A 144,179-nucleotide genomic window follows, 5' to 3' on the forward strand; every position below is an offset into this window, starting at 1 on the left:
TTGCACATGCATTACCCCCTCCCATTAGCCCTATGGATTCTCACATTGAACCAGGCTACCGAGGTTGCCGGCATATACAGCCACTTTGAGTGCGACTCAGTTTGAGCCCTGGGGGTATGCGCACCACAAGTTGCGTACAACACTGATGCAGGGTGAGTACTATGCTAGTTGGGTTACAGTATTTTGTGTGAATTTGTGCTGAGCAAGCTAATTCGCTGACCCACACGCATATAGCACATATTAATCCTTATTACCGGAGTGGCAGGACGGCGGTGGAAGGGGCTGTTCTCATGAGTACAGTGAGGTTCACACAAATGAGAACACATGCAAACTAGGGAAACAACACATGCACGCTGGATAAAGCTGTATTATTTATTGGGTGCAAATACAGATGATAATGTAGATGGCTGCCTGCAATAGCGAGTTTGTGATTGGCTGTTAGAAAATGCTCTACTGACAGTGATTGGTGATTATGTTTTTTTTTCAGCAATTTTTTTATAGCAATAAGCGATGTAGGAAACCGTTTCTGCTGTACTACAGAGGTTTTTGTAGGTTCATTTATTTATTAACAGTTTCTTATATAGCGCAGCATATTCCGTTGCCCTTTAGATTCACTGATGCATAATAGCGAATGTGTTGTTTTCAATATGGTTAACAATATGTGCACAAATGGGACTGACAGTAAGGGGTATATTTACTAAAGTGGAGATGTTGCCCATAGCAACCAATCAGAATCTAGCTATTTTCTTGTAGAAGGTTCTAGCTAAATGTTAAATAGAATCTGATAATCTGATTGGTTATTATGGGCATCATCTCCACTTCTAAAAACTCTCACTTTAGTGTCTGGGATCTGTGCCTGCCACAATCCAGAGGCATACGCTACTGTTGCCGTAAGGAACGCATCTTGCACTATGCATATGGCTACTTTTGCATGTGCATTTTAAAGCGTCATTTACATACATACGACTCTGAATCACCCCCTATGTGAGCATTAGACAGCTCCTACACTCGTCCTACAGTGGGTGCTGTGTGGTTAGAGGCTACAATAAAACAATTTACAGTGCCTGGGTGATAGTATTAGTATAAGCCAGCTCTAGGGGTCTAGATGTTGTTCAAACTACAAACACACTGACGTGCAGGTGGGGTTTCAAAATTAAAATGATATCAGGTATGCTAGTGTCAGAGTTGGGGAGCTGCATATAAGCAGCAACACATTATTCCCTATCCAATATTTACATTGTGTAAGTGTATCTATAGGATTTATGCAGGTTGTCCATGGCTGCCATCTCCACCAGTCTCCCAGTGCACCAGATAAATCACCAGTGAAAGATCTATAAGTGGTTTCGCAGTACAAGTATATTCTGTCTGACAATTGGGACTCTTCTGGTTTCTTTATGGTGTGACTGTGGTCTTTGTCATCTGGCCATCAGCACAGAGTGTTCTGCTCTCCTGCGGAATGAATGGCACAACCCTTAGCTAATTAAAGCACTGAGGGGATTGATGACCCATAGTTACAATCTGTATGAATTTTTATGGCATATTTACTGTATCTGTAAATCAGAAAAGAGCTCAATGTTTTCAACCAAAGCAATTAATCACGACTTACACTGCATAAATTAACTGGCAAGTTCTCCTTTTGTTTTCAGCGGCTGCTGTTTATACATATGCAATCTCATGCCCTGGCTATAAAGAAAATGAGGGAAGTGTATGAACACTGGAAGATAGGGATATGCTGGAAAAGTCTTGTAATAATTAGATTTTAACTGATCTTTTCTAGTACATCTTGGTAAATAAAAACAAATGCTCACAATTGCATGCTATGAAAAATACAGTATGTAGCAGTCACCAACACCTACTTTACTTCTATACTGCCAGCCCCTATAAGAGCTATAATTTAAGCATACTTGCCCGTTGTAAGGAGATTTCCAGCAGTCCAGGTGAATCTCCCTGGTCCAGGGAGAGTGGGAAACCTTCCTGCAACCTGCGACTTCTCAGGTGAAATTAGGGATGGCCATCGACCGTTTACAAATATCGATGGCTTACTGCCGATGGTTTTGCCATCGATGGCAGAGAGCCAATGGTTTTCTGGCATCTATGGAAAAGTTTAGCCCGATGGTATTTGTTTTCTGCTCCCAACGGAGCTTAGCTCCTCCTCCTGGCGGTCCGCTAAGCACCCCCCCTATTTTTTTTTTTAATTGGCCCACGATTTGCCAGGCACCGGCTGCAGTGGCCATCGAGTGGTGCAAACCATCAATGGTTCACCCTAGATGATTATTGTACCACCTAGGTGAAATGGTTGAGAGGGCGTGATGACGCCTTTCACTATAAACCACATGTTCATGGCCCAGCCACCAGTGATGCAATGCTGGGAATTCCAAAAGCCCGTTTCAGAGGGCAGTGTTGCGACGATGCGATTTGCTAAGCCATGCCTTTACCCCAACTTCTTGGATCTACCCCTACCCTGATTTCCCATCCAAAGTCGGTAAGTATGCTTCGCCCATTACTTCAATGTGGCTTTCACCCATCACTGCTCCTCTATTGTCAGGTGTTGCTGTTCATCTTTAAAATGAAAGTATACACCCATTCTAAAAGTTTATTTTCATTGTATACTTCTATAAATGTGCAGTAAAACATGTGGGCATGTCATTTTTACACTGAGAACCTTATTTCTCAGAATATGTGTTATATTTATTATCAGGAGAGAAAGCTTTACTGGAGGGCAATGAAATATTAGGCAATAGACTGCAATGAAACAGAGCTGCCAGAAGCCAGACTCACTAGGAATACAGCAGACTTGCTCCCCTTTAACAAGCAATAACCTGTCCACATACAGGCAAGCCGTTGTGAAGGAACAGGCATGGTTTATGTCATTTTTAATATGATGTCCCTTTGAAATTAGGAAATTAAAAGTAAACCTTAATACGGAAATAGATACATTAAAGTTAACTGAAAATCTTTGTTTCTCCAATCATAAATATTCTCTCATCATCTAAAAATAAATCTACACTCACACATTAACTATCCAATGATAACAATAATCAGCCTGCCTGTACATAAATACTGCCTCTAGTGACATGCCGGCAGCCATTTTTGTTTGCCAACCAAAGGGATTATAAAAAGGAAATAGTCATTTTCTTAGCTGCTTGTCTATAAAGCACTATTCATTTTATACCTAAAAAGTGCTGTTCAAAGAAAAGAAATATCTTCTATGCGGGATTGCTGTTTTCAGGGGTGGGAAAAGATTCTGGAAGCGGCCTCATATGGGCGGGACCAAATCAACAATAGATAGGGCCAACACAAAAGTAGCCATGATTAGTACATCATAATCCATAGAGACATCTGTGGTCGGCAAAGCAACGTGCAATGTGAGGTGGAATTACAGCAACACAAACTGAAGCATGTCACAGTAACACACAAAAGAAGACTACAACATATTGTGCAGTAGCACACTTCTCTAATGGACAATGGCCCTCATTCAGAGCCGCTCGTTAGCGGCAGTACGCTCGTTCCGAGCGATGTTTGCACATCTGCGCATGCGTACGCTTTTTAGTACGCATGCGCGAACCAGTCAGTGCGGCCGAAAATCCTTTGTACGCTATATAGCGAGTGCCTGCTATTTTGAGTGACAGAATGAGGCGTATGTGGGTGGTAACAGGGGAAGGTGCTTGAAAATGGGGAGTGGAGATCCGAACGCAGGCGTGCTTAAAGGTCAAAGCGGGCGTTTTATGGGTGTGTATATTTAAAACAGCAGCGTCATTGACCACGTCACTGGGTTATTTTATAGCCAGAACTGCACGCAAATTTGTGGTAGCAAACACCAACCACAAGAATAGCGAGCAGTTCATACGCTGGTCGATGTACTCGATTAATCTAATAAATAGCGGACATGACGTAGGATGCGTGCGGCCAGGGGGCGTTTTTAACAAATAAACGAGCGTATGTTTTGCTCGTTCGTTCAGACTTAGAGGTGTGAACAGACTGCAATGTGCGTACGAATCATTTGAATAGCCACCCCTTGTTTTTAAACGAACGACCGCAAATAGCGTCCGGCTCTGAATGAGGGCCAATGTTTGGTGATTGGTGACAATGGAGTTTATATAACAAATGTTGGGGCGGTATTGCTGGTAGGTAGACCCTGAGAGGACAAGTCACTGACCTAATATACTGCAGAGTAAGAACACAAGAAATAAATGGAATCCACTTTACTTCTTATTAAATGAATGTTGTTGTAAAACCAGTTAGAATGTTGGGAAACATAAACAACCACCTTTAAAAAAGACTGAGCACCTATGTGTCTAAGCTGCAGCTAATAGAGAGCAGAGGAGAGGAAACAGCTAATGAAATGTAGATATATCATGGAAGGATTTACACAAAGATCACTCTGAAAATAACAGTGACTGAGAGAAAATAATAAGATGTTCTATGTAAATCAAATCTAATCCTCCCATGGTACAGGTAACACAATTTCATACCGGTGGGAGGAAGTTTGTGCCAGCTGTCTTCCTGTAGTTGAATGACATCACAAGACATGTGGTTTGCTCAGAGAGCCGGGGATAGAGCTGCCAGTGTGCACAGGATCTGAGGGCATGACAACCTGACCAATGTCCAGCTGATGCCCCAGAGGTCTGTCAGCACCCTTTATACAAGGGCCAGTCCTCATTAAGTCTGTACAGCCCCAGACTCACCCCCACTCCCGCCTCCTCTCCTCAACGCCAGTTAGGAAAAAAAAATAAAAGATTGGTCGCACCATCGAAATTAGTACCAGCCACATGCTAGGTGCAGATTCTCTATCAGAATAGACAGTTGTGCGTCTGAATTCGCAATCACTACAGCGACACCCCCATATCACACCCATAAGATGAACCATCTCCGTGAGTCCCTAAGCCACCTCTCTGTCACTGCGCAGGAACGCCCAATACATTCTCCTGACCTTTCTGAGACTGTATCTTCATCGCAACTGCGGCTCTGTGCGCACAGACTGTGGACACATGCGCAGAAGATTGGATAGGCGGGAAGGGGCGGTCTGATGTAGGGCAAACGCAGTAGCTTGTGGCTCATGGAGACCGTACAAATACATGCTGATGATAGCCACTTGGCATGACCCAGGCGCATATGCTGCCCATACAGAGGAAAACACATCTCATCATTTGTACGGCTCTGCTTATGGGGGACATGTGCTATATATTTCTCTAGCTTATACTTTAGTGAAAGGGTGATAAAATGACATCATTAAACTATAATTATATAATAACGCCTGGCCCTCTTTTGCAATTAAACATTCCCACCTCTCCCAACTTAACAGATCTAAAGAAAAAAAAAGAAAAATTAATAAAAATGTTTCCGTTGTTGAGATTAGTCCTATCCCGATGGTTTGCGTACAACTTAGTTGGCGGGGGGACTGCACTTGCGCATGACCCATTCTTCTTCGTCACACACAGTGCCCCCTTAAGCCACAGCCTGACTGGTGGGGGTGTTCCTGAAAATGGGTTGTGCGTCGCTTCCCCCCCGTTTCTGGGAGTGCAGAGGCCAGTGTCTGTGTCTTCCAATGCAGATTTCCTGGCCTCAGCTACAGATGGTAGACAGCCATTCTGAGTATCCTGAGGGTTAGTGTTCTCATAAGTGATCTGATGCTATGTCCTCGGATGCAGTGGCAGATCGCAGAAGCATGCAGGAGGCGTCTTTTAAGGGATGCGTTCAATATCCCGGCTCAGGGAATTCCGGCACTCAGAATGTCGGCGCCTGAATCCCAGTACTTGTCAGAATCCCAGCGCCACCATCCTGACCGCCGGAATCCCGAAGGTAAGCAGCAGGGTTAGACACTAAGGGGAGGGTTAGGGTTAGGCACTAAGGGGGGGGGGTAGGTTTAGGGTGCGGGGAGGGGGAGGTTAGGTTTAGGCAATGTGGGGGGGTTAGGATACCGACTGACAAGTGTCGGTATCCTAACCCTGTCGGGATGCCAGTGTCTGGATTTTGACCGTCAGGATCCCAAGCGCCGGCATCCCGTACCCATCCTTCCTTTAACACAAGACACCTCCTGAAGCATTAGTATATTTGCACACAGCAGCTGAGAACAATTCTGAATCACCCCCAATGTCAGTGACCTAAGCCAGCACATGTGCAGTACAGCATATCCACCACTAGACATTGCTGTGGAGACGGCCGGGCTGACAGTGAATGGCGCATGTTGTTACATGAATATTCTTTCCCTGTCCAATGCTGTCGTCATCAACAAGGTGCTGAACATGGAAATGTTCCCAATAAAACAAGGGTAAACAAATAAAATGTTGTAGAAATGTTTACAACTCTAATAAATGTCATTCAGCAAGTCTGACCATATTACATAGAGGCTGCCAGTTTCAGTTTTTTTGTGTTCAGATGTATAATATTATTGCTAAAAGAGACAATTATCTTTGCCTACTTATGATAGTTTAGTGCTTTGCTTTAGGCACTAAACCTGTAGCCAACAATGTCTCCACGCACATTTAATATCAGTTTATAATTCAGAGGTTACCCAACATTAGCTCTAATAATACACTGGCAAGTGAATATTCCATATTATTGCAATAAGAAAACATTAACCAGGAATATGAAAGAACAATCTGCACACAAAATGGCTCTTAGAAGGTAGAAGAAATAGCGCTTAGGTCCACTCAAAGGCTGATAAAAAACAAACCGCTGTTATCTTACTCAGAGTCCAGTAATTGCATAATGGTGGGGTCCAGGCATGGTGCGACACTGGATTTCCACTAAAATGGGAAATATATCGCAAGAGCTTCAGAAGAAATGTAGAGTTCTGCTTCTTCCAGCGTCCCTCTCGTTACACAGGGCATTACTGCCGCACAGTCCTGTCAGACTGAATCAATTTGGAGAGAGAAAAGTAGGTTACCACTGCAAGAAAATAGGAAAGAAAATGGAGACGTTTAGTTATTAGAAGAACAGAGCAGCCAAGTAATAGTAAGATATTCTATGGCACAGGTTTTCAAAATCTGTCCTCAGGACCCCAAACAGTGCATGTTTTCCAGGTCACCTCACAGAATCACAAGTGAAATAATTGACTCTACCTGTGGATCTTTTAAAATGTGTCAGTGAGTAATGAGTACATCTGTGCACCTGCTGGGTGACCTGGAAAACGTGACCTGTTTGGGGTCCTGAGGACAGAGCTTGAAAACCACTGTTCTATAGTGTTTGTTTACCCCCCCCCCCCCGTCACTTGCCACCCCAGGTGTGATTTGCCCATCTATTACGAGCACCAGGTCCAAATCTTCATATGTATTTAATAAACAGACTTCTTTTCCACGAGCAGCATGACGCAGCTTTACAATGTTTTCCACAAGAGATTGTTCAACTCTATTAGTGATTGCCACATGAACCAGGATCTGAGAATCACCAGAAACATTAATATTTTTACTTTCTCTCCCAAAAGGACCACTAATCCTAAAATATACTGATGACCTGGGCAAGGAGATCCTGTTCCAATGTCTTTTGAAGGACATCATTTCTCAATAGAAAATGTTTGATAAGAGAGAGCAATAGCTACAGACATACAGCATTAAGCTACACACCATACATATATACGTGGTCAGACACCTCAAGATATGAACACAGAGTAATTACTGGAGTTGCAGCTGCTACAAGACAAAGCAGCTGAAGGTTCCTACTAAGGTCCCTCAGCTGCTGGGATCCAAAATGATACTCTACTGAGAGGGGCTGGGTTGTTCCCTTTCTCTCTGAGCAGTAAATACTCTGCCATTACAGTCCAGGTTTTAAGGATATTCATGTTTGAGACCAGATGGTTAAATCAAATTGACTGAAGTACTAATTAAGTCACCTGGGCTCAAGCATGGATAACCTTAACACCTGGACTGTAATGGTGGAGTCCTGAGTTGTGTGTTTAGCAGAAACATACACCGATCAGTGTGATCGGTGTATGTTTCTGCATGTAAATTGTAAATATCTGGTTGAGATGTCAGTCAAACCCACGCAGCTCACAACCAATCAGCGGCTGTTAACTCTAGAGCGGCCTCTGATTGGCTGGCGGCCCAGCAAGTGACAGAACCCACAAGGTTTCCGTCATTTGCCGGGGACGAGATGTATGTGGAAACAAGTACCAAAGGGCAGGCACGCTGGCACCGGTAGTCCCACTATAAAAAACAATAGTATACATCTATTATTATCACTATTACACCTGCACCCACTGGCCAAGGGGGCAGGGAAAAGCCCTGGGCTTCATCCTAGGCCTGGGATGCTCAGGAGAGGGGAGACCCCTTTATTGGGGGGCGGTGCCACAACCTCCCCTGGGATCCCTGGCCTGGGCTGACTAGTTTGGGGTGTTAATACTTTGGCCAGGGGACTGGGTGAAAGGGTCCCTTGGCTGTGGCATTAAACTATGGCTAGTTTGAGCCCAGTGCTGGTTTTAAAAATACGGGGAACCTTACAGAATTTTTCCCTTTATTTTTAAAACTAGGACCAGTTCATAGAGCCCAGTGCTGGTTCATAAAATACGGGGGATTCCTACACAATTTGTCCTCCGTATCTTTAATACCAGGACTGGCTCCCAGAGCCCGGGGCTGGTTATGCTTTTGGGGGGGAACCCCATGATGTTTTCTTTTCTATTTTAATTTTTTTTTTAACAGAATACACACATGCAGCCTGCATGTATCTCACTGATATGTACAGGCTGTATGTTCGGGTGTGTTTGGCTGCGGTGAGACACAGGGAGCTCGGGGAGAAACATGATCACATACACCAGTGTTGGCTAACCTTGACACTCCAGCTTTTGTGGAACTATATATCCCAGCATGCCCTGCCACAGTTTTAGCATGCCCAAATAGTAAAACTGTAGCAGTGCATGCTGGGTTATGTAGTTCCATAACAGCTGGAGTGTCAAGGTTAGCGAACACTGACATACACCATAAAAAAAAACATTCAGCAAAACACGATTTTTGATAAATTTGAATGTTCAGCTGTCAAAAGTCTCTCGTGTCCCTGTGACGTCCATGTTTGATCTAAAAAAAACACAGGACAAACACGAATCTTAGTAAACTTACCCCTTACATGAGATTTGTGTTTTGGAATGCTGCCAATATAGAATATTTATCTGGTCTATCTAATGGATGACCCAATACACAGCATGCAAGTACAGTATGTATATAAGGGCCTATTTATCAACGAGTTTTATTATAAGCAACGAGTGCTAAAACTCGTTGTGTATGATAATGGTGCTCCAGCCAATCAGTTCCCAACTGTCATCTGTTTCAAAGATTTTTGTTTGAATTTTCTTATTATTTGAGTTTTATTACGGTTTGAGTTTTATTATTTGTTGCGTATGATAAAGCTTGTTGATAAATAGGCCCCATAGTATGATATAGGAAAACAATATTATACTGGAGAATAACAGTTCTGCCAGAAAACGTACAAGGTATTACCAAATGATACAAAAAAACAATTCCTGTTTCTACAGTAAATCACTTTGGTGCACTCTGTCTGTTTGTTACTGAGACATAGTTCAAACATTAAAGAACTAAGCAAAAAGAAGCCCCTGTGGTTAAAAAAAATTCTCCATCTGGTAGGAAGAAACGCACCAGAGTGCCCTATTTGTGAATTTGTACAATGCCGGTTATAAGTGGTGTATTTATAATGGGTGCAGGGTGTGTGGTGCACATGGGCACCCTCCTCTCTTGAAACGCCCCTGATGCCATTATACAGCACCTGAGTCTGAGCTTGGCATAACCATGTTGCACTGCATGTGGGGCAGATATAAAGTGTGAAGAGAATTTTAAATTTGAGAAACCGAAAGATTGCATAAGAAAAGAGGTGTTTTAAACCTCTAGGATGGGGGCAGGCATGTATGCAAATTACTTGTTGGAGTTAGCCTATGGCAAGCAGGGGCGGGTTTGTAACAGGAACATTATATAAAGGGCTAGAAGTGTGGGCCAAAGCCTCTTTGTTCCAGATACCCCACCCTCCCTCCCCTATAAATTTTGGTATGTTGTGGGTTTGGTTTTGGGTGGCGGGAAAGAATGGCAGGTCACCAGTCCGGGTGCAATTATGATTTAAGGGCGCTCCCTTCGTTGACTGGTAGTTGGCTCTACCAACCTAACGGGGGGCAGTATCACCACCTAAACGGGTGGGAAGTCAAGATGGGGGTGAGCGTTACCTTTTGTTGATTGCATAATTTACATGGCTCCATTTTTAGGTAGGAGGGCCCTGATTCAGAGCGAGCGCTCTGGTCAGAGCGTCCGGCTCTGAATCAGGCCCTGTGTCACTTAGCCTCATCCTGTCAACATCTCTCAGCCTCATTCCCAATTTCTCAGCCTCATCCACTCCGTGTCTCTCAGCCTCATCCACCTCGTGTCTCTCAGCCTCATCCACACCCTGTCTCTCAGCCTCATCCACTCCGTGTCTGTCAGCCTCATCCACCCCGTGTTTCTCAGCCTCATCCACTCCATATCTCTCCAGCACATTCCGCTCTGTCTCTCCAGCCCTGTGTCTTCAGCACTATCCATTCCCGTGTCTCTGCATCTCCAGCCCTCCTTCCCGTGACTCTCCAGCCCACACTTATCTTCTGCTGCCTGTTTTTATTTGCAGTTCCTCTGCTACCCAGTCGCACAACGTCAAGACCTCACGTGCACTAGGAAAATAAAAAACTTAACTGTACCGGTTGTGAGGCTGCCAGCAATCAGGGGGCAGATGGACTGGACTCCTAAGATTTCTGAGAGGCCTTGACACTTTGGAATCTCTAAGTCCATATCAGGTGTCCCCCTTGTACCCTTCTGGGTATGCAGCTCAGTCACACTTATCTACACCCCTGGAATGTCTGGGTGCTCTGCCAGGCTCCCGAGAGATATGACCAGTCTTCTAATCTTTTCACTTGCTCAGTGAAGTTGGTGGTTGGAGGGAAATTGTTTCATCACTGCTCTGGTACTTGCTATGGTAAATTAAGCAGCAGGTGGGGGGCAGAGCCATGAAGAGGCAGTTCACTGTACCAAGTCCCCTGCACCTGAGGACATTTTTATGATGTCAACTATAAACTCAGGGTCTGATTCAGCCAGCTGCTGTTTGCAATCTGCGCATGCGTACACATCGCAGTGCGCATGCGTGAACTAGTCCATGCGATAGGGAAGCGTTCGCTCGCTGCGCATAGACAGCTAGCTAGAATAAGTGACAGGACATGCCATTTGTGGGTGGTGACGGGTTGGTCGATGGAAACCGGGGAGTGGTGGTGCGAACGCAGGCGTGCCTGAGTGTCTTAATGCCGTTTAAGAGGCGTGCATAATTAAGACACAGTGTCATAATACACGTCACCTGGTTGTTTTACACAGTGAAGCACTCGCAATGCTTGTGGTAGGGTACGGTCAGCCACAAGTGCTGCAATCGCTTCCAATGGTACTTGATGTTACCGATGGTTACATACACATCCTGGAGATGACGTGCATAAGTGGGCGTCTTAAGACAGGCTGGTGGGCGTCTGCATACACACCGCGATCGCACACCAAGACATAGTGTCCGTGCTAATGCCTTGCCGTGCGATCGAGGATTTGCATACTTTTGCTGCGTGCAAACGCATCTAACGAGCGGGTCTGAATCGAGTCCTCAGTACAATCAGCAATCAGCCACCGTTGGCTAAAAAAGGCAGACAGCAGTGCCCTCCATTGGATTCATTCACAGGAAGTCTGTTGAGCGTGAAAATATACTTCCACCTCGTGATCAGAGCTTCGATCACTCTCTACACACACACACACACATATATATATATATTAGGGGTGAGCGGGTTCGGATTTCTGAAATCCGAACCCCCCCGATCCGAGGCAGATCCGTGTCAGGTTCGACTTTTCCCGCCTGACTCGGATCTGAAATCGAGGCAAAATGTCATCATCCCGCCTTCCGAGTGTCGCGGGTTTTGGAACCTATATAAGGTACCCGCGTCGGCGCCATTTTCTCACTCGGCTGTGGACAGTGAAGAGGGAGGGTGGGAGTTAGGGCTGGCTGGGCTGTGTAGTGTAGTGTAGTGCAGAGTAGTGTTGTGCTGTGCTGCGCTGTGCTGCTGTTGTCCACTACTTCAAAGTCCATAGGGGCTGGCTGTGTTGTGCTGCTGTTGTTAATAGGGGCTGTGTCCACTACTTCAAAGTCCATAGGGGCTGGCTGGACTGTGTTGTGCAGTCAGTTCTCCATAGGGGCTGTGTCCACTCCAAAGTCCTGTGCAGTGTCCCAGTCCTAAAGGGGTGCTGTAGCTGTAGTGTTGTCCAGGGGATGCTTTGTCCATCAGGGGTGCTCCCCCCAAGTGCTAAAAAAATAATATTTTTTGTGTGTTTGTGAATTGTGTGCACAGTAGCCGCACGTGCATCAACAAAGTAGTGCCAAGCGTGCGCCTGTGTCATAAGTAAAGGGCCGGCTGGCTTGACCGTTAAAGGGTGCTGTAACCCCCAAAGTACACTCCAGTCCAAACCAAAAAAAAATTTTTTTTCTGTGTTTGAATTGTGTGCGCAGTAGCCGCACGTGCATCAACAAAGTAGTGCCAAGCGTGCGCCTGTGTCATAAGTAAAGGGCCGGCTGGCTTGACCGTTAAAGGGTGCTGTAACCCCCAAAGTACACTCCAGTCCAAACCAAAAAAATATATATTTTCTGTGTTTGTGAATTGTGTGCGCAGTAGCCGCACGTGCATCAACAAAGTAGTGCCAAGCGTGCGTCTGTGTCATAAGTAAAGGGCCGGCTGGCTTGACCGTTAAAGGGTGCTGTAACCCCCAAAGTACACTCCAGTCCAAATCAAAAAAATATATATTTTCTGTGTTTGTGAATTGTGTGCACTGTGGCTGCACGTGCATCAACAAAGGAGCAGCGCCAGGCATGCGCCTGTGTCCCATAAGTAAAGGGCCGGCTGGCTTGTCCATTAAAGGGTGCTGTAACCCCCAAATTGCACTCCAAAAAAATATATATATTTTTGTGTTTGTGAATTGTGTGCGCAGTAGCCGCACGTGCATCAACAAAGTAGCACCAAGCGTGCGCCTGTGTCATAAGTAAAGGGCCGGCGGGCTTGACCGTTAAAGGGTGCTGTAACCCCCAAAGTGCACTCCAAACCAAATAAAAAAATATTTTCTGTGTTTGTGAATTGTGTGCACTGTGCTGCTGTTGTTAATAGGGGCTGTGTCCACTACTTCAAAGTCCATAGGGGCTGGCTGGACTGTGTTGTGCAGTCAGTTCTCCATAGGGGCTGTGTCCACTCCAAAGTCCTGTGCAGTGTCCCAGTCCTAAAGGGGTGCTGTAGTGTTGTCCAGGGGATGCTCTGTCCATCAGGGGTGCTCCCCCCAAGTGCTAAAAAAATAATATTTTTTGTGTGTTTGTGAATTGTGTGCGCAGTAGCCGCACGTGCATCAACAAAGTAGTGCCAAGCGTGCGCCTGTGTCATAAGTAAAGGGCCGGCTGGCTTGACCGTTAAAGGGTGCTGTAACCCCCAAAGTACACTCCAGTCCAAACCAAAAAAAAAATTATTTTCTGTGTTTGTGAATTGTGTGCGCAGTAGCCGCACGTGCATCAACAAAGTAGTGCCAAGCGTGCGCCTGTGTCATAAGTAAAGGGCCGGCTGGCTTGACCGTTAAAGGGTGCTGTAACCCCCAAAGTACACTCCAGTCCAAACAAAAAAAATAATTATTTTCTGTGTTTGTGAATTGTGTGCGCAGTAGCCGCACGTGCATCAACAAAGTAGTGCCAAGCGTGCGCCTGTGTCATAAGTAAAGGGCCGGCTGGCTTGACCGTTAAAGGGTGCTGTAACCCCCAAAGTACACTCCAGTCCAAATAAAAAAAAAATATATTTTCTGTGTTTGTGAATTGTGTGCGCAGTAGCCGCACGTGCATCAACAAAGTAGTGCCAAGCGTGCGCCTGTGTCATAAGTAAAGGGCCGGCTGGCTTGACCGTTAAAGGGTGCTGTAACCCCCAAAGTGCACTCCAAACCAAATAAAAAAATATTTTCTGTGTTTGTGAATTGTGTGCACTGTGCTGCTGTTGTTAATAGGGGCTGTGTCCACTACTTCAAAGTCCATAGGGGCTGGTTGGACTGTGTTGTGCAGTCAGTTCTCCATAGGGGCTGTGTCCACTCCAAAGTCCTGTGCAGTGTCCCAGTCCTAAAGGGGTGCTGTAGTGTTGTCCAGGGGATGCTCTGTCCATCAGGGATGCTCCCCCCAAGTGCTAAAAAAATAATATTTTTTGTGTGTTTGTGAATTGTGTGCGCAGTAGCCGCACGTGCATCAACAAAGTAGTGCCAAGCGTGCGCCTGTGTCATAAGTAAAGGGCCGGCTGGCTTGACCGTTAAAGGGTGCTGTAACCCCCAAAGTACACTCCAGTCCAAACCAAAAAAATATATATTTTCTGTGTTTGTGAATTGTGTGCGCAGTAGCCGCACGTGCATCAACAAAGTAGTGCCAAGCGTGCGCCTGTGTTATAAGTAAAGGGCCGGCTGGCTTGACCGTTAAAGGGTGCTGTAACCCCCAAAGTACACTCCAGTCCAAACAAAAAAAATAATTATTTTCTGTGTTTGTGAATTGTGTGCGCAGTAGCCGCACGTGCATCAACAAAGTAGTGCCAAGCGTGCGCCTGTGTCATAAGTAAAGGGCCGGCTGGCTTGACCGTTAAAGGGTGCTGTAACCCCCAAAGTACACTCCAGTCCAAACCAAAAAAAAAATGATTTTCTATGTTTGTGAATTGTGTGCGCAGTAGCCGCACGTGCATCAACAAAGTAGTGCCAAGCGTGCGCCTGTGTTATAAGTAAAGGGCCGGCTGGCTTGACCGTTAAAGGGTGCTGTAACCCCCAAAGTACACTCCAGTCCAAACAAAAAAAATAATTATTTTCTGTGTTTGTGAATTGTGTGCGCAGTAGCCGCACGTGCATCAACAAAGTAGTGCCAAGCGTGCGCCTGTGTCATAAGTAAAGGGCCGGCTGGCTTGACCGTTAAAGGGTGCTGTAACCCCCAAAGTACACTCCAGTCCAAACCAAAAAAAAAATTATTTTCTGTGTTTGTGAATTGTGTGCGCAGTAGCCGCACGTGCATCAACAAAGTAGTGCCAAGCGTGCGCCTGTGTCATAAGTAAAGGGCCGGCTGGCTTGACCGTTAAAGGGTGCTGTAACCCCCAAAGTACACTCCAGTCCAAATAAAAAAAAAATATATTTTCTGTGTTTGTGAATTGTGTGCGCAGTAGCCGCACGTGCATCAACAAAGTAGTGCCAAGCGTGCGCCTGTGTCATAAGTAAAGGGCCGGCTGGCTTGACCGTTAAAGGGTGCTGTAACCCCCAAAGTACACTCCAGTCCAAATCAAAAAAATATATATTTTCTGTGTTTGTGAATTGTGTGCGCAGTAGCCGCACGTGCATCAACAAAGTAGTGCCAAGCGTGCGCCTGTGTCATAAGTAAAGGGCCGGCTGGCTTGACCATTAAAGGGTGCTGTAACCCCCAAAGTACACTCCAAACCAAAAAAAATAATATTTTCTGTGTTTGTGACTTGTGTGCACTGTGGCTGCACGTGCATCAACAAAGGAGCAGCGCCAAGCATGCGCCTGTGTCCCATAAGTAAAGAGCCGGCTGGCTAATTTCTTAAAGGGTGGTGTAACCCACAAAGTGCACTACTCTCCAGCAAAAATAAAAAAATATTTTCTGTGTTTGTGTGCGCTTTAGCCGCACGTATATATCAATATAACATAAATGGAGGACCAAACTTTCTCCGATAAAAATAAAATAGGAAAGATCAAGAACCACTTCCTCCTAGTGCTATTGCTGCTGCTGGGAGTTGTTCATCATCCCAGAGAGGAAGTAGGAACATCACTACTTTTAGTAAACAATTGACCCTCCAACAGTCCCTAGCGATGAGGATGAAGTACGACAGCAGTCATCCTGAAGCAAAAAGGCCTTGACTGCTATGTTGGTGTTAGACGTGCGTCCGGTATCCGCCATTAGTGCAGTGGGATTTAGACAATTGATGGAGGTAGTGTGTCCCCGGTTCCAAATCCCGTCTAGATTCCACCTGCATCCTCAAAGCAGCAGCGACAAGCGTGCGTCTGTCTGTTAAAGGGTGGTGACACCCTCAAAGTGTGCTACACAAACAATAAAAATATTGTTCTTTTTTTTTCGGTCTTTGTGAAATGTGTGGGCTGTAGCCGCACCTGCATCCTCAAAGCAGCAGCGACAAGCGTGCGTCTGTCTGTTAAAGGGTGGTGACACCCTCAAAGTGTGCTACACAAACAATAAAAATATTGTTCTTTTTTTTTCTGTCTTTGTGAATTGTGTGGGCTGTAGCCGCACTTGCATCCTCAAAGCAGCAGCGACAAGCGTGCGTCTGTCTGTTAAAGGGTGGTGTAACCCTCAAAGTGCTCCAAAAAATAAAAAACTATTTTTTTAATGTGTTTGTGACTTGTGTGCGATGTAGCCGCACGTGCATCAACATAGTAGCAGCGCCAAGCGTGCGCCTTTGTCATAAGTAAAGGGCTGGTTTGGACATCTGGTCCGGACTGAAGGACGTGCCAACAATTTCTGACAAGTCTACTGTTACTGCATATGATACTGTCCTCAAAGCAGCAGCGACAAGCGTGCGTCTGTCTGTTAAAGGGTGGTGTTACCCCCAAAGTGCGCTCCAACAAAATAAAATAATCTTCTTTTTTTCTGTGTTTGTGTGTGAAATGTATATGCAGTAGCCGCACCTGCATCCTCAAAGCAGCAGCGACAAGTGTGCATCTGTCTGTTAAAGGGTGGTGTAACCCTCAAAGTGCGCTCCACAAACAATAAAAAAATTCTTCCTTTTTTTCTGTCTTTGTGAATTGTGTGGGCTGTAGCCGCACCAGCATCCTCAAAGCAGCAGCGACAAGCATGCGTCTGTCTGTTAAAGGGTGGTGTTACCCCCAAAGTGCGCTCCAACAAAATAAAATAATCTTCTTTTTTTCAGTGTTTGTGTGTGAAATGTATGCGCAGTAGCCGCACCTGTATCCTCAAAGCAGCAGCGACAAGCGTGCGTCTGTCTGTTAAAGGGTGGTGTAACCCTCAAAGTGCGCTCCACAAACAATAAAAAAATTCTTCTTTTTTTTCTGTCTTTGTGAATTGTGTGGGCTGTAGCTGCACCTGCATCCTCAAAGCAGCAGCAACAAGCATGCGTCTGTCTGTTAAAGGATTACATCGGTGACAGCATCCAAGTAGGCATGTCAGACAGTCCGTACCTGTACTGGCAGGAAAAAGAGGCAATTTGGAGGTCCCTGTACAAACTGGCTCTATTTTACCTGATTTGCCCCCCCTCCAGTGTGTACTCCGAAAGAGTGTTTAGTGCAGCCGGGAACCTTGTCAGCGAAAGGCGTAGGAGGTTGCTTCCACAAAATGTGGAGAAGATGATGTTCATAAAATGAATTATCAACTCTTCCAGGGAGACCAGCCTCCAGAACGTACAGAGGGACCTGTGGTTGTGGATTCCAGCGGGGAAGAATTAATACTCTGTGAGGATGAGGATGTACACAACACTGAAGAGGGTGAGGAATCGGTGGATGAGGAGGATGAGGACGACATCTTGCCTCCGTAGAGCCAGTTTGTGCAGGGACAGATTAATTGCCAGCTTGTTTTGTGGGGGCCCAAACGAACCAATCATTTCAGCCACAGTCGTGTGGCAGACCCTGGTGCTGAAATGTTTGGTTTGTTAAAGTGTGCATGTCCTGTTTATACAACATAAGGGTGGGTAGGAGGGCCCAAGGACAATTCCATCTTGCACCTCTTTTTTTTTTTTGAATTATGTACTGTTTGGGGCCTAGTTTTTCAAACTGCCATTCTGTCTGCCACTGCAGTGTCACTCCTAGATGGACCACGTGTTTGTGCCGCCCACTCGTATCTCTTAGCATAGTCATCCAGCTACCTCGGTGCAACCTTTTGGACATAAAAACACTATTGTGAGGTGTGAGGTGTTCAGAATAGACTGGAAATGAGTGGAAATTAAGGTTATTGAGGTTAATAATAGCATAGGAGCAGAAAAACACACAAATTATGTGATTTTAGCTGTTTTTATGCTTTTTTTAAAAAAAAAATACAGATCCAAAACCCAGAACCCAAAACACGGAAGGGTGGTTTTGGCAAAACCAATCCAGATCCAAAACACGAAGAAAGATCCAGATCCAAAACCAAAACACGAAAAGTGGCCGGTGCACACCCCTAATATATATATATATATATATACATACATACACACACATACAGTATATATTATATATTTACACACATTTATTTCTAAAATATAATAATTTCATACATAAATAAGTTTGTAATGTAGGTTTAGTGAATATTTAGTGAACACACGACTTGTCGTTATATGAAAGTCCATGACGAGTACACTTACAGTATACAGCTTGTGTGCTGGCGTTACTACTACAGTACTTTTCTTCTTTCATGTGTTTTTCCTTCCCTCACTCATACCACCACATTGCCAACAGTGGCACCAACCTTTGGGTTCAGCTGCAGCTGCTTTTGTAGGTATATGGACACATATGCAGTAATGGCTATATAGCTTGTATCCAATGTTACACAATGTTTTGCATTGTAAATCTTTTGCACTTTTTTCTTATTTTGTTTGCACTGTTTATTTTTATGTATTATTTAAGGTGCAGTCCCCATGTGATGTCCTATAAATGAAGGATAATAATAATAAAACACCGTCATGATCGATTTGGTGCTTTGCCTTTGTTACATTCTTGTAAAACCATTGTGGTCAGGGTAAAGATATCAGAGAATTGTGATTGATCATTAAAAGACTGTAAGGTCATATTATTGAAATGAAGACAGACAAGCATGGCCAGTTCTATGATCACTGTAGGAGGTAGGCTATAGCAGGCTGAGGGGTCTATTTACTAAGCAGTGTTAGGAGACAGAGTGATAAGTGATAATGTGCCAGCCAATCAGCTCCCAACTGTCATTTTTCAAACACAGCCTGTGAGATGGCAGTTAGGAGCTGATTGGCTGGCACCTTATCACTTTAGACTTTGTCTCCTAACACTGCTTAGTAAATAGACCCCTAAGTGCTGAACTGGTTTCATGTTCCTCATCTTTGGCATCCTATATTATAGACTGTAACTTTCTATTTCGCCTTTGCTACACATCTGCATTTTAGTCATGGTGACTTCTCTCATTCTCTTCTCACCTGCTCCTTTCCTGTCTCTCCCTCTCTCAACACTTCAAAATACTTCCATTTTGATTTTGCCCATTACACTTGCAAATTGTGCAGCCGCCTCCTCCCTCCCTGGTCCCCCATTCTCTTCCTCTCTCAGTCTCTCTCCCTATGTCTGACTGCAGGAGAAAAGAATCTAATGATGCTGAAAATTGATTCTGAAGCGTCCTGACAATGCTGTACATCTTTCCCCCTCCTCGCCTGCCATCTTTATTGCCTCTGGCTGTAAAAGTCCCTTTTACTCCCACTGGAGGGAGGCGGATTTATATCACTGTGCTGGCTGCAACCCTACTCTGCCGTGCGCTATTCCACACCGAGGGGGGAAACGTCTTCCAAAACATCACCTGTACCCGGCCTTGGGAAGTTCTGAGGGGCGTGGATGCTGTAATCCTGTTCTCATGTCTCTGACAAAAGACAATAATCACAGAATACAATCTACAGTAAACTAGGCTCTGTGTGACAAGCAATCTTTCTCATTTGCACTCAGTTTAATTCCTGATATTAATAATACTTATTCTCTTGCTTCGTGCAGTCACTTCTTCTTCTAAGGTAAATACTGACTGATAACAGTATCAGCCTCTGTAGACCCTGATGTTAACAATCTGAATCTAGTAAGCTACTGTAGGTGAATGGTTGTGAAAATAAAACTCATTGTACAAATAAAGGGCCTGATTCAGAGAATTTAATGTAATGCTGATCTTTACGCAGTGGAACGATTATCGGTAATCAGCGCATGCGGCAAGTTTAATTTTCTTTGTCGCTCGCAGAGAGGATATATTCGCAAAGTGACTGAAAGGCAGGGATCGTTTGTGGGCGGCAATGGGGAGGTGGTGACTCAATCGCAGGCGTGTCACAACCGTTTCCAGGGCGTCTCAGCCTGCGACTGCGATCTCATACGCAATAAAAATGGCTTTGGTGTCTCACTTCCTGTAGCCATTCTGCGCGGCCACAGGGTTACTGAAAGCTTTGTTATTTAACTGATCTGCGACCGAGCTGTGTCTTTGTATGCAGACGCTTGGATTAGCAAAGCCGCCTCAATACAAATCCCAGCGGCTGCGACACTTGCATATTTTCGCACAGCCGCTGCGTACAGATTTGCCGCTGCTGTGGCATTAGTGTACGATCCTGATTCGGGCCCTAAGTTGCCCTAACTTGCATTATAGTGTGTTGCTTTCAATGTTACATTTCCGTTTACTGTAGATTATTTTTATTATTACCAGTTATTTATATAGCGCACACATATTCCGCAGCGCTTTACAGAGAGAATAGTTGGCCATTCACATCAGTCCCTGCCCCAGTGGAGCATACAATCTATGGGGGTCATTCAGACCCACTCGCGAGCGGCAGTACGCTCGCAAGTGGGTCGATGTTCCCCACTGCGCATGCACACGACGGAGGGAGCTCCGTCGTGCGCATGCGCGAGACCTGGCGAGCGACGGGCTTTCCATCGCTCGGGGTCTCGCACCAAAGGGGGAGTGCTGTCGATGTTGCTTGACAGCACGCCCCCTTTGGTGGGCGTGCCGGGGGCATGCCTGCCAGACGGAGGCGTTCCCATGGGAACGCCTACCGTCTGAAGCCGGCCCCACTCTGATAGAGCCAAAATCACTCCTGGGCTTGCGGCTGGGAAACCCGACGCACGGTTTCCCTCGCAATTCCGATGGTCGCGATGGTCAAGACCATCGCGACCATCTTTTTGCACATTCGTATATGCTGTGGGTGGTGACCCACAGCTATACGAGCGTCCAGGAGGACGCTCCATTTTAATGGAGGAGGGCCCTGATTCAGAGCGAGCGGCTCTGAATCAGGGCCTATGTTCCCTATCACATGCGCAAACAGATACACACTAGGGTTAAGTTTTTGTTGGGAGCCAATTAACCTACCAGTATATTCTTTGGAGTGTGGGAGGAAACCGGAGCACCCGAAGGAAACCCACGCAAGCACAGGGAGAATATACAAACTCCACACAGATAGGGCCATGGTGGGAATCGAACCCATGACCTCAGTGCTGTGAGGCAGTAATGCTAACCATTACACCGTCTGTAGATGAGAAATGATATATTTATCTCAATGGGAGTGGACTGAGGGTCTCATTCAGACCCGCTCGCGAGCGCAGGACGCTCGCAAGAGGGTCGATGGTACCCAAATGCGCATGCGCACAACGGAGGCTGCTCCGGGGAAGTCGTCGCTCGGGGTCTCGCACCAAAGGGGCGTGCTGTAGATTGTGAGTGACAGCACGCCCCCTTTGGTGGGCGTGCCGGGGCGTGGCTGCCCAGATGGAGGCGTTCCCATGGAGGCATTCTGATAGAGCCAAAATCACTCCAGGGCTTGCGGCAGCGAGACCCTACCGCAGGGTCTCGTCGCAAGCCCGATGGTCGCGATGGTCTTGACCATCGCGACCATCATCATGGACGCTTGCATAAGCTGTGGGTGGTAGCCCACAGCTATGCAAGCGTCCAGGAGGATGCACCAAAAAAAACAAAAACGCCCTGATTCAGAGCTGGCGCTCGTTCAGAGCATCCGGCTCTGAATCAGTCCCTGAAAGAACAATGAGATGGAATGTAGAAGCATTTATAAATATATATATATGTGTTCAGAGTTTAAGTGAACCAAATCCATTCTTTGCCCATTTTGTACTTACATATGTAACTAAGTAAGCCTAACCGCCCTTCCGCAGCCTAACCCTAAACTCCCTTCTGCAGCCTAACCCTAACCTCCCTTCTGCAGCCTAACCCTAACCTCCCTTCTGCAGCCTAACCCTAAACTCCCTTCTGCAGCCTAATCCTAAACTCCCTTCTGCAGCCTAACCCTAAACTCCCTTCTGCAGCCTAACCCTTACCCCCCTCCCGCAGCCTAACCCTAACCCCCCCCCCCGCAGCCTAACCCTAACCCCCCTCCCGCAGCCTAACCCTAACCTCCATTCCGCAGCCTAACCCTAAACCCCCTCCAGCAGCCTAACCCTTACCCCGCTTCTACAGCCTAACCCTAACCTCCCTTCTGCAGCTTCACCCTAACCTACCTCATGCAGCCTAACCCTAACCTCCCTTCTGCAGCCTCACCCTAACCTCCCTTCTGCAGCTTAACACTAACCTCTCTTCTGCAGCTTAACCCTAACCTCCCTTCTGCAGCCTCACCCTAACTTCCCTCATTCAGCCTAACCCTAACCTCCCTTGTGCAGCCTAACCCTAACCTCCCTTCTGCAGCCTAACCCTAACCACCCCCCCAGCACAACCCTAACCTCCCTCATGCAGCCTAACCCTAACCTCCCTTCTGCAGCCTCACCCTAACCTCCCTCATGCAGCCTAACCTTAACCTCCCTTCTGCAGCCTAACCCTAACCTCCCTTCTGCAGCCTAACCCTAACCACTCCCACAGCACAACCCTAACCTCCCTCGCGCATTGTGAACATGTCAAAATGGTGCCTGTCGACAGTTTGAACCATGTCAGCATTCTATGTCAACATTGTGGTGTTGACAATATGAATGTGGACATGGTTACTGTTGATCTTCTGACCGGATACCTTCATAGAGCATTTAAAACATTGGGGGCTTGTGGAGTGACTGGTCAGGTTGGGTAGGGAGCTCCATAAGTAGGAAGAGCACTTTGAGAAGTCTTAGAGGCAGGAATGAGAGGTGTTTATCAGATAGCAGGCGAGGTGCAGATTAGAGGCAGATGGAAGATGGCGAGTGAATCCTTACCGGATCAGAGATGTATGAGAGGCAAGAATGAGACACGGGAGGTGAGTAATTTTAACTGGACTGTGGATGTACTTTGAGATCACTGTAGGAATAGCAGTGTATAGCAGCGGATGTGGTGAGAGCATTAGATCAGTCTTGTTGAAGCATTTTAAATTAATTAAGGTAGAGAAAACATGGGTGAGGGGAAAGACAGATTACAGGAGGGTTTTGGTAACATCCAAAGTGAAAACGGTCCTATTCTGGCAAACGTTCTGAAGGAGAAGGCAACATGACAGCACATGGAGGATGCGTGCAGCAAAGCTGAGGGCTGAGTCAAGAATTAAACCAAGGCATCGGGCATGGGGGACAAAGAAGAGTGTGACGTTGTCACCTGTGACATAGTATCGAGTGGGGACAGGTTAGTAACATTGAGAAGGCATAGTGGGAGGAGAGGTATATTTCAGATGTGTCTGTATAGAGGTGGTAGTGAAGGCTGAAGAAGTTAAATAGTATAGACTAGAGAGAGGTGGAATAAGGACAGAGACACAGAGGTATGAGAATAGAGCTATGAGGAACCACAAGCGATAAAGGGAAGGGGGAATGTGCCATAAGTAGAGAAACTGAAGCAGTGTTTACAAAGGTAGGGCTGATCCAGGAAAGTGTCCATGAATACCAAAGGACTAAAGCATGCCCAGGAGGAGAAACTTTGAATGATTGAAACCAGAGAGGTCAAGGAGGAAAAGTAGAGTGGAGTAACCCTTCCACTTAGCATAAGTAGCTTATTGGTCATTGGCTACATCTCGTCCAATCTGTACGCCTGCATGAGGGGCTGTATTGGGCATTAACCCTGGTGCGCAGGCCAAGGAGGAACATAGTTAATGAAGAAACCTCATTCAGTGATGAACCAATTATGCTGGAAATATGAAGTTATTGAGCTGTAGTAAAAAACATAATAAGCATTTTTCACCTTTGCTGAAATGTATGAGGAATTTCTCAGGGGATAAAATAAATTCCTGCAAAAGAATTGTCAACCAAATGCCAACCGTAAGGGGCCGTAAACTCTAATGCCCAGGTTTATAGACTTGCAGGGTTATTTACTAACAGTTATTGTGCCAAAACCCATAATAACCAGACCTGCTTTCATTGTCTAAAATTCACTAGCTCTATTAAACTTAACTGCCAATTTGTTACTATGGATAACATAGGTTTGTAACTCTCTAATGTGGCAATATAATGCGTAAAACTCCTGCATGATTATTACCAATCCATGAAATCATTTTGTTCAATATCCTGATTGAAAGTGCAGAACATACCACATGTCCAAACGGCTCAAAGCGTTCTCACTTCTGGCAAGACCATACCCCATTTCGGGCAAGCCACACCATTTCTCCCCACTCAAACTGGGACTTTAGGAAGGTACGTGATATATGCTTATTAATATAGGAATAATCCTCTAAGGTTTGGTACATGCTCCAATTACATTGGGAGTTTGTTGTATTCAGTGCATGCTTAATGTGGCCAGTATAAAACATTTCAGGCAAAGGTATGACATTACAATAAAGACTGATGTATCTTGTTCTTTAAGTATTCCATTAAATAGATGTAGCACTTTAACTGTTAAAGACACCAGCCACTACTTACTGGGTCCTGGCTGTAACAAGTAGATAGAAAATGATCTAGTACTTTAAAAAACTTTATCAATTAAAGGGTTTTATACAGAAGGCAAGTGATCTGTGGCTTAAATGGCTACTAGAATACACAAGTGATAAGTGTAGCAAAGTTTGTTCCCTCAGCTCTGGAAATGATCCCTACAATCAATAACTCTAATCAAACAAGAAAGCAGTTTAAACAGATCAGTTTATCTATGAATAAGAGCAGCTGCTACAGACACCTCTGTTACTCAAACAGTGAAGTGTTTTTAAAGCATGCAATCAGAACTGTGTAGCATGTGATCATACAGTATACTGCTATTACCTGCTTAATGGACCTGCAAACTAACTAGGCATGGTGGTACATTTCCTGTGACCCTTGACGGCTGGTACTTCCAGCTCGCACCCCACACTGCAGATTTATAGGCTCTCTGCTCGTCCATATTGTGTGCATGGAAGCAGACCAAGTATTGGGAGAAACGAGGGAGCTGGATACCTGCAGTATAGGATGCGTCATTACATACTACAATGCCAGAACGTTTTTTTCAGGTACAAAGTCCAGCACTAGAAATCTATAAACAGCAAAGGACGGAGATATTACCGTAGTACAGTGTCTCATAAAAATCATGTGTGTAAACTATACAGCAGATGGGTGATAGAAAACATGAGAGAAGCCAGTATGGGCAGATCAATGATTCCGGCTCCAGCTGGAGACGGCCAACAGCACATTGTTCATACCAAAGGCTCCAGAGTGCTTAACTCTTTTTTTTCCTGGTACAAGGAAAGCAAGACGTACGATACAGCGGGTGTCTGGTGCATAGCGTTAAACATGTAAAGATGCTGTTTAAGGTGCTGTAGTTCACTTTCAGAACATCTTATTAGGAAGCCTCAGACAACCTGCTGAACATTAAGGGCTAAACTGTGCTGGACATATCCACAGATCTGTGCAATATAATTCACACACTATGTTCTGAACTTTGTGTGGTCGTTAATGGCTGAAGAACCCTAATTTGACGCACAGGGAGTAGCTGACCGCTGGCTCTTTTCTGTCCTCTCTCCAATCTCCATCTGTTAGTTTTATGTATCTGAAGCTGTGTGTGTATATTGCCTTTGTGATAACTGTACAGTGGAGAAAGTGTATGTGTTGGGGGGCTTAGACAGAGACAAGTTTCTGGTGGTAAAACTGACAAAGTGCATTGGAGAGCTGTCAGCACTAACCAGGAATACGCTTCCCTGGAGGATCTACGGATAAGGCAAAAGGGTACAAAACAAGCAGCTTACAATGACTTACAGTATAGAGATTAAAAAGATCTGCTAATAATGCTGGATGTATTTGGCAAAACTGTGCAATTAGAGCATATATTTAGTTGTGGCAATGCAAAGTAATGACAAGTAAGATACGGACTCCAGGGGCATTGCTGGCCTTAGAACCAGCCCGAATCATGGTTCCCTGGCTCATTTTGAAAATAATTTTTTTTGCCATTTTATTTTCTATTGATTTACAAAATCCTATTTGAGATACTTAAACTATTGGATGACATCAACACCATTAATCACAATTGTTCTCTTATATTATTGTTCCTTGTAACTTGAACCTCTTGCTGCAGGAGAGATTAAATGTACGACCGGCTTCCCTAAGCTTTACAGCATTGGGGAGCAGAAATACAGATGTGTCCACATACATCCATCCTCTGTGCGCAACAAGTCGCTTTACACATAACGCGTGAGCACCCTGTGACTCGGTAGCACCAATGTATCAGCGATGCGAAATGCTACGTTACAGTTCTGCAGCTGTGATACTGTAACATAGCATTTCGCATGCAGATACATCCACAGTCACACACAGAATATAGGCATGCTGTGAATATCATTTTAATCAGCAGAAGCTGCTTGTGTATCCTATTCGCATCGCTGTGTGAATAAGGCGCATTTGGAGGGAAAAAGTTGCATGAAAAGACGCTCAGCAGTAACTAGTTACGCCACGGCATGGCTCGACTAGAAGGGATGTTAACGTGCAAGGAGGTTAGATGTATGAGGACACATCTGTACTGTCACAGAGCCGCTACAATCGCTCCTGCACAATCTAGGGCCTACTTCAGTGATGTACAGATCTAAAAACATCAGGTTTACTTACATGTGCAGAAGCCTCACTGCACGTGTCCTCTCAGTACCCCAAACGCCAGCAGCATGATTGACATGCTGCTGGCGTTTGGGGGCGGTGACAGAAAACGGCGGCGTGTCGAAGGAGACTCTTTTGTGCCTAGTATAGAACAGGTGCAAGGCTGCATGGATGATGGTGACTAGCAGTAGACTAGGCGTGTATATTCAGTCACTCCCTGAGATACATGCTACTATGCATATGGCTAGTACTGTATATAAGTATTTTTTCGTGTGCGCTTCTTTTGTGCAGTCGATGCCTAGTTTACTTCCAACTCTGCATCAACCCCAAAAGGTCACCTAGCTGCTTTAGCCTGTGTATGTCATCCATATACAATGCAATTACATAGTAATTGTACAGACTATTGTTGTGACTCGTGAATGAGTTATATGGCTATAAGGTGAATATCATCCAGAGATATAACTAGGAGCTGCCACCATGTGAGGCTGGGGATGAGTGCCATTCTATTACCTTGAGCAGCAGTGGCTTAGCTGGATGAGTGGTCCAGCAGCCAGCATTCACACAGTTAAATGTTAAGTGCTGCAAATGCTCTGGCAGCAAAGCAGTAATATAGTAAACTAGCTTGCCAGCCTGGCTTTGTGGCTTGGCAGAGATCTGGGCAGCGTGTGGACAGGCTGTTCATGAGTCCAGCGCTGAGAACATAGTAAAGGTCATTTACTAAACACAATAACTGGAGACACAGCCCAATTTAATATCAGTTTGAGGACTGGTATAATATGTGAATACGTCTCAGGGTTGGCGATATTCTGGCTGTCCCTTCCGGGAGGGAGCAGCCAGATCGGCATTGCAGGGGGGCGTGACCGGACAGGTTTGCGGGCGGAGCCAGTGCGTGACCACACAATGGCACCCTTTTTGGTCCCGCTCCGCTACACAATGCCGAGAATACCGGCATTGTAAAACAAGGGGTGGGACAAAATGACGCGATTCAGCACCATCGGGAGGGTAGGCAAGTATGATCTTCTGCACGTTTAACTGCAATATCTCACATTAGTAATGCCTGAATAATGCAAGAGATACCCCATTGAATATGTATAAAGACTCTTATGGTTGGTGTATCAAACAGTGAAAAGAGTGAAGTGGACCAGCGGAGAGGTTGCCCAAAACAACCAAACACTTAGAGGTTGTAGTTATCAAGTACTTTCTATAAAATTATAGGTAGAAGCTGATTGGTTGCTATGGGCCACTCCACTGCTTGATACATAAACCCTTTAATCTCCAGGACACATAGAATATCCAGCCTTTTGCAAGGGGAAATACCCTCTTTGGCCATTCGCCCCTGTGGAACGTCCACATAAATGCTTTCTTTGAACCATTTGAATTTAATTGAAATATCTCCTTCCACTAGCAGCGAATATAGGGCCTGACTCAGAGATGTACGCTAACCCGATGGTCAACGCACATCTCTGATGTTTTAGGGTGCAGAACGGGTCCTGCAATCTCGCTCGCAGACCCCCCCCCAAGCTGCAGCATGTTCTACATGCTGTGGCATTTGGGGGGTGCAGCGGCGGGCTTGGTTGGCCACTGTTCCCATAAAAGGAGGCGTGCCGCCCTCATTTTCCGGGAGGGACAAGGCCAGGGTCTGCGTCGATGGACGCAGATTTCCTGGCCTCGCAAGTGACCAGGACCCGGTCAGGCTGTGGTAAGTTTCAGCTTGCGCAGCCTTGCCAAAGGAGCAAACATTGTAACTGATGGTTGTGATGGTGATCCCCGGTACAGATACAGAGCTGGAATCGCAGATGCAGTAAGGATGTGTTTGTTTTCTACAGACACCTCCTGCTGCATTAGCATTTTAGGTGATCGGAATTGCAGTCACTTGTGTACGGCTCTGCAATTCCGTCCATCTCTGATCAGAAACTTATGGCTGCTTGTCCCCATACTGTGCTATGCTACAGTATGTGTGGGTGTGACGCTGGTACATTGAAACACTAGATGACATCATATAACTCATTCAGTATTTAAGCACCTCCAAACCATTTGTCTCCTAGGCAAACCGCCTGTGTTTATCTTATCTGTTTATCTTATCGCGGCACAACCCTGCCTCTAATCTTATCTTATCCTAGACAAACCGCCTCTGTTTATCTTATCATAGCACAACCCTACCTCTAATCTAATTTTTGCATTTCTCAGCAATATAAAGAGCACTCAGAATGGTACTCCCCAATCTGCTAAACTCATCAATCAGACTATAGAAACATAGAATTTGAGGGCAGATAAGAACCACTTGGCCCATCTAGTCTGCCCTTTTTTACCTTTTGGTAACCTCAACCCTATGTGATCCTCAGTTCTTTGTAAGGATATTCTTATGCCTATCCCAAGCATGTTTAAATTGTTCTACTGTCTTAGCCTCTACCACCTCTGATGGGAGGCTATTTCACTTATCTACTACCCTTTCTGTGAAGTCATTTTTCCTTAAAATTTCCTTTGAATCTACCTCCCTTCTGTCTCAGTGCATGTCCTCGTGTTTTAGTTTCTCTTCTTTTGAAGAGTCTCCCTCCTGCACCTTGTTAAAACCCATGATATATTTGAAAGTTTCTCTCATGTCCCCCCTTTCCCTTCTCTGTTCCAGACTATACATATTGAGATCTCTTAGTCTTTTCCTGATAAGTTTTGTGATGTAGGCCATACACCATTTTAGTTGCCCTTCTTTGTACAGTTTCTAATATATTTATATCTTTCTGGAGATGTGGCCTCCAAAACTAAACACAGTATTCTGCTACTGATTCCTCTCCCTATGCAACCAAGCACCTGACTTGCCTTTCTCATTGCTTTGTTACAATGCTTTCCTGCCTTTAAATCACCTGAAATAGTGACTCCTAGATCCCTTTCCTCCTCTGTAGTTTCCATTAGAGCACCCTCAATACTATATTTAGCTTTTGGGTTCTAGAGACTCAAGTGCATAATTTTGCATTTTTTAGCATTAAACTGTAGTTGCCATGTTCTTGACCATTCCTCTAGTCTAGCTAGATCCTCCGTCATTTGTCTAACCCCTCCAGGTGTGTCTACCCTGTTGCATATTTTTGAGTCATCTGCAAAAAGTCATACTTTCCCTTTAATACCATTTGCAATGTCACCAACATATATATTAAAAAGCACTGGTCCAAGTACAGAACCTTGGGGTACACCACAATTCCGTCCTGAGACTGCACTCCATTTACTACAACTCTCTGCAACTAAGTTTTTATCCATTTAACCATCTTAGAATCCAGTCCCAAGTTTTCAAGTTTATTTATCAGCCTGCGATGTGGGACCGTGTCAAAAGCCTTACTAAAGTCTAGATAAGCTACATCTACGGCTCCCCCTTGATCTATTACTTTAGTTACCCAGCCAAAAAAATCAATAATATTTGTTTGGCATGATCTCCCCCTAGTAAACCCATGCTGTTTTGGGATCCTGTAAATTGTTGGATTTGAAATGTTCCACAAGTCTTTCTTTTAATAGTGATTCCATTACTTTCCCTACTACTGATGTAAGGCTCACTGGTCGGTAGTTACTTCCTTTTCCTTGTTTCCACTTTTGTGCAGTGGAATTACATTTGCTCTTGTCCTGTCCTCTGGAATTACTCCTGTAGCTAGAGACTGGTTTATTTAATTAATGGTGTTACCAGCACCACTTTAAGCTATTTTAGTATCCTTGGATATATCCCATCTGGCCCCATTGATTTGTCCACTTTCAGTTTTGTCAGTTCTGTCAGGACCTGTTCCTCTGTAAGTATACTTGTATCTACCTCATGTATATTCTTGCAACTTAACTGTGGCCCCTTTCCCTTTCCTTCTGTAGTTAATACAGAGCAGAAATAACCATTTAGATGATCTGCTATGGCCTTGTCTCCCTCCACAAGACGCTCACTGTCTGTCTTCAATCTTATTATTCCACCATTTCATTTTCTTCTTTCATTTATATACTTAAAAAAGGTTTTGGCCCCTTTACTTACTGACTGGGCCATTTTCTCTTCAGCTTGTGCCTTGTCACATCTGATCACCTTCTTGGTCTCCTTCCTACTGACAAGATACGGTATACAATCGGGAAGCCGGCTGCCTTAATACCGGCAGCCGGCTTTCCGACTGTCATATCCCGCGAGGGTGAAATGCCCGGCATCCCGATCGAAGGGATGCCGGCCGCCGCAAGCGGACAGCCGCGGGGGGGGGAGGGTTAGGTTTAGGGCACCCGGGGGGGAACTTAGGGTTAGGCACCCCCCCGGGAGGGTAAGGGTTAGGCTAGGGGGAGGGAGGGTTAGGCACCCCCGGGGGGGACTTAGGGTTAGGCACCCCCCCGGGGGACTTAGGTTTAGGCAGCGGGGAAGGGGGGGGTTAGGGTTAGGCATTTAGAGGGGGGATTAGGGTTAGGCACTTGGGGGGGAGGTTAGGCACCCCTAAGGAGGGTTAGGGTGTTAGGTTAGGTTAGTCAATACTTACCTATCGACGATTGGGATTTCCAGCGCTGTCGGGCTTCCGCTGCTGGGAACTCTGCTGTGGTCGGCCAGGCGCTGCCGGGAATCGAACAGCCGGCCATGTGGCCAGCGGTATTTCATACCGATTCCACAAGATACAACTCTTTGTCTTCATTATTCTGAGTCTGCTTATATTTCCTAAATGCCCTCCTTTTTTGCTTTCACACTAGCTAATACTTCTTTTGTAAACCATACTGGCTTCCTTTTCCATGTGCCTTTCCTAACCCTTTTGATACAAAGATCTGTTGCTTTCTGTACTGCACTTTTTAATTCTTCCCACTTCTAGTGCACTCCTTCCAAGTTCCTCCAATCTGCCAATGAATTGCTTACACATCTCCCCATCTCTGCAAATTCAGCCTGACCATTGTTTTTGTGTGGCATGAGTCGAATCCGGTCTTTATACTAAACCATACTGCTTGATTGTCACTGGATCCTAGGTTCTCTCCAACACTTACATCTGATATCCTATTGCCATTTGGGAGTATGATGTCTAGTATAGCATCTTTGCGAGTGGGCACCCTCACCAATTGCTTGAGGGATGCTCCCTGCAAGTCATTTAGAAAGTCCCCACTTCTAGTGGAACTTGCAAAAGAGCCTTCCCAATTTACATCACACTTGCCTACTTTTGAAAAAGCATTTCAGGGAGATTGTGAAAGAAGCACCTATGAGTGTGGCGGTAAAGTGGGCGTGTACTGCTACATCTGAGGGGTGTGTCATAAAATTGATTTACATACACATGTAAATGAGCCCCAAAGCAGTTAGTAAGATCTACTTGTTGATGAAAACACACTGATACTTCTCAGAAAAAACATGTAACCATTGGGATCGTTGTGCCTTATAACCAATGCAGGGATATTATACTAATGATCCCATTTGAATGTATATATCTCTTTTTTTTCTTTTATATAACAGTGTCATAATGGGGGAAAGGTGAAATGAGGGAGATTGGTAGACTCTTCAGGGAGACAGGGAGATTGCTGCTATTTCAGGGAGTCTCCCTGACAATGAGGGAGAGTTGGCAAGTATGATTTACATCTGGTAAATTAATGTCCCCCTTGATTATTACCTCTCCTTTTAAAGTAATATTAGTGATGTCTTGCAAAAGGTTCCTGTCCAGTTCCTCCCCCTGGCCTGGTGGTCTGTAAATCACCCCAGTGCGAATAAGGTCTTTCTCCCATGTTTCTATGGCCACCCAAAGGGCCTCAGTTTTTTCTGCAATATGTTGTATTGAAGTAGTTTTTATGTTGTTTTTCACATACATTGCTACCCCTCCTCCAATCTTTCCCAATCTGTCTTTTCTAAATTAAGTATATCCCAGGATAGCTATATCCCAGTTATGTTTTTCAGTGCACCATGACTCTGTAATAGCTACAATATCCAGATTATCCCTAGTCACTATTGCTATTAGCTCTGAGATTTTATCTCCTAAGCTCCTAGCATTTGCACACATAGGCCCTCATTCAGAGCCGCTCGCTATTTGCGGTTGTTCGTTCTAAAACAAGGGGTGGCTATTCAAATGAACCGTTCGCTAATTGCGGTCTGTTCACGCCTCTAAGTCTGAACGAGCGTGCAAAACTTACGGTTGTAATTTTGAAAAATACGCCCCCTTGCTGCTCGCACCATACGTCATGTCCACTATTTATTAGATTAATCGAGTACATCGAACAACGTATGAACGGCTCGCTATTCTTGTGGCTGGTTTTTTCAACCGCTATTTTGCGAGCAGTTCTGAGTAAAAAAAAACCAAGTGACGTGGTCAATGACGCTGCTGTATTAATTATGCACTCCCTTAAAACGCCCGTTTTGACCTTTAAGCACGCCTGCGTTCGAATTCCACACCCCCGTTTTCAAGCACCTTCCCCTGTTACCACCCACATACGCCTCCTTCTGTCACTCAAAATAGCAGGCATTTGCTATATAGCGAACAAACGATTTTTGGCCGCACTGACTGGTTCGCGCATGCGTATTAAAATCCGTACGCATGCGCAGATGTGCGAACATCGGTCAGAACGAACGAGCGGCCGCTTACGAGCGGCTCTGAATCAGGGCCATAGCTCTAAGGAGTTTGTTTGTGCCTCTCTTAGTTCTAGGCATGTTCAGACAGTACATTTGTAATATTATGTTTATTTTATTTTACCTGGTTGTAGATGTTGTTCAACTGTTTTTTTTAACTGTTACATAAATTGCACTTTGTTTTATAATACGCTTCGTGCTTATAATACACAGCTGCCATCATCAACCACGGCTGCCTCTAGACTAAAGGTGCATACACACGGGACGATTTTTTGAACAAATGGTCATTAACGATATCGTTATCGTTCAAAAAATCGTTCAGTTTCTGGATTAAAATGATGAATGACAACTACCAATGTGCACTCCCGTTTGTAGTTGGTAGTTGCCGTTCATCGCCCGAACCTCCTGTCCAACCTGACGATAATGTCAGGTTGAACATATTTGGGGATGAGGCTGGGAGCCCGGCACTGAACGAAATCGTTATTTATCTCATTCAGTGTTTGTGCTCAGTGAGCACACCCCTGCCGGGAACACAAGGGACGATTTCGCTCATGGAGCAAATCGTCCCGTGTGTACGCACCTTTAAAGTAAGTCTGATTGAGACATGCTACAGCTGAGCACAAATGCCCCACTAATCAAAGAAGAAATGTAGCACTGGGTTTCAGTAAACACAAGCATTATCCTACAATAAACTAGGCATCACTGAACAACATCCCCCACCCAAGTAATACCAATTACAATCAAGTCATTACATCACAATCTTTGCAAATATAGATAAATTCCATAAGACATAAATGTAAGTAACAATATGTAGCTTGCTAGATGGGAATGTATTACATACTTTAAAAAAAAATAAAAACAGCTGATCTGAGTGAGACCGAATTGCAAAGCAGTAGTGATAATGTGCAGCTTGAGAATGTATTACATGCTCAGCTTTGTACCCCCTGCAATTCTATCCAGTGGCACTAAGAAATCGGTCACATTAAAGACCTGCGGACCGGGCAGCGCTACCGCTGAGCTCCTCTGGGAGGCTCAGGCGTGCCCAGGCTGTGACCTGCCCGCCCGCCCTTCCCTCCCGCCCGCGGCCCACCAGTCACCCAAGTAGCCCTTCTCTCCCGCACACTCGCTTACAGTCACTCAGCCTGCCCGCAGCCAGTCAGCCCTTTCCTTCCACTAGCCCGCGGCAAGTCACCCAGCCAGCCCTTATGCAGCCAGCCAGCCCTTCACTCCCACCCGCCCGCGGCCAGCCAGCCAGCCCCTAATGGACACTGCTGACAGCTCTGCACTGTGCGAACCTGCAGCCGATGAGGGACAGGTAGGTCTATAAAAATTAAAATGTATTATTTATGTGGGAGCCAGTGTGATTTGTTTTTGGGGGGAGCAATGTGGTTGTAAGATTTTTTTCTGTGTGGCCAGCAATGTGTTTTTGATTTTTGGTTTCTGTGGGGGCCAATGTTTGTGTATTTTATTTCTCTGGGGCCAATGTAGTGAGATTGACTCCTATGGGGGCCAATGTTTGTGTGTGTTATTTCCCTGGGGGCCAATGTACTGTGTTTTATTCCTGTGGAGGCCAAGGGGTGTGTTTATTTTTATGTGGGAGACAATATGTATGTTTTTTCATAGGTTGCGCACTCTACATCGCCGGATGGTGTGCCTTGGCAATTTTATAATGTTGCATAGTGTGCCTCGAGTTGAAAAAGATTGAAAATCACTGCGCTAGGCTGTTTTAGCAGGGCGCCGCACCCTGCCCGATTTTAAAGGGGTCAATATATCCCCTGCCCTTTTAGCGGCACCCTGATAAAAACAGCCTGCCCTGTGCCTTCCCCAAAAGTTGCACATGCTCACGGCATCTATTCACTGTGAGGGGAGAGCTTGGGGGAAGCCCAGCACCTCTGTAAGTGCTGGGCACGCCCCCAAGTGTGACGAATTGGGGGGCGTATCACAAGGACACGGTCCCTCCCTGGCCGACCACGCCCACTTTTCGGAAGCAGAGACTTCCTGCCCGCGCCCTCAGCGCCCAACCCTGCCCACGGTCCAGCGGGAACACTAGTCTCATATAAATGGAACCAAATCAAAGGCAAAACACAAAATACTTAGGGTAAAAAAACCATTAGCTGTATAATTTAGAGAACACCCATATGTTCACAATACAATACCCAAATCATCCACATGACAGCTATACACTATAGACAGAATCCCAATGACCATTATAGAGCACAGAGAGCATCTGCGTGACTGCCATCCAATATACTGAGCATCCCAATAACTGCCATGCAATACAGAAAGCATTCCAGTGACAGCTATACAGTACATTGAGCATCCCAGTGACAGACATACAGTACTTCGAGCATACCAGTTATAGCCATACAGCACACAGCCATAAATACTTTGAGCATCCCAGTGACTACCTTATGGCACATTGAGGATCCCAATAACCACTATACTGTACAAAGAGCATACCAATTACCACCATACAGTACACAGAGCATGCCAGTGACAACCATACAGTACATTGAGCAACCCAGTGACAGCCATACAGTACATTGAGAATACTATTGACAGCTATACGGTCCATTGAGTATCCCGGTGACAGCCATACAGTTCTTTGAGCATCTTAGTTACAACCATACAATACACTGAACATCCCAGTGACCGCCAAATATACTTTGAGCATTGCAGTGACTGCCACAGAGTACAATGAGGATCACATTGACCACAAGACAGTACAGAGAGCATAGCAGCAACTGGTAAACAGTACATTAGCTGTCAATGGGATGCTCAAACAGTACATTGTGCATCCCTGAGACTACCGTACAGTGCATTGAGCATCCCACTTACGGCCATACAGTACAATGGGCATCCCAGTGACTGGCATACAGTACATTACCATTGAGCAGCCCAGTGACCGGCATACATTACATGGAGAATCCCAGTAATAGGTATACAGTACACTGACCAACCCAGTGACCATCATACAGTACACTGCGCAGCCCAGTTACCGCCACACAGTACATTGAGCATCCCAGTTACCGCCATGAGATGATGGCAGTGCATTTGGCATTGTCAGGGTCTCTCCAGCTGTTGTGGCAGTACAAGTTCCAACACATTAGGTTGACAAATTGTGCTGGGTGCTGTGATCCCACCACAGCTAGACAGGTACATGTAGCATTCTAGCTATACATGAGATACCTAGCCTGCTCCACCCTGCATGATATTATATGTGCAGCCTGCGTCTCGCAAACTGTGTGGAGACTGAAGGGAGGGCCAGAGTTTTGCCTGCTGGAACCCTCAGTGACTAGCTACCTACCACCAGGCACAGGAGGATGAATGGTCTGTTCTGGGCTGTATGGGGGTGATGAGAAGGTGGGAAGGAGGATGGGGGTGGGTTTGATCAGCCCTGGGCTATTCAGCTCAAGCAGAAATGTGGCTGGTATCTGGGGAGGGGTCAATTACCAGGAAAATAAACTTTGCTGGTGCTGGCCATTAATAAGCCAGAGCCGGCCCTGATGTGCCTGGGCAGCTCAAGCTGGATTCAGGTCAAAAATATATATAAATTCATTAAGAAGCCCCCGGATCATTGGCCCACTGGGTATACTCCTGAGAAGCCTATGGCCAATCCAATCCTGATGACATTACATAACTACTTTGCACTGTGGGCCTTCATTGCTGCAGTTTTGGAAATCCCAGTTCTAATGTCTTATTATTCATGGCTTGGGTTGTGTATACACATCTTCCAGTCCTCATATAATACAGGAGGCTTTCCTTTGTCAAGTATAAATATGGCATCCCCCTGGTGTTCATGCTGTTTTTTCACTTAGTTTTAATTTCATGATAGTGTTAACTGCATCCTGTTCTAACTGGCAAAATACAGTCATATAGATGGTTATACATAATAACAATTGGTGAGTTCACTTTGTTTGACTCAGGGAACAAACAGACAACTCACAGAGTCAGAGCTGTCCTCAGGCAGTGGCTGCAGCTGGCAAGAGATTGATGCAGGCTGGTTGATCACCACCCTCCGAGGTTCTTGTGGAAACACCGGCAAGGTGGGAGAGATTGTAAAAGGATCTTCTTGCATAGGTTGTCTCTTATTTTCAACAGACTCATCATCTGAGTCGGGGAGACCTAGTGGTGAACTCGATGAACCTGTGTAGTGGAAAGAATTGCAACAGATGATAATATACATTTACAGAACAGTGGTTATATAAACAGAGAATCATGCCAGTAGCAGTGGCTCAATATAGTTGGGAATTTAAAGACTAAATATTTCCTTTCTATATAATTAAATGTCTCTTTGTTGTAAGGAGCTGCATATTTCAATTCATGACAAGTTTAAGAGACGATTTAGGGGCGATGTGCCTCCGAGCATCCTGCGGTGTTCAGCTGCGCACATTATGGTATGAGAAACATTCCTAGTTTTCCTTTAACACTCTAAGAGCCTGATTCAGTGATGTACGCTAACACCATGGTAAGCTCACATCTCCGATGTTTAGGGCCTACGCAGATGAAGGGTCCGTTTAGTGCATGTGCAGAACGGGTCCTGCAATTTCGCTCACAGTCCCCCCCAGCCACAGCAAGATTGACATGCTGCAACTTTCAGACTTTGACTCTAATTATGTCTTTAAAAACGGAACTTATGCTCCGGGATTGGGTCACCGATCCCAGAAAAGGGGGTCGCGTCAGCCCTGTTTTCCGGGAGGGACGAGGCCAGGGTCTGCGTCGGTGGAGGCAGATTTCCTGGCCTCGCAAGTGACCAGGTACCGGCCAGGTTGAGGTAAGCTTCAGCTTACGCAGTGTGGCCAATAGAGCAATGAACTGATGGTCACCATGGTGATCCCACGCAGCGGCTAAGGATTTAATGCTAGAAAGGAACCAAGTGATATTGATACACATTTATTTTGTGCTTTGTGTCTTTTATATAAAGACCTTACAACATCCTTGTATTTGTCCCATTCATGATATTGCCATTTTTACTATATATCGTTTATCTCCATTAATCCTTTGATAAATCACTCTTTGGGCAGATTCTTGGTGAGTACTATGCCAGCTGACATGGTTTATTTTGAGATAAACAGCTCTGCATTTGCCCAGAAAGCAGCCACTTGAAGAGGGGAAACAGGGGTGTACTATGGTGAAGCATAGTACAATATGCATGAATATAAACACCTGCAGACAGGGACATAGAGCCTGATTCAGACCCACTCGCGAGCGGCTGTCCGCTCGCAAGTGGGTCGATGGTCTGCACTGCGCATGCGCACGACGGAGGGAGCTCCGTCGTGCGCATGTGCGAGACGCGACGAGCGAAGGACTTTCCTTCGCTCGTAGTGTCTGATCAAAGGGGGCGTGCTGTCGATGTTGATTGACAGCACGCCCCCTTTGGTGGGCGTGCCAGGGGCGTGCCTCCCAGACGGAGGCGTTCCCAAGGGAACGCCTACCGTCAGAAGCCGGCCACACTGACATCACTAGTGATGTCAGTGGGAGTGATTTTGGCTCTGATAGAGCCAAAATCACTCCTGGCCTTGCGGTTGAGAAACTCAACCGCAGGCTTCTGCATGCAGTGGAGATGGTCAAAACCATCGCGACCATCATCCTGCACGCTCGTATATGCTGTGGGTGGTGACCCACAGCTATACGAGCGTCCAGGAGGACGCTCCATATTTATGGAGGTGGGCCCTGATTCAGAGCGAGCGCTCTGGTCAGAGCGTCCGGCTCTGAATCAGGGCCATAGTCACATATGCACCTGAGCTAGTCATATTGTTTCCGGGTGCCAAGGGTAGGTACAACTACCAGCAACAGCACCGGTATTAGTGAGCTGCTTGAGATTGGCTGATTATGAATGCACCACTGACGGTGGTAAGTGCTTTTCTTTGTTATACCTAAGCTTTTTCATAATATAATGGAGAATTGTTTTATGGATGTCTAAAACTGAAAGCATATTTGCACGCAAAAGCAAATTGCTTAAAACAATTAGCATTTGCAATAGGCTATTTTATGTTCATTTTTTTTTTTGCCTAAATTACACCCATCTGCAACCACTCTGGTGTGCCTGCAAATGAAAGTTTTTATTTCTCACAATGGAATCATATTAGATGAGGTCCAGTGGTGTAACTAGGGTATTTGGAGCCGAGGGCAAAATGAAAAATGGAAGCCCCCCGCCCACTATGTGCACCTGTGGTGCACGCCTGTTGTAGTGCACAATATGCAGTGCCCCTTATACAGTGCCCCAGTAGTGCCCCTTATACAGTGCCCCCAGTAGTAGTGCCTCTTACACATAACACACACAGACAGACAAAATTATACTTACCAAAATTCCCGCTCCTGCGCCTGTCGCTGTACGCTCCTCCCATTCCACTCGCCACTATGGGAGAGACGTTATGACGTCTCTCCCTCCACCCACTGCGGGAGCCAGAGATCATGAGTGAGCTCCAGCCCATCTCCAACCCAGCCTGTCTGACTCTTATTGGCTGTTAAAACAAACACACCGCCGGCGGCGTGTTTGTTGTAGTGTGTAGTGCCGTGACTGCATGGCCCTGGACTGCGGTCGGCAGCGACCCCCACGCCACCGAGTCCGATGGCACCCAGGGCACGTGCCCGCTCGACCCCCCACATTTCACCACTGATGAGGTCTTACAGTTATCTTTATGTATATAAAATACTTTTGTTAACCACAGTTGATATGCATCTGTTTTGCGTTGCTTTTGTGGGGGGTTTTATAATGGGATTTTGACCAAACTGACTTACAAAACAATGTTAAACCATCGTAAAGCCGACATCTATTTGGTCAATCAGAAGAGGAATTACAATGAACTTAAGGCATGATTCAGACCCGGACGCTAAGCCGCGAACGCACGCTATGGCCCATAATCGCACGTTTGCGCATGCGTATGTCAATCACTGTGATCGGGAATTGTGCGCTCGTAGTACACAGACTGGACGCTAATTTGAGTGACAGATAGTGCCGTTTGTGGGTGGTAACAGGGGAAGGTGCTTGTGAATGGGGGAGTGGTGCTGCGAACGCAGGCGTGTCTGGGCGTCTAAACAGCGTTTTATGGGTGTGCATAATTAGCAAAGAAGTGTCATTGCACACGTTACTTGGTTATATTTTAGACAGCACTGATCGCAGTTCTTGTTGTGGGGTAGGGTCTAACTCAAACGCTGCGTGCAGCTACGATGTCACCGATTAATCACACACTTCCTGGTGATGATGTGTGCTATGAAAGAAAGGAGGGCGTCTTTATACCGGCGTGCGTTCGCTCTGCCGTCACTCTCTAAGACATAGAAGGCGCCCTTACACCAGACAGTGCGATCGCGTTATTTGCATGCCCGGCCCCTTTTGGCTGCGTGAGAGCGTAGCTTAGCGTCCGGGTCTGAATCGACCCCTTTTATTGAAGGCAATTATTATATATTGCAAAAGAAGTCAGAAATTATTACATTGATAATTATCTTATGAGGGAAATACTATTTTGTTAATATATTACTGGAAAAATTATTGTTTAATTTTATCAACAGAGCAATAATATTTATCAATAATATTAAAGGGGCAATGCTAATTATTAATTGGTGCTTAATCATCACTAAAAGCAATCAGTGCTCCTTGCTCCTCGCTTACTCTCTCCCCTCTGTGTCACCCGTTTGTCTCCCTCTCCGCTTTAGATTGTATGCTCTCAAAGCAGGGCCCACTTCCCTCATATGCTTTTACTTCCCTCACTTATGCCATCATTTTCTCCCCACTGCCAACAGTGGCACCAAGCCTTTGGGTTCAGCCGGCGTTGCTTACTTGTGTATTATGACTGCTCATGCAGCAATGTTTATTAATCCTGTAGTCCATGTTTTACAATGTTTTGTACTGTAAGGGGGGTATTTACTAAAGTGCAGACTTTTGGAAGTAAAGATGTTTCCTACAGCAACCAATCAGATGCTAGCTATTATCTTCTAGGAGGTGCTAGATAAATGATAAGAAAATCTGATTGGTTGCTATGGGCAACATCTCCACTTCTAAAAACGTGCACCTTATTAAATATACCCCTAAGTTTAATTTTTTTAATTTGGTTCATACTGTTTCTATACTATGTAAGGCACTGCAGATCCCTTGTGGTGCCATATAAAGGATGATAATAATAATAATAATAATCTTATATTAAATGTGAAGTATGAAACAAGTTAACTTTACGGTTAGTAAAAAGAAATCTAAAGCACTCAGTAAGTAAACTAAACACATGACCGTGGACAAAAAACTGATTGAGACTCGGATGATGAGACATGAAGACATACTAAATCCTGCAGAGGTGGTCTCTTCCTCAATCATTTTGTCTTCTTTCCACTTCTCATCGGCAAGCTTGTCCAGACGTTCCTCAAGCCTCCTCACATACTGCATTATCTCCTGATAGGTGAACAGAAGTGGAGTTAAATCTACTGCAGTCAGATGGAGTAAAGCAAATCTGCCACCACACAGCGGCAGGATGATATGGAATGCACAGGTACATAGCTCACCTGTCTCTCCTCCTTCAGCTGTTCTTTTTCCATCTGTGCTACCTTCAGGGCAGATTTCAACTCGCTCAGCTCTCGCCTGCTCTCTGATAACTGCACCTGTACAACATAAGGCAAATAATTAAAAGCTTGAAGTCACTATACCGTCAAGCTGGCCACACACGGTACAAACGTTGTTTTTCAATATGGCAAAGTTGACCAATCACTGCAGTGTGTTTAGGTTGCATTCCTAATGAAAACCTCACCCAAATGGGTCTTATTTACAGATGGGTCCACATACATCTAGCATTAAACACTCTTCTAGTCGTGCCATACCGTTGGGTGACTCGGTAGCGCCGAGCATCTTTTTGTGCATCATTTTACCTTCAAAGGTGTCTTAGTTGCACAACTATGCGACTAGTGATTAAAATTATATGCAGCATGCCTATGTTCTGTGAGTGCGTGCTTGTGCCGATATGCAGCATGCCTATGTTCTGTGAGTGCGTGCTTGTGCCGATATGCAGCACGCCTATGTTCTGTGAGTGCGTGCTTGTGCCGATATGCAGCATGCCTATGTTCTGTGAGTGCGTGCTTGTGCCGATATGCAGCATGCCTATGTTCTGGGAGTGCGTGCTTGTGCCGATATGCAGCATGCCTATGTTCTGTGAGTGCGTGCTTGTGCCGATATGCAGCATGCCTATGTTCTGTGAGTGCGTGCTTGTGCCGATATGCAGCATGCCTATGTTCTGTGAGTGCGTGCTTGTGCCGATATGCAGCATGCCTATGTTCTGTGAGTGCGTGCTTGTGCCGATATGCAGCATGCCTATGTTCTGAGAGTGCGTGCTTGTGCCGATATGCAGCATGCCTATGTTCTGTGAGTGCGTGCTTGTGCCGATATGCAGCATGCCTATGTTCTGTGAGTGCGGTGTATCTGCATGCGAAATGCTACGTTACAGTGTCAGCAGGGTTTCGCATGCAGATACACCGCACTCACACACAGAACATAGGCATGTTGCATATCATTTTAATCAACAGAAACTGTGGACCTGATTCAGAGCCGGACACTATTTGCAAACGGTTGTTCAGAAAAAGGGGCCGGCTATTTAAATTGAGCGCTCGCTCTTTGCGGTCTGTTGACGCCTCTATGTCTGAGTAAGCGAACGAAACATGCGCTCGCTATTTTGTAAAGACGCCCCCTGGCCGTTCGCATCATACGTCATCTCCGCTATTTATTAGATTAATCGAGTACATCGAAAGGCGTCTGAACTGCTCGCAGTGCTTGTGGTAGGTTTTACTTCCCACAATCACTGCGAGCAGTTCAGGCTAAAAGACAACCAAGTGACGCGATCGATGACACTCTTACTAATTATGCACTCCCATTAAACGCAAGTTTTGACCGTTTGGCACGCCTGCATTCGGATCTCCACTCCCCCGTTTTCAAGCACCTTCCCCTGTTACCACCCACAAACGCCTCATTCTGTCACTCAAATTAGCAGGCCCTCGCTGTTTTGCGAGCGCACAATTTCTGACCGCAATGACTACAGCTGTGGAACTACAAGAGCAGATGGCAGTGTTGCCATTTGATTGTGGTGTGTAGACAAATTACTCATTGCTTTATTTGTTTGATGGTCGCGCCAAACCACCTGATCACAATGTATGTTGGAGGACATTTATTAGTATTATTATTTATATTAATTCTGGAAGTTCTCATCTTATTTTCCTAATATGATAAATAGGAAATTGCTTACCAATACAAAATAATACTATTAGCCTATTTGCTGCTGAGGCATTTATTTCACCCTGGTGCTGAGACACTTTTGGCTCATCTGATTCTGACTTCCATATCAGCAATGTTTCAGTACACATACATCACTCCTTTTCAGAACACTTTGCATTTGAGAAAATACCATTGGCTTATTATAACCAAGAATAGAGTACACAGTTCTTTTGGACAGTGTCATAAAATCAGAAAGTAATGTAAACAAGCCGTAGAGGACAGTCATACCTATCTGGCCCGCAGGGGATGCAATCGGGAAGCCGGCTGACATTATACCGACAGTCGGCTTCCCGACTGTCATATCCCAGAGAGGGTGAAATGCCTGGTGTCTAGATGTAGACGCCGCTCATTTCACTGACGCCAGGAGACCGGCGCCAGGCTGCCGCTGCCAGGAATCAACCGGTTCCGATTTCATACCGATTCCGGCCTGCAGGTCTCCTGATAGGAACCATAGCCTATTTGTATGGATTGAGTTTCCATATTTGCACTCATGGCACCATCTATGTTATCACCACTTTTCTGTTTCCATATATGAGATAAATGCATTATATAGGACGTTTAAATTTTTTTCCCATTTTACATTTATTTGTTAAATTAATATCCAGCAAACAGTTGAAAAAGAGAAATAGTCATACCATCCTGAATAGCTGCTGGTCTCCTAACAAAAATGGTCTCCAGTTTGTAGCGGTTGACGTAATCTAAAGCAATCTCAGGAATTAATATTTATATATTTATTTATTAACAGTTTCGTATATAGCGCAGCATATTACATTGTGCTTTACAATTGGAACATTAATAGAACAAAACAGGGTAAGAACAGACAGATATATAGGTAGGAAGGCCATCCGGTGATCATAAGTGACCAACAGATAAAAAATAGAAAGGGTCTTCCTTGTTGCCTTTTTTCCCAAAAGTAAGTGGGAGTAATAAGGAAGGGCAGTAATTTGGTTTCAAAGAGAGTAATTTGTATTTAATATTGTGGGTTTATTTGTTTGGAGATCATAAATACTTGACAAAAAATAAATGGTGCACCCTAGTTTGAGAGAAGAGATTCCTGTCCTCCAAATAAAAATTGTTACAGCAATGTTAAGGAACAGTATTGTAGCTATAAAATAGCCTCATCCCGCAACAGTCATATATATATATTTATTTCTTTAAATTATTTATTATTTGAAAAAAAGGAACACCCTTATTGAAAAAGCGGTCTCCCATCTTTAAAATGAAGGTGTCAAATTCATTTTGGAGCCATAGCTCTTCAATCTACTTTAATGCTATTTGTTGCCTGCTGATAAAAAATAATCGGGAAATATTTAAACAAGCACCCCTCCAGTAAAAGAGAGGACTTCCCCCCTTGCAAACATGGTTACCCAATGTTTGTCGGAGCCAGGGATAGGGAGATCAAGGCTCTGAGAGAGCCTCCCCCTATCCCTTGCTTTTCCACAGCTTGTTGCCTTGGTAAATGTCTCGATGATTCCGCACTATAAGAAAATCATGGTTTATGGTGTGCAGCGATCAGTACGTTTTCTAGCAGGCCTTTAACTGCAAGGTTAGTGGAACTAGCCCTTCTCATGCAGAGGGCGAATCCGAATCAACCTTAACAGCCAAGGATTTACAATGGAAAATATATTAGTATATTAGTTGGTAGCAATGAATAAATATAAGAGGGCCTGATTCAGAGATGAATGTAATGGCTATTCCGTACGAAGATCAAGCGATTGTTTGCCATCCAGTAAGTCGCACTGCGCGTGCGCTGTGATCGCTTTGTGATTACGGACGCACATAGGAATACACCGCACAGTGATTGACAGGTTGTTAGCATTTGGGGGTGGTAAAAGGGGAGTGGTCAGAAAAACAGTCGTGTCTGTACGTTTAAACGCCATTTTATGGGCGTGCATAAATTATCCACTGTGATTGCCTATTCAGCATGAGAGTCCTCTGCGTGAGAGGAGAGCTGCCGAGTCTGCGGCTGGTCAGACCTGACCTGCCATAAGGGCAATATGGCTGTACACATCGTACAATGTTACCAATATTTACGTGGGCATCATTATACTTGGGTGATCTTTGCAAACATTAGCATATTGTAGTAGCTGCGTTGCATATGAAAACTCAGCTGTGATCGCATTAGCGTCTATCTCTGAGTCAGTCCAAGAAACCACATTACATGACTTGGCGAATATATGTTAAGAACCATTTTAGTTCATGGTTGGGGCCCATACATGTTTACACCTTAAATTGGTAAAATAAATGGATTCCATATTTGAAATGTCTATACATAATATTTTATGTCACAGTAATATTTTATTTCCAAGATACAGAAAAAAAATTACAATCTGTATTATTTCATTTAGTGTATACAAAGGAATGAATCGTGTATCAAGTCTAAAAAAAAAAAAAAGAGAGTTATTGTAAAACTTACCTTTGTTAACTCTCTTTCTTCAAAATCCATAGGGTCCACAGGGGAGACAATGGGTTGTAGGTGGGACTTGGAGGACCGGACACCAACAGCAAAGCTTTTCAATCCCAGGAAGCTCCGGTCCCTCCCCCTATACCCCGCCCACAGCCTGAGGGCAACTCAGTTTTATTAACAAGCCCAAGGCAGGAGCAGGATAGGAAAGAAGGGAGACTGGTACACTGAAAAATCACACTCTCACACAGAGAAGGAAATAAGTGACCAAGAGAAAAACCCATAGAAGCCAGGTTTGTCAGGGCGGGTGCCCTGTGGACTCTATGGACTTCGAAGAAGGAGAGTTAGCAAGGGTAAGTTTTACCATAACTCTCCTTTCCTTCTTCAGGGTCCATAGGGCTCCACAGGGGAGAAAATGGAGATGTCCCAAAGCAGTCGTTCAAGGGCGGGGAGGCTCCAGAGCTGAGAGGAGTACCCTGTGCCCGAAGGAAGCATCCTGAGAGGCAAAGTATCAAAGGCATAGAACCTAAGAAAGGTGTGGACAGAAGACCACGTAGCTGCCTTTGCATAGTTGTTCAGCAGAGGCGCCATGCCGGGCTGCCCACGAGGGACCCACAGAGCGAGTAGAATGAGCAAATACTGTAGCTGGCACAGGAAGGCCAGTCTGCGTGTAAGCCTGTGAGATAGTCATGCGAATCCATCTGGCCAGAGTCTGGTTGTTAATAGAAAGCATGGTGGTCGCTCACATCAGCTTAATGATATTGCTCAGGTGCTTGTAAAAGGCGGGGTTTATACTGAACCACAGAAAAAAGAAGATTCCCTCCAGCACACTGCAGCAATATTAGCAAAAATACTTGAATCCTACATGATAATAGAAATTCAGAGGTATTGGTTGCATACACTTGCAAATTTATGATTAAGCTCCGGGCCAGCGTCAAGGCTCCTCTATACCGGCGTCCCTAACATTAAGGGGTTCTCATCCGAGGCGCAGAGCAGCCCAAAAGAACCCAGCCAAGGACCACTCCCAGGGCATCACACGAAAAATGGAAGAAAGGTGATAGTGAAGTGTAAAGTATAGATGTGTCAAGATAATCAGTAAGTGTTAATATAATAAGAAAGAATTAAAATAACATAAATAATAAACAAACAAATGGAAAGGTGATGAAAAAATATCTATGTGAATTAAGTGGTGATGCCCTGAAAAAGGCCCAGCCAGAGCCACTCCCAGGCCCCACGCCCAAACGCTCACCCCAAAATAATTATTGCTACAAAATAGTAGCACCCACTCTGGGTCATATAATTACAATTAATGTACTGCATGATAACAGCACATGATAAGCTGAGAGCTGACTCACCTAGGAGGTACCCCAAAAACCTCCAAATGGCACTATACGGACTAGCACATCCTCCCAATGCTGGCTCCTTTCATGCCTCTCAGAATTGCAAATAGAAAGTATGGTGGTCGCTCACATCAGCTTAATGATATTGCTCAGGTGCTTGTAAAGGGTGGGGTTTATACTGAACCACAGAAAAAAGAAGATTCCTTCCAGCACACTGCAGCAATATTAGCAAAAATACTTGAATCCTACATGATAATAGAAATTCAGAGGTACTGGTTGCATACATTTGCAAATATATGATTAAGCGCCGGGCCAGCGTCATGGTTCCTCTATACCGCCATCCCTAACATTAAGGGGTTCACGTCCAAGGCGCAGAGCAGCCCAAAAGAACCCGGACAAGGACCACACCTTGTCAGAGTCTGGTTTTTAGCTGGCCAGCCCCTCTTATGGAATCCATATAAGATAAAGAGGGAGTCTGATTTCCTGATGGAACTAGTGCGGTCCAAGTAGATCACATCCAAAGAGGCCTCACCTGCCAAGAGGTCTGGTGATTGAAAGGCCGGAACCACAATTTCCTCATTAAAGTGGAAACGAGAAACCACTTTGGGAAGGAAGACCGGGCGCGTTCTAAGAACGGCCCTGTCCTGATGAAAGATTAAATAGGGGAAGCAACATGAAAGCTCACCTAAATCCGATACCTTACGGGCAGATGCTATAGCCAGAAGAAACAGCCTTCGCAGTGAGCCACTTGACATCCACTGATTCCAAGGGTTCGAATGGAGGTTCCTGAAGTGCGTGGAGAACCACTGACAAATCCCATGTAGCCACAGGAGGGACAAAGGGAGGTTGTACACGTAGAACACCCTGTAGGAAGGTGAGAACATCCAGTACAGGAGCAATTCTGCGCTGGAACCAGATGGACAGAGCAGAGACGTGCACTTTCAGAGATGCTAGGTGGAGTGCAATCCAGCCTGAAGAAAGGCAAGTGTTCTAGAAACCTAAAAAACTTGAGGGTCATAGTTTTTAGGGGCACATCACTGGAAATATGTATGCCATACCTGGTTTACGAGCTCTGATCATGGTCAGGACCACAGAGCTAGAAAATCCCTTAGACATTAGGAGGGATGTCTCAAGAGCCAAGCCGTTAAAGACAGGTGGGCCAGGTCCAGATGTAGACAGGAACTTTGAGACAACAGGTCTGGTCGTAGAGAAAGTTGAAGAGGAACGTCTATGGAGAGGCTCTGAAGGTCGGAGTACCAATGGCGTCTGGGCCAAGCCGGAGCTACCAACAGGACTGTGCCTCCTTCCAGTTTGAATTTCCGAAGATCTCGAGGAAGCAGGGATATTGGAGAGAAGAGGTGCGCCAAATGGAAGGTCCACCTCACAGATAATGCATCCACGAAGGCCGCGTTGGGGTCCCTTGTCCTGGCTCCATACACTGGAAGTTTGTGGTTGTGTCTTGAGACCATGAGATCCACATCTGGTAGACCCCACTTTTCCACCAGAAGCTGAAAGACTTCTGGATGTATAAACCACTCTCCTGCATGCACGTTGTGACGGCTTAAGAAATCCACTTCCCAATTGAGAATTCCTGGGATGAACACTGTGGAGATGGTTGGGAGATGGCGTTCGGTCCATGTGAGAATGCGGGACACTTCTGCCATTGCTGCCCGACTTTGAGTGCCTCCTTGGTGATTGGGGTAGTTCACTGCCGTGGCATTGTCAGACTGTACTTGTACTGGCCTGCTCTGAAGGATATTCTGAACCAGAGTGAGAGCTCTGTAGATGGCCTGGAGTTCCAGGATGTTGATTGGTAAGACTGCCTCGGCTGGAGTCCAGCGTCCGGTCACCACGCCCCACCCGGGAGGCTTGCGTCCGTGGTTAGGAGTACCCAGTCCGGGATCCAAAAAGGGTGTCCCTTGTTCAAGTAGGACATCTGTAGCGACCAGGCCAGGGACAGGCGAACCTCCGGGGAGAGGCTCATCATCTGTGATCTGAGCAGATGAGGCAGCCCGTTCCACTTGGAGAGGATCAGGTGTTGTAGGGGCCTTGAGTGAAACTGAGCAAACGCCACCATTTCGAAGGTGGACACCATGGATCCAGGGTCTGCATTGCAAAGTGCATTGACACTCGGCGACTGTGTAGTAGTCTGCACACCCCGTGCTGTAATACCGAGATTTTGTCTGCCGTTAGGAAGATTTTCTGAACCTGAGAGTCCAGGAGGGCTCCCAGATGTACCATTCTTTGAAAAGGTGTCAAGGAAGACGTTTTCCAGTTGATCAGCCAACCGTGCGTTTGTAGAAATGCAATGGTTATCTGTAGATGGCAGTGAACAATTTCTGGGGAGTTGGCCCACAGCAAGAGATCGTCTAAATATGGGAGCAGTCTGATCCCTTGACGACGAAGATAGGCCGCAGTCTGATCGTCTAAATATGGGAGCAGTCTGATCCCTTGATGACGAAGATATGATCTTGGTAAAGACCCTAGGAGCAGTTGAAAGGCCAAAAGGCAGAACCTGAAATTGGTAATGTTGCTGTAGTATAGCAAACCGGAGATATTATTGAGGAGAAGGCACTATAGGTACATGTAGGTAAGCATCCTGAATGCCCAGAGACACCATAAAAAGTGTCCCCAGGTTCCATAGTCAGGATAATAGAGCTGCGGGTATCCATACAAAACCTGGGCACCCTGATAAACTTGTTCAGAGACTTGAGGTTGAGGATAGGCCGATGAGACCCGTTGGGCTTCTGAACTAAGAAAAAGGTAGAATAGTCCTTCCCTCGCTGTGCGGAAGGGACTGGAATTATTACTCCTGAGAGCTGTAAGGACTGAATGGTTTGGAGCAGCAGGGCCTTGCTTGGGTCCGATGGAGGGCCTGTGCAAAGAAATGCTGGGGCGGTTGCCTCAGGAAGGAGATAGCACATCTGTGGGAGACCACTTCTCTTACCCAGGCGTCTGTTGTAGTCTGCCTCCAGAACTGGATGAATTGAAGAAGTCAGCCTCCCACCCTTTGAGCCCGCAGGGGGAGGCCTGCCCCGTCAGACTGAAGGCATGTCCTCAGATTTGGTAGGTGGATGTCTAGTAGCCCAGGTCTGTTTGGTCCTAGGCTTGGAATCCTTAGACGATGTCTGATGCGGTGTTCTCCCCAGGCTGTTTTGTTCAGGCGCATCGCCCAGCATAAACAGCCCCACTGCCCGGCACTCCCTCTCGCCCCAATGTGCCATGTCCCTGTCGCCCCCAACATGTTCTTGTTGTCACGGACACGGATGCCGGATGTGACACCGAGCTGCCAGCCATTTATCACCAGTGGGACCGCCCCCTTCGTGGGATGGAGTCTTTGCAGCCTATCCAAGCGGAGTCTCTGCAGTCAATCAGGACAACCGTGCAGAGGTCTGGAGTCTGGGCTCTGCCGCAGCAGTGTCTCATAATAAAGGAGGGCAGGTAGAGTTGGATTTAGGAGGGGGCGAGTACACCCTGATCAGCAGTGTATCTGAGATCGGATCTTCGTTACGGATGTGATCCGAAGTGGTGTGCTACCGCTGAAGGGAAAGGGACCCTGGGACATTAGTGCGGCCGCAGAGCAAAATGATTGGCAGACTGTTATTAAACTGTAAAGTTGATATAGCTTTATGTGTATATAACCTTTCTGTGTTGGAAGTCCTGTGAGTGCTGCTGCTCTACGTCTGCTACATACGTCGTCTCCCATAGAAGGCACCCGGTCATGCTGTTTTTCAATTAGAGAGTGATTGCCAGCCTCTTTTCATTATCTATCTATCTTGATTTTTATATGTGATGGAAAAGGGAGCAACTGTCTAATTTTTTTAGTCTTTCCTAAATTATGGGGGGCGCTAGTACCTTACTTTGCCAGGGGCGCTTGAACCCTTAGATACACCCCTGGCTCTCAGTGCGTCTGACATCTGTGTCCTCCGGCTATAAGGACACGATAGTGAGGGTTCTGGACGACGGGACGTGGCGCAAGGGAGTGCCAGGCAGTAAGTTGTACGGGGATGCACCGTATTGGCGCCAGGGAGAGTGCCCCAAGTTTAAGCCATTATAAGGTCAGGACTTAAAACATTTTATAATTGCGAAGGCCCCCACCCGGCTACTTCTTGATGTTGGAAACAATTTCTGATGCGTTGAAAAGGACTGACCTTTAGCTTTTACTTGAGGACGAAAGCATGACGTCCGAGGCTTCAGATTATATGTAAAGGACAGGAACACTGTCTTGGAAGCTGCTAAGGTAGTCACAATTTTGTCCAATTCTGGGCCAAACAGGATATCCCCTGAATAATGCAAAGACTCTAAAGCCTTTTTAGAGTCCGCATATGCCTTCCATGAGCGTAGCCAAACAATAAGGCAGGCTACTACAGAAGTGGCAGATGCCTTGGAGGCTAGGAGGATAGCTGCTTCACTCGAATAGGAGGCTGCATCGTAATTTGAGATATGTAGGACAGCTGTTCCCTCGAAGCATCAGAGGGAAATGTCTCTTCTAGAGCCTCTGCCCAACTCTCAATGGCCTTAGCCACCCAGGCTATAGCCCTAGCAGGATGAGTAATAGCTCCTGTAAGAGAGTATATAGACTTTAGACAAGCTTACAGCCTTCTATTCGTAGTCTCCTTCAAGAGGTTGTAGTATGAATAGGTAAGGTAGCACTTTTGACCAGAAATGTCATGTGGGAATCCACTGCTGGGGGAACTTCCCATTTAGTACAATCAGTAGCGGGAAGAGGATAAAAGGAACTTAAACGTTTAGGCAGCTGAAATCTTTTACTGGGCATATTCCATGCCTCACTTACATGTATATGATCAGATAGCTGATCAGAGTGAGGAAATTCTGGTAAAATTATCTTTTGTCGTTTAAAAGATGGCTGTTTTGCCTTAGGAGCAGGTTCTGTCTCTTCAATTTGAAGAATAGATATTACAGCTCTCACAAGTGCAGGTATATTCAATTTAGAGGGGGGTTCCTCGTCTCCCGAGGGGGAGTCAGAGTGAGATAGGTCTTCATCTACTGCCTCCCTAGATGATACATCAGAATCTGATAGCTGGGTGGACTGGGAAGATAACACAGCACGCTTACTAGGTTTACTAGGTAAGGGTCTCTCTTTTTGCAGCATTTGCTGAAAGGCTGTAGAGGTATCCACCAGACGGGAGAAAGTATGTCTACCCATGGGGGAGGCAAAGGATTTGCAGGGAGTACCTGCTGTGGTTATCCCATAGGGGGAGTTACCACAGGGAAAGTTAGGTGGTCCGCAATTTTTGCCAGCACCTGTGAAAAAGTAGCCATGGGGTGGGTCCTGAGGGGGAGACACCGGGGCTGATGGGCCCGTGCAGTATAACACGATGCACAAAGACCGTCCTGAATGAGGTCCTCTGAAGTTAAGCCTACTGAGCAGGACTCACAAGACACCAGAGTGGGAGGAGCAGGCTGCTTGTCATTCTTGCCTCTGCCAGACATTGCTGCAAGAATGATGTAACACACAATCTGACACAGTGCAGTGAGCAACCCAGATGTATGTGTAACATGGCACAGTGTAGTGCGCAACAGTGATATGTAGTATGTGATAGCCCTCACAAATACAGTCAGGTGCATAAATATTGGGACATTGACAGAATTTTCATATTTTGGCCTCTATTCACCACCACAATGGCTTTTAAATGAAACAAGATGTGCTTTAACTGCAGACTTTCAGATTGAATTTGAAGGTAATTACATCCAAATCATGTGAACGGTGTAGGAATTATATGCTGACTTTAACCACCGGGTCCCCTGGCCTTACATATGCCCTGCGCTAGTGCTTGTAATGCCCTGGTGGTCTAGTGGAGTCCCGGACAAACTGGTGTCCACATCAGTGCCCCCGGTCTGTCTCCTAAGACCGGAAGTAAGACTGCACATACACGTGGGTCCCCGCGAGCGTGGATCCGCCTTACCTGTCCCTTTGAGTCCCAGCTGCAGCCTGGGGTCCGGGGAGCCTCGCTAGCTAGGTCCCCCTCAGAGCCCCGTCTAGAGTACCTAGCCGAGGGCTGGTGTCACGGCGCCGTGGAGGGTAGATGGAGCAGCAGTGCAGACGTCCAAAAGACTGTCTTGTGCTGCTGCTCATAAGTAGAATAAATGAAATATAATTAAATCATAAAAATAAGCTTGGGCTGCTTAAAAGCAGTTAAAACAGTGATCCAGCTCCTGCCGGACACCAATGAAACTGAGTTGCCCTCAGGCTGTGTGCGGAGTATAGGGGGAAGGCCCGAAGCATCCTGGGATTGAAAAGCTTTGCTGTTGGTGTCTGGACCTCCAAGTCCCACCTACACCCCACTGTCTCCCCCGTGGAGCTCTATGGACCCTGAAAAAGAATAGAGTAATATCTACTGCACAGTATGCATTTCTGAGCGCCAAAGGTATTCATTGCCACATGCTCCTGATGCGGTGCCTACAATGCCAAAGTTTATTCTCTGTGATGCTTGTCTCGTACCTGACTGGCATCTTTCTCCTGGTTTAGCTTACACTGTAGTGTCTGCCTCTGGCTTCTCTCTTCATGTAGGCTGCTTTCCAAATTCAGCTTCTCTGCTTTCAAATTTACTATCTGGTCCCTCTTGGCCTGAAAGACAAAGCAATATTCACAGATCAGTAGTTACAGCTCATGGTGCTGAGACAGGAAGAGGTCAAGGCCTCCTAAAGCAGTTTGTTGTTCTCTCTTAGGGGTAAATTTACTAGTAGTGAGAGTTTTTAGAAGTGAGTTCTAGAAGGGATACTGCCCATAGCAACCAATCAGATTCTAGCTATTATCTTCTAGAACTGCCAGTTAAATGTTAAGTAGAATCCGATTCATTGCTATGGGCAACATCTCTTCTAAAACTCACTTCTAAAAACTCTCACATTAGTAAATTTACCCCTCAGTATTTGTCTGGTGCAGTGGTTCTCAAACTCGGTCCTCAGGACCCCACACAGTACATGTTTTCCAGGTCACCGAGCAGGTGCACAGGTGTAGTCATTACTCACTGACACATTTTAAAAGATCCACAGGTAGAGCTAATTATTTCACTTGCGATTCTGTGAGGAGAACTGGAAAACATGCACTGTTTGGGGTCCTGAGGACCGAGTTTGAGAACCTGTGGTCTAATGTAAGAATTACTGTATAATAATATTCCTGTTGCAGAACGAATTGTTTATACTGTATAAGACGTGTTAGTAACCTTACTTATGCAGCGTACAGTACAATGGGCCTAATTCAGAGATGTACGCAATGCCGATTTGTATGCGGTTGGAGCGATTGTTTGCCATTGCGCATTCGTGTTAGCCCACTGCGCACACGCAGCGATTGTTTTGCGATTGCGATCACACAGAGGATCCATACGCAAATCCAGACGTGTCTGTACGTTTAAACGCCATTTCATGGGTGTTTTCGCTGTTGTACATTGTCCGACGGATATGAGACGGCAGCATTGGGCATCCCTATGCTCGGGTAAGGAAGACATTAGCATATTTTCGCATTTGTGTTCTGTGCAAAATCGCAGATGCGATTGCATTAGCGTACATTTCTGATCCAGGCTCTATGTCCTAAAGTGCACTGTTTGATTAAGTTTGCCTCTCTTAATCTTCTGAAACCATATAAATATACTTTGCAATCAATGCCCAGGAGGACAGTGGGTAACTTTTCAACTCCACTATGTAATAGCCTCCCCTTTATAGTAATGTGCACAGGCCAACCACTTAGATATCCTTATAGCAAGCTAATGGTGGCAGGGGGGGGACTTCATCACACAATGGGCCTGATTCAGAGGAGGACGCAGCGCCGATGTTTGCACAGTTGGCCGATGTTTTTTGTACTGCGCAAGCGTCTGAATTGCACTGCACATGTCCAGATGGTTACCGCCGGGGGACGCAGTACAAATTTTGTCGCAAAGAGGGGCAATTTCGGTGGTTGGTCATGGGAGGTACCGGGGGTGATTGGTCAGACGTGTGCATGTCGCGGCCAGCAACTGCATCTTTTTCGCAGTTGCACTGGCACTGACGGCCATGTTCCGACAGACATTCTGACCATACAGCAGTTAGAGCAGCTGGGCAAACCCATTATGGAACACATTCATCCTTAATCTACAAGCAAATACAGGGCATCAGAGGGGAACTCTAGTCTTTGTTGGCAGAACAAACAGAAAGGAGCCTATGAAAAAAGGAATAAACCTGACACTATGTTGGCCACTAGGATAAGAGCGGTAGTATGTCACAAACTATCACAGCTCTTAGAAATAAGAAGGGTTGCTTTAGTCATGAGCCCGTTATTAATAAATCTTTTTATGTTTATTACAAATCACTATATAACTTGCCACTTTCATCCCCCTCTGCCAAACAATTTTACATAGATTCGCATATTCTCCCTAAACATCATTAGCTAAACCAGATTTGCCGATTACGACGAGGAAGCGAGTGATGCACTGAAATCTCAGAAGTCATCTAAAGCCCCAGGGTCAGATGTCCTTCCATCGTCTTACTACAAAAATTTTCCAGAATACTAATCCCTCACATGGTTTTCACTTTTAACAGTGTCGTCCAGATACCTAGGCCCCAAAAGGATCCTACTTGCTGCACCAATTAGAGGCCGATATCCCTGCTTAATTTGAAAATCTATGTTTTGGCCAGTAGGCTAAACGTCTGTCTGCCACAGCTGATTGACGCAGATCAGGTTGACTTTGTACCATCTAGACAGGTTTGAGATAATACACCGAAGACGATCCGCCTGATCCCTCATAAATTACCGGTAGTACTCCTTGCCTATCCTGGATACAGGGGTCAACGGTACTAAATCAGAAGCAGTAGCGTTTCACCTCCCCCCTCTTACAGCAAAACTCTTAGAACTCAACTTTACTTGTGATTCCAACTGGCTATTAAGTATTTGTGAATTTCTATTACACACGTCTTTTGCAGTATATCAAAAATGACTTGGCCAGGTGAGCTCCCCTCTGTATCTCATAGTTTGGAAGAATCAACTCTATGAAAAATGAATATTTTGCCTAGGTTGCTCTAATTGTTTCAGACATTGCCGATTGCTGTCCCAACCCCCTTTCTCCAGACTATTCAGTCACTCTGTGGTGCATTTGTGTGGCATAAGAAGAATCTGCAAAGTTGTAGAACTTGTCTTGCCAAATCCACCGCCAATGGAGGCCTTGGCCTATCTATCTTTGAAAAGTACTACCATGCTACACAATTAAGCAAAATGATGTCATGGCACATGGACCTGGGATGTAAAAAATGGGTAGACATTGAGAATGCATTGGTCGGAGATCAGCAGGTGGGGTTCCTCCCGTGGCTTCCCCCAAGCCTAAGACCAGCCTCGGTCCACACAGTTCCCTGTGTTGAGTGCAGTCTGTATGGGACAGGATAAACAAACACATGGATCTGGTGCCATACCCGTCCCCTTTGACACCTATTTGGCGACACCCTCATTTCCATCTGGGATGTGTCCGACCATATATGCAGCCTTGGGTTGAAGTGGGCATTACTAGATTCTGCCATCTCTGTGGGGATTTGCTCCTCTCTCATTCACAGACTTGTGTGAGAGAACAGGTTTATCAGTTAGACAGCAGTTTGCGTACTTACAAGTCACCAGGTTTATCCACTCATTAAGTAAATCACCATTAAGCTCAGACCACTCAACACCTTTGAACGTTTGTGCAATGATGAGGGAGTTCCATAGATGTGTAGCAGCGGAATGGGTATGAAATCTTGACGCCAGAAGCCTGAACGCTGAAGATCCCGACAGGGGTGGTAAGTATACTATGCATGAGCATGGCATCTATTCACCGACGGTGAGCGCTGCACTGAAATTTCCCCCCCCGCGGGACACTGCGTCCCTCAGTTGGGGGCAGCACCCGGCACCCCCGGCAGGCTGTTTCAGCAGGGTGTCGCCATAATGGCAGGATGCATTTTGCAGATTCGAAATCGGGCAGGGCCCGGCACCCTACTAAAACAGCCTAGCGGGAACGCTAGTTCTGTGTGATATTTTATTGAACCCATTCAGTGGCCAGAATGAAACAATGGTTTCTGTGACTTATAATGGTGATTCCTGTAATGTTACTGAGTCCACTTGGCTCTGATACACTTATAGAGATTTCTTTTGCCACAGTACCACAGGCTGCCGAAAGTGCAGATTATGGGATGTCAGTGGACAGATCTGCACTAGATATTACAGATATTGCCAGAGTTTGAAGCGGAATACTTCAATTTGTCTGGTGTTTTCACAATTTGTACATGTAAGTACATAAGACCTATCAACAGGAAGAAGAATGAATAGAAATAATTATTAACAGTTCCTGAAACACCTCCTAATATATTACATTTATCCCAGCTTACCTCCATGCTGTGATTCAGTGCGGCCTTCTCCTGCCACCACTGTCCAATTCCTTCCTTATATCTCAGACTCAGGTTGGATACTTTGATGGCAAGGTCAGCGGTCTCAAGGCGACTTTTGTGAAGGTCGGAGATGGTGCGGTCCCGGATGGAAGAGACTGTACCTAGCTCCTCCCCCAACAGCATCACTTTTTGCTGGCTTGCGGAGAGTATATCCTCTGTGCAGCGCAGTTTTTCACGCAGTGCGTCCATCTGCAGCTACACATACACAGAGAGAACCTCAGCGCATTATCAGCATGACATTCCAAATTTACAACCATGTTCTGTAATAATTAAAATCCTGTATATTCAAAAGAATGTTTCTACTTGTAAAATTAGAAATTGTTTAGAAGAACCATTTTAATGGCCTGCGCTTAAAGCAGCTGCTCTGCCCCACTACCGTCATGTGATCGCACAGTCCGCACACACCTGCCAGTGCTCCAGCTCTGAAGTGGCCTCTGTAAGATGTTGCTTTAACTCCTCTATGTCTGTTTCAAGTGAGGCATTTCTTGTCCCCAGCCTAAGGTATAAAGAAATCAGTAAGCATGCTACATAAATAATGTGCCATCCAAAGCATTATACTATTTCCACCATTTTAGATCATTTAGCCACAAGGGGGCACTGTGTATGGTATTTTAAATTACCTCAGCAAAGCAAGGTTTATGGGACTGATACTGAGTCTCATGCAGACTTTTCCACATCTTTTGCCAAAAGTGTATCTGTGTCTTTATGCTAACGCCACGGCCGACTTAATCAAATCTGAGAGGCCATTTGCACCTGTGGAAATCAGTCTCGGTGCGTCTTTGCACACCATCGGATGCACCATCGGAACAACCCTATGACAGGTGCAGTTTCTCTGTCTGAGTTTGGCTTACTGTGTGAGCGTCACACCCACGTCTGCCTAGCAACCCGATACCTCCCAGGAACACCCACTAAAAACCACTCCCTGCTTCCAAATTCGTCTTGCTCCTTAGTGCGGTAACTATAGGGGCGTACGTGAAAGTGCGCGTCAGACACGTGCAGTGGTTCAAACATGCCAGCTGCGCTTATATTGGCACAGTATGGAGAAATGACAGGTTCGCTATTGGTTCAGACCACATAATGGCTCCCTCTCTTGTGTAGATGACAGATGATGCTTCTTGGCGTGTTTAAGCAGGACATGTAGAACAGCAATACTATTCAAAGCAAAACACAGTGTTCATTTTCCTGCTTAAACACCCTAAGAGGTGGCTTTTGCATACGCTGTTTAGTCAATTTACCATGGCCTTTGTACTATGATAATATAGTTTCAGTTCCCCGTTAATGTCATGTTTAAAACTGCTTCTAACAAAAATGAAAAGGGCCAAATGTAATAGGGTGAGAGTTTAGAAAATGTGAGAGTTTAGCTGTAAACGCTCACACTATTACATTGGTCGAGTTGTATCTTCAAAATGGGAAAACAAGTTTAAATCATGAGAGTTTTTTGAGTCTCAAAAACATGCGAGTTTCCCTGTTCTCAGACATTGGCCGAGTTTAAAAAGTGTGAGAGTTTACTATTAGATTTGGCAAAAATGTTTATTGAAAATTGATCATTATTGCACATTGTTTTCTTTTAGTCAGGAAAAGGATAAAGTCGACAACAAGGATTTTTTGATCTAGAGCACATAAACATGAAGCAAGGAGGTAAAGAAAATAAAACTGGTTTGTACATGTCAAGATCCTTCTCTTTTTCCAGCAACTTCAGGCTCATAACGTGGATGTCACCCTCAAGCTGCAGAATGTGATCTCGATGCTTGGTTTCCTTGCAGCCCAGGTCATCCCGTTCCTCCCTTACTATCTGTTCTCTCAAGGAGAGCTCCTGGGAAAGGCACGAACCGAGATATTAGCGCTTTCGGTTCTTAAAGAGCAACATCCAAAACAAATAAGTGCTTGCACTGCATTTATTGTAAAGTAATAACCCAATACCTATGGTATTTGTATAGGTTGATACTACGAACAAACACTACTATCAACATGTTTTTTACTTGGAAGGTAAAATGAATGCCCATGAAGTGTACTGTAAGCCTTTGCTTTAGGATTTATACATTTATAAAGGTGTGTATTTATAGTTCACTGTAAACACGCACCCTATTATGGATTATCACCAACAATGACGATTTGTGAAAAGTTGTAAGACAGCCCAGTGCAGGTATCTACAAACCCCTGAGGTCTACAAAAACATCTACTATGGAACAACAAATATTTTGTGCATGTGGTGTGCTCATGTAATTCTCTAAATCTATTATCCTATTGTTTTGATGTTTAGATACTTGTATGTATATTATATATGTATATACAGTATTGTATGTATGAAAGGCCTATTTAAATGCTGTATATAAATCCAAAACATAATATAGCACAAGACACAAGTGTCGGGATCCCACTCAGGAAAATCCTGTGTCTGCCTCTCACACAGTTGCCATTTAGGGGATGTTTCTGAGGTGGATGCAGGTAAAGCGTCAGATGGACTCACTAGGCATGCGTCCAGTTGGTTACCGCCGGGAAAGGCAGAATGAGACTGGATGGAGGTCCATGCAATTTTGATGGGCGTTGACGGTAACTGGGAGGGGGTGGCTAACAGTTTCAGGCATGTCGGTGTCAGTGACTGCATCCAAAGACGCAGCTGCATTGACACCAGCGGCCGAGGTCACTCGGAACATTCTGCACCTTCTATGAGCATGTGCAATGTCCCATTAGTGTGTCTTTGTACACCCATCGGCGGATTTGCGTCGCAGCCAGTGGACATCTCAATAGGACGCAGGTAAAGCATCGGGCATTAGCTCATCAGCTGCGGCATTATCTGCTTTCACCTCTGAATCGGCCCCTTAATGTGCATACTATTATACATGTGTATAGTTAAAATCATCTCCTTTCAAAAAATAAGTACATAACTCTGATTATCATAATGTGCTGTATAACCTCAGGAAAGAGAACAGTTAGGGGTATGTTTACTAGGGATGTGCAGGCTCGGATTAGTTCTGATTTTCCCGCCAAATTCAGATTTTGTTTTCCCGCCAAAAATCGTGTCTCAGAAAGAGGCAAAACGTCATCTATCATGGACAGACATCATCAATCCTGAACAAAAGTCCATGAAAGATGATGTTTTGCCTCTTTCTGAGACCAGAGTTTTGGCAGGAAAATTCCGAACTAATCTGAGCCTGCACATCCCTAATATTTACTAAAGTACGGGTTTTTAGAAGTGGAGATGTTGCCCATAGCAACCAATCAGATTTTATTTAACATTTATCTAGTACCTTCTAGAATATGATTGGTTGCTATTATAGGCAACATCTCTACTTCTAAAAACCTGCATTTTAGTAAATATATCCCTTAATCTAAACCTTGGTATTCATTGTCACATTTTACATGTCTAGCGTTACCTCAGCACTTAATCTGCTTTCTCAGCTGACTGGTATTATAACAAGTGTATGGAAACACGACGGACAAGGCAGGAATATGATTGGATACTGTTACCTGTATATGTATGTATGCTCGATCTCAAGCCCTGGCAAAATATAAGAGAAGGATGGAAACGCGTACCTGGTACTGGCGGCTGAGCGTGGCACATTCAGTGTCGGATGTTTCCAGAGCAGCCTCCAGCTGCATGATTTTTTTTTTCAGAGAGCTCACCTCCTCTTCCAGTGCAAGTCTCACTCTCATTAGATAATTTCTCTCCTGCTGGGACAGCTCCAACTGTTGCTGTGGGGTAAACATTTAATAGAAAACACTGTATTATTAGTAATAGCGATTAGCCATCAATATGGTCATACATTTCTGTGCAAAATAAACCTGGAATATAAAAGTGACATAAATAAATGTTTAAAATATCCTGTCATATAGTTCCTTACATTTGGCTATTGCCAAAATCAACATTCACATTTGGAGAGTACTAATGTCACTCCTGTACAATATAACATTATATTTGGTGAGCACAAGTGGCTCTCACTCTGAAAGTGTTCCATAACGGAATACAACCCCCTGGATATGAGAATCTCCTCACAAGCAACTCTAATTTAGGGCAATTGCAATTAAAGGTATACACAACCAACATAAAAAGTAAAAAAAATGATCGGCCTGATCAGCCGATAATCACCTGATTGGGCAGTAATTATCGGTCTGTCGGACATGCTAAAATCGTCCAGCGTGCCTGAAAGATTTCAGGATTGGTCGGCCGCATCTGGCAGTGTATGCGCTGCCGCAGCCGAACACCGACATATCCCATGATCCTTCACAGGGGAGGATGGATAAATGTTTCCTCTTTGTGGGAGGAATGCAGATATCATGACTGCACACTGTGATATATCGCTATGTATGGTAACAGTATCTGCTGGTTTCAGGCTGTCAGATAAATTGTCTATTTATCTGACAGTGTATGCCCAGCATTATTGTCTCTGATGTCAGGAAGCTGTTTTTTTATAGCTAATGGAAATTATCTCTCTCTGATCTCCACATAGAGCTCACGTGCTTAATTTCTGTATCAGGGATCCCTATAAAGCACAGTGATACCTGACGCAAAGAGAAAAATGCGAAAGAAATTAAAAGGGAAATGCAAGTCAATACAAAAGTTATAATAGGTCATAATAAAAATGGAGGCAAAGGGTGTGTGCCACAGTAACTCAAGTTGATTATTGTGTACAAGCAAGGATATCCTTAAAACCTGGACTGTTAGGGGTAAATTTACTAAAGTGAGAGTTTTTGAAGTGAGTTTTAGAAGAGACGTTGCCCAGAGCAACCAATCACATTCTACTGAACATTTAACTAGCACCTTCTAGAAAATAATAGCTAGAATCTGATTGGTTGCTATGGGCAACATTTCTTCTAAAGCTCACTTCTAAATTAGTAAATTTACCCCTTAGGGTGAGTTGGGGAAGCCCTGTATAGTTAAAATATACAATAAATAATACTGACTGGTACTAAAAGCAAACCTTCAGAAAAGTAAGCCACTCCCATACACACACTGGATTGGCTATATGGTTATACTACATTGAGAGGTGACCTGACAATGACAGAATAAGGCAAGGAAACTCAGATAGTTCTGAGTAACAGAAACACTCACACCGTACCACTGCTCGTTGCTTCTGTGGGTAATATATGTATTTCTATAACAGGTCCCATTACAGTCTATAGTCCCTTACATCTTGTCTATAGACCCTTACATCTTTACTAAGACCCTTACATCTTTACTAAGTACCTGCAAAAAAGTAGCTTTTGGGACAACCAAGATCATGTCCAGGGATGCCTCTTCATCCTCCAAGGTTACCAGGTCTTCTATGGGCCGTGGCTCACTGAACACAAAGGATTCACTCATTCCTTTCACAATGCCATGCTGATCCACATAACGAAAGTTATACCGCTGCTCACCAGGGCGTGGTAGATAATAGGCTGTGGGGTAATTAACGTTTATTAACAACTCACATATGAGCTAGTTGTGTCCTAATTTCAAGTGTTTGTGTGTTATCAGGTAAAGTTCTGTAGCACTGTATATAGCACTGCTAACTAGACCTTCTGTTACCCAAAAGTACAGTACTCTTAAATCTAAAGTAACTACATGCTGCTTGATCTGAAACTGGTTATCTGCTATTCGTACATGAAAATAGTAATGAATGTCCAATAGAGTCACTCAGTGGTGTCACTAGGGGTTGGGGACTACACAGAGTGTCCCCCTCAGAGGTGATGACACCAAAATGCTGGCTCCTCCTCAGTGACCAGGAGCTGGGCGCTGCGCACTAACATCACAGTGCAGCGTCTGGCTCCGGGTTACGGAGGAGGAGCTGGCAGTGCAGGGAGAGTCCCTGGGGGCAGCCTGGCATCTGCAGGATTGCTGGGTACGCCCCAAAAGTGATGAAAACGAGGGGTGCCGTGAGGCCACGTCCCTCCCAGCAAGGCCACGCCCCCTTTTCAGAAGCCCTCCCTGCAGTGGGTTTACTGACCGCACTGGGTGTCAACAACCTCAGTGGCAACACTGGAGTCACATCGATTACTTTCCCATATATGTCACTGCTTTTGTAAAAATAAAACCATTTTTAGGTTTCTGACCTTGGAACTGCACACTGCAATGAGATTTTGATCCATCTGTAGGTACTTCTGAAGACACTGCCCAGACAAAAGTGGCATAGTTCTGTATAGAGGAAGCTCCAACCTGTTACAGAAAAAGTGCACAAGCTACATAATGTAACTTCCAGTATGCATGTAGATATAGATGTAACATATACCGACCAGGATGATAACACACAGGCAACATATAGCAATTTAACTGACAAAACACAGAACCACGTTCTCACTTTGAAGATGCCAATCCAGTCACTGGTGGAACCCTTCATACCGGCTGGCAAGGTGTAGTGACATTCCACTTTGGTATTGGGCACGTAGGTGTGAGCGACATTCAGGAAGCTGACACATGACACCTGAGACAAAGGGGTGCTCTCCATGACGCCCAACGTCTTCGTTCTATGGATGATAGTAAATAATAGCTGTGCAGATTATTTTCTTACTGTGACAAAAAAAAAATTCTTCCTTCATAGTATAATAATGAATTTATTTGGAATTTTTACCACTGATCGATAAAAACAATTGAAGGTTTTCATTAAGTAATAGTGAACAAAAAAAAAAGACGCAATATGAAACTTTCAAAGTTGGCTACAGATGATCAAAGAACAATCAAATCAAGTCTGAGAAAAACGGTACTGAAAACATCAATAGGGAATGAATACGCATTGATTTCACACACTTTTGATATCCTCCAGATCCAGTCCATCATAGTGAGAATATGCCACACATGGGTAATTCCCACATATGTGCACATGGAGCACTTACTTGTGAAGATGGCAAGCAAAAGGCTGGTAGCAATTTTAACAAATGTACTAACTTCCATGGCAGAGATGGAGAAGCTATTCATGGGGAATCAATTGGCTGGCACTTAACAGATCAGAATTTTATGGGAGGGTTGCAAAAAGAAAACCATTACAAAAAAAACCCTTGTCTAGTTTGTAAGAAAATGTATGAGACCCATACACCAACCTCATCTTACACCACACTCCCAGCCATCCACTACACTCAGCCAATGACTGCCAAATCTGCTCCAAACGGATTACCTCCTCTCACTCTGTCCTCCTAGATTTTGCCAGTGCTGCTCCCCACCACTGGAACTCTCTCCCTCCCCTAATAAGACTCTGCACTTCTGCACAAAGCTTCAAACAAACCCTCATTTCTTTATTAAAGCCTTCCGGCTCTCATCCTAACTCACCCCTCCATGCTACTCCCTCACTGTCTCTCCCCTCTGTGTCACCTCTGTCTGTCTGCCTACCCTACCCACATTGGCACCAAACCTTTAGGCCCAACAGGCAGCACTGTGGGTACTGTGACTGCATATAATACAATGTTTATATAGCTTGTATCCCATGTTCTGCAATGGTTTATACTCTAAGTCTTTTGCATTTTATTTTTACTCTTTTTTTTTTTGTCCCTTGTGGTACTTTTCTGAAGACATTATCTGAAATATCAAAAACACATGTTACCTACAGATATGAATAAAAATTAAATGTTGATCATAAGAAGATTCCTCTCGGTGTGAGGTGTGATTACACCGGTATCTACCAGTGTTGTTAGTCCCATGAGTGCCACAGAATATTCCTGTCAGGCGGCACCTGGGCAAGTTGGATTCTAATTTAGGCTGAGTTACGGCCCTTTCTATTTGTTATATATATATATATATATACATATAAAATCAAATGTCCTGATTAACTCACTCATCAACATCCAGCTCAAACCCCTGGACCTAGAAACATGAAAACCAGGGAGTATATTCCTTCCATGACTTGGGTACCCACTAAGCAGGGGGTGAAAAGGGTTAAAATGTTCCTCCCCCTGCACAATGTCCTGTCTGACTGTCTCTTCGTGGCTGTAGCACAGGTCATATTCAAACACCAAGTGTCATCCCAAGTGCTGCCAAACATCACTGGCAGTTGGTATGGCTCCCCTATTTGAATAGTGAGGGAAGGGAATGTATTACTACAGAGGTGATAGAGGAAAATGTGTTGCTACACAGGTGAGGGAGGGGAATGTCAAATATTTTACTACAGGGGTGAAGGAAGGGAATGCGTTACCACATGGGCGAGGGAGTGGAGTGTGTTTCTACAGGAGTGAGCGGGGGTAATGTATTACTACAGAGGTGAGGGGGGAATGTTACTCCAGAAGTGAGAGAGGAGAATAAGTTACTACAGGGGTGAGTGAGGGCAATGTGTTACTACAGGTGTGAGGGAGGGTTTGTATTTCTTTTTTTTTTTCCCATCAATACATTTTAATTGACAATAATCAAAAATGGGGGTACAGAAAAAAGAGAGGGGGACATAGGGGGCAAGAGAGAAAAAAATAAATAAATAACAGGATATCCATATATATCAAACAATTATCACAATACTAATTCACTACAGATAGACAGACTAGGTATCTGAATCTCCTGAAGGGAGTTTGTTTAGATTACAAGGAGAGGACGGGGTTAGTGGGGTAAGTCTCGCAGAGGGCGCACCTTTACCATCAGTAACATAGATATGCCATCAATGCCGTTTTACAATAGGAGAGGATGGGGCTATAAAATAAGCAGCGTCCCTAGTATCCATTTCAAAATGAAATTGTGTTTTTGTAATTACTTTGGCAAATGGGGGGGGGGGGGAGAAGACTTCCAATGTTGGGCTATAGCAGCCCTAGCGGAAATTATAATATGACCAAGGACCTAACTAGCAGATTTGGGAATAGTGAGAGGATACCAGTGTAAAAGGGCTAGGGAAGGATCTAGAGGTAATGTAAGCCAAGAACTTCCTTTATAAGGGAAAATACATCTAACCAGAAAGAGCGAAAAATTGTACCTTCAGAGTGTCAAAGGCGCCAGCAAAATTTAGAGACTGTAGGCCATATCCCATATAATCTAGAAGGTGTCAAATACAGTCTATTTGAGTTTAATACGCATTTCAGTTTGAATAGTGCATTTGAATAGGGAAAGATGACAAATTAATAGATTCCCATTGTTTAAGGGTAAAAGAACATTGGAGGTCAGTTTCCCAACGGATCTGAACAGAAGATTTGGTCACCAGATCAGCGGGAGACAGCAATAAATACCAGAAGGATATGGCTCCACGGGAGGAGGGTCTAGACACTCTATTTAGAATTTGGTCCGGTGGTGTTTGAAACGTAGCGGGGCCAGTATCTAATTGAACTATCCAATGTTCAAGTTGAAGATAATAAAACCAAGCTGATGGGCCCACTTTAAATTTAGCACATAAATCAGAGAACGATCAAATAGAGGACAGGGAAAAAAATTCTGCTAGGGACTTATTAGCCAATTGCATCCAATAAAACATATGAAGATTGGGAAGCGGTTTGTCTAATGCTTGTAGAGATATTGTCCTTGTAGGGAGAGTGAGCTTAAAATGTGTTGGGAGCTTAATATCCCAAATCTTTAGGGTATCAAGGGCAGACTTAGGAAGTGATGGAGATTGTGGGCGTAGTTGTTTAGGCAACCACAAAAGGTCCGGTAAAGGAAAACCTTGAAAAAGAGCACGTTCCAGGTCTACCCAAGACTTCGTGTGGGGGGGAGAAACCAATCACATAACTGGGAGAGGAGGGCTGCCTCATGGTACCTAAGCAGATCAGGGAGAGTGAGACCTCCCTTTTGTCTAGAGCAAACCATGTGACTATAGGCCATTCTGGGGGCTCTACGCTTCCACACATAGGACAGCATCAGTCTCCGCATTTGCTGTAACATCTTGCAGGGTATTGCATATAGGATAGCGCAGAACAGGTACATCAGTTTAGGCAGGCCTAGCCAGGAAATCTCGTGGTTCATCCAGGATATATATAAAACAGGGAAGACAAAAAGAGAGGAAAAAAAAACGCAATATAGTGTAGTATATTATTTTCCAATTTAATGAAACAAGCAAAATAAAAAATCCCAAAAACTTGTTTTCATTGATGATTCTCAACAAACAAACAATATTGGTGTAGCATACAAACACTTTCTGGGATCACCCAGAGTGAAATATCATCCAAATAAGTATAAATTGGAACCGTACCGTGTTTGGCACCAGATTTAGTGCTTCAAGAGAGTGTGTACGGGAGATCTCTGGACAACCACCCTTCTCCCTTTAAGCCTCTGGATTAGCCAGCTGCACACAGTTCCAGGTTTCCGCTGATTTAAAGCAGGTAAATCCCAGCCTCCAACGCGTTTCGAGTAACAAATACTCTTCCTCAAGGCTGCTACACCAATATTGTTTGTTTGTTGAGAATCATCAATGTAAACAATTTGGTTGGATTTTTTATTCTGCTTGTTTCATTAAATTGGAAAATTATATACTACACTATATTGCGTTTTTATTCCTCTCTTTTTGTCTTCCCTGTTTTATATATATCCTGGAGGACTATGGGAATTGAATCATACTAAAAGAAAGTACTGAATTTATGGAGGACTGATTAAAGGAAGAATATACGATAAAGACTCTACCCATATCTCTATAAATAATTAAATTGATACTTCTTGGTGACTTACAAATTGGAACTAGGAGCTTCTATTAAGCATTAACAGAAGGGAGTAAATAAATATGTAACCAATAAATGTCAGTTTTATTCAATTACTAAAAATATTTATAGAGTTATTATTGTATTTGACAATACGGCAAATTTTCTGTTGATCAGTAGTAAGGGTGGGCACACACCTGCTCGACCAGCAACTGTGCCAATGTTCAGGTCGATGTGCTTTCACCCTAGACATTGTATGTTCCGTCCGTCATTAATATGTACAGCCTTGTATGCGATATGGTGTGATTAGCCAATCACACGATATCACTTGCGACCATGGGAGCGCTAAATCGGCCAAATTTGGGCTAAGAGTTTCTAGATAGGTCCATTTTTATTCTATAATGTAAGGAAATAAAATGTAAATAAATGACAAATTCTGGAGAATAAATTTCAAAGCCATTGTGTGTGATTTTTTTTATTCATTTTATTTTTTTTGTAATCATTTACTTTGAGAGAAGCATAAAGTCAGAGCCGTAACTAGACTTTTTGGTGCCCTGTGCCAGAAAGAGCATTGGCGCCACCCAATTTTTTAAATAGGGAGATAACACACCGAAAAAGGGCCATGGCTTCATGGGGAAGGGCCAGGGAAGAGATAGGGGAGACCAGGAGATGCTGGGGATAAAATAATAGGAATCTACAAGTGAGTATGATAATAAACAGAAAATTGACAGGCCCAAACAGCGCCCCCTGCCGTCCGGTGCCCTGTGACATGGACCGGCCGCACTACCCTAGTTACGGCCCTGCATAAAGTAACCAGATCTATATGTTGAAGGGAGTAGTTGGAAATGTAAGCCCCCTTCTGCTTTAGATACTCATTCAAAATGTGCAGTCTGTAAACTTTTGCACATCAAATATATGCATGAAAAATAAGATATTGTAAATGAATTATTGATTACTTATTTAATTAGGCATATTTCCAGTTACATGTGCAGTTAGTACATTAGCATATAACAGTTTGGCACTCCAGCTACTAGGAACTACACATCCCACTTTCCACAGTGTCACAGTTTTGCGGTTACGGCATGCTAAAACTGGGGCAGGGCATGCTGGAACGTGTTGTTCCATAGCAGCACTCCTGGCATATAGAATGCACATTCATTCTGAGCTCTATGTTTGCATGTTGGTCCAGTCCAGCTCCTTTTGTGATCTTTAGGAAATGCACCACCCACAGGCCAGATAAGAAATGAATATAGCATAAATGCTTTCACAGTGTGACCAGCATTATAACAAGGAGTCACACCAGTCTGTATGAGAAGTCGTGTAAAGTAGGTGAAACAGAGCAATATTGGGTGTACGTTATTCAAAAGAAATATGCTTGGAAAAATAGCATATTTTCACCCATATGCAGAATAGCTTTTTAATCTGGGTATGCACCTGCTAGTCATGGTCATTAATGTGTATGTACACCTGCATTATCCTTAGTGCAAACAAATCTGCCTCCAGCTGACATGCTGGTCTGCAGGGCTCATTTGCCCTCACTGAGCTTTGCCTAACTGAAATCACCCTAAAACATCCCAGTTTGCCTCTCTGGTCATCAGGCTAATAGCGCCAAATTGGGTACAGTTATGCATAGTCACAGTTGCATACACTCATTTTATAGCATGCACAGCACAAATTCACACAACCGGTGTAGGGTGAACTCTACATCAGCCCCACACTATGCAGAAACGACACCAAATTATTAGTACATAGAGTGGTACCTTAAAGGTAAATATTCCGGGAGCAAATGCAAGGTGTCATATGCCATACATTAACGACCTCTGTATAAGATTAAATTAATAGACACATGCATTCTAAGACAATAAGAAAAAAGCATTTTAGCTCTGTGTGCCAAGGGGTGCATGCCACTTGGATCATCTCCAGCTCTCATAGGGACAAACTGAATGCATGACATTACTTTACTGCGCTAGTGCCCTAACCTCCGACAGCTGTTTGGCTAGGTCCTCAAAGGAAGCTCTGTAATGAATTGTGATCCCAATTAAACTCGCCATGAAAAATAGAGGTCATGTTACACTTCTTAATCAATGTACTAAACTTAACTTTGTGCACAAGTTCTTCATTTAGGTACAGTTTGACAAAGGCAAGAAATACCCTTTGCTATTGCCCAAATCAGTTCATTGTACAGTGCTACTGCCTTTGTTATAATGTCAGCTTAAAACATGCCCAAACAGTCATCATATAATTGTAATAACACATATAAATGCACATTTGAGAAAAGAATATACTTGCAAGTTGCGGTTGCATTACAAAAGGGAGGGAGTAAGTAGGCAACACTGTAATTTAGAGGCAGATCATGCCCATTTGTGTTAAAAAACTAATTTTGGAAGATTTCTATGATCAAAAGCATGTGAGGGTGCTGCCAACTGAGTTAGCTTGAAAGCCAAGTTTTTCCACCCAGAACAATGCAGCTTTTTTAAGATGCAAAACCCTCCCATGTGATACTCAGCACTGGGCACATGCAAGTTCTATAGAGGACTTCAGCTGTTGAAATGCTGTAGCTCTGACACCTTCATTAGAGGAAACTCCTGTTATGTGCAACTGCAGGAAAGATTCAGCTTTTCCTGGCTTGAAGAACAGCTGTAGGAAGCGCCCATCTGACACCACCCTAAATAAAAGCAAAACACACCTAAATGCATACCTCCCAACTGTCTGGGACTATTCGCGGTGGGGGGGAAGTTGGGGATAGCACATACCGCTGCTCTGCATAGCATAGCAGAGCAGCGGGTGGGCAGAAGGTGAACAGATGCTGTGCGCATCTATTCACCAGTGTAAGGAGAGCCTGGGGCTGCCCAGCATCTCGGAGAGTGCTGGGCACGCCCCCTATAGTGACATAAACGGGTTTCCGCAAGGCTCCGCCACATTTTCAAGAGGCTCCGTCCCTTCATGGAGCATAAAAGTTGGGAGGTAAACCTAAATGGGCCATGTATATTACATTTAGATGGTCCATTAATTTTCCTACTGCACAGCTACAGAAAAATACCCCTATAAAATAGGTGTTGCTGATCCACTTACCTACTGTATATGGGATACTGCTTGCCTAAAAAAAGGATACTCTTGTATACAATACAATCAGTCATCTGACTCCCTAGAATTTGTTTTTTTAAGGTAATTGTCCTAAAACTGGAACCACAGTGCTGTTGTGTAGTATAACTCTAACCAAGCTGTCCCTGTTAATTAGACTTTAACTTTAGACAAACAAAATGGGGGGAATTCAATTCAGAGCGAGTTTGTTCTGCTCCCTAATGAGTGCCCAAAGCTATTCAATTTTCCGTGCTGTGTAAACCCACTTAAGTGCAGAAATGCAGTTTACCGAGACTAATGCCCGGGATTTAGGGGTTTATGTATCAAGTCATTTTTTACATAAAATTATGCAGAAACTACAGTTTCTGCATAATTTTATGTATTGCTCCTATGTACTAATGGCACATTGCAAGCACTTCAGATCGCAGTCCCCATTATTATCAACGGGGACTACAATCTAACCACTATGTACTAAACTCCTTTTCGGAGTTTAGCCACGGTAGTTTACACCATCTTCAGATTGCTGTTTGCCTTTGGGGGCTCCCCGCAGCCCCCGACCAGTCCAGGAAGCTGACGCTGTGCACATGCGCAGTGTCAGCTCCCCCAGGGAAGTATTTCACTTTAGTAAATGAAATCTCCTAAATGCCAGGGATATAACTCGCGGGGACAGCGGTTACCGCAACTGCTGTACCTGCAAGTTCCCGGTAGTACATAGCCGGTATGTTTTCATTAAAGATGAGTTGGGGCGTTAGTAATCGCAGCAGTACCATGATTATTAATACATAGACCCATTAGTCATGGTAAACTGCATTTTCCAACTTAAGTGCCATGAGCAATGCTGTTACCGCACCCAGTAACACGGTGACTAGCCCCATGGAACCAGATGGCATGGATTTCTGCTCACACCTCAGGAGGGTGCAATCAGAAATCCGCTAGTCGCGGGTTTACAGCGCAGGCAATTTAATAGCTCCGGGCACTCATCCCGGGAGCTTAACAAACTCACACCCAGCAATGATTGTAAAATAAAGGCATAGGTATTTATTCTATAATATGGATGTCTGATTCCCAATTAATATATATACATTTCTATAATTTGTACACATAACAATCACAATTATGTATGTGTATATATAATTATATATTCTATTTTTTCTGGACATGTTGAGCTGCTGCTTTGCTGTACACACAGTGGTGGCCAAAATTGCGGACACTTTTTGAAATTTGAATGTTTTTCAACTTCGAATGCTTATAAAAACTGTTACACTTCATCCAGTGCAATGATTCATATATAAAATGAAAGGACATTTAATGCTGAATTCAACACAATAAGCAGAGGTCAAATATTTGCATTACAAGGGAAGTTATGCAGTGAAAACAACACTTCGGGTGAAACTCCATGTGTACTTATGATGTTACTGTCCTATCAGTATTTCGTTGGGTAGCCTCTATTTTTGAAGACAGCAGCACAGCGATGTGTCATTGAGCCAACCAATGTTTGGAGCTCTTCCTTCTTTTCTATGTGGTGCCATGAGACAATTATAGCCTCAATTAATTGTTTTTTATTGGATGGACGCCTCAATGTACCAGTTTTTTCAAACAGAACCACAAATGTTCTATGAGGTTCAGGTCTGGGCTGTTTCCTGGCCATCCCAGCACCTGTATGTCATTCTCCGTAAACCGTTGTTTGCATATCCGTGCAGTGTGGCAAGGAGCTGAATCCTGCTGGAAAAAAATGGGGCATTATCTGGAAAAAGATCCCTGATAGAAGGTAGGTTTTGGTTGTAGGATGGTGTCAATGTACTTTCTGCTGTTCAGTGTGCCATCTATGCCATAAAGGCAGCCCTACTGCATCTGCTGTCATACATGCCCAGATCATAACACTTGTAGGATTCTTTGTTGTTGCTTGAATAAAATCTGGATGTACCTCTTCCCTGATGCGACGTCTCACATATTTTCCCCCATCACTACCAAATATCGATATCTTAGTTTTGTCACTCCATATCACTTGTTTCCACTGACCTTCTGTCCATGCAATGTGTTCTTTTGCCCACTGTATTCGTTTCTGCTGCTACTTTTTATTCAGCAATGGCTTTTTTCGTAGAATCCTACCTTTTAGGCCAACCTCCGTTAGTCTTCTCCGTTCCGTTCTTGCACTGACAAAAACACCAGTTGCACTCAGGTCACTGCTAATGGCCGCAGATGACATCCATCTGTCCCTCACGCAAATTCGTTTTATTCTCCTATCATCAACAGCTGTTGTGCACTTTTTCCGGCCTTTTCCTGCTTTGTTTTGTATAGATTGTGTTTCCTGATAGTGTAAACAAAACTTTCATATTCCTGATGTTGTCCCATTCCCACCAACTTCTCTCGCAATTGCTGCATACGAAAGACCATTTTACACTTAACACCACAATCCTGGATCACGTCGCTGTGCTGCGGTCTTGAAAAATAAAGGATACCCAACGAAATACTGATAGGACAGTAACATCATAAGTACACAGGGATTTTCACCCTAAGTGTTGTTTTATGACATAACTTCCCTTGTAATACAAATATTTGACCTCTGTTTATTGTGTTGAATTCAGCATTAAATTTCCTTTCATTTGATATATGACTAATTGCACTGCGTGAAGTGAAACAGTTTTTATAAGCATTCGAAGTTGATAAACATTCAAATTTCAAAATGTGTCCGCAATTTTGGCCACCACTGTATATAATGGAGTCTTGAGAAAGGTCTGACAAGACCGATGTCACCAGGCAGTAGAATGACTGATTGGCATGAATCTCTGCATGTGCGAATAACACAGAATCATATTTCTGAAACCTGGTGATGAGTGCCCTGGCTTCCATATATGGATGTTCTCTACATGTATTTGGACTTTCTACGGGCATTACCAAAAGAGGCACCCCCAGCACATGTGCCGAGAGAGAGAGAATATATGGCTATTGAGGATCACGTACAGCAAAACCCTCACACATCTGTATGAGTCCCATCAGCTGCAGAAGCTGGAAAGTATAGTGTGCTCTGACTGCATTAGGCCTACAGCTGATGTAGACTTGCTGCGCAGCACTTTGTAGTGGAAGCAGCAGCGCCCCCTGTCCCCGGTGCAGACGGTAATACTCCCACACTCCTCCCTGCACAGACTGATATAAGGAGCACCTGTAACACCCCGCACGAACACATAACACCTCTTACCCCGCACTCAGAAATCAGCTGTCCCACAACAGCACGCAGCAGCAGCAGATTTGCTCGGTGCTCTCTGGGAACTGTAGTTCCAGGACTGGACCGTCAGCTGTAGATCTCTTCACAGCGCACTACATTTCCCAGTGCGCATGGCGGACGGCAGGGGAGCTGCTTGGCTTGAACGGATTTCAGTGTTGTTCTTCTAGGTAACGGTGCCAGGTTTTTGAGTTTCCTGAGAGCCTGCTGAGATTTCCTTATGTACTGTAAGAATTGGTGGAATGTGCTAGTGGTACACAGTATAAATCAACTGCAGTCAGGTTTTTTTTTTTAAGCTGTGTTGGCAATCATTGCAAACAAACCAGAAATTCAAGGAGCAACCCCAGGTTTCAAAACTGCACACAATTACAATTATTCTGTACATTGAATATTCTATATCTATTCTAGTTATATTTGTGTACTAGTCCTTGTTGGTAAGTTAGGGCAAAGCAATATAAGGGGATATGTTTCAAGCAGTGTAAATAGTGAAGTGTACAAGTGAAGAACTAACCAATTAGCAGCTTCTACCTATCATTTTATAGAACTGATTAATGCTACTTCAAAGCTAATTGGTTGCTATGGGCAACTTCTGCACTTTTCCATTCTTTGCATCATTCTTACATGCTTTTCTAAGGGTGAAGCCTGGAGAGGAGATGTAGTTGGCAGCTGATGGGGGTAGGGCAAGGGCCAGACTAGTGATATCATTAGCCCCCCTCCCCCCTCAGCAAAATGCGGTTAGAAGAGGGGACGGGCCACAATAACACAATTATCATAGAATTGTGTCATATTGGCCCCGGCCTATGATTCCTCGTATTTTTCTCCAGATACTGCCTGCTTGCCTGGGGAGTGGGCTGGCTGCGGGAGGACTGTCTTCTCTTCCAGGAGCCTGGAGGACTCCTCGAAATACCGTGAGTCTCCCACAGGTTCCGGGAGAGTAGTTAAGTATGCTTTATACTGCTTGATACTAGTGGTGTCACTATGTGTGGTGACACCCGGTGCTGCAAACTTTGCGCAAGCCAAAGGTGGTTGTGCATGCAAAAGGGGGAGTGGTCTCCTTTACATGACATTTGAGAGGGAAGGGGGGTGTTGGAATACTTATGCAATGGGGGGCTGTAGTTATTTTTATCTTTGGGGGATGGGGTGTTTTAATACTGTCGGTGCTGGGGGTGATGTAATAATGTGTGTGAATGTGGAGGGGGGGTGTATTATTGTGTGTGAGGGCTACTGTATATTCATAATACCTGTGTTATATGTGGGTCACTGATGATTTCTGCATAATCTGGTGATTACTGCGTTATCTGGCAGCCATTACAACGCTCCCTGATCTGATGCTCTCTGCGAACCTCTCTGCATTATATGGCAGTCACTGTGATGCTCCCTAATCTGATGGTCCCTGCGAACCTCTCTGCATTATATGGCAGTCATTGCGACACTCCCTGATCTGATGGCCCCTGCGAACCTCTCTGCATTATATGGCAGTCACTGCGACACTCCCTGATCTGATCGTCCCTGCGCACCTCTCTGCATTATATGGCAGTCACTGCGACACTCCCTGATCTGATGGTCCCTGCGAACCTCTCTGCATTATATGGCAGTCACTGCGACACTCCCTGATCTGATCGTCCCTGCGCACATCTGCATTATATGGCAGTCACTGCGACACTCCCTGATCTGATGGTCCCTGCGAACCTCTCTGCATTATATGGCAGTCACTGCGACACTCCCTGATCTGATGGTCCCTGCGAACCTCTCTGCATTATATAGCAGTCACTGCGATGCTCTCTAATCTGGCTGTCACTGCAAACCTCTCTACATTATTTAAAGCATACCCACATTAGGCACACCTTACTTACAGAGGCTATTATGTGTCTTTTCTCCATTGCAATGCGCTGGTGGAGAAATCGGGCCACTTACTTGTGTCTGCCCCCAGGCCAAAAGTTGCCAGCCAGCCCCTGCACAAGGTACAGTCGAATACATACGCATGTGCTCTGGATCCAGATTCCCGGCATCAACTATGAAACCTCCGTCAACAGCAAAGAAAGATACTAACTAACAGATCCATGGTGCTTGCATATAAACCCTTGCAGACATAGGCAATACAATAGAACAAGTTGGCATAATCCCATTGGTTCTTCTTCCTGTTTCTTCTGTTACAATACAGTTCATAGGTCAGCTTGTATTGTTATAGTTCAGCCTCCAACAGTTCTTTGTGTCTGTTTTCCCGCTGAAGAACAAGTCTACACTGGCTACATTACAGAGTACATTTCAATGCCTAACTCTCAATGATCCATAATTTGCAGACGCATGTTGCGATTTCCTTGCCGATGGAACCTGAAATCTGCAAATAAACAGTGGTTCAGAATGGCACCAAACACGGTCTGCTTATCATGTACTAAACCTGAGATCTTAAATAGAGTTGCTTTATTACGTAATTAATAATGAATAAAACTTTGGATTTTAACCTTAATGCTAGGGAACCTTCCTATGTAAGTGTGCAATGTGTAAGTGTAAGGATATTAAGAAAAGACAATAGTTAGCGTTGTGTGTCTACGTGTTTGTGGAGTACACCGTGGTACGTGTTTTGCAGGATTGTTCATATTATATGTTTTAGTAAATGTATGTATTTATATAATGAGGACTTTTAACATTGTTCTATTGCGTGGGAATCGCACAATGCTAAATAATAACATCGCCGTATGTACTGATATTGTGTGAGATTTGCTAAAATGGCACTGGGTGGCCATTTGCAAAATGGCATCTTGTTGCCATTCGCAAAATGGCGTTGTGCAGATTTTAATTTCAACAGATTCTGTCTCAGCCAATTATGTGGCTTTGACAGTCTGTACACAGACACAGATGCACTATGCAATATATTGTTCAACGGCTGAATGGACGATATATTGCATTGTGTGTACCAGGGGTGTATTAAAAAAAGGATGGGGTCCCAGTGCAGTCTTTCTGTCTGGGCCCCCTCCTCTTCAAAATGTGCACAAAATCGACTATTTATTTTTGACAGCAGCAAGTCAGGTACATTTATCCGAAACGACTGCTTTTGGAACAATATTTGGCCCTGGACCGAGCAGCCAAAAGTCTGCTGATAGGCCTGATTATTGCATAGTGTGTACCTTGTTTAATAGTTCTCCTTTAAATATCAGTGTTAACATTCTTCAAATATTTTTAAAATTCTCGTCACTAAATATGGGCTGATGTATGGTTGTGCTGGCTAACGAATGCTTCCTCTTTGATTAGAAATGCATTCAGAGGCTAAGTTTGCATATATTACTGCAAACATCCACACTGCCAAAGTACCACAACATTGTCATGACCTGTAGTTTTTACACTATGAAAAATAGTGTGTTTTTTATCATTTTAAATCAAATGAAAGCAGTTTTTCATTTTTAATAAGCCCTGTACAAAATCTCCTCCAAAACCCTCTACAAAATTAGCATTATTAGAAATGGAGATGATTTATTATAAGGTTTCTTTAAAATGCACCCCCCTTTAATAAACACGAATGATGCATCTCAGACACTTTTTCTTCCAGATGCTGCTCTGTACTCATGAAACCAGCCCTCTCTTCATTAAATCTATAATACAGTATCAGCAGTAGACAGGTTAAAAGCTTTATTAAGAGACTGATATAATAAAATAAAAATAAAAGTGTTGTGAAGGGTATGCGCTAGTACCAGACTCCACTGAGGAATCAACAGCAATTAAATGTTGCCCATCAAAGCATTTATTTTCAGGCTATTAAATTGTAGATATTTTTAGTGTCCTCTCCTGCCGTTTCATCCTTTCCATGGCCCTTTAGTTACCCCTGTGCGTCTTCCTTTATACACATTGCCTATCACTGCCATGACAATTCATGATTATAGCTAGGGTAAGGTGAGTTATCATTTCTGAATGGCACTATTTATATTCACAATTGGTTTTTCCCTTTGTACTTAAATAAAGGCTTGTTTTAGCCTTGTGTAAAAAAAGTAAAAAATTTTAACTCATAAATTCTGACAGACCACTTTAATATTTTCACTTTTTTTCTAGACATTTTTATAGAACTCACATTTCAATTAGGATGATTCAGCCCACTATATTGTTAACATTTATTTATATATACCAAGAGAGCACAGGAGAAATCTTGGATTCTGGAGTGAGATATAACCAGAGGGGAGGTAAGGCGGCAGTCATTGGCTGACTGGAGAGGCCGAGAGGGAGTGTGTAAGGAGATGAGGTTGGAGATGTAGGGAACTGTGGAGTTGCCTTGTACGTGATGGCTAGAATTTTGATTCTGTAGGAGAAGTGGAGCCAGTGAAGGGAATTGGCCGAGAGGGGAGGCAGATGTGGAGCTGCAAGAGAAAAGATAAGTCTAGCTGCAGTGTTGAGTACAGACTGGAGAGGAGCAAGATGGGAGCAGGGGAGTCCAGTGAGGAGATGATTGCAGTAGACAATGTGAGAAATGTTCAGTGAGTGGACAATGGTTTTGGTGACATCCTGGGAGAGGAAGAGTCTGATGCAAGCGATGTTGCATACCTGGAACTGACCAGTTCGGGCAAGAGATTGAAGTGGAGGGTGAAAGAGGGAAGAGGAATGACTCCCAGGCAGCAGAGTTGGGGAACATAGGAAATAGTGTTGTCATTGACAGTGATAGGTTGGGAGAGGAGGATACTCTAGATGGAGAGAAGACAATGAGTTCAGTTTTGGCCATATTGAGTTTGAGAAAGTGCTTGGAAATCCAGGAGGATATGGCAGAGAGGCAACTGGACACCCTAGAGAGGATGGAAAGAGACTTCATGAGAGGAGTGATAAGAGTTAAGTGTTGTCAGCATAGAGGTGATACTGGAGGCCAAAGAAACCGATGAGTTCACCCAGAAAGGAGGTGTAGAGAGCCAAGGACAGAACCCTGGAGGACATCCACCTGAAGGATGGATGGGGGAGGTGGAACCAGAGGTAGAGACAGAGAAGGAGTGGTCAACAAGGTAGGAAGTGAACCAAGAAAGGACAGTGTCAGAGAGGCTCATAGTCTGTAGTGTGTGCAATAGGAAAGGGTGATCCACGTGTCAAAGGCCGCAGAGAGGTCCAGGAGGGAGAAATGGCCTCTGGATTTGGCAGAAAGATGATTGTTGGTGACTTTGGCCAGGGCAGTTTCAGTTGAGTGGAGGGGGCGAAAGCCAGGTTGGAGAGGATCAAGGATAAAGTTATCAGAGAAGTAGCAGGTTGAGACGGTTGTAGACAAGCCACTCAAGTATTTTATAGGCAAAAGGGAGAAGAGAAATGAGGTGGTAATTAGAGAGTGAGGAGGGGTCAAGGTTGGATTTTTTTAGAATGGGTGAGACAAGAGCAAGTTTGAAGGATGAGGGAAAGATTCCAGAGAGGGACAGATTGAGGAGGTGAGCATTATGGGAGCAGGCAGTGGGGGAGAGTGATCAAAGTAGGTGAAAGGGGATGGGACACGGGGGCAGATAAAAGGGGAGAAGATAAAAGAAGGGAATGGACTTTGTCTCCCTTGGTGGAGAAGGAAGGAGCAAAAGGGAAGGTGGCAAGAGGGAGGGAAGGGTGGCGTGGTAGGGATGGCAGAGGAGTGATGGGAGGAGGAGATTTGTTGGTGGATGGCATTGATTTTGGATTTGAAAAAGGATTCAGTCAATGGCAGTGAGGGAGTGTGAGAGGGAAGGAGGTGGGGGGCGAAGGAGTGTATTGAATGTGGCAAAGAGGTGGATAGGTTTGGAGGACTGAGAAGAGATGAATGACTTGAAGAAGGATTGCTTGGCAAGGGAGAGGGCACAGCAATAGGAGGAGAGGATGAACTTGAACTAAGGAGCGAGAGTTTCTTCAGTGGAATTCGGCAGTGCGTGTGCATTTAAAATAAAAACTGGGTAAATTTGGCATAACAAAGTTGGAGCTTGGAGCAGCATAGTGGGACAGAAGAGGTGGGGGCAGGAGAGTCGAGAGCAGAGACGAGGGTAAGGTTTTAGAATAAGACTGTCTGCTTGGAGCAAGCCAGGGTGGATAGGGGGGAGAGGAGAGTATCAAGCGAACAGGAGAGAATAGTGGGGTCAAGAGCACTGAGATTGTGTCTGCTGACGGTAGATTTGGGTGTAGGAGAGGTGCGGGAGAAGAGGATAGGATAAAGGCGAGGAGATGGTGGTCAGAGAGTGGGAAGGGAGAGTTGGAGAAGTCAGAGAGAGTGCAGAGATGGGAGAACATCAAGGGAGTAACCAAGACAGTGGGTAGGGGAGGAGGTCCACTGAGAAAGGCCAAAAAAGGAGGAGAGGGCAAGAAGTTTGGTCAATGCTGGGTCAGTGGGGAAGTTAAAGTATATAGCGTTATAGTAGCAGAATACTGCTGCCAATAAAATAAGACATGGGAGTTATCTGGAATACCTTGAATTGTTTATGCTAGGAATGCAATCATTTCATTCAAATCAGATAGAAAAGTATCTACAGATTTATTTTCATGGGATCACTCATGTATGTCTTGCTGAGATGAGATCTGTGTACCTGAAACTGTCAATAAAAGCTAAGCCCACTTGCGCCTTTGTTTTTTTTGTGAAGACTGGCACACTAATTGCCCTTAAAGTCTACCCTGTGGCATAATCACATGTACGATTCCTTTGTAAAAGTAACGTGTCAGCAATATGGCATGTGTTTAGTTAGCCTTGTTCAATGGAAAGTGGAGGACAAGGGAGAAGCCTCTTTATCTGTCATGATTAAAGTTGTTTGTTTCCAAGTGTTTGGCTCTATTTTTAATCAGAACATCTATAGACTTAGCAGATTCTGAGCTATGTGAGACAAAAAATGTTGACTGCCACTTTTTATAAGGGCCACCAATCCCAGCTGCAGAGTAGCTACCAGGAAGCCTTTAAAAGGACCATATCCAGGACAAGAGGGTTCTCTCTTTGACAGGGCTGGCCAGGCCTTACGTTCTCTGCCTGATTGTCTTGAATCAGTACTACAGGGATCCTGATTGCTATCCATCTCCAAAGAATCTGTTCTCTATTATGTGTCCGCCAAAAGCAGGGAAATGTTGGCATTAGATTACTGCCCAGTCTGGCAGGAGAGGTGGAACTATTTCTGAAACCAGACAAAAAACAGTACAGCCTCGGTGACCAGTGACCATTGGTATGTCTTGTTTTTTGTATGCAATATATGACAATTGTTCTTTGAGAGTACTATAAACACTTTGATTTTAGAGTTTTATATAAATACTGTTTTGTTTATTATGAGATATCTGAGTGGGTGAAGTTACTTGCCCACAGTATGACAGCAAGTCAGATGAGGAGTCCAATCGGTGAACCTACAGTATAAGCACTATTAAGTTAGGGTGTTCAGCACTTGTTGACTCAGGGTGTTGACTCTGGGTGCACTTCTCACTGATTGGTGGCGTTAAAAGGTGGCAGTGTCGAGACAGTTGCCTTATTAATTAGTAGACAAAATAAGTGGGTATAACAAAATCTTATCAATTATTTCAAAGAGCTTCCAGTCTTACTGAATTTGGAAAGACAGTTTTGATTTCAGATGAGTGTACATTAAGTGTGGTTTTATTATGTTGCAACAGTGATAGTGACTTTTCTGTTCTCATTAAATTTAGTGTTCTAAAACTACTTTTTTTTTACTTTTATTTCAATTTAGAATTGTAGACAGATGGGAGTGCATTATTTGACATGGTTCAAGACAAAAGGTAGGTCCACAGGTAAAAATTTAATTTGTTAATTAAATTGTTTGCAAAGTTGAATATAAATTAACACAACATGAATTTATAACTGTATTTTAGTGTTAGTTTTAGATCTGTATCTTGAAGCTGAATGTTTTAGATACAATTTTTTTCTTTTTTGGTGAGGAATAATGTAATTTTTTTCAGGTGAGGAATAATACCCTTAAAAACACATAACATATTTTAATTTTCCAGTGTTCCCTGTTTTAATATCATTCATAACCATGTGTGAAATCTGGCATGTTGTGTAATATTCCTTCATGACATTCCATGGTAATGCATTTATTTTTGCAACACCCCAACATTTTATTAAGGTGTTACACCATACAGTATATAAATCCTGCACATATTGTGATCACAGCAATGTGTCTCTGAGAAGTAGGATACCAGACAGAGAACAAAACTTTTCATTATACTCCAGATTTACAGTTTTGCAGTACAGTTCTATTTCTTGAACTTTTGTTTTTATCCACATTGTGTCTAGCTTTTCTAATTATCTGATTTTAAAATTTTAAAGTGATGTATGTCTTTAACCACTAGCTGCCTTTACTTTGCATGTAATACTGTGGAATTGGGATGTAGACAGGATCCCGGCAGTCAGAATGCTGACAGTCACAATACCATCAGCGGCATCTTGACGTTCACAATACCGACAGATTCCGACGGTGGGTGTTAGGGTTAGGTTTAGGCACTAGGGGGAGGGTGATGATTAGGCTGCGGGAGGAGACAGTTAGGGTTAGGCAGTCGGAGGGGAGGGTTAAGGTTAGGCTACAGGAGGGGTGAGTTAGGGTTAGGATTGGGATTAGAATACTTACCTGCAATGTTCTATACTGTAAATCACTTTTTTCTTGTTTTGTTCATACTGTTTATGTACTTTGTGAGTGTGTTAGGTATGTAATAAAGTTATACTTTCTACGGTGTGTGTCATGTTGTTATTTTACTATTTTAGTTACAGTGGGGTTACGGGTGCTGGTAGCCTGCTGGCACTTATAGTTCCACAAGTGCCAAATGGCAGGCACGCTAGCACCTCTAGTTCCACTGTAAAAAACAATAGTAACAATCTATTCTTCACACTATTACCCCTGCACCCACCAGCCAGGGGTTCAGAAAGAGCCCCGGGCTTCAGTCTAATCCTGGGGTGCTCGGGAGAGTGGCAGCCCATTTATTGGGGGGAGGGCAACTCTCCTGAGATCCCAGACTTGGTCTGACTAGCTCGGGGCGTTAAAGCTCTGGCCAGGGAGACCTGGTGAAAGGGTTCCTTGGCTGTGGCATTACACCTCGGCTAGATTTGAGTCCGGTGCTGGTTTTAAAAATAGGGGGAACCCTACGTCATTTTCCCCCCCTATTTTTAAAACCAGGACTGGCTCTGGGAGCCCAGTGCTGGTTTCCAAAATATGGGGGAACCCTATACATGGGGGGGGGGGGCCATATCTTTAGAACCAGGTTTGCCTCAGGATGCTGGTTATGCTTTGAAGAGGGGGGGGTACGTAGATTTTTTTAAACAAATTAACCATTTATTCACCAAAAAAAAGCAGAAACATACACGGATCACACTGGTCTGTGTATGTTTCTGCCAGACACGCTGCTCAAGAGAGGATCTATTTGTAAGTTCTATTTTTACACCGTGTTTGATTTTATTACACCTCTGATTTTAATCACTATTTTTGGTAAATTTCCCACGTTGTACTGCCGTGTTCAGACCATACTTACCAACTCTCCCTCATTGTCAGGGAGACTCCCTGAAATAGTAGCAATCTCCCTGTCTCCCTGAAGAGTCTAGCAATCTCCCTGATTGCACCTTACCCCCATTATGAAGCTGTTGTATAAAAAAAAAATTAAAGATATACACATTCAAATGGGATCATTAGTATCATTTCCCTGCATTAGTTATAAGGCACAATGGACCTCATTCAGACCCGCATGCGAGCACTGAGTGCTCGCAAGCGGGTCAATGTTTAGGCCCTGCACACGCGCAGCGGCCACACTGCGAGTGCGCAAGCCCCGGAGCGAGAGAGAAATTCTCTTGCTCCGGAGCTCACTACAAAAGAGGCGGCTGTCGATGTTGATCGTGTTGATCGACAGCTCGACCTGTTTTGTAGGCGTGGCGGGGGGTTGGTTTCACAAACGGAGGCGTTCCTTAAGGAACGCCTGCCGTTTTGTGGGCGGCCGCACTGACATCAGCAGTGATGTCAGTGGGGAGCTTCCTGCTCGATCAGAGCAGGAAGCTCCCTGGGGCTTGTGGTTGCCGAGTCCCAACCTTAGGGTCTCGTTGCAAGCCCCGATGGTCGCGATGGTCTTGACCATCGCAACCATCAACCTGGTCGGTCGCTAAAGCTGTGGGTCGTAACCAGGAATCACCGGAGCGATGCCGCTAATCACTGACATCCGACAGGGGTAGCTGATGCTTGTAGTGTGATCACACTGATGGCAGCCTGCCGTCACAGCTTCTTCTATGCGTTTCTCCGCCTTCAATTTGCGGTCTGTTGACGCCTCTATGTCTGAGCGAGCGAACGAAATATGCGCTCGCTATTTTGTAAAGACGCCCCCCTGGCCGCTCGCATCCTACGTCATCTCCGCTATTTATTTGATTAATCGAGTACATCGAAAGGCATCTGAACTGCTCGTAGTGCTTGTGGTTGGATTTTCCTACCGCAATCATGCGACCAGTTCAGGCTAAGAAACAACCAAGTGACATGGTCGATGACGCTGCTTTGTTAATTATGCACACCCTTAAAACGCCCGTTTTGACCTTTTGGCACGCCTGCGTTCGGATCTCCACTCCCCATTTTCAAGCACCTTCCCCTGTTACCACCCACAAACGCCTCATTCTGTCACTCAAATTAGCAGGCATTCGCTATTTTACGAGACCACAATTTCCGACCGCAATGACTGGTTGGCGCATGCGTATTACAACCCATACGCATGCGCAGTTGTGCGAACATCGCTCGGAGCGAACGAGCGGCCGCTTACGAGTGGCTCTGAATCAGGCCCTGAGTACTTTCTTTCTCCTCCCCTGGAAACACCACTTCAGTGTCATGTGCACTGGTGCTGGAAATAACGTATTGCAGGGGGACCAGTTAACGCCATATATCCCCCAACTGTCCTGAAATTGGGATACATGTCTTGTGTAAGGTGGTGGGACTGTACCGCTTAAATTCAGAATACTTATAGTATGATGTAATATGAACAAAATCATAATTTTCAGTACTCACTAAAATCATAATTCTCAGTACTCACTACTCAGGACAATCCCCGCCACACTGCAATATATGTAGACAAACTTAAAAATGCTAAAAAATTTCAAACCGGTTTGATACTTGATTGAACATCAAATGCTGTTAATGCAATCATGATCCAGTCATCACAGATTCATTTCTAACTGGGGGTCTTCATTCACACTAAACTTAGTGTTTTAACCTTATTTCTCAATTAATAATTGTAATAAATAAAAAAAAGTATTTTAATAATTTTTTTTTTTAACTGCAAATAAATGTTCTGGTAATATATAATTAAGTAGCAATAAACCCATTAATACATTGGGTGAAGCAAAACCAAGTAATTTATCTGGTAAAAAAAAAACAACACCAATTTTGGCAGCAAAAGGGCTCTGTGACCATGATTAGTATACCGCATAGTCCTATAAAAAATATGTTGCCATATTGGGAGGTAATTTATTGTTGAGGACCTATCATTAGGCTTCTAGATGAAGATGTTTAAAGCAGAACATTGTGTACAATCATTAGTGCCCCAGGATAGATTGCTATTCCAGTGATCCACTTGTTTGTATGTTGTTACCTATATGAGCACTAAATGTGATGCCAGTGTTGTTATTAAACAATATAGCAGCGTGATGATCAATGATGCTTTGCTCACCAATCATGTAAATAATATATTCTGTGTTTTGAGACTTTTTTGTCTGTAGGATGTTTTCATCATTATGGTCACAGCGGCCATTTTCCGGTGATTCGCACATGCGCAGTAGAGATGTCCCGGGAATGCGGCGTGGGTGTCATGTTCCCGGAGACCTGCATATGCACAGTAGACTTTGGCATATTGCCAGCGTCTACTGCACCGCCGGAGAGGAGGGGGCCTGTTCTGAGCCTGCACACGGGCCCCCTTCTCTCTTAAAGCACTTTTGGTACACTACTTTGTATAAAGCTGGCTACTCAAATAGCAGACATGTCAGGAAGCTTAGTCATTTGCAACATTATTGCTCTGCATTTCCATTTTTATGCTAACATTGATTGCATGTCTATTCAGACATCTGAAAAACATATGTACGTGTAACTGAAGGGGCCATTATGGTGACATTCAGTATGTTCAGTTTATGTCACAAGGCCAGTTTTACAGAAACACTTGATTGCATCTGCAGACAGCAATGTATCAGGAGTAAACTATGGGGCTTATATACTGAAATGGTGCAACAGTATCTTATGGTATCTGGTCATTAGGTCTACAGTAAATAGATAGAATGTTTGGGTAGACAATGGAAGTTAGACAGGCAATAGGTCGACAGGGTCTGAAGGTTGACACATTAAAGGTCGACTGGTAAGATGGTTGACAGGTACTGAAGGTCGACAGGGTCATTAGGTCGGCACACATATGGTCGACATAGAAATGGTCGACACGTGTTTTTTCGGGTTAGGGTTAAGCACTTATGGGAGGATTAGGGTAAGGCACTTACGACGATGGTTAGGGTTAGGCACTTACCTGACGGTTAGGGTTAGGCACCAGGAGGGACGGTTAGGGTTAGGCACTAGTTCACTGGATGGATTTGGGCGACATCACATAATTTGGACGAAAACTTCACAGAGTGGTAACATTGGATCCCAGAAGACATACTATGGGGTTAAGGTCCCTGTTGGACCTCATGGCGGAGTGCGCCGGTCAGAACTTTGACCCAGGGAGCCTGTTCTGGGCCTTCCACTGGATGGATTTGGATAACATCACTTAATAAAACCTAATAACTTGAAGATTTAAACCCGGGCAACGCCACCTCATCTGTCTTTTTTCTTATCATCACTTGATTTTATTACATAGATTATGCTTAGCATTACCTTTTTTTCATTTTGTCTTTACTACTATAATTTTTGAGACATCCTAACCTTTTGTCCTCTACGGAGTGTTTTTTTTTTCTTTCTGTATGTGACCTGTGCATCCCTGTGTGCCTTTTTTCTTTCCTCTGTACTGGTATTTAGACATTTTTTATTTTGGATAATGATGTTGTTTTTGAGTGATTTTTAGGAGTGTCTGTGATTTCATCATGAGTTGTTATATGATAATAAGTATGGGAAATGACAGAAGTGTTTGGAGACTGTAGATGTATGTTAGGCCGGAAATCACTCTGGAAGTAACCACTGACACTGGTGGGAGGAGTCAGAGTTTAGACCAACTGTCATTACATTGCAATGTGATGATGTAATTTTTATCACTCTTCAGCTTTTTATATATAAATAGCAACCATTCAGATCGTAATTGCCATTTTTCTAGAGCAGTTAAGAAATGAAACAAAAACATTTGATTGGTTACTATAGGTCACCTTTATTTACATAGCACAATTTTTCCTAAATAAAGACCCTATGTGTTCTTTCGATGTACTGACAAAGACATTTACACAACACCCAGAGTAACATATTTTTAACATCAGCTCAATGTCTTCTTGCAGAAATCATTAGGTACTTTCAGCTAATAATGGAAAAACATTATTTATTTGGAGGGGGGGATTGTTGGTATAGGAAATTAATTTTTCATGAGTGCATAAGATACTTTCTGGAGCTTCGAAAATGAAAGAGAAAAAAACATTTTTGTACAGCCATTTTGGTTTTTCAAATAACTATTGCTGTAAAAGAAGCACTCATCACGTCTGTTGTGGACCTGAACATGTTGTGTTTTTGCCTCGTCAGTGCAATCAGGTAAGAGGAGGCCAGGAGCGTATCATTAACATGGTGTAATATCTTTCTGGGGAATGAAGAAAGGTAAAATGCTGAGAGGCAGGATTCAGCAGTAAGGCAGCGAGGCACTCCGGAGTGCTAAAATACACAGCTTGTTTGGTGTAAGCAACTAATTAAACCAGCGGATTTCAGACCTGAGGGTCCTTTCATGAGCAGTATTAACCATGAGTGCTTCCTCTTCGCCCATCTCCAGACGCAAAGCCATGTTCACAGAGTAATAACTCAGATTGTGTCTGAAGATAGAACATTTAATTCTGCATTATACGCCGCATGATTAAAGCATTCCAGCATACTGCTAATGTAATGATAAATGCAGATGGAGATTTTAATGCGGGACACTCATTAAAAATAAATACTACATGGTTCATATTGTCATCAAGCATGTGTTTGTTTTGTTGTTAAATGAAACGTGCATATCAGCCATTCTTATTGCCTAAACAGTGGCTCAGGGCAAATGATCTTACTACTGTATATATTAGCAGATGATATCTGATTGTCTCCTTCATTTATGGCTGTAAAATAAATAGGAATGCTTAGATATTACAAATGTGCAATTTGTAGGTTGATTTTATTTCATACAGTAGCTGATAGAGCCTTGTTCTTCATGGGGACTCCAAAGCGGTTCACCTTTGTGTGCTGGGGTCCAGTATTCATACATTTAAATTTCATGTCAGATTTGCCCCCGTGATGGTTTAGGGTTGTGTGGCAAGTGTGTGGTGCTCACACTTAGTAGCTAGTGGCCTGATATGTCCCCCTTACAGTCATATAACCAACAAAATAGAAGTATTAGTAGTTTATTTTTTTTATCAATTAACAAAATCCAAAGTGAATGAACAAAAGTGACATCTATATCAAATCACTACTGTATTTGGTGTGACCACCCTCTGCCTTCAAAAAGCATCAATTCTTCTAGGTACACTTGCGCACAGTTTTTTTGAAGGAACTCGGCAGGGAGGTTGTTCCAAAAATTTTGGAGAACTAACCACAGATCTTCTGTGGATGTAGGCTTGCTGAAATCCTTCTGTCTAATCCCAGACAGACTCGATGATGTTGAGATCAGGGCTCTGTGTGGCCATATCATCACTTCCAGGACCCCTTGTTCTTCTTTACGCTGAAGATAGTTCTTAATGACATTGGCTGAATGTTTGGCATCATTGTCCTGCTGCAGAATAAATTTGGAGCCAATCAGCTGCCTCCCTTATGGTATTGCATGATGGATAAGTACCTGCCTGTATTTATCAGCATTGAGGAAACCGTTAATCCTCACTAAAAATCCCCAACTCCATTTGCTGAATGCAGCCCCAAACTTGCCAGGAACCTCCACCATGCTTCACTGTTGCCTGCAGACACTCATTTTTGTACCACTCTCCAGGGGTTGTCTCTCACCTGAATTGCCCACATTCTGGTGGAATCAGCTCCCTCCAAGGAAGGCTGGAGTGAAACCTGTGCGTTCTGGATTAGCAGTGGAGGTGTGGAATTCCAGGTTTTCACATTTACACAGACCCAGCTGGAATAATCACTGGAGCACAGGAAGGGAGTAAAACTCCCACACACCTGATGCTGCTTGCTCCTGATGCTGGACAATTTGGCCAGGCGATAGGCGGGGGTGGTGGTTAGCATTAGGGTGCCAGGACCTGGAAGGTTCAAAGAGATTGTAACTGCTGACTGTTAAGCACAAGGAGTGCTGGTACATTTACTTTATGTTTATTTGCTTACTTCTCTTATGTGCCTGTGTGTATTCAGGCCTATGCTCCCGTATGCTAAGGTGCATTGTTTGCTGCCATTAAAAAGACACTGCTTCACCAAGTACCTGCCTGTCTGGAGTCCTCATCTCTATAGCCCATGTTACAATTTATAAATATATATATATATAAGTTTACGTGCAGCAGAAGATCACAGCGCCAGTTGGGTGCAAATCCCTCAATGTGGTATTTTTATCAGTTGTGTGTCTATTGTCTCACACTAAAATTTGTAATAATGTGACACTATTATAATGCACCCCCAAAAATGTGTGAGTGTCAGCTCAACCAGCAAAATAATGTAACAGTGGTGATCTATTACATATACAAACAAATAGAAAATACAAGGAGCTGGTATAGAGCGCCTACTGTGCTTATATAACTTATTATAAAGTGCTAACAATATAAAGTGATATCGTGCAATAAAAGTGCTAATGCAAGGATAGTAATATCAAATTATCATTATCCTCAAATATTTATGCAATATATTATATATAAAGTATAACTTATAAAATAACAACGGTCTATATGACTAAAGTGCTATTGCAGAGATCCTTCAAGGATCATAAACTAAATTAACAATCATAACATTCCATAAACATGTGCAAAAAATGCATAAATAATTTAAAATGTGAATCAATAAAAGTGCAAAAATTCATTTAAAATAACATAAATTAGTTTTAATCAGACACAACAATAGATATCCTCCTACATGAAGGATAAATGACATAAAAACACATAAAACCAAGGACAAAAATGTGTATATATAAAAAAGGACTATAGATTTATCAGAATAAATAGGAATAAAAATCGTAGCTTATCTGATAAAAATGGCAAGTTCATGAATGGAAAGATAATAGCAGCCTCCAACGCGTTTCGTCCGTATCCTGGACTTCTTCAAGGGATATTTTAGCTCCTGTGGGGTATCCAATATTTATACCCCTTCTAATAATGACAAACAAGAATTGACAGAGCTCCTTAGTGACATCACTTCCGGTTTTCTAAACAGTTCCTCTCTATTAAAGTGGAGTAACCACTTAGAATCACATTAGGCCATTTCCTTTATTAAAACATTGTTAAATTGGAAGTCTGTTTCCTAAATATAAATTATTTGCTAGCATATTACTCCTTCCTTGCTGTGTATCGCGTCGCGTCACTTCCGCCCTTGTTATTCGTGCATCGCGGTCCTTCCGCCCTTACTTGAGCAGTTCACTACATCACTTCCTCCTCCGTTGTCAACGTCCCCATTGCGCGCTATGCCTCCTCCTTCCTTGTGCAGGATAGGACCTTTTATCCACTCGTCCGCCCGTCACGTGTGTCACGTCCAGCGTCAAAGCATCTCCAGTTTCTGGCGGCCTCCATCTTTGTACTCTAAATGTCTCCTTTGCCCGCGGCCATCTTGCTACTCTCATAAGTTCCATTTTCTTTGCCATATTTATGCTCCCATCTGCATCATGTTATTTATAATCCTGGGGATAGTAGTTTAGTTATTATTTCCTATATGGAATAATGGATGACAATATTAGTTTAAATATATATAACCAGCCATATGCTTGGACTCTAAAAAATGATGAGAGATTGTGACAGTTTCTAATTATTCTCCACACCTATTCAGAATCATAACTAGAATTCAAACAACTCCATAAATAAATAAATATCACATCTATTGATGTATAATGTAAACTTATATGTGGACACTAGTAAAAAATCCTAAAATCATACTATTGGGGACTAATATAGTACATCCTTAAAAAATAATAAGTAATGATGATATTAAAAATTCTTCTTAAAAAAATGGTGGATGGCAATCTTCTTTAGGGATTTTATAGTTCATATGCATATATATATATGCATATATATATATATAGTCTTTTCACTCTGTAGGGTCAATTGGTTCTTATGTGAGTCTTGAAACATGTAATCGATATTGTTGCATTCTGGAAATTCTTACTCCCATCTTCGGAATCAGAGAATTCTTCTTAGGTCGTATGTCTTGGGGGATTCATGCTTATATGTCACATAAAGATACTACCGTACCTGGTCTTCCATAGAGGTCTCCCATCCAAGTACTAACCAGGCCCAATGGTGCTTAGCTTCCAAGATCAGACGAGATTGGGCGCTCTAACCCAGGTATGACGGTAGGTTATATTAGGACCTAACATGAAATCCCTTTTATCTTTTTCATCTTCATTAAAGAAATGGTGCTATCTCATAATTATCGTTAAATCCTCTAGGAGGATATCTATTGTTGTGTCTGATTAAAACTAATTTATGTTATTTTAAATGAATTTTTGCACTTTTATTGATTCACATTTTAAATTATTTATGCATTTTTTGCACATGTTTATGGAATGTTATGATTGTTAATTTAGTTTATGATCCTTGAAGGATCTCTGCAATAGCACTTTAGTCATATAGACCGTTGTTATTTTATAAGTTATACTTTATATATAATATATTGCATAAATATTTGAGGATAATGATAATTTGATATTACTATCCTTGCATTAGCACTTTTATTGCACGATATCACTTTATATTGTTAGCACTTTATAATAAGTTATATAAGCACAGTAGGCGCTCTATACCAGCTCCTTGTATTTTCTATTTGTTTGTATATGTAATAGATCACCACTGTTACATTATTTTGCTGGTTGAGCTGACACTCACACATTTTTGGGGGTGCATTATAATAGTGTCACATTATTACAAATTTTAGTGTGAGACAATAGACACACAACTGATAAAAATACCACATTGAGGGATTTGCACCCAACTGGCGCTGTGATCTTCTGCTGCACGTAAACTTTGGTTATTGAATACAGCAGCCTTTTGGAGGAGTCCCAAACAGATAAACGTACAAAGATGTACAGAAACAATGAACGTCTAAACAAAAGGAGTGATTTATGCCAGAAAATATTTAATGAGGACCATGTTTTACTACAAGAGAGTATTCCAACCGAAAATTTAGATAACCTGTTTTGGGAGATGGAGAAATCTCTCACTAAAGAGATCAAGGCATGGTGGGACATCAAGGGTCTTGAACATTACATATCAGTTAATAGAATTCCAAGAGGTTTGAGACTATTAAAAAATCCAACCTTTGGTTTAGATAAATCAGAATTTATGGATAAATGGGACAAAATTTTACATAATTGTTCCATGGATTTGATGAAATTAATTATTATGGAAAAGAAAAATATAATGTCAGAATTGGAACTTGAGATAAAACAAAAAGAAACACATATGGAGAAATTCAAGGATAATGGGGAATACAATATTAACGAGAAAGTTTTATCACGCAAACTTGACCGTATTGAAGAGGATGTCATGAAAGGGAAAGAGAGGAAATTTATTAGGGACAAACAAGATTATGACTCCAATAAAGTCAAGAATTGGAGTAGATTCAATAAATCGGTTGGACAACAGTCATTACATAATCCCAGACAAGAAACAACCACTTGGAGAACAGTTCCATCTAGAAGAAAACAAAGTTTTAAAAGGGATGATGTTATGAATGAACAACCCAACTATAGAACATACCACACAAAGAACCGGTTTTCAACACTTCAAAGATTTGATTCAAATAGCGATTCAGATCATTTTTTATCCCCAGGACCAGACCACAATTCAATGAATCCAAGGAAAACCTTCTTCAGGGAAACCACGAAATTGGCATCCCCTATGAAAAGAAGGGTAAGAGACGAAGAGGGATACGAGGAGGCAGGAGGAAGAAATTACAAAAGGAGGAACCTGATGTAGACCCCAAGGAAAGAGGGATCTTTAATCTATCGAAACACATCTTATCTAAACATGAAGTGTCATTATTGAACAAAGGGCTGACATTTGCTCCATCAAGTAATATGAATAGGTTCCAGACCTTCATTGATCTCAACAAATTTATAAGAAACTTGACATTAAAAAGACACTTTGTAAGAAAAGATGACGCAGTGATTAAGAATTTTCAGGAGAATGCTTCCAAGTCAGGACTAAAGGGTAAATCAAAGTATTATCCACTCGAATCGAAAGGACATCATCTTAATGTTTTTTATGACTTAGTTAAGAAAGACTTATGTGAAGGCAATCTGAAACACAATAATAAACAGAATCTGAAAAATAAAGAAAAAGAAGCCTTAAAAAACTTACAAAACAACAAGGATATTGTCATTAAACAAGCTGACAAGGGGGGGGATTGGTCATTATGGATAGATCACAATATATTAAGGAATCTCATAGGTTATTAGGTGACAGTAATTCCTATGTACCACTCGATTGTGATCCTTTGGAGAAATATGTGGATGAGTTAAGGAGACTCTTAGTATATGGACTACATAATGGCATTTTAACCAAGGAGGAGTTCCAATATCTCCTACAGACCAATCCTACAACCCCCATATTTTATTTTCTACCAAAAATTCATAAGTCTTTGGAAAATCCCCCAGGAAGACCCATCATCGCAGGAATAGATTCGTTAACTTCACACCTGTCTGAATATGTGGACATTTTTTTATGTAAATATGTGAAAGAACTTCAATCGTATTTAAAAGACACTACTAATTTATTACAAATTTTAAAAGGGATGGAATGGAAAGCAACTTATTCATGGGTCACAATTGATGTTCAATCCTTATACACATGTATTGAACATGGTAAAGGGATCAATGCTTGTAGAGAATATTTTGAAGTGGACCCAACAATGAGCACTACACACAAAGAATTTTTATGTGATTTAATGTCTTTTATTCTGGATCATAATTATTTTAAATTTTTACACCAATTTTATCGGCAAATTTGCGGCACTGCTATGGGGACAACTTTTGCCCCTAGCTTTGCCAATCTTTTTATGGGATGTTGGGAAAAGAATTATGTCTATGAAAATAATCCATTTAGAAATAACATCATATTTTTTAAGAGATATATAGATGATATTCTGATAATATGGGAAGGGTTGGAGGAAGATTTCCAATTGTTTTTAAATCACATTTCAGAGAATAATATGAATTTGAAATTCACATCGAAAATAAATAAGAGTACTATTGAATTTCTGGATTTGGTTCTACGTGGAGAAGAAAACACGATCATTACAAAGAACTTCATAAAGGAAGTAGATACCAATAGTTATCTTCATTTTAAGAGCGGACATCTAAGAAGATGGAAAGAGAATATTCCGTACTCACAATTTCACAGAATAAAAAGAAATTGCAGTGAAACACAAACATGTAACGAGCAAATCCAAACATATACAAATCGATTTTTAGAGAAAGAATATCCTCCAAGGTTATTATTGGAAGCAAAGGAGAAAATGGATACCATGGAGAGGAATATGTTATTGGAATATAAGAATGTGGAAGAGGAAGAGAAGAATATCATCCCATTCATCACAACATATAACGCACAGGAGAGAGACATTAAGATTTCCCTTAATAAGCATTGGAAGATCCTTCTAATGGATCCAGTCTTAAAAGAAATTCTACCACCCAGACCCCCCATTGTATTCAGAAAGGCAAGGAATCTCAAAGATTCTCTAGCACCTAGTATGTTAAGTGATATTAATATTTCAAAATCCAACATTATCCATAACTGTCCAGGGAGTTACAAATGTGGCAAGTGCAATATATGCAAATTTTTACATCGGCAGAGAAAAAACTTCAGTAATTCTGCAAATACCAAGGAATACAAAATTAAACAACATCTTAATTGCAATTCAACTTCAGTCATTTACCTCTTGGAATGTTCATGTGGAATAAAATACGTAGGAAAGACCAAACGACCTTTAAAACTTCGTATACAAGAACATATAAGGAATATCAAGAACAAGGTGGAGACTCATATGGTGTCAAGACACTTTATTTCACACCATAGATCGGATCCAGATGACCTAACGTTCAAAGCTATAGAACATGTGGAATTGGGAGAGAGAGGAGGAGATCTTGCAAATAAATTATCCAAACGTGAGATGTTCTGGATTTTCGAATTGGACACTATGACTCCTAGAGGATTTAACGATAATTATGAGATAGCACCATTTCTTTAATGAAGATGAAAAAGATAAAAGGGATTTCATGTTAGGTCCTAATATAACCTACCGTCATACCTGGGTTAGAGCGCCCAATCTCGTCTGATCTTGGAAGCTAAGCACCATTGGGCCTGGTTAGTACTTGGATGGGAGACCTCTATGGAAGACCAGGTACGGTAGTATCTTTATGTGACATATAAGCATGAATCCCCCAAGACATACGACCTAAGAAGAATTCTCTGATTCCGAAGATGGGAGTAAGAATTTCCAGAATGCAACAATATCGATTACATGTTTCAAGACTCACATAAGAACCAATTGACCCTACAGAGTGAAAAGACTATATATATATATATGCATATATATATATGCATATGAACTATAAAATCCCTAAAGAAGATTGCCATCCACCATTTTTTTAAGAAGAATTTTTAATATCATCATTACTTATTATTTTTTAAGGATGTACTATATTAGTCCCCAATAGTATGATTTTAGGATTTTTTACTAGTGTCCACATATAAGTTTACATTATACATGAATAGATGTGATATTTATTTATTTATGGAGTTGTTTGAATTCTAGTTATGATTCTGAATAGGTGTGGAGAATAATTAGAAACTGTCACAATCTCTCATCATTTTTTAGAGTCCAAGCATATGGCTGGTTATATATATTTAAACTAATATTGTCATCCATTATTCCATATAGGAAATAATAACTAAACTACTATCCCCAGGATTATAAATAACATGATGCAGATGGGAGCATAAATATGGCAAAGAAAATGGAACTTATGAGAGTAGCAAGATGGCCGCGGGCAAAGGAGACATTTAGAGTACAAAGATGGAGGCCGCCAGAAACTGGAGATGCTTTGACGCTGGACGTGACACACGTGACGGGCGGACGAGTGGATAAAAGGTCCTATCCTGCACAAGGAAGGAGGAGGCATAGCGCGCAATGGGGACGTTGACAACGGAGGAGGAAGTGATGTAGTGAACTGCTCAAGTAAGGGCGGAAGGACCGCGATGCACGAATAACAAGGGCGGAAGTGACGCGACGCGATACACAGCAAGGAAGGAGTAATATGCTAGCAAATAATTTATATTTAGGAAACAGACTTCCAATTTAACAATGTTTTAATAAAGGAAATGGCCTAATGTGATTCTAAGTGGTTACTCCACTTTAATAGAGAGGAACTGTTTAGAAAACCGGAAGTGATGTCACTAAGGAGCTCTGTCAATTCTTGTTTGTCATTATTAGAAGGGGTATAAATATTGGATACCCCACAGGAGCTAAAATATCCCTTGAAGAAGTCCAGGATACGGACGAAACGCGTTGGAGGCTGCTATTATCTTTCCATTCATGAACTTGCCATTTTTATCAGATAAGCTACGATTTTTATTCCTATTTATTCTGATAAATCTATAGTCCTTTTTTATATATACACATTTTTGTCCTTGGTTTTATGTGTTTTTATGTCATTTATCCTTCATGTAGGAGGATATCTATTGTTGTGTCTGATTAAAACTAATTTATGTTATTTTAAATGAATTTTTGCACTTTTATTGATTCACATTTTAAATTATTTATGCATTTTTTGCACATGTTTATGGAATGTTATGATTGTTAATTTAGTTTATGATCCTTGAATGATCTCTGCAATAGCACTTTAGTCATATAGACCGTTGTTATTTTATAAGTTATACTTTATATATAATATATTGCATAAATATTTGAGGATAATGATAATTTGATATTACTATCCTTGCATTAGCACTTTTATTGCACGATATCACTTTATATTGTTAGCACTTTATAATAAGTTATATAAGCACAGTAGGCGCTCTATACCAGCTCCTTGTATTTTCTATATATATATATAATATATATATATATATATATATATATACACACACAGTGGTGCTTGAAAGTTTGTGAACCCTTCAGAATTTTCTATATTTCTGCAGAAATTTGGCCTAAAAGTAGATAAAGAGAACCAAATCAAACAAATGAGACAAAAAAATTAGATGTGTTGATTTTTTTTATTGAGGAAAATGATCCAGTACCACATATCTGAGTGGCAAATATATGTGAACCTTTGCTTTCAGTATCTGGTATGACCGCCTTGTGCAACAATAACTGCTTCTAAACGTTTCCGGTAATTGTTTATTAGTCCTGAACATCGGCTTGGAGGAATTTTATCCCATTCCTCTGTACAAAACATCTTCAACTCTGTTATGTTGGAGGGTTTCTTCACATGAACTGCTCGCTTCAGGTCCTTCCACAACATTTCGATTGGATTAAGGTCAGGACTTTGACTTGGCAATTCCAAAACTTTACATTTATTCTTCTTTAACCATACTTTGGTTGAATGTGCGTTGGGTCGTTGTCTTACTTCATGACCCACGTTCTCTTAAGATGCATCTCATGGACAGATGTCCTGACATTTTCCATTAGAATATTCTGGGATAATTCAGAATTCATTGTCCCATCAATGATGGCAAGTTGTCCTGGGACAGATGCAACAAAACAGGCCCAAACCATGATACCACCACCACCACTGTGTTTCACAGATGGTATGAGGTTTTTATGCTGGAATGCAGTGTTCTCCTCTCTCCAAACATAATGATTCTCATTTATACCAAAAAGCTCTATTTTGGACTCATCTGTCCACAAAACATTGTTCCAATAGTCTTCTGGCTTGTCCAGGCGATCTTTAGCAAACTGCAGACGTGCAGCAATGTTATTTTTGAAGAGCAGCGGCTTTCTCCCTGCAATCCTGCTATGCAAACCATTGTTGTTCAGTGTCCTCCTGATGGTTAACTCATGAAAATTAACATTAGCTAATGTGAGAAAGGCCTTCAGTTGCTTAGAGTTTACCTTTGTGACCTTGCAAACTATTAGACACCTTGCTCTTGGCGTGATCTTTGTTGGTCGACCACTCCTGGGGAGGGTAATAATGGTCTCGAATTTCCTCCATTTGTACACAATCTGTCTGATTGTTGATTGGTGGACTCCAAACTCTTTACAGATGGTTTTATAACCTTTTCCAGCCTGATGAGCATCAACAACTCTTCTTCTGAGGTCCTCAGAAATATCCTTTGTTCGTGTCATGATACACTTCCACAAACATGTGTTGTGAACATCAGACTTTGATAGATCCCTGTTCTTTTAAAAAGACAGGTTGTCCACTCACAACTGATTGTCATCCCATAGATTGAAAACACGTGACTCTAATTTCACCTTCAAAATATCTGCTAAGCCTAAATGTTCACATACTATGGGGGGAATGCGCCAGTGGTGGGGGCCCCTAGGCTGCAGCCTCCTTCGCCTGCCCTTAAATTATAATATGACTTTCTCAGACATATACGCATCTATTTCCCACTCTGCACTTGTTTGCAATTTGCGTGAACATTCCCTTACTGTACTAGGCCTATGTTAGAACACTCTTTTCCCTCTCCCGCTCTCTCCCTCTCTAGGCACAGCTTTGTGTAAGTGCCAGAAACACATCTGCACAGGATAGGTGCACATGTGCACACCCTCTTCAGTGGAAAATGCAGGATTTCTAGAGGGGGGTTTCCAAATGCTTGATATTAGAGTAGTGTGACCAGTCCATGAAGAGGGCATAATTACCACTTATCCAGCTTTAATATGCGTCATACAAAGTGTATTGTGTGTCATAATTCCAGTATATACAGGACCAGAGATCACAGTAAGCCATTAAATACTGCAGTAGGGCCATCCTACTGCAGTATTTAATGCAGTATTTACAGCTGAATGTTTTTATTTTAGATATGAGCACTATTCCAGGGCATGGGAGCAAGTCCGGGAGCCTGAAGGAGCAGCAGAAGAACCTAGCATTGCCCTGGACATATATGTAAATATTGGGCTCTATAGCAGCACATCCCTAATAGTGCATGTTTTCCAAATCCCCTAATTGGTGCACAGGTTATTTATTACTGGCTGCTACATTTGAAAATATCCACAGGTGGTGCTAATTATTTCATTTATGATCCTGAGAAGAACATGCAGTGCTAGTAAAATTCCATTATATTACTATTTCTATTGTGGTCATGGTGTGGGCTGGGAAAGGGGGTTTCCGGGCAGATGGAAACCCCCCCTGCATTTGCCTATGCTCTTCTCTGGGCTTGCATAAGTGACTTCAAGAAAGATACTCTCCGCCAACTGGCATAGTACTCTCTCTTCATCAGGCCCTTAATCTTTAAATGTTAATATATTGTCCCAAATACTTCCAGGAGACCTGCTCTAGGATTTAAATTTACTCCAGGGGTGGGTGGCCAGATGCCAGGACAGCCTTTGCTGTGGGCCTCAATGCTCTAGTGCAGGCATGGGGAACCTCAGGCCCGGGGGCCGTATAAGCCACTTGGAATCATTTGGTCTGGCCCTCTGAGCATTTTTCTGCTAGCCTCATCTGGCTAGCAGGGTGCCTAGAATGACACACTGCAGCCAGAATATATGCAGTAGTGCCAACTGGAGCGTCCTTAGAATGTTTCAGACGGTCACACTGCTGCCTTTACAGCTCCCTGGAGCATCCTCAGGATGCTCTGGGCACTGCCGTAATCACTGGCGATTGTGGCCCCGCCCCGTGTGATATCAAAATGGCCCTCAGCAGAAAAAAGGTTCCCCCACCCCTGCTCTAGTGTGACATTTTCCCTCCTGGGCCCTCTGGAGGCAATATTTCCTGAATTGATTTGAAGATAGTAGTCCTGGCGGTGGGGCAACAGTGTGGTGACTTCTATGACCGGGATACGTTTAGGAAGCCGGCGGCCGCAATCCCGACCGCCGGCTTCCCGAATCCTCTATCCTGCCTAGGGATAAATGACCGGTGTTTAAAATCTAGACGCCTGTCATTTTCCCGGCGCCGGGAGACAGGCGCCCGGCATCCCAATCGAAGGGATGCCGGGCGCCGCGAGCGGACAGCCGCGGGGGGGGGAGGGTTAGGTTTAGGGCACCTGGGGGGGAATTAGGGTTAGGCACCCTCCCGGGAGGGTTAGGCACCCCCGGGGGGGACCTAGGGTTAGGCACCCCCCAGGGGACTTAGGTTTAGGCAGCAGGGAAGGGGGGGTTAGGGTTAGGGACTTGGGGGGGAGGTTAGGGTTAGGCACCCCTAAGGAGGGTTAGGGGGATTGGTTAGGTTAGTAAGTACTTACCTTAGGGACGATCGGGATTTCCAGAACTGTTGGGCTGCCGCTGCCAGGCTCTGTTGTTTTGTCGGGCTGCCGCAGCCGGGACTCGAGCTGCCGGTTATGCGGCAGCCGGCTATTCATACCGAATGCCTATGACCCCTCCAGTGGACCCTAAGAAATGGGGGGGGTCCCGACACCACAATTTGAGTAAACATATGTATTTTAATGGTGCATACACACGATCAGATTTTTCCTTCAGATATGAACGATAACGATTTAAAAATCGTTCAGTCGTTCATATCTGAAGGAAAATCGTTCATATCTGACATGCCTGAACGATGGACGATCAACGATGCGCGTTCCCGTTTGTCAGATAACGATATCTGACATCTGATGTGTTTGCAGTCAGACTTGGACGATTCCATTCATTTTAATGCAGTCAAAAATCGTTCAATCGTTCAAATCGTTCAAAACTTTGGTAAAATCGTTCAAATCTTTCAAATCGTTCAGTCGTTCAGTCGTTCATCTGACAAATCTGACAAGTCTGACAAATCTGACCGTGTGTACGCTCCATTAGGGTTTTTTTATTTTATTTTTCTTTACATTTCTAGAAATACATTTTAAATTGTTTGCAGTTTTAAATAATTTTTGACAAGAAGATCACAGCACCAAAATAACATATATTAACTCTTAAGGTCTTGGTGTGCCAGTCATTAACTCTTTCAGCTCCAAAGTGGTGGACAGTAAACCCTCTGGCTCTGTAGTACCCGACCGAAAATGTAAGTAAGGGACCTAGCAACATTGTATCTTTGAATTTTTTATAGGAGGTGTATATTTTCCGCCCCCATACTGTAGGCCTGCTGCAAGTTTCTGAATTGATTGTGACAGTTACATCTTTGCATTGTATACATATTTAAGCTAGATTTGAAATAGCAGGTATCTAAACACATGCACCTGCAGCTGCAGAAACATAGGTGCATCTACACAAATATTACAATGTTACATTTAAAACTAAACCTGGCATAAAGAGCACATGGCACTACTGCATGTGAAAAATAACAGGTTCTCTTTAAAAATTAGTAAGAACTAGAGATGAGCGGGTCCTGTTCTTTGAGAACCGGACCCACCCGAACTTACAGATCTGAGGTGAGAACCGAGCTAGGGTACGGGTTTTCCTGCCTGACTTGCATCCGAAAACGAGGCCCAATGCTTCATCCTCACGCTGTCGGATTCTCGCGGGTTTTGGATTAGATAAAGGTCCCCGCAATCGGCGCCATTTTCACTCCGGCTGTAGAGAGAGAAGCTAGCAGACGTAGTCAGTCACTCAGTGTGTGTGTCCAGTCGGGGTCTTGGCCTGAAAGCTGCTGCTGTGTTGTCCATAAAGGGGTTTAGGCTGCAGTATATAAAGGGGGGCTTCCTTCAGTGGGTGCTGCAGCTGCTCTGTCACTTGTCCTGTCAATTAACTGTGGCTGCTGCTGTGTTGTTGTCCTGTCCATCAGGCTAGGGCTGCAGTCCATAAAGGGGTGCTGTGTTGTCCAGGAGGGGTGCTCTCTCAATTAGGGGTGCTCTTCCCCAGTGTAAAAAAAACTAAAAGTACTTTTTTTCTTTGTGTGTGTGCATTAGCAACATAGCTGCGCTATTATTGTACGGTGACACTGCCACAGTTTATCGTTCACATATTTGTAGCTCTTTGTGGTCTGTCCGCACTCGGCAGGAGCACTTTGTTGTCCATAAAAAAGTGTTGCTGTCTGTTTTGTTCATCAAGGGGCTGCTGCCTCATTCAGGGGTGCTCTTCCCCAGTGTCCAAAAAAATAAAAGTGCTTTTGTGTGTGTGTGTGTTAGCAACTTAGCGGCGCTATTATTGTTTGGTGACACAGACGGCCAGACCGCAGTTTATCGTCCACATATTGTGACACTATAAGTCGTAGCGAGTGTGTTATTATTCATAAATAATTAATCTTGTGACACAGTAAGTGGTAGCGCAGTCTAATATTCAACTTTTCACTTCTTTCCTCATTTTTGAATAAATTATTAGTCTACACGCCGACTACAAGACCACAACAAAGTGCTAAATAACGTGTTATATATAAAACATAATGAAATCACTGTAAGTGGCAACGCTGTGTGTTATTCTTTTTCATAAATAATCTTGTGCTAGCACTGTAAGTGGTAGCGCAGTGTGTTATTCTTATTCATAATTAATCTTGTGACACTAAGTGGTAGCACAGTGTGTTATTCTTATTCATAATATTGTGACACTGTAAGTGGTAGTGCAGTGTGTTATTCTTATTCATAAATAATTAATCTTGTGACACAGTAAGTGGTAGCGCAGTGTGTTATTCTTTTTCCTAAATAATCTTGTGACACTGTAGGTCATTGATACTGCAGTGTAATATTTAAATTTGATGCCATTCATGTTTGTTGATATGGAAAATGATCAGTTGAGACTTGGGAGGAGAGCAGGAACCACATACTAGTGCTGGAGCTGCTGCCAGTGCCACCAGTCATGATACTAGTCCATCTACATTATCTTCTAAAGCCGATGCCCAAGAGCATACAGGGCTTAAGTCAGGGCATCTAAAATCAAGAACCAATCTTTTACAGTGGTAAAGAAGGAAACATCAAAGGAAAAGTTAGCTGCAGAAAGACATAAAATTGGCAATATGCCAGTTTCACCACATGATGTGGCAAGGAAAGGCTAAGGTCTTTATTTATGACTGGTGGTTCTGCCTCTTATGATGATGTAAGCTCAAGTGAACATGCTCAGCATAGAAATCGAGGATGCTTCTGTGGAAGTGCACCAGGATGAGCAGGATATTTGTGTATCTGATGCTAATAAGTATGTTGATGATGAGGATGTTGTTGATGAGGATATTGTTTGTGTAAATTAGTCACCAGTGGATTAAACAGTTGTTGCCCATGATAAGAAAAAACCCATTGTCATGCCTCGGCACAAGAAAAAAAAACTTGGTTATGTTTACTCATCTGCATCACCCAGTGGGGTTTTTTGGGAAAGTTTTATTTTTCTCGGCAGATGCACTTGCTGGAGAAGCCACCGCTGCATCATGTACCACTTGAGCTGACAGTTTTCTTACCAACAGCTCTTCAGATCTGTGTCCGTTGGGAAGAAAGACGCAATGTTTTCATCTCTTCTGGGATAAAAATCCACTCCCAGCAGCAGCAGGCATAGCGCTCAAGGATTCTCAAGAAAGGCACAATGTAAGACTTAAACCTTAGATCTTAAATCTTGCATTTGCTCTGTTCAGCTTGTCCACATATCTGTGGTTAAGTGGACAGTGGGGACAACAGCATTTTGGAGACCACTAATTAATGTCCCTGTACAGGTTGGGAATTACTTTTCTAGTGAAGTGGAATCTTTGCAAAGGATTGTTTTACAGTCAATTGTTTTTTAAAGCACAACTAGTAGTCTTCCTAGTCCCCTTCTGTGATGAAAATCCACTCCCAGCAACAGCAGCAGCAGGCATAGCACTCAAGGATTCTTCTGGGGCAAGGACTGATGTGAATGAGTAAAATATTTTTTTGTAAATGCCTTCCTTCCTTCCCTCCCCTCCTCCCTCATAACTTTGCTTCAGAATCAGACATTTTATTAAATTTACTACTAATCTAATCTTTCTTTCCCTGCATTCAACTACATACATACTAGAAGAAAAAAAGGGAGTGGTTAACCCCCTATTGTTCCTCAGCACACTGAATTGCACCTGCAACAATACATGAAGACTATATGGTGATAGAAATTCATAGATATTAGTATTTAGTCCAGGGCGCAGGGCACCCCAAAAACATCCAGCCCAGGACCCCCCCAGGGCATCACACATCCAGCCCGGACGTGAACCCCTTAATGTTAGGGATTGCTAGTAACAGAGAAGCCATGACATCACCTAGCAGCTTCCCATGGATTTGCAAATACATGCAACTAATATCTCTGAATTTCTATCACCATATAGTCTTCATGTATTGTTGCAGGTGCAATTCAGTGTGATGAGGAACAATAGGGGGTTAAGCCCCCCTTTTTTCTACTTGGTATGACGCCTCCCTTTCATGCACCTGAAGAGTACTACCAGATTGATTTGAGCAGCTGCCATTTTCTGTTTGTAACTACATACATAATCCAACTCCCTCATGCCTCTTTAATAATTAAAACATATGTTTCCTGATGTTCCATGTTGGAAGTTGAACTGCCACTGCTGCTGCAATCTTTGACATGCGGTTGCTGAATGCCAAAATGCCCAGAAATGTTTATGGGCACAGACAGCATCTCCTGCATGGCCCTTTAATTAAAAAAAAAATATTCTGAACCACCAAGTTTATTTTGTGGGTAAAACATGGGACATATTGTTCACCCATGCTCTCTCCTCCTTCTCATAAATTTGCTTCGGAATCAAAAAATGAAATAAAATTTACTACCAATCAACTCTTTCTGTCCCTGCCTTCAACTACATACATACTCCAACTCCCTCAGGCCTCAAAACATATATTTCCTTATGTTCCATGTTGAAAGTTGAACTGCCACATGTTTGTGCCGCCCACTGCTGCCGCTTAGCTTAGTCAGCCAGCTAGCTTGGTGCAAATTTTGGGCCTAAACCGGATGAAAATAATATCAATATTGTGAGGTGGTCAAAATTGACTGGAAATGAGTGGAAATGATTGTTATTGAGGTTAATAATACTGTAGGAACAGAAAAAAAAAAAAAAAAAAATTATGTGATTTTAGCAGATTTTATAAATTTTTGCAAAAAACAATACAGATCCAAAACCAAAACACGCAAGGGTCGGTTTTGGCAAAACCAAATCCAGATCCAAAACACAAGGAGATACAGATCCAAAACCAAAACACGGGGCTCGGCGCACGTCCCTAGTAAGAACCATATAGATCATACTTGCCTACTTTTGAAAAAACATTTCAAGGAGATTGTGAAAGCAACACCTATGAGCACGGTGGTAAAGTGGACGTGTCCTGCTACATCTGAGAGGTGTGTCATAATACTGTAAACGAGCCCCAAAGCAGTTAGTCAGATCTACTTGTTGATGAAAACACACTAATACTTTTCAGAAAATAGATGTAACCTTAGGGATCATTGTGCCTTATAACCAATGCAGGGAAATGATACTAATGCTCCCATTTGAATGTATATATCTCTGTTTTTGTTAATAAGCTTCATAATTGGGGTAAGGTGCAATCAGGGAGATTGCTAGACTCTTCAGGGAGTCAGGGAGATTGCTTCTATTTCAGGGAGTCTTGCTGACAAGGAGTTGGCAAGTATGAAACATATTTGTACATTTATAAAACTTAAAGTGAAGCATTCTGGGCATAAAATGCTGATCTTCTGTTTGTACATGTAGTTTTTAAGGAAAACATCTGCAAACAAGCAAATGTTAAAGCTGTCTGTGCAAGATATATGTTAGTGACAGCTGTCACTTGTGAAACAAGAGACCCCCATGTGGAGAAGACATCAGACACATGGGAAAACACATTTGCAGCTTACATTAGTTTCCCCACTGGGGCTGATGCTGAGCTGAATGTACGTCTGTTTGCGGAGCATAACTTGCGTGTTTGTGAACTGCGCATGTCCCGGATCTATGTTCATGCAAGTATGGGTGATACAGTCATATGCATTTCATTAATATTTACACTTTAGGCTGAAGAACTGGGCTGTATCGTGGTATTCTCTCGTAGGCTTAGTGAGGGCATGTAGGTGGAAATGCCTACTGCAGAGTTTTACATAATCATAAATACGCCCATTTCTTTTGCACCTATCATAGTCCTTGTGTCAGTACCGACTCATGATGATGGTGGCTGGTATCAAACCAAGCCTATAGATGGTGTGGGTAGACTAAATATACATACAACTCGGCAAACACATTTTTTTCTGTGCGGACAGTGCATACGTCTTCTACTGAGCTCTGCGTCAGGCCCATGGTTTCCTGCACGCAAATTAATAGAATGGGATGGATTCAGCAATATTCTAGTAGTATAATAAACGACACCATTAAAGTTCTATGGTAAGATGACAGATGAGGTTATTTATGTTCAGCGTCTCATGATTGCCCACCCCTGCAATGATGCAATGACTGCTCTAATTTTAAATATGAGTTCGAAACACAAGATGGTATTTGTAGAGTTCGTTTTGTTGACTAAAATAAAGGATTTATTTAAAATATTCTGCAACATTTTTTTTTTTCAGTATTTTATTCGGCCTCTCCCCCCACTACTGTTAGCAAGTGGAAGCATGCAAATCGTTTACTGATTCCATTATGTTTTACATAGAGATGTGCGGTTCTCCAGAAATCCGAATGCACCCGCATTTCGTGAAGTCGCAGTTCTGATCTCCTGAGGAGATCCGGGTAAATCCGAGTTGTGGTTCTGATCTTTTTGCGTTTCGGAATTTGGATTTGAAATACATATTTCGGGTTTTGGATTGCATAAATTACATGATTATAGTTGTTTTAAAAAAAATTTTTACCAATTTTTTTTTTATTATTATTCAGATCCAAAACCAAAACACTTGAGGGTGGTTTTGCAAAACCAAAATCAAAACACGAAGATTAATCCAGATCCAGAACCAAAACACGGTGATCAGCGCACATCTCTAGTTTTACGGAACATTTACATAATGTTTAAGTGAAAATAAACACTACTTAGATATGTTGTCAATTTTCCCTTGAACTCTTTATGTTTTTGCATTGAATACAAAAATATGTATTTTGGTTTCTGTTCTCCAGATGTTTTGGCACGCAATTTCACTGATGGCGGAGCATATGTTGCCATCACTAGCTGATCTAAGGCACTTACTGCGCGCCATATCTAGGGGCAGGTTTCGTAACTCGGTACAGCTCATATTCATAAGAACTGGGTTGCAGTATAGCCTTGTGAAGGGATTTCTTCAGCTACCTTTTGAGAGGGGAGGTCCAGGTTGGAAAGTGTGTGTGTGTGAGGGGGGATATCAACTGCAGTGCCTCCTGATGCTGTTCTTTGGGGAAGTGGGTGGGATCAGGGTAGCTATTCTACGAAATTCAGGACTCTCCCATACATTCTGGGAGAGTAGGCAGTATGCATATTAGAGATGTGCACCGACCCCCGTGTTTTGTTTTTGGATCTGTATCTCCCATGGTTTTGGATCTGGATCTGGTTTTGGATCTTTTTCCTTGGTGTTTTGTTTTTAGGTTTTAGATCTGTATTTTTTCCAAAAAATGATATAAACAGCTAAAACGACATAATTTGGGCCTGTTTTGTTCCTACAGTATTATTAACCGTAATAACAATAATTTTCAGGCATTTCCATACATTTTTAACCACCTCACAGCTCTCAAAATTGTTTTCACTATTTTTCCCCAATATAGGCCAAAGGCTGCAGCGAGCTGGCTGGCTGAAGTAAGCAACAGAGCAGCATCACAAACGCAGGACAGTTTAAAAATAGATAGGACGTCTATGAAACATTGCTACACAGCAGTGGCAGGCAGGATGGCAGTTTAATAAACTATTATAATGTCAGTCGACAATGCCCCAAATTGTGCCAAATGTAAAGAAAAGAGGTGCAAGATGGAATTGTCCCTCCCATATTAAAAAGGACATGCACAGTTTAACAAACCAAGCACTTTAGTGACTAGGACTGACACTTTCGTGGCCGAACTCCTTGGTTTGTTTGGGCCCCCACAAAAGATTTTTTGGAAGGACTACCTTCAATAAGTGGTAGAGATTGCATGTGCTGGTCCAAACTGCTGGTGGCTGATACTGAACTGCTTGTTATTAATTAACAAATGATTATAATTTTGTTAAACAAATTACATGAACTCGCTGCAAATGATGTAACAGGGAGGATGTGCCTAGATGGTTAACGTCCCTTCCTCTGCTAACTTTGGCTTTACAAATGAAACAGATGCCTGTTGTCAGAATTTAGATTAAAATAATTCCACACCCAAGACGTGGCTTTTCTGGCTTTCTGTCAGGGTTCAGCTGCGGATCGGCCGTCCCTTACCATCCCTCCGGCTTCCTCTGACTTCCCGGGCGGTCGGGCGGCTGGTGCGGCGACGTGGGAGGTGCTGAGCATTCTCCCTGATGCTGGTGTCTCGGGCGGCCTTGTGCTCGGGGATCGGAGTTCCTGTCTTGGGCGCCGCCATGACACTTCCGTCTCTGACTATCCTTCCTTCCCTGACAGTCTGGCCGGTCAGCTGACGCTGTGGACCAATCAGTGGGCTTCCAGGGGTATATATCCGGCTCCTGTGTATCAGGTAGTTGCCTGAACAACCATTGTCGCTGCTAGTGTTACTAGTGGTCTCTCGTTCCAGGTTCCCTTGGTTCCAGTGATCTATTCCTGTGTGCAGCTATATCATCCATCTCCAGTGGCGTAACTAGGGTATTTGGAGCCCAGGGCAAATTTGAAAACGGAGCCCCCCCCCCCTAACACCGATATGCGGGAAAAAATGGGCGCGGTCACTTAAAATGGGGCGTGTCAACATGACACACCCCTTTATTTTCACGCTGAACATTCCTATCCATATGCACCTTAACCACAGTAGTACCCCTTATACAGTACCCCCAGTATGCAGTTGTGGTCCCTCTTATGCAGGCCCATAGTAGTACCCCTTATACAGTACCCCCAGTAGTGGCCCCCCCAAATGCAGTGCCCCACGTAGTGTTCCCCTTATGCAGTGCCCCCAGTAGCAGTCCCTACAATGCAGTGCGCCCAGTAGCAGTATCCCCTTATGCAGTGCCCTTTATATGGTGCCCCCAATAGTAGTCCCCCCCAATGCAGTGCCCTTTATATAGTGCCCCCAGCAGTAGTCCCCCCCATGCAGTTTTCCCAGTAGTGGTCCCCTTATGCAGGCACCCTGTAGTGATCCCCCCTATCCAGTGCCCCCTGTAGTGGCCCTTCCTATTATTGCCCCCAGTAGTGGTCCCCCGAGTGCAGTGCTCCAAATGGAGAGTAGATGCTCCAAATGGTGACCCCAGTAGTAGCCACCCCTCCCCCAGTAGAGGTCCCCCCAGTAGTAGCCACCCCTCCCCCAGTAGAGGTCCCCCCAGTTCTAGTCACCCCTCCCCCAGTAGAGGTCCCCCCGGTAGTAGCCACCCCCCTCCCCCGTTGTGCAGATAGGTTACAAAAAAATAATAATAATATATATATATCTATAAAAATATACTTACCTGAATCTCTGCTCCTGCTCCTGATCACGACGCCGCTCCCGCCCGGGCGGGCGCGCTCAGCATTATGGGACAGACGTCATGACGTCAGTCCCATTGCCCACTGCAGGAGCCGGACAGTAGTCCGGCTCTTGCAGTGGGTGCTGCAGCAGTCAATGAGAGTCTATCTGACTCTCATTGGCTGCTGTTTAACACACGCATCGCCGCCAGCGCTGGCGGTGATGCGTGTGTTATGCACAGCCTGAGCCCGCCTCCTGGGGGAGGGAACGGGCTCAGGCGTGCAGCACAGGACCGGCGCTGGAAGCCTAGCGCCGGTCCTGTGTAAATGTGTAGCGCTGACCGCACTCAGTGCGGTCGGTGCTACACTGGCTAACTAGGGCGGGCGGGCCGGTTCCATGGCCGGCAGCGCCCAGGGCACGAACCCCGCCCGCCCTGCCCTAGTTACGCCACTGTCCATCTCACCAGTGCTTTACCACCTCAGCCTGTGTGCAGCTATTTCATTCATCTCATCAGTGCTTTACCACCTCAGCCTGTGTACAGCTATGTCATTCATCTCATCAGTGCGTTACCACCTCGCCTGTGTGCAGTATACCTTCATTCCACCAGTGCGTTACCACCGCTGCCTGTGTGCAGTATACTATCCATTTCACCAGTGCTTTACCATCACAGCCTGAGTGTAGTTATACGTACCCACCTCTCCAGCGTCATAATCTCTGGCTGGCTCCAGTACCACTACCCACCTCGTTACTGGACTCTGTGGTCCCTACCTACGTGTTACAGTATTGCACCGTGGTGCATTCTTTCTAACCGGCAACCCGGTAGAGTGTGTCCGCAGTGAACACTTCCTTGTACCTCAAGTACAGTGTCCCTACGTGCCCCTTACTGGCACAGACCCTTTGGGCCACGAGTGTTCGTCTCTCCTTTTTCCCGTGGGCTTTGGTCACCTAGTCAAAGGACCGCGACCTGCTTACGAGGTGCAGCTCAAGCCCATATCCCGACTGGTGGGGTCACTGGCGAACACCATCTCGTCGGTTAGATTCCGCACCTTTGACTAGGTCTCGCCAACGACCAAGACCCGTGGATGCGGAGGTCGTACATTCAGGCCCCTCGCCTCTGTTTCCTCCCGCAGCCTCAGGCCTCAGCTTCCAGAAAACCGCCTCCCAGCATAACACTTTCTCTTTATCATGAGCAAGAACTGCTGCAACTGGTGGCTGATTTACGCAAACCACATGCTCATCATCAACATCCTCATTAGCGTCAGATAGGACACAAATTTCCCCCTCATCCTTCTTTTGCACTTCCTCCACACTATCATCCTCATTTTTTTATATTTCACCATCTAATACTAGCACAGCCGTCATGGCATCAGTGATCCGCTGTGAAACTGGATGACAGCTGTTATACTTCCTTCCTTTATCAATGAACTGTTTAATAGTCAATTGTTTTTTAAAATTACTACTAGTATTAGTCTTCTTGGTCCCTTTCTGGGATGAAGATCCACCCCCAGCAGCAGCAACAGGCATAGCAGTCAAGGATTCTTCTGAGGAATCACGGATAGGAGAGGAGTCAGTCATGCTTATGAAATTGGATGCAGGACTACTTCTGATCATGAATGAGAATGTTGATGATGATGCAGCTGTTGGTGGTGGAGATTGCAGGAGCTTGGATCCAGATAGAAGGGAGCAGCTAGGTGACACTGGACTGATTGTTGTTCGTTTTTTTGTCCCCAAAGTTTTAGAATATGAAATATCCTTTCCAAATTGATGAATGCGCTGCAAGTGACGTAACAGGGAGGAGGTTCCAAGATGGTTAAGGTCCTTACCTCTACTCACTGAAATAATTCCAGACAATGGAAGTGGATTTTCAGGTCCTTTGCCCAGGCATGGCAACAATGGCATTTTTCCCACCATGGGCAACAACTGTTGCCTCATTTACAGTTTTTACACAAACGTCCTCGCCATCAACATCCTCATCATCCTTGTTGTTATCGCCAACTACATAAATATCCTCCTTCTCCTCCTGGTGCAATTCCACAGAAGCATCCTCAATTTCTAAGCCAGCATGTTGACTTGTGCTGCTCATCACCACATTTGCAGAGGGCACACAAATGGTGGAAGGAGGATCCTCTTCAATTACAGTATTAGAAAGGTCAGGCTCACACATGGCAACCACATACACACTTGGACTCTCCTCGGGGATTTGTCATTTTCGGAGCACACAGTTGGTTCCGGTGTCTTACTCGTCTTAACAATTTTCATTTTTTTTCTTTAACAGGGTATAAGTTTATTTTTTTAGCCTAACTTTTTGGCCTGACTTAAGCCTTGGTACATCGGCCTTCATAGATGACGTTGACGGCCTTGCATCATCATCATGACTGCTTCCGGCAGCTACAAGACTGGTATGTGGATCCTGCTCTTCTGTCATGTGACTGTCCTCCATACTCACTGCGGTCTTACAGCAGTGTCACCAAGCAATTATAGCACAGGTAAGTTGCGGCTAATGCACACAACCAACCACACACACAAAAAAAAATATTTTATTTTCACACTGGTGGTGTGGCAGGCTAACACGCACACACCAAAAAAAATGTTTTTATTTTGACACTGGTGGTGTGGCTAATACGTAATTATGCACACACAAAAAATTGTTTTTATTTTTTTTACACTGGGGGTGAAGAAGAGCACCCCTAATGGACAGAGCACTCCCTGGGCAACACAGCAGAACAGCTAGCCAGCCCCTATGGACAGGACATCAGCCAGCCAGCCCCTATGGACTACAGCCAGCCAGTCCCTATGGAAAGGACAACAGCCAGCAAAGCCAGCCAGCCAGCCCCTATGTATAACAGCCAGCCATCCCCTCTGGACAGGACACCCTCAAAACAGCCAGCCAGCTCCTATGGATAACAGCCAGCCAACCCCTATGGACAATACAACCACAAACTTAACGCATCTGTAGGCAGTGCTGCGCATACGCTGGTTTTACAGATGTAACAGCGCATGCGCAGCACTGTTTCCAGATGCGATAAGGTAGTGTAGGCAGGGAAAAGTATCTATTTCCCGAAAAGCTGTCATCGCAAAAATGACAGCTTTTCGGAATATATAATTATGGAGAGGTGAAATGATGAATTCCACCTATAATTAGGTAGAACTCCATGCGAGTTCTAAACCTAATTATCTCTAGAGAATTTTTAGGTTTAATGAATAGGCCCCTTAGTGTGTTTCTGGGGTGCTTTTTATACTTATGGCCCCAACAGCTAAGCAGGTGCTGACAGGACTACATGTTTTGTACTTGCCATGTGGCAGCAACAGAATTGTCATAGCAATTAATGCAACGTAATTTCTGTGGTTTATTGGCAAGCCCTGTGCTATCTCTCCCACTGAAATAAAACCTCACTGTAACGTCTGCAAAGAGACATTGCTTAGTGTTTCTCTGGCAATGCCCTTTGGCAATTGTAGTATTGGGGAGACCTGCAATGTGAACACATTTACTTTCAAGGAGAGATCAGCTTTCTCTTCTCACATCATGATCTCTTATGAGATAAATGTTGTTGTCCTCTATAGAAAGCAAAGTTTTGCTGTGTTTTCCATTCCTATTTTTCTAATGCGTGTGATGTATAACAGTTAATTAGCGCTCTGGAATCGTATGTGCTTGGGTGGCAAGAGGGATAGAGATGTTTATGGAGAGGGGCGGTGTTTTCTGCAAACACATTAACTTGAAACCAGAAGCAAATGGTCCTTTCTCACCAGGGCCAGATGGAACTGGGAAGGTTCAGCATATCCATATCTTTCCTCGCCAAGTAGAACATTGTGTTTCTAGACACATGCTTTATGGTCGACTTTGCCAGTTCAACATTCTTCGGCAACACCACGAGTGCAAAGGCCCATCTGCCACTATAGTTTGGAAACACAGCCCCCCACCCCGCACACTCTCTCTGGTTGCTACCTATTCTATATTTGACACCATTTTCAGACGCTCATGCCTTCTGCCTTTGACAGATGCCACTGGCCTTCAGAACCCTTCCCAACATGAGGCCACTGTACAGAATTTTCAAAATGGTGAATAAATTCCACAAATCACTTAATAAAGTGGTCTGTTTTTTTAAATAAAATCTAATAATATTTTTAGCACATTGCATCAGTCTGAAATAACACATTAAATGAAAGCTTGTTATTCTAATTTTTCAGTACAATGCATAATTAAACAAGCCTGATCATCTTTTCCAGTGCAAACCCTGAGAAAGTAGGAGAAATAAAGTAATGTATTAATATTGGCTAGAGTTAATACAAAATACTTATTTTTTTAATGTCTTTTATTTTATCATTAGAGATTTTTTTTTCTTTTTGGCACAATTTAAGAGGATATAGGGAATACGAATATGTACTTTTCTTTTTTTTCTTCTAGACACCCCCCTTCATTCTAAGATATAATAGTGTAATTATTCTATAAAAATCCCAAATTACCCCATATTTTGTACAGCACAGGAAGCTAGCATGTTATTGGTTGTTGCTTCCTACTGTGTGACTCAGGAATGTACCCCAAAATAACAACAGGGGGTGACAGATATAAATAGGGCAGTCATGCTTCAATATGCTAGAATTTGAATACTTTGATTGAAAAAGGGGCATGAAATCCCGACACCAGTATCCTCATACACTGCTCTGTATTACAAAGGTTGCTGCAAATTGCAGAGCATTATAATAATGTTCACAAACATGCACAGATTCATATTCTAGGAGATAAAAAGCATTATGCTGAAACAGATATGCTTTTGTTTCACTCCTATAAACATTTTCAATTATTACAAGGCACTCGTTCGCTGAAGGGTAAGGAGACAGTTTATTAGATGTAGTGTTATTATAGAAGGCTATGTGTTTGCCAGAGGGCATGTTGAAGCTATGTGACATACTCTTAAAGAGGTGATTATATAGCAGTGCATGTTGGGATTATGTTGTTATTGTAAATGTGATTTACTCATAAAATAAGATCCTATTCTGGATAGATTACATTGTAATATAACAAAATCTACTTAATTTCACAAACTGTCAACCTAAGTGGAAAAGAGACACTAAGCAAACAGACTTCTCATTATATGTAACACGTTTTCTGCTGGGCTATTTACAAGTGCACATGGAGCTGGCACTATTCCTATAAAAGGAATGAATACAGCTGAATTGCTGTGTTTGACTGCAGCATCCTGGAGACCTGGCATGACAGGGAAAGCCTGGCTGAAAAGGGTGTCATATGAGTGGAAGTATCACGCAATCCACTTGTGGCCAAGTATGTTTTACTATTGCCGAGCCGCTTGGACGATCAACTCAGATAAATTATTAACCATCCCCTTTAAGCAAGAGCTCTCAGGGACATATATGACATAGAAGGAAGTATTTCTTAATTTATTCAATACAACAACTCAATTCCAAGTTGTGCAAACTCACCACATGTGATGACATTTGCGTAAAATATTCCGACCTAACCAAACCCCAACAATTTGGATAATCTAGTTAATCTTCACAAAAATAATAAATATTAAATTAAAAGTTTTTTGCCAACAGTTACTCCATTCTTATATCCAAAAACCTTGTCATCAAGGGAAAAATGCATACAGTACTTCCCATGGAGAATCCAGAAACACTTCTAAAATACTACGGTAACTCATTGAAATATTTACGTTCTACTAGATTCCAAGAGGTCCATAATAAAGTGATGAAAAGGGCCTACTTCTTCCAAGCCCTAAAAATCATTCTACTAATGATGAAACCGTCAATGAATCAGACACAGGGACTGAACCTGAGCCAGACGTGGCTGCATCTTCTGCCACAGTCGCGTCTATGCCTTCATGTTAATGCCACTACAAACTAGGGATGTGCGCCGAACCATTTTTGCCGGATTTGGATTTGGTTCTAATTCGTCGTCCGGCTTTGGATTTGGATTTGCCAAACTGCGGTGACTGGCTTTGGATTTGGATTTGGATTTTTTTACAAAAATTGACAAAAAAAGCTAAAATCACATAAATTGGTCTTTTCTTTCTTCCTAGAGTATTATTAACCTCAATAACATTAATTTCCAGTCAATTTAGACCATATCACAGCTTATAATATTGTTTTCAACATTATTGGCCAAAGGTTGCAGTGAGCTGACTGGTTAGTAAGTGACAGAGCAGCGGCACAGACACCACAGTATAAAGCACATCTATGAAACATTGCCACACAGCAGAGGCAGAAATGAAAAGTAGTGCACCCACCCAGTGGGGTACGGCCAGCAGAATCACAGTACTTGTTTACAAAGTAGGCTACGGCCCTAGGAGTCACAGTGCACAATCTTATTCACATTACACCGCACATAGGGCCTGATTCAGAGCCGCTCGTAAGCGGCCGCTCGTTCGCTCCGAGCGATGTTTGCCCAACTGCGCATGCGTACGGATCGTAGTCATTGCGGCCGAAAATTGTTTGTATGCTAAATAGCGAATGCCTGCTAATATGAATGACAGGAGGAGGCGTATGTGGGTGGTAACAGGGGAAGGTGCTTGAAAACGGGGAGTGGAAATCAGAACGCAGGCGTGCTTAAAGGTCAAAACGGGCGATTTAAGGGTGTGCATAATTAATACTGGAGCGTCATTGACCACGTCACTGGGTTATTTTATAGTCAGAACTGCTCGCAAATTTGTGGTAGCGATGTTTACACTGTTGCACGTCGTCGGATGGATATGAGAAGGCAGCAGTGGGCGTCCATATGCTCGGGTAAGCTTTGAAGCATTAGCATATTTTCGCAGCTGCGTTCAGTGTGGAATTGCAGCTGCGATTGCATTAGCGTCCACTGCTGAATCAGCCCCTTAGAGCTTACACTGTCTGTTATGTGCAGGTAAGAACTGAATAAAAATATAAGTAAAATCTGCACAATAAAATAGTACATAGCAGCCTAATAGACACTGAAAAGGGTGATTACTTTCCATTATAAACATTATATATGTGAACATGTGTATAGTAACAGCGCCTTTGGTGACATTTTCATTTTATGCATTTTGTCCGTATTCAATTTGATGTGAAATGTCGGAATTTTCGCCTGTTTGAAATATTCAATTACATTGACTTTTCGCCGGTGCGAAATGTCAATGTAAAAAAAAAGGGGATAATTTTTCGCCAGCCTTTAGCAGGCGAAAAAAAATGCAGAATTGGGGTTTAGGGGTGCAGGCTTAAAAAAAATAGCCTGCACCCTTGAGAATGCCCCCTTAAAACGAAATGTGCAAAATAAAGTAATAAAAAAAAAATCAGGACACCCCAAAAACATTATTTAAAATTTTGGGGAGAAAAAAAAATAGGGGAACAGTGTTTAAAAATAGTGAAATAGGTTCAGGGGTATTCTGTAAGTATGCGGCAGGTATTTTCTAGAATAGGCTATTAGCGGCAGGTGCTTTTTTGCTGAATTTAAAAAAAATTAGTTTAGGGACTTAAAAATATGCTAGTACCCATTTTCATGTACCCCAAATTTGGGATCACTTTTAAAAATGAAAATAAAAGTTAAGTGCTCTTCTGCATCATTTCTTCAATGTTGGGAAAAAACACCTGCCGCTATTTAAAAATGCTATTGAAAAATACAGAACACATTCTGCAGGGCTAAATAGGGGTACCCAGACTGAACCCCCATGTCTGGACATCTTTAGGGAGGTCCTAAGAACAAAACCCGAAAATTTATATGACTTTTCGCTGATCCAGGTTTGACCGGTTCCCGATTTCGCCTACTTTGGAATTGAATACGGGGAATAGCGGGCACGTGCTCAATACTTTTCCGCCTGGAAAACAGGTAAAGGAGGCGAAAAGTCCAGCAGGCGAAAAGTCTGGACTTTTCGCCTCAAATTGAATACGGCCCTTTAAGTGCAGGTAAGAAGCCATGTAGAGTTGCTTAAGCATATAGGGCCTGATTCAGAGCCGCTCGTAAGCGGCCGCTCGTTCGTTCTGACCGATGTTCGCACATCTGCGCATGCGTACGGATTTTAATACGCATGCGCGAACCAGTCTGTGCAGCTGAAAATCGTTTGTTCGCTAAATAGCGAATGCCTGCTATTTTGAGTGACAGGAGTATGCGTATGTGGCTGGTAACAGGGGAAGGTGCTTGAAAACGGGGAGTGGAGATCCGAACACAGGCATGCTTAAAGGTCAAAACGGGCGTTTTAAGGGTGTGCATAATTAATACAGCAGCGTCATTGACCACGTCACTGGGTTATTTTATAGTCAGAACTGCTCGCAAATTTGTGGTAGCAAACACCAGCCACAAGAATAGCGAGCAGTTCATACGCTGTTCGATGTACTCGATTAATCTAATAAATAGCGGACATGACGTATGGTGCGAACGGCCAGGGGGCGTCTTTTTCAAAATTACAACCGCAAGTTTTGTTCGCTCGTTCAGACATAGAGGCGTCAACAGACCGCAAAGAGCGAACGGTTCATTTGAATAGCCACCCCTTTTTGTTTAACGAACGACCGCAAATAGCGACCGCCTCTGAATCAGGCCCTTAATCAGGCTGTGTGAGCACTTATATCTGGAGTGAAAGTGAAGATATGTTGTGATTGAGCCAATTTATTCTAGTTACAGCCCTGAGTAGAACCACTGGTGTCTGAAACACAGGACTCCTGCTTTGGGATGGGCATCAATATTTGTCTTTTTTTATTAGAAAAAAGAAAATCTATATTTCAGCCTGATACGATATTTCAGACAAAACGATTTGTGCAATATATCATGCTAAGCAATTTTGCATTTAAAGTATATTTGTCCCAGTTGCCCAACTGCTTTTTGCTTCCCTCCTTTGTCCTGCATCCGTTTGGAGCTGTCCTAGCAGCAAGTTGAGTTTTCCTGAGACTGAGAGAAGACTCCAAGAACTTGGTGTGTTTTTCTGATAGGCTCCCTCAGCCTCCCAGAAAATCTCAGACTTCTACTGCGCATGCACAATATCGCATATTGATATACGAGAAATTTCATATTATTTACGTTTTTTTCATATCAGTTCTCCTTCACCAATCCTTTATCAATACAGGACCTACTGTACGATTGACCTTCCCTACTCCTGCGTAACTGCTTAGGTTTGGCTCCTTCAATCATATAATCTTGGCCCCACCTCCCGCTAAATCATGCTGTGATTCACTGATTGTGCAGCAGGGGTGGAGCCTGATAAAACAATCTGACACAAATCACATTATCAAACCCACAGATTTCTGTGTAAGTGGGTGGGATCCAGTCATAGGCGTGTGCAGATGCCTGCACAGGAGGTGCCACATCGGCACTTCCCCCTCCGCTGGGTCATGGACATCCCCGTCCACACCTCCCAACAGGACATAGACTACTCGCCGAGATGGCCAGGTGAGTCCAGCTCAGCAACACCAAAAGACCCGGAAGACCACGGAAAACAACTGTGGTGGATGACAGAAGAATTATTTCCCTGGTGAAGAAAAACCCCTTCACAACAGTTGGCCAAATCAAGAAAACTTCCAGGAGGTAGGTGTATATGTGTCAAAGTCAACAATCAAGAGAAGACTTCACAAGAGTGAATATAGAGGGTTCACCACAAGATGTAAACCATTGGTGAGCCTCAAAAACAGGAAGACCAGATTAGAGTTTGCCAAACAACATCTAAAAAAGCCTTTACAGTTCTGGAACAACATCCTATGGACAGATGAGACAAAGATCAACTTGTACCAGAGTGATGGGAAGAGAAGAGTATGGAAAAGGAAAGGAACTGCTCATGATCCAAAACATACCACCTCATCAGTGAAGCATGGTGGTGGTAGTGTCATGGCGTGGGCATGTATGGCTGCCATTGGAACTGGTTCCCTTGTATTTATTGATGATGTGACTGCTGACAAAAGCAGCAGAATGAATTCTGAAGTGTTTCGGGCAATATTATATGCTCATATTCAGTCAAATGCTTCAGAACTTATTGGATGGTGCTTCACAGTGCAGATGGACAATGACCCGAAGCATACTGCAAAAGCAACCAAAGAGTTTTTAAGGCTAAAAAGTGGAATGTTATGCAAAGGCCAAGTCAATCCCCTGACCTGAATCCGATTGAGCATGCATTTCACTTGATGAAGACAAAACTGAAGGGAAAATGCCCCAAGAACAAGCAGGAACTGAAGACATTTGCAATAGAGGCCTGGCAGAGCATCACCAGGGATGCAACCCAGCATCTGGTGATGTCTATGCGTTCCAGACTTCAGGCTGTAATTGCCTGCAAAGTATTAAAAAGTGAAAGTTTGATTTAGGATTGTTTAGTTTGTCCCATCACTTTTGGCCCCTTAAAAAGTGGGAGGCACATATAGAAACCGTTGTAATTCCTACACCGTTCACCTGATTTGGATGTAATTTCCCTCAAATTAAATCTGAAAGTCTGCAGTTAAAGCACATCTTGTTTGTTTCATTTCAAAGCCATTGTGGTGGTGAATAGAGGCCAAATATGAAAATTCTGTCAATGTCCCAATATTTATGCACCTGACTGTGTATATGTGTATATATATATATATATATATATATATTGCTAATATTATGGTCATTATTTTACATTTAACATGCGTTTGCCTATCCAGGGGTATGTATATGTCAAATGGCAGGGTTCCAGATAGCGGACTACCATAGTTTGCTAGTTAGAGAAAGAGTTACTAAAATATTATTGCTGGGTCATGTTATTCTTTAAAAGGAAATGCCCAAAATCTTTTTGTTTTATTTTGAAAATAATACATTATTATTATTATTGTATGGATGTCTCATTGAGTAAATAATTGTCCTAATACTTTTGCCAACTGGATGACAGTGTTTTATGTTACATCTGCAGTGTGAGCAATGTTTGAGCTCTTTCCCGTATGAATATAATGAAAGTGAACCATTCATTTCAGTGATAGTGAAATTGTTTTATGTATACGATTATTTTGTTTGGATTCTTTATGGCCCCACCAATAGTGGTAAACAAATGGGGGAGAGGAGGTTACTATACATGCGATGTTATGAGCTATATAACAGATATAATAAAAGTGAGCTAGCAAACCTGATAGTTGATCATGTGGAATTAGCTTTTAGTAGTATAGATTTTTATAAGGAATAGAAAGGAGTTGGACAGGTCAGTATGGCTGTACCCGCTGCCAGTGGCTGCGCAGAATCCTAGGCAAAGCACAGAATAGATACAGCGTTGTGCCTAGTTGCATGGAACAGCAAGAACTGAGGACCTCATTCAGAGTCGATCGTTGCGGCCGCACGGTCGTATGACCAATGACCGCAAAATCCGATCGTACGGCAGGGCGATCGTAAACAAAGTGACGCCCATTCGTTAGCACTGTGCCTCCTCTAGCTACCGACTGATCTGAACGAACGATCGAGTCAATCGTAGTCAGGCGCTGTCAGTTGCTGTATGCTAATTATGTTCTGATGTTTGCGGCCGTATGTGCTGTTTTGATGGTCACATGTCATGTTTACATGGACTATCGATCAGCTTGTTATTAGCTTGTTGGCAATTATCTAATTAAGTGTTTCTTGCTGTTCTTTCAAACGAGTTTTTTATCATGTGTCAATAAACTTTATTGTTCATTTCGTGTTTGTTTTCTCCGTTCTTATATTTTCACACAATGTTAAAAACAAAGTAAGGTTTATTAACTGTGAATGTCCGTTTGCTAATTGTGTTAACTTTATAAATGCATGTGCATTTTGCGTTAGGCTCATTTGCACTCTTATGTTTGCAATTGCACACTGCGTGTTGTAGCCAATCAAATGTGACCTTATTTTTCGGGACACATGATTAAAGGATTGGCCAATAGTGGTGTTTTTGATGAAAGTGTAAATATTTTAGCCAATCATATTTTTTCTACCCCATGTATATTTCATGTTTTCTGTAAAAACGCCCATTGCCATCATGAGAGCCGCAGCATTTACCAGGAGAGAGCTGCTTGTCCTGGTCAACATAATGGACAGGCGGATCACCCATGCTGTGCCGCCCATTTCAAATAGGACAAAACGGGCCGCCTATGCGGAGGTGAGGCGAGCCCTCCGATCAGCTGGGTTTCGCAGAAACATTGCCCAATTGGAGCGTCGCTGGTCGGACCTGGACCGCCGGTCGCCTGCGCTCCTCAGGAATTTGCGTTTGCAAATACACAGACGTAAGTATGTGTTTGTTTAAAAGTATTAATTAGTGGACTGTTAAAAATGTATGTTCCTTTGCCAATTATTTTAGTCAATGTTAAAAAACCCTTGTGTATGTTGTCCCTATTGTACAGAATGTGTACTTGTATTGTGTAACCGAAATTCAAAACTTTATTTTTGGGTTTTTATGTTTACATTTTAGAAGCCCAGTGAAGACAGAGAAGGGCACGGCGAGTCCAAAGACAAGCTACCAACCAGCAGCCCTCACCTGCATCTCCTCAACTCAGCCCTCCCTCCCCACCACCATACTCCCCCAGTAACCCTCCCTCCCTCTTCCAATCCTCCCCAAGTCTGCCTCCCTCCCCTGCCCACTCATCCCAAATGTCCCAAATCTCCCCTCCCTGTGATCTTTCTGCCTCCATTTCCCCTTCCCCCATTCCCCCCATTCCCCCCACTCCCGAATATTCACCCTCACCCGAAGCTTCGCCGGCACCATCTGTTGCTGTGTCTGAACACTCTCAGGCTATGTTATTTTTGGTTTAAATTTTTTGGGGTGTTGTTGTTATCCATGTATTTGTTAAAATTTCTGTGTTTTTTTTGTTTTGAAAATTTGCTGTATGGGGTTTAACATCATTGCACAGTAATGCTGTTTTTCAGACTTACAACATTATGTTTATTGTCTGGCCCTTTTTTTGTTTTGGGGTCCTCAAAAATATATATTTTTTTTATTTTCAAAATTTTTGGGGAGTTTGAGGAACTAATGATTACATTTGGATTAGTATTTTACAATGTAAAAAAACCTGTCACCAAACTTGCAAAGGTGCTAGGAACCAGACTACCCTTATTGATGTTGTGTACACTGTGTTTAAAATGTACTAATGTACTTAGGCAAAGTGATGTTTTTTATAGCAAACAAATCATATTTTATTTTGGTTTATCAATAACATTCTAAAAGTTAATACGTGCATTGTGTTTTAAGGATATGGCCATCATGACTTAAGAATACACCTCCCATTATTTGTAACATCATCATAGTGGATTTTGGCTTATGCCACATAGTTATGGTTTAAAATTAGTTGAACAACAGAAAAGTAAAAACCTATTAATAATGTTGTGTGTCTGATACTTTCAAACACACCGTAACATCAGTGTGTTTAAACACTTTTTGGTACATTGAATAATGTGTAATGTTCAAATGTTTCTAATTGTAATGAAGTATTTAATCCACATTTTTTTTAAATTTTCTACAGAACTAACCCACATCCTGAGGTAAATTTGGGAGGAGCTGCGCGAGACCTCGGGCTACTTAATGCAAGCCTACTGCTGCCTTCAAAGATTAGTGGGGCGTTTGGAGGATGTGTAGTATTTTTTATTTATTTGTTTTACATTTTTATGACATTTCTATAAAAAAAAATAAAGTTGTGTTATTTCCAACATTTGTCCTCTTTTTTTGCCACACATTAAAGGGTGTAATTCTGCATGTGAAAATTTTTTGGAACAAAGGTGGGTGCCTTTCCATAGTGTAAGAACTTAAAACATGTATTAGTAAACCTTTAGAAAATTTGCAGTAATGTTTATTTTTCAATTATGGGTTGGCATACATTATACACCTCAAAATGGCTTACAATTTTTTACAACAAACAAGCAACAACATTTTTGCATCATTTAAAACATTTATTACATAACAAACATTGCCAACAGGCTTTTAATGGTAAAAAAAAAACATAACAGATTCACACATAAATGTCCTCATGGTTTTGGCAAATTAAACATCTGGCTTAGTCAAACCTAAACAAGAATAGTAAAAAACAAACAGATTTTGGAATGGAAAACATATCAATTACTAAAACAAAAGGCAAATTAACTAAACATGTTGGGGGATATCCGTGCAAAATGTGTTAGTTGTCCAAAAACATACAGGGTATTGCCAAATGTGTTCCATTTTTTATCCATGTTTTGGAAAGTGTTGTGATTTTGTTGGTAGGAAAAGAAAACAAAAGAAAAAGGGCCACATTAAAATTAATTTTGCTAAATTGTATTTTCTTTTCCAAAAAATTTAAATATGCATACCTAAAAAAACGTGAAGCAACATCATCGCGTCTGGCCCCCCCGACAGCATCACAACACCTTCCTCCGGGGGGCCATCCCCAGGCAAGGCCTCCTCTGGCTGCATGGGTACTCGACTCCTTATTGCAATGTTGTGTAAAATCCCACACAGGACCACAATGCGAGAAACCATATCCGGCGAGTACATGAGTGCACCACCAGAGTGATGGAGACACCGGAACCTGCCCTTTAAAAGGCCGATACAGCGCTCCACCACCTGCCTGGTGGCAGTAAACGCGGCATTATAGTGAGTTTGGGGCCCTGGTGTGGGAGTCAAATAAGGAGTCAGCAGCCAGGGCGTGCAAGGATATCCACTGTCACCTGATGGAAATGGGACACCAAAAGATATACATTTACCATGAGAACTTGTTTACACTATTACTAGAAAGACATACTGGATTTTTACTTACCAAGAATCCACGCATCACCAGCTTGCAGTGTGCTTAATTTGGGCCAAATCCCTGAATGCTGGATCACATATGCATCATGGCTGCAGCCTGGGAATTTAGCATTCATGGAGAGGATCTGGAGGGAGGCATCACATAGCACCATTACATTTAGGGAATGGTAATGTTTGCGGTTCCTATATATTTGTTCCCTGCATGCAGGGGCCTGAAGTGCTATGTGAGTGCCATCCACTACCCCTATGACGTGTGGAAAGCCTGCAATTTCAAAAAACTGCTTTACCACATCAAGGTCTTCCGTATCCAAAGGCATACTAATAAAATGTGCTAGATGATTGAAAAATGCATCTAGCACACGCCTCAGGATCCGTGAAAATGAGGGCAGGGAGAGGCCACCCACCAGCCCCACAGTGGTTTGGAAGGAGCCTGAGGCACAGAAATGTAACACCGCCAACAACTGTGTAAGTGGTGAGATTGCTGTAGGAATGTTAATCTGACTTTCTGGATCATTCTTTATTATTGAAAGAGTGTCTAGGATAATATTAGGAGGCAGGCGATAAGTGGTAACAACCACATCATCAGGCATTCCAAAAAGGGTGACACGTGTTCTATATATCTTGGCCCTTGCACGCCTCCTATGCCTATGCCCAGGAGGAGGCCGAGGAAGATTGGTGGGGGGCAACATGGCCACTATTAGCTGTCCAACATCGCTCTGTAAAGTTAAATTTATATTTTTAATTGGTTTTCCAGAGTGTATTGTGAAATTTTGTGCAAAAATACTTAGCTTTATAATAATGGGGCATATTCTTACAGGGTCGGGCAGTGCCATCTTCGGAAATCACTACATGTGTATTTGTTGTTCGATTTAAAAATGAGAGGGAAATATAAAAAATAAACATTTTTAAGGACAAACCAATATTACTACTTTTAGTGTTAAAACCATGCTTAATTTTTAATCTCGCAAATATGAATTGTTGTTAAATGTACCAAATTAGAATTTAAAATTAGAACAATAAACAATATTCCCCAAAAATTTGGGTTAAAAAAATAGTTTAAACTAAAAATTAAGTGTATGTTTGAAAAAATAGACACCTGATTCCAGACCAAAAAGGAGTGTTAAACACCTTTAAGAAATATTTAAAAAAAAATTAGATTAAAAAACAAAAAACCCCGAAAATTATGATTGTTGATCCATAAATAAAAACAAACAAAATGCAGTAGGCTGGCACACTTACTTGATTCTTCAAATAACGTTGGATTTAGGAAGACAAAAGGCCGGCCAACCAAACAAAAAAAGTCACCGGATCAAGCCCAAAAGCTAACGGTGTTTTTCAAACTCCAAAGCAATCAAATTTTACTAAACAAAAACAAAACACACAAAAAAAATAAAGGAACCCAATAACCAACACCACAAAAAAGGAACCCAAAAACCAACACCACAAAAAAAGAACACAAAAACCAACACCACAAAAAAAGGAACACAAAAACCAACACCACAAAAAAAGGAACACAAAAACCAACACCACAAAAAAGGAACACAAAAACCAATACCACAAAAAAGGAACCCAAAAACCAACACCACAAAAAAGGAACCCAAAAACCAACACCACAAAAAAAACAAACACAAAAACAAAACACCACAAAAAAACAAACACAAAAAAACACCACAAAAAACAAACACAAAAAAAACACCACAAAAAAACAAACACAAAAAAAAGGAACACCAATAAAAAACCAACCCAAAAAGAAAGGAACACAAAAAAAACACTAAAAAAATATTAAAACAAAAAAAAAACCCACAACCAAAATAAATTAATACCAAAAAAATATAAAACACACAAGCACCTCTCAATCAACTTCAAACAAACACCTCACAAACTACACACACAAGTACCTCTCAATCAACTTCAAACACCTCACAAACTACACACACAAGCACCTCTCAATCAACTTCAAACAAACTCCTCACAAAATACACACACAAGCACCTCTCAATCAACTTCAAACAAACACCTCACAAACTACACACACAAGCACCTCTCAATCAACTTCAAACAAACACCTCACAAACTACACACACAAGCACCTCTCAATCAACTTCAAACACACACCTCACAAACTACACACACAAGCACCTCTCAATCAACTTCAAACTATTTAACTATTATCCAACACCTCCTGCACCACCAAACACTCCAACTACAACCCACAAGTAAGGGAACATTTGGCTTTGCCTTAAATAAAGAAACCAAACAACAATAAATTGAAACACGCAGGAAAGGTGTACATTTGTAGTTAGGGAAATAAGGATGCACGGGTAACCAATCCAGGGATGCGCTCACATCTAGCCCAACCCACGCAGTGATTACGGAATGCAGGAAAGGTGTGCATTTGTAGTTAGGGAAATAAGGATGCACGGGTAACCAATACAGGGATGCGCTCACATCTAGCCCAACCCACGCAGTGATTACGGAATGCAGGAAAGGTGTGCATTTGTAGTTAGGGAAATAAGGATGCACGGGTAACCAATCCAGGGATGCGCTCACATCTAGCCCAACCCACGCAGTGATTACGGAATGCAGGAAAGGTGTGCATTTGTAGTTAGGGAAATAAGGATGCACGGGTAACCAATACAGGGATGCGCTCACATCTAGCCCAACCCACGCAGTGATTACGGAATGCAGGAAAGGTGTGCATTTGTAGTTAGGGAAATAAGGATGCACGGGTAACCAATCCAGGGATGCGCTCACATCTAGCCCAACCCACACAGTAATTACGGAATGCAGGAAAGGTGTGCATTTGTAGTTAGGGAAATAAGGATGCACGGGTAACCAATCCAGGGATGCGCTCACATCTAGCCCAACCCACACAGTAATTACGGAATGCAGGAAAGGTGTGCATTTGTAGTTAGGGAAATAAGGATGCACGGGTAACCAATCCAGGGATGCGATCACATCTATAAAAAAGTCTGCAGAAGCATTATTCTTCATGCTCTCTCACAGGTTAGCAGAATGGCAAGCGAGGAGCATGGTGAGCAGAGGCCAACTGAGCCAGGTAAGTTCCAATCACAATTTTAACACAACACAAGAACTGGTCATATTTACCATAAAATATTTAAAAAAATTGTACTATTTGAAAAATTGTTGTAGGTGCTGGGAATCAAAGTCCAGCAGTAGAGGAGGAGGAGGCGGGCCCAAGCAGGCCAAGGCCAAGAAACCCTCCATTTTCACGGATCGAGCTTGAGACATTGGTGACCATGACAATGGAGAACCTAGTCAATGCACCCAGAAATATGGGGGCTGGAGCCAAAGACAGGATTTGGGAGGAGATATCCAGGGCTGTTAATGGTGTGGGGACAACCTACAGAACACAGAAAGTCGTAAAAAAACGGTAAGAAAATGATATTGTGAGTGTACTGATGGACAAAGCTTGATCTTATTTAAAAAAAACTAACACTTCAAATTTCAAAAATAACATTGACAGCTGGACGGATTTCAAATACCAACGGAAGAGGAAGCTACGGAGTAGGGTGGACCATGCTGCGGGGACAGGTGGTGGTCCCATCCCTGAGGAGCTGGCCTTTTCAAGGTTGGAGACGTTGGCTCAGGGATGTGTGACGGAAGAGGAGATAGTCGATGTGTCCACTATGGACACTGACATGGCCGACTTCAACGCTCCATGTGTGCAAGAAGGTAATTTAATTTTGTAAGCCAAAAAGTATAAAGCTGAATAGTCTGTTTTTTTTTTTGGAAAAACAAATAAATTTTTTTTATTTATATTCCAGACTCAGAGGAGGTAGTGCCTGCTCCTGATGTCAGGTCGGGGTCCAGCACAGATGGGGACTCTGCAGGGGAGGATCCAAGTACTCCATATGGGGACCCTGTGGAGTCTACTCCAGGGCAAACATCAGACCAAGCAGTGCCTCTCCTCACCAGGTTGGTCTCCCAAACTCAGGATAACACATGTGTTCTTCTGAGGATGGAGACCACTCTGGTGAGGGTGGCGGTGGCCCTGGAGACCATTGCTGAGGCCCTAGATCGTTTGGCCAATACCCAGGAGCAGGCCAACCCACCTGCCATGATGGAGCGAGACTCCCTTCCTCCCAGGACCACCACCTCTGGCAGCCCAACAGCCACCCCTGCAAGTATGGAGAGCCCTATGCCTAGGCCAGAGGAAATCTCATCTACCTCTGGCCAGGCCAGTCGGTGTGTTACACGCCAGTCGGCTGTCTGTAGCTTACCTCTTCCTCCGAGTCGGCCCAAACGACGCAAGTAGCCCTGGATATCTCCTCCCTCACCTGTTGTCCAGTCCCCATATTTCTGGTCACCAATGTCTCAAGCTCTTTTTTTTTTAAACAAACATTTTAATTTTTTTTTTCTTTATTTTAATTATATACAAATGTTGCCTAAACAATTATTCTTGACATTGTGATGAAAGGCAAATTTCACAAAAATAAAAAAATTTCATACCAAAAATGTCTATCTTTAACTATATCAATGTTTACAAGGTTTAAACAGTGTGGTATATGAAAAGGCTGCTACGCAAAACACAATGCTAGATGTTTTAAAAACTGTTTGAGCAAAAAACTGGTTAAAAAGCACAAACATTTTGGTTACGAATTCACTAATGCACACGCAAGTGAAATGAGTTACAAGGTAATTAGCAGTGTTAATAGTTACAATGCAGCAATTTTATCTGCTTGGTTTGTGTGGTTCAAAATCGAAACATCGCAGGGAACATCAGATAAACGATTATACTGATGTGGCTTACGGACGCTTCTTGCCTACCTTAGCCTGGACGATCAGCCTGTTCGTAGAGTGACGTTTTCATGCATCCGCAATTCTTGGTCGTATGAAGCAGGTAATTTATGCACTCCCCTAAAATGCCTGGAAACGCTGAAGAACGCCTCCATTTTCAGACCACCACCCCCGTATACTCCCACAAACGGTCTTTCCTGTCAATCAACTTTAGCAATCCACTTCCGTGTCGGAAGCCCTACGACCGACAGTATTTGCGATCGGTAGAGCTCGTACGCACATGCGCACTGCTAGCCGTGTGCAGGCGCAGAAAGAAAAAACATTGTATGCGTACGACCGTGCGGCCACAACGACCGTCTCTGAATGAGGTCCTAAATTTCAATTTGCAGGTTGCAATTACTGAAATGAGACAAAGAGGTGGAGAGGCCACATTTGTAGTGGAGGTCCTGTTTGTGCAGCGAGATGCAGGGGCATTTGCACTCTGGAAAAGGGCTAGCAGAGATGAGGTCACATACAGATGTGTCCACATACATCTAGCCTCCTTGCGCGATAAACAGCCCTTTTAGTCTTGCCATGCCGTGGCGTGACTCAATAGCTTTGAGGATCTTTTTGTCCAACTTTTTCCCTTAAAATTCTGCTTATTCACAGAGTGATGCGAATAGTATGTACAAGCAGCTTCTGCTGATTAAAATTAGGATTTTGGTACTTACCGATAAATCCCTTTCTCCGATTCCACAGGGGACACTGGAGCCTCAGTACAATGGGGTATAGGAGTGTGTTAACCGGGAGCTGGCACCTTTAAATAAAAAACTACTGGTAGCTAGCTCCTCCCCCTCTATATCCCCCAGATCAGTCTAAAAACAACTGTGTCCGAGGGGAGCTGGAAAGTAAGGAGGAGACAGAAAAGCTACATTAATCACATATACCTAAGAAACCAAACATATACATGAAAACAAGAACAGTTCAGTCAGACAACATTAAACGCAAACCAGCGTCTGAACCTGTAAAACAGTAACAATGCAGGTAGAACAGCGCAGGGTGGGTGTGCAGTGTCCCCTGTGGGATCGGAGAAAGGGATTTATCGGTAAGTACCAAAATCCTAATTTCTCCTTCATCCACCAGGGAACACTGGAGCCTCAGTACAATGGGGACGTCCCAGAGCTTACATCCCGGGTGGGAAAGCGCTGAGAGCCCTGCAATAATGCACGGCCAAACTCCGAAGCGGAGGCCGCAAAATTATCAAAACGATAGAATCTTAGGAAGGTATGCTTGCCTGAACAAGTGGCTGCTCTACAAAGCTGGTTTAAGAAAATCCCACGAGCAGCCACCCAAGATGGACCTACCAAGCGCGTAGAATGCGTTGTAATAGAACCGGGTGGTTGTTTGGAAGCCACCACGTAAGCTTGTCTGATAGTGAAGTGAATCCATCTAGAAATGGTCTGTTTGGAGGCCGGCCAACCCGAATAAACAAAGCATCGGATTTACGGAGGGAGGCAGTCCTGTCAACGTAAATCCTGAGTGCTCTGAATACATCCAAGGATCTTGAATTTGAAGAGTCATCCTTAAACACCGGAACCACGATAGGCTGGTTTATATGAAAGGCCATCACCACTTTGGGGAGAAAAGCCCTTTGAGTATGCAGCTCCGTCCTATCTGTGTGGAAAATAAGGTAAGGAGGGCGGCAGGATAAAGCACTGAGTTCTGACACACGCCTTGCTGAAGCGAGTGCCAACAGGAGAACCACCTTCCAGGTTAAGTACTTTATCTCCACTCTCTGTAATGGCTCAAAAGTATCAGACTGGATGAAGACCAACACCAAATCTAAATCCTGCGGTGTCGTGGGAGGCACAAAAGGGGGTTGAATCCTGACAACTCCTTGAAGAAAAGTCTGTATATCCGGAAGCAAAGCCAATTTTCTCTGAAAGAAAATTGACATGCGGATACCTGTACTTTTAACGAACCAAGGCGAAGGCCTGCTGTGAGACCAGCCTGAAGAAAAAGAAGGAGACGTGATACTTTAAAGACTGACGGGAGGAGAATTACATCTCTCACACCAAGCAACATATGTCTTCCATATGCGGTAGTAATGTTGAGAAGTGACTTCTTTCCTAGCCCGAATCATTGTGGGAATCACACTAGATGGAATACCCTTTTTCCTGAGGATGGCCCTTTCAGTAGCCAGGCCATCAAACGAAGCCGCCTTAAGTCGTAATAAACAAACGGGCCCTGAAGAAGGAGGTCGTCCTGAAGAGGCAGTGGCCACGGCTCGTCTATTAACAGATTCTGTATCTGAGAGTACCACACTCGTCTGGGCCAATCTGGTGCTATCAAGAGCACCTTGATCCCTTCTCGCTTGATTCTTTGAAGCAAGCGCGGAATGAGCGGAAGTGGAGGGAATAGGTAGATGTAATGAAACTTCCACATAGCCGTCAGTGCGTCCAATGTAGCTGCCCGTGGGTCCCTTGTTCTGGAGTAGTAAACTGGTAATTGGTGGTTTAACCTTGACGCCATAAGGTCGGCTTGAGGACAGCCCCACCTCAGAGTTAGTTGCTGGAACACCTGAGGATTGAGCGACCATTCCCCTGGATGAACGTCCTACCGACTGAGGTAGTCGGCCTCCCAGTTTTGTACTCCTGGGATGACGATCGCAGAAATTGCTACTGCGAATTCCTCTGCCCAAAGCAGAATCCTGGTTACCTCCCTCATGGCGGCTCTGCTTTTTGTGCCGCCCTGCCTGTTTACATACGCCACTGCAGTGGCGTTGTTCGACTGGACTCTGATTGCCTGACCCTCCAGCAGTGGATGCGCCAGCTGGAGAGCATAAAATACCGCTCTCAACCCTAGGATATTTATAGGCAATCTGGCTTCCTGCTGCTTCCAGTGCCCCTGAAAATGCTTTCCCAGAGTCACTGCTCCCCAGCCCCTCAGACTTGCGTCCGTGGTAAGGAGGGTCCAATCCCACACCGCAAACCTTCTTCCCTCCAGCAGGTGGGAAGGGTTCAACCACCAAATGAGAGATGTTCGAGTCTGAGGCGCCAGGAGAACTCTCTGATGGAGAAAGAGGTGGGATCCTGACCAATGGGAGAGGAGATCCAGTTGAAAAGGATGGGCGTGAAATCTTGCATACTGAATCGCCTCGAAGGCCGCTACCATCTTCCCAAGAAGGCGGATACAGAGATGTACAGACAATCGGCGATGTTGTAAGACCAGGCGCACCATATGCTGAATGGAGGCAGCCTTGTCTTGAGGCAGGAAAACTTTTGTTGCGCTGTGTCCAGTATCATTCCCAGGAATAGTAAGCGCTGTGTAGGGATCAGGGAGGACTTTTTGAAATTTAGTATCCAACCGTGTTGCAAGAGGATGCTCTGAGTTAAGTGAATGTCCCTTAACAGCCGAGCTTCCGATGAGGCTTTTATCAAGAGATCGTCTAAGTATGGAACAATGACGACCCCCTGACCATGCAGCAGGGCCATCATTGCTGCCATAACTTTTGTGAATACTCTTGGAGCTGACGAAAGTCCGAAAAGGTAGGGCCTGGAATTGAAAATGCGAGTCTAGGACCGCAAAACGAAGGAAGGCCTGATGGGGGGGCCAGATGGGGATGTGGAGATAAGCATCCTTTATGTCTAAGGACACCAGAAATTCGTTCCTGTCGAGACCCGCTATAACGGATTGGAGGGATTCCATCTTGAATTTGAAAACTCAAACATGAGGGTTTAAATCCTTGAGATTGAGTATGGGTCTCATGGAGCCGTCCGGTTTGGGCACCACAAACAGGTTGGAATAAAACCCTTGACCTCTCTGGTGGGTCGGAACATTCACTATTACCTGAGACAATAACAGCTTTTGTATTGCCTCCTGAATCTCTCCTCATTTTTCTGCAACCAGAAGTAAACCGGTTTTGAAAAAGCGAGAAGGAGGCTGAACCCTGAAGTCCAACTTCAGGCCGTGAATAATGATGTCTCTGACCCAGGCGTCCTAGCAAGACTGGATCCAAATCTCCTTGAAACGTAAAAGGCGCGCCCCAACCCTGGGATCCCCCAAATGAGAAGGAAGGACGTCATGCGGCAGGCTTGGCAGCTGCCTTGTCCTGTTGTGTGTTGGAGACTGCTGATGCCAAAGCTCTACCTCGGCCTCTGGAACCTCTGGAGAAGGCCGGAGCTCCTCTGGAATGCCCTCTAAATCTTCCAGAGGCACAAAAGGACCAAAAGGAGGGACCTGCTAAAGGTCTTCTAGTAGGAGGAGGAGCTGCAGATGGTAGGTAAGTGGATTTCCCACCTGTAGCTTGCAAGATCCACTTATCTACCTCCGATCCGAAAAGTACCTCCCCAGTAAAAGGAAGGGCCTCTACCGCTCTCTTGGACTGCATCTGCTTGCCATTGACGCAGCCACAGAGCCCTTCTAGCAGATATAGCTAATGCTGAAGATCTGGCGGATAGATTACAAATGGCCTTAAACGCTTCTCCAAGGAATGCAGCCGACTCTGCAATCTGTTTGGCTAACTGAATTAGGTTGTCAGTTTGCGTACCTGTCCTAATCCCCTCTGCCAGCTGCAGCGCCCAGGCTTCAATGGCCTTATTTACCCAACAACTAACTAGTGCTGGACGCATCAAAACCCCTGCAACTGTATATAAGGATTTTAATGTGTGTTCCATCTTCCTATCCGAGGTTTCTTTTAGGGAAACCGCGCCAGGCACCGGAAGCACCGTTTTCTTGGAAAGACGGGCTACTGACGGGTCCACTGCTGGAGAAGTTTCACATAATCTCCTACTGTCAGGTGGAAAGGGGTAATAAGACAGATATTTCTTAGAAATGTTAAATTTTTTGTCTGGGTGTTTCCATGTGGAAGAAAGAATTCATTCCGATGCTGGAAAAGTAACAGACTGTTTAAAATCGTTTACCGAAAATAGATGGTTTTTCAGTAACCTCTAAATCCTCTACATGTAACACCTGGCGTACTGCTATAGTTAAAGCCCTGAGATGCAGGTTCGGGGTCCTCAGGAATGTAAATTTCCTCTTCCTGAACCTCGCCCTCTTCAGGGTCCTGCAACTCCTCATCCTCTGATTCATCCCAGCGTAAGGGGTTATGAATCAATCTCTTACTAAGGACCTGAGCAGGAGAAGAAGCAGGCGGAGCCTGGGACATTGCTTTTGTAAGTCCCTCAACAGATCTGGCCAGAGAGCGAGCCCAATCTGGTTCAGCTGCTGTCTGTCTTAGCCTCTCCCTGTCCTTGCGAGCCTGTCCTTGTCCTGATGACAGATTAGATATAACTGATATCAATTGATCAGACCACATAGGCTGAACTACAAGATCAGTATCTTGAGGCAGAGACATACATTTGTCACACAGTAAGGAAGTGTTAGGCTGTCCCTGTGTGAATTTCTCACCAAAAGTCTTGCAAGAAAAAGACTTTCGGGCAGCTTTAGACCCCTTGGTAGACATGTCTATAGCACAGACACCACACACAAACACACACACATAGAGAAAAGGACAGTAAGACTGCAATAACACATTATACAATCACACCCACAGAGACCCTGCTGAAAGGGGCACAGAGGGAGATAAACTATTATCTTTGCAGCGCTAACAGAATAGTGCTGATAACAAGAAAAAAACTGCAAGTGCTGATACACAGAGTACTAGCCTGACTCCTGACACAGCTCTCTCTCCACCCTGTAGTGCGTGTAAAATGGCCACCAGCTTCCGTCTGGAAGCGCTGAGGCTGCTGGGAGGCAGGAGCAGAAGGAAGACTTAGGTTCCACCCCCCCCCGCTATGGCGCTCTCAGCGCTAGCGGAGCGCACAGTGGATGCCCGCCTAAACACTTGTCCTGGCTCCTCTGCTAACCAGAGAGCCAGGGATACACTGACCTTAGCCCTGCCTGTGCTGCCGGCGGCGGGCATGTGCTACGGGGTCCCGCGACGTGCACTGCATGCAGCACGTCTTTGGGCACCCCAGAGACTGAGGTCTCTGTAGCAGGAGACCTCAGTGCAAACCGCATGCAGCAGCGGTGAGGTCTCCCCGGCAGCTCCATCGGCGCAGACAGGCAGGGGCAGTAGGCTACCTGACTGTCCTCTTGCTGATAGCAGATCATGAACTTTTCAGAGCCCTAAGAAGGCTTATGTCCAGCTCCCAGGGCACATTTTTTAGACTGGCCTGGGGGGGGGGGGTATAGAGGGGGAGGAGCTAGCTACCAGTAGTTTTTTATTTAAAGGTGCCAGCTCCCGGTTAACACACTCCTATACCCCATTGTACTGAGGATCCAGTGTCCCCTGGTGGATGAAGGAGAAATTATATGCGGCATGCCATTATTCTGTGTGCGACTGCGGGTGTATCTGCATGCGAAACGCTATGTTACAGTCTCACAGCCGCTGACACTGTACTATAGCATATCGCATGCAGATATACCTGCAGTCACACACACAATATAAGCTTTGCCAATAAGACGTATTTTAAGGGAAAAAGACGCTCTGTGCTACTGAGTCACACAGCGCTCACGTGTTATGTGTAACATGACTTGTAGCACATGGAGAATAGATCTATGTTGACACATCTCAGGGGCGTTTCTCCAACATGCAGTCTCCAACATGGGCCCCCTCCTCTCTGCCCGGCGGCCGGCAGCGCACTGAGCTTTGCGCGGCCAACGCCAGAGTTATAGACTCTGGGCACTAGAGTGTGCCCAGAGTCTATAATGCATGCACAGATCACCAGGAAAATGGCCGTGGTGGCCATTTTCCCTGTACTGAGCATGCGCAAACGATGGGAAAATGGCAGCCGCGCCCATTTTCCAGCCGTTTTACAGTGCCGGAGAGACTCTGGTGCTGGGACTCCGGAGAGGTAAGTAATATTATGGGTGCAGGGTGTGCGGAACGGGGCTCCCCTTGACCCAGGGGCTAGTGTTCACCGCACACCCTGCACCCATTATAGATACGCCCCTGACACAACTGTATACGTTTACTTTTAATTTGATGCTTTTTGCACTTCCAATTGCAGCTCAGTGGAGAGACACAGTTCTAGATGCACCATCATCAATGTAAAACGACAGCTGCAGTAAGAAGAAACTTACTAATCTGAGTCCCTCTGCCAGTCACACATGCACTGAAATCCCCCACTCACGCTTCCAACAGCAGTATTGCTAAAAAATAAAAACAATATTTGTTTAAGTTTAAATGTCAGAAATGTTTCATTAAATTAAAAAAAGCATTATTTCCTCTGCCATACTCACCTTTCACCATCCTGAGATAGATATAAGATGATTGTGGTCGCCCAGGTAACACCACAATCCTTCTTAAATAGCCGTCCTTTGGGTTTGCATGGGAATGCTCTAAGCCAGAGGAAGCAATACTCTGCAATAACTTTTGCCAGCTGCAGAGCTTGTTAAAGAGGGAAAAGCCCTATCTATTGAGACAACATTCATTTTCACCGGATTTAGTGCTCCTCTCCCATGGATAAATAGACTCTCTTGTTTGAGTAGGTAAAGAGGACTGTGGATTTTACTGAGACCATTGTGATAGCAATATTGCCATGCCAGCAGTCCCAATGTTATCAATTACAGCATGGAAGTCTGTGCAGGACATCTGGCCTCTGGGTGGGGGCATGGCCATATCAAGCCTCTTCGTGGGACCTGTTGCACTTAAGACAGGGGGCCCTGCCCCCATTTCTCCGGCCTTCCAACTCTTTTGTCAGCACTGCCCCTAAATGTCATCCGGTCCACTCCCACTTGTTGTCCGACCCACCCACTCCCCATCTGGCCCACCTCCACTAGTTGTCCATTGTCACTTATCTGGCCCTTAGAAAATGCTCCAGTCGGAGGGGAGTCCTGAGAGGTGCCCCATCATCCGGCTCTGGGTGGGGGTGGCATGCTGTTATGTGTACCCACCTTATAGCGGTAGGATAAATGTCATGCACTGACCAACATGCACTATGGCATGGGCATCTCACACTTATGCCAGATAAAATATCAGTGCTTTATAAATGCTAGGTTAGAGGTTCCCTAAGTGTACGTGGCGCTTACCCAGGGGTGCCGCGGGTGAATGGCCTGACGGCAAGTCAACTGCAGGGGCTGCACACTGCATCTCTATGCAGCTCGCGGCCATTTACATACCGTGCCTGGCCCTATGCTATGCAGCTGACAACTCACTGATTGTTTGAAGTGCTGCCCCGCCCCTTCCTCCACTTCCCATCTTATTTACCTACAGCTACACCTAACAGAGGCGTCATCGGGTCTGGTGACACCCAGTGCACACTCTGACTACCCCTGTGCGCCGGGATAGGCGTCGTGGCCTAAAATAAAGGGGCGCGACTTGCGGGGAACCCGATGACTTCACACCGTGGGCAGCCCAGCATCGCCAGAGAAGCTGGGCTGCCCCCGGAGACTGGGCTGTCAGCTCTTCTTCTATGAAAGGAGCCAGGTGCTGCAGGAGAATGTCACACTGCAGCACCTGGCTTCTGTCACTGCAGAGGAGCCAGCATTTTGGTGTCACCTCCTCCGAGGGTGACACCCAGGTGCGGCCAGGACCCCCCTCATGATGCCACTGACAACTAACAGTGTGTGGGTCCTGGAGTCCTAATTGAACCCCTAGAACTGTTGACTGTACAATATATTTAGAGGTACTCCAAATTTTATGCAAAGTTTAATGATAGTGTAAGACATAGTAACCCTTTTAGAATACAATTGACAGTAAATTGGAAATTCATTAGCCAAGAGGATTTTTTCACAAGTGATTGACAGGCAGGGTGGGGAGTGGGGAGAAAATCGCAGATAATTTTTGGGGCGTCTACCAGTCTCCAACTGCGATCATGTTTGGGGGAAACATGGTTCCGGCATCTCGTTATGGCGGCTATTCTGAGTGACCATGGACTCACTCAAGCGTTAAACAAAAAGAAAAAAAGAAGGGCTCGTTGCTGGGGCACTCTTTATGGATATACATATATTAAAATTTAATCTTTATTATGTATCATTAAATTAAAAGGTACCCATATACAGTAATTAATGCCACAGGTGTTATACGTTAATCATCTGCAGCAAAGATAACAATTTCTCTATAATCTGGAGAGATCTCCTGACAAAATATTATTTAATCAACATTCCACAAAGTTGGATTGACCAAATTTTAATGGCTATTTACAGGTATATCAGTTATCCAGCTATATGGTAACAGTATATAGATGCTCGGCCATGTGCACTTAAATCCCAGTTATCCTTTTTTAACCTACAGCACCTGGTATTCCCAAGTGGTCTCCCATCCAAGTACTAACCAGGCCTATTACTGTTTAGCTTCCAAGATCAAACGAGTTTGGGCAAATCAAGTAATGTATTGTTGTAGGTGTAGGTCATTTGTGGGAATGGTGTTCACACCAGCAGACGGTCAGAGCCTAAAGTAATAAATGTAGGACTGCTACAGTGAGTAGTCCATTTTATTAATAAAATTATAACGTTTCACAAAAAGTTATGCATGGGCATACTTTAATGTTACACGTAAAGGTATTATGTCTTACTGTTGCTAAATCATATATTACATACATGTAACCTTATATCAAGGAATGAGTGTCACACAAAATCTCTATCCTTATATCAAGGAATGATTATCACACAAAATCACTAGCGATATTCCCAAAGTAACACTGTTCCACATATATTACATCATACCTAATTAGTGATCATAATAAACTTTCCATTTTCTGTGAAGTCTTTATTGGTTATATCCACCAAGGTCACTTAATATCATATGTTCCTGATTATTTAAAGTACATAGTTCTATAGTATAATTCACTTTTGTTTACCATGATTGGTGCAAAAGCAGGGATGCATAATAAGTAATTCCTGATTCAGTACTATTTACCATTGCTGGTTACACAAAATACAATAATAATAATTGTTCCCTCAATAGGGTACCAGGAGGTACAATATAGCAGAGTGTTACTTTCTTGCATCCGCATAAATTGCTATACATACAGTTCAAATCATTAGTTCTGAACATAATATATCTTAGTATACAGTCACATAATATTCATTAAGTATACCATAGAGCCAAATATCCATGGATGAGGTGAACAAGCCTATAACCAGGCGAAACGCGCTTCCTCTTGCTTACTACATACAACATAAAAACAGAGGGCCTGATTCAGAGCCGGACGCTCTGAACGAGCACCCGCTCTGAATCAGGGTGTTTTTTTTTTTTTTTGGTGCGTCCTTGACGCTCGCATAGCTGTGGGTTACCACCCACAGCTTATGTGAGCGTCCATGATGATGGTCATGGACGGTAGGGTGCGGTAGGGTCTCGCTGCCGCAAGCCCTGGAGTGATTTTGGCTCTATCAGAGCCAAAATCACTCCCACTGACATCACTAGTGATGTCAGTGGGGCCGGACCCAGACGGTAGGCGTTCCCATGGGAATGCCTCCATCTGGGCAGCCACGCCCCGGCACGCCCACCAATGGGGGCGTGCTGTCACTCACCATCGACAGCATGCCCCCTTTAGTGTGAGACCCCGAGCGACAGCTTCCCCATCGCTCGCCGGGTCTCGCGCATGCGCACGACGGAGCAGCCTCCGTTGTGCGCATGCGCATTTGGGTACCATCGACCCGCTTGCGAGCGTCCTGCGCTCGCAAGCGGGTCTGAATGAGACCCAGAGTCAGTGCACGGACCGGACTCCATATAAACACAGTGTTGGTCGGGTATTGTATGTTTTTATAACAACCACAGACCTCTGTGTCCAATTTTTGGCTCTATGGTATACTTAATGAATACATGATACATAATAAAGATTAAATTTTAATATATGAATATCCATAAAGAGTGCCCCAGCAACGAGCCCTTCTTTTTTTCTTTTTGTTTAACGCTTATATTAAACTGGGCTTTGGGAGCACAACCAGCAACACTCAATGATACACATTGTATCCAAATGTAGGATGGTTGGTTTATAAGTAAATAACCAATTAATTTACTTATAGAAGTTCAAGGCCTGATTCAGAGCCGGACGCTGTTTGCGGTCGCTCGTTCAGAAAAAGGGGCCGGCTATTTAAATTGAGCGCTCGCTCTTTGCGGTCTGTTGACGCCTCTATGTCTGAGCGAGCGAACGAAACATGCGCTCGCTATTTTGTAAAGACGCCCCCTGGCCGCTCGCATCCTACGTCATCTCCGCTATTTATTAGAATAATCGAGTACATCGAAAGGCGTCTGAACTGCTCGCAGTGCTTGTGGTTGGATTTTCCTACCGCAATCATGCGAACAGTTCAAGCTAAGAGACAACCAAGTGACGTGGTCGATGACGCTGCTTTGTTAATTATGCACACCCTTAAAACGCCCGTTTTGACCTTTTGGCACGCCTGCGTTCGGATCACCACTCCCCATTTTCAAGCACCTTCCCCTGTTACCACCCACAAACGCCTCATCCTGTCACTCAAATTAGCAGGCACTCGCTATTTTGCGAGTGCTCGATTTCCGACCGCAATGACTGGTTGGCACATGCGCATTACAACCCATATGCATGCGCAGATGTGCGAACATCGCTCGGAGCGAACGAGCGGCCGCTTACGAGCGGCTCTGAATCAGGCCCTCTGTGCGGAATCTCTCCTCTCTTTTTGTGACCATGGACTCAATCAGGAAGTCGATGTTTGCATGAACTGTTGCGCACAGCATTAGTGTATTACACTGAATCAGGCCCTATATCTCAACTCCCAATAGCACTAGTATCTGTGCTTTTTTTTCCTATTTATTTATGTATATTATTCTTTCTAAACCCTACTTAGTTGTTGGGAAATAAAGTTAGGTATTCAGGGCTGCCTTAAAAACTGATGTGACACTAAGGGGTAAATTTACTAAAGTGAAAGTTTTAGAAGTGAAGTGGAGATGTTACCCATAACAACCAATCAGATTCTAGCTGTTATCTTCTAGAAGGTGCTAGATAAATGTTAAATAGAATCTGATTGGTTGCTATGGGCAACACCTCCACTTCTAAAAATTCTCACTTTAGTAAATATACCCCTAAGGGTGCTGTGAATTTAAAAAAATTGAGAACCACTGTGCTAGGTAATACTAAAACAAATTGAACTAATCTCAAATATGGTATTCTTATTATTATGAATTCCTAACCATGGGGGAGATATATGATGTATAGTATGTGTGTTACGTGTATTTCCGGCAACTGCACACGTTATGTGTTTCAGTTACCAGTACCCTGCATGTACGTAATAATGCAGGTAAGTGATTAGAACGATGGGGGCACTATGCACCCCTGTCATTATTGGTGCTACTATACCTAAATAGGGTGCCGATCTGGTTTGGCAAGATAGAACTGTGGCACTGACAGTTCCGACAACTGCAGCTATCAATTTCAGCAGCTTCGGCTGTCAATGCCGCCCACACAGCACTGTCCCTGACTGTCAGAATATGCAGCGAAGAATTGTGCTTACAAAGAATAATAAAGTTTATTTTTTTTAAATAAAGCCGCTGGTGCAAGTGCCTGTCTAAGAAGCCAAAAGAGGGAGGGTGCGTTTCACCGGACAGGTGAGTTACCAATCTCCTTCTTTGGCAAATTAGGTTTTTATACATCTGGGCGATAATTGGACCTGCTTCACCTCGATATTGGGGGAAGCGGGGCAAAGCATTTAAAGATCGTTAGCGTCATGTTAATACATCTGTCCCATATGTGTTTTGATGATTTTATAGATGGTAATCAATCTATGTCTATTTTATTTTATTAGTATTATTTATTAATAAAATGCCAACATATTACACTTGAAGGAAAGAGAATCATCATACAAAGAAATAACACACAATGGGCCTGATTCAGACCCACTCGCGAGCGGCTGTCCGCTCGCAAGTGGGTCGATGGTCTGCACTGAGGAGGGACGACGGAGGGAGCTCCGTCGTGCGCATGCGCCAGACACGACGAGCGAAGGACTTTCCTTCGCTCGTTGTGTCCGATCAAAGGGGGCGTGCTGTCAATGTTGATTGACAGCACGCCCCCTTTGGTAGGCGTGCCGGGGGCGTGCCACCCTGACGGGGGCGTTCCCACGGGAACGCCTCCCATCAGAAGCCGGCCCACTGACATCACTAGTGATGTCAGTGGGAGTGATTTTGGCTCTGATAGAGCCAAAATCACTCCGGAGCTTGCGGTTGAAAACCTCAACCGCAGGCTCCGGCTCGCAATTTCGATGGTCGCGATGGTCACGACCATCGCGGCCATCAAAATGCACGCTCGTATAGCCTGTGGGTGGTGACCCACAGCTATACGAGCGTCCAGGAGGACGCTCCATGAAAATGGAGCCCGGCCCTCATTCAGAGCGTGCGCTCTGCTCAGAGCGTACGGCTCTGAATGAGGGCCAATGACATTTAACAAAAGGTACAGATGACCCTGCACAAATGACCTTACTATCTATGGATCCATACAAATGAACATTATTTTTGACTAGTTTATTTGTGTGACAACTCTATTCGTGAAATAATTGTCTGACAAAGTTTGAGTTGCAGACAAGACATTAATTTAATTACAGCTAGCTCCTCGGAGTAATTAATTGGCATGTGTACATTTCATCTTGTACTGCCTATAGCCTGCCTGTAAATCTCTGTTAAAAGGGGAATGTACAAGAAGGCGAGTAGCAATTATACTCACTTTATTTTGTTTTACAGAGCCAATAAAGCTCAAATACAATGTATCCAGTATAAAAATATCGTCCACAAATACATACTGTAATACTGACTACACAGCAATGGAACAGAGAGTTTGTGAATTCTATCCTGTGCTTAAGAATATTGGATGGACTTCTACTCAGGATGCATGAAGGTTCAGTGAATATGTATGGCTGGTTTCTCACCTGATGCATCTTTATCCCCCAACTTCATGTATCCACATAAGAAAGTCTATCAATAATACATTCAGTCTGTGGCTCCTGTTATTATCAGATAAAGGCGGTTTGGTTAGGTACAGTAGCTCCTGTTAAGCCGCGTATCAACTAGGCGATTAAAATGAGCGAATGAACTATAACGACATCGTTATCATTCAGTCGTTCTTTAATTGTTCATAAATTGGGCGCGCTCTCACTGGTTGTTTCTGACATCAATCATTGCCTGAACATGCAGGCCAACCTGCGGATAACGACAAATTGCCCATGTTTGGAGATAAGGGAGGGTGCCTGCACTTGAACGACATTTCGTTCAGTGTAAGCACTACAGGGGATGGGGTATGACTGTACGATTACAATGTTGTAATCGTACTGTCGTTCCTCTATCTGCTAGTGGATACGCACCTTTATTATCAGATAAAGGTGGTTTGGTCAGGTACAGTGGCTCCTGTTATTATCAGATATAGGCGGTTTGGTCAGGTACAGTGGCTCCTGTTATTATCAGATAAAGGCGGATTGGTCAGGTACAGTGGCTCCTGTTATTATCAGATAAAGGCGGTTTGGTCAGGTACAGTGGCTCCTGATATTATCAGATAAAGGCGGTTTGGTCAGGTACAGTGGCTCCTGTTATTATCAGATAAAGGCGGTTTGGTCAGGTACAGTGGCTCCTGTTATTATCAGATAAAGGCGGTTTGGTCAGGTACAGTGGCTCCTGTTATTATCAGATAAAGGTGGTTTGGTCAGGTACAGTGGCTCCTGTTATTATCAGATAAAGGTGGTTTGGTCAGGTACAGTGGCTCCTGTTATTATCAGATAAAGGCGGTTTGGTCAGGTACAGTGGCTCCTGTTATTATCAGATAAAGGTGGTTTGGTCAGGTACAGTGGCTCCTGTTATTATCAGATAAAGGCGGTTTGGTCAGGT

The 144,179-nt window shown here is 43.7% G+C and overlaps 1 protein-coding gene and 3 pseudogenes across 2 annotated transcripts; 1 reads left to right on the forward strand and 3 right to left on the reverse strand.

Annotated features, from left to right (window-relative positions):
* Positions 1-6,282: 6,282 nt before the first annotated feature.
* On the reverse strand, positions 6,283-74,378 carry CALCOCO1 (calcium binding and coiled-coil domain 1). 2 transcript variants are annotated; one of them, XM_088469285.1, is made up of 13 exons: positions 74,295-74,378; positions 63,793-63,958; positions 63,548-63,650; positions 62,703-62,893; positions 61,052-61,210; positions 59,182-59,330; positions 57,923-58,013; positions 57,458-57,712; positions 53,583-53,708; positions 41,623-41,718; positions 41,404-41,512; positions 37,079-37,278; positions 6,283-6,888 (listed from the first exon to the last, which is right to left on the reverse strand). In XM_088469285.1, the coding sequence occupies exons 2-13, from the start codon at positions 63,937-63,939 to the stop codon at positions 6,883-6,885; spliced, it is 1,632 nt and encodes a 543-aa protein (XP_088325411.1). In that variant the 5' UTR covers positions 63,940-63,958; positions 74,295-74,378; the 3' UTR covers positions 6,283-6,882. The 2 variants fall into 2 exon arrangements, with proteins under 2 accessions (XP_088325411.1, XP_088325410.1); XM_088469284.1 differs by lacking the exon at positions 6,283-6,888 and adding an exon at positions 8,922-9,005.
* A 17,362-nt stretch (positions 74,379-91,740) lies between these two features.
* On the reverse strand, positions 91,741-91,859 carry LOC148527374 (5S ribosomal RNA; annotated as a pseudogene).
* A 3,936-nt stretch (positions 91,860-95,795) lies between these two features.
* LOC148527375 (5S ribosomal RNA) lies at positions 95,796-95,914 on the forward strand (annotated as a pseudogene).
* Positions 95,915-138,623: 42,709 nt separating this feature from the next.
* Positions 138,624-138,742, reverse strand: LOC148527376 (5S ribosomal RNA; annotated as a pseudogene).
* Between the last annotated feature and the right edge of the window lie 5,437 nt (positions 138,743-144,179).

This window comes from Taudactylus pleione, unplaced genomic scaffold, assembly GCF_031769625.1.
Source record: "Taudactylus pleione unplaced genomic scaffold, aTauple2 ptg000089l, whole genome shotgun sequence".
NCBI lineage: Eukaryota > Metazoa > Chordata > Amphibia > Anura > Myobatrachidae > Taudactylus > Taudactylus pleione.

Coding starts and splice junctions, on each gene's coding strand:
- CALCOCO1 (XM_088469284.1), bottom strand. CDS start 63,939: ATGGAGAGCACCCCTTTGTCTCAGGTGTCATGTGTCAGCTTCCTGAAT. Junction 57,713..57,922: donor CAGAGCTGGAGCACTGGCAG/GTGTGTGCGGAC, acceptor GTGTATGTGTAG/CTGCAGATGGACGCACTGCG. Junction 41,719..53,582: donor AGGAGAAAGATGCCAGTCAG/GTACGAGACAAG, acceptor TATGTTGTACAG/GTGCAGTTATCAGAGAGCAG.